We start from the raw sequence: 144179 nt of genomic DNA on the forward strand, positions 1-144179 counted from the left end.
TTTTTCATTTCATTTCCAAATTAATACAATTACACCACGGCGCATGGTAAAAGTTAATTTTTCCTTATTAAAAACATCGTTAATTACTTCTACCAGATCACTACCAATTAAGCCGAAAAAGTTCCGGTAGAATTCGGCAGTCAAGCCATCACAGCCCGGTGATTTATCATTAGCGAGTGCGAGTGCGAATAATTTTTACATGCTCATATACCACTAGTTTCGAACATGTCCGTATGATCGGTGGCCTGACTCGGGATGGAAGGGTGGGGGGTGTAGAGTTGAAAATGGGCAGAATTTTGAAAAAAAAGAAAAAAAGTTACAAGCCAAAAATAAAAAGAATTGACTGCTCGGTCGAATATTTCTACTGGGATGTATGCGGCCATTGGAACTGATTGAACGCTGGAACGCTTCTCGTTTCAACAGCCTGCACCACCAGGTTGGATTCTTTTTTAGCGAGATTCTTTGCCTCCACGTCATTTCTCCGTCTGACTGTCGACTAGGTTTTTTCGTGACTCGTATGACAGCCATTCTGCAGAACGCCACGGTTGTTCGCGTTTAGTCTCTACATGTCCGAGCCTGTCCTAGCAGCACTGGAAGATTGACCGCCCCATTCTAAGAAGAAATAGGAAGCGGGGTCGGCCCCTACTACTCTTTTTCTAGACTTTACCTTGCTTTATAGTGATACCATCTCGTATCCTCCGGAGTCGGGCCCGTCCGCACTACTATACCAACCCATGACGACTGGACTATACCCTAGTCTGATACTCTCTCTCTCTCTCGTTCAGACGGATCCGGCTTCTCGAGATCTGTATTTCAGCACAGTACTACGCCTTCAACGTCCATTGACTGTCAATCTAGTGATTTTCTTGACGGGATGCAACCTATCTCGTCCCTATAAGCTGTACACCCAAACGGCCTTAACGAGGCCGCTCACGTGGACATATCGATCGGACTTTAAACTTTTAGATCTGCGTTCAAAATTTTATGTCAAAATTACTTTCTTTTTTTTAATATTATTAAATAGTCAGATTCTCTCTTCTTTCTCTCATTTATTTTTGGACTGTCCTTCTAAAATGCTCCAAATTATATAAATAATCGGCCGAGCAGTCAATTCTTTTAATTTTTGGCTTGTAACTTTTTCTCTTTTTTTTAAATTTATTCTATTAACTTTTTTTTACTAATTGCTATTTTCAAAATTCTGCCCATTTTCAACTTTAACCCCCCCCCCCCCCCCCCCCCCCCCCCACACACACACACCCCTCAATCCCGAGTCAGGCCACCGATCTTATCGGAGGTCGGACTCGGGATGGGCGTGTTCGAAACTCTAGTGGTATATGGGCACGTTAAACTAGTTATCATCATCTTCAAAACACTATTGTTAAATGCCCACAGTCCCGGTCCTTTGTTATTTTTGTCAAAGGTAAAGTCTGCCCATAAAAGCTTGTGGTCGGTGTAAAAACACTGATACACACCAGCTTCTTTCATGCCAGAAATAAACTGCCCTGAGATTAAAATGCGATCAATGCGTGAATATGTTTTGTATGCTTTGCTATGGTATGTGTAGGAGGTCTTGTCTAGGTATAAATATATGTAAGCGTCCTGTAATGCGTGTTTGTCTATTATTGTGTTGACTTCGTTTACCCCTACAGCTTTTGCTTCTTAGAACCTGTCCGGTCGAGCGTACCGTTGTCCACGCAATTAAAGTCGCCGCACAGAATGCGGTTGGTCACGGTTCGTTGGTCATTCGTCGTCAAGAAGTAATCTACACAGAACAGAACAGAACTTTATTACTCTCAGGCCGTTACACAACGGCATATGAGGAACATGATATATAAACTGTAATGACAAGATAGGGTTTACAGGAGACAATAGTACAATAGTATTAATACAAATGCAATAAAGTAATAGAGACAATAGTATAATACAAATGCAATAGAATAATAAGGAATAATATAATACAATTAGAATAAAGTAATGTAATGTCACATTATTGTAATTCCTACCAAATGTGCTAATCAGACATGCGCACACATATATACATGTATACTTGGGTAGTAATAAGACATTGTACATAATTCATATACATATATTTTAGGGTTTACTGCATTTATTAATAATTTCTTTTATTAATTAACATAATTTCTTGAGAACACTTATTTTGCTATTCGTCATTAGTTGTTTAAATTTCAGCGTACATTGTACTTGGTTTATTATAATAATATGGCTTAAGCAAATTTTTACGGGTGTTAGTGAAATAAGTACATGTGAATAAATGGTGAAATTCGTCTCCAATATCATTATTGTTACGTAATGTGCACGTTCGATCTTCTACTGAGTTAGTAGTTTTTTGCTTGTATTAAATGTATTTAGTTTGGTAAAAGTAAGACCTAAGTATTTATATTCTTTTACGTTTTCAAGCACATCATGTCCAAGTGTAAAAACTTTCTTGTAATCATTACTGGTGCCATTGAAAATGATTATTTTAGTTTTACTTGCATTTACTTTGAGTTTCCATTTATTGCAATACTGTGAAAAGACATTTAGGGATTGTTGTAAGTCAGAGGCGTTTGATGCGAGAAGCGCAGTATCGTCAGCATATAATAAACATAAACAGTAAAGAGCTGTTTTATCGAACGTTTCATCTCTATCCAGGGAATGAATGAATGAATGAATGAATGTTTAACGACACCTCAGCACGAAAAATACATCGGCTATTGGGTGTCAAACTATGGTAATGCAAATAAATAAAGTGATGATCAACATCAACATAAAAATTCAAGGTTTAAACAAAAACAGTGTAAAGAACTGTGCAAAATACAAATACAAATATCACAGAATTTTATGGACACCGAATTTTACTCTAAACTTCAATTTGTGTTGTATTGGCCATTCTCAAAGAGAATGTTACACCCCTGCACCACGGTGAGGTTACAGCACGCGCAGGGGCTCTATCCAGGGATACCCCAGTACAATTTTGGCTTTTTAAGTAATTATCTAGATCATTTAAATAAAGGGAAAACAGGACAGGCTACAAATTTTCTCCTTGTCGGACACCGATGTTGCATGGAAATAGCTCAGAGGTTTTGGTTTTTGTACAAATACATGACTTTATTCCTTGATACATTTGATAAATTATTTTAAAGAATTTTCTATTAATATTATTTTCTAACAGTTTCTGCCATAGGCAAGTTCTAGAAATAAGATCAAAAGCTTTTTGGAAATCTACAAAAGCACAAAATAATTTCCTTTTTCTTGTCTTTAAAATTTCTATCAGAGAATGTACATTAAATAGATGGTCGGTAGTAGAGTAGCCTTTTCGGAAAGCAGTCTGAGATTCATTCAGTATATTATTTTCTTCAATAAAAGCATTTAATCGGTTATTTAAAATTGTGGTGAACAGTTTAGAGATGCAACAGAGCAATGTTATTGGTCTATAATTTTCTGGTAACGAACGATTTCCTTTATTTTTAAAAATGGGTTTAATTACTCCAGTCAACCATTCATTGGGGAAAACACTATTGTCGAAGATTATGTTAAACAGTTTAATATAGATTGGTAGTACTATGCCGGCAGTTGTTTTAATGTATTCATTAATGATATTGTCGATTCCAGGTGCCTTACCGTTTTTCAGTTGTTTTATAGCATTTAATATTTCATTTTTTTAAAATTCTACTGTTTAAAACATTTTCACTATCTGGGTCTATGTTATTAAAGTTTATTTTTGTTTCGTTATCGTCCGATTCGCCTTTGTTTAAAGTTTGGAAAAAATTATAGAAATCATCTAACGGTGGTAAGTTATTATCTTCGTTAGGTCGTTTAAGTAGTTTGTAAAAAGCTTTTGGGTCGTTTGTCCTCAATTGTCGCATTTGTTTTTCAATATTAAATCTTTGGACGGATGTTCTTTCAGCAAGGACTTTTTATACGTTTTACTTGCATTAATTAATCTTTGTTTATTTTCAAAAGTTATTCTTGAGTTATACGTTTTTTTGGCCTCATGATATTTTCCGCGTAGAATTCGACAACTGTGTGTCTTACCGAACAGCGATTGGTTACCTTTGAGTTTTACACGTCGCTTGATCGTGCAAGATCGTGCATGACCTAGAGTCGATTCAGCCGCATCTAAAAATAGATTTTTCATAGCCTGTGTTGCAGTATCGACACGTGTTTGAATGTCAACAGACTGATTATCAAGCATTGTGGATATGATTTCGAGTGAGTCCTGGTTAATTTTATTTTTAAATTCTGTTGATTTTTCAGGTTTTCATTTACTTGGCTTTTTGTTAGCTGAATATGCCATACAATTAGAAGTATCGTTATCGTTAGCATGTTTATCAACATTTAAGCTAAGTATTAAAGCACAATGTACATCTGAAAAAAGTGGGTCAAACTCACATACATCAAAATGTTTAGCTATTTTTAACAAATGATGGTTGCCAATGGCATAATCAACAACACTGCTATCTTTACAAGTCAATTTTCCTATGTTTTTATCATGTCCTAATCTGCCATTTATTATATATAAATTGTGTGACTTACATATATTTAATAGTTTAATACCATGACTGTTTACTTTTCCAATATCTTGACTTGCTCTTTCTATGGGAATATTATATGATTCTAATTTGTATATGTCATTAAAAAAATCTAACATGTCATTTTCCATGTTGTTTAGTATGTCAATGTCAGTATCAATTACAGTGTAATCTGGGAAACAATTTGTTCTAGCATTAAAATCACCTAGTAGTAAAAGTGGGCTATGTTCTTCTATGTGTTCAATAAGTTCACTTTCAATAATGTCAAAAATATTTTCTTTATAGTATGGGGATCCAATAGGAGGAATGTATACAACACCGATGGTTAGTTTTCCGTGAAGACCTGTAATTTCCGTGGGAATGCTAAACCAAGACACATATTCAGAATTATTTGTGATATTGAAATCTATAGTAGAAGACAATTCATTTTTTTATACCAATGGCTATTCCACCTGATGAATTTAATCTTTTTTCCCTGTTATTCAGAAGGAAGGTATAGCCAGGTAATAATGTTGACATGCAGTCTGTTTGATCTGTTTTTGTTTCAGTAAAACAAAGAATATCATACTTAGATATAAATTCTACAAATTCAGGGATTTTTAGTTTACTTCTCAGACCACACACATTAATACTAATAAAAGATAATTGAGTATTTTCACAACTGTCACAAGAAGTCAGTGGATTGGGCTTGTTTTGGTATATTTCCCCAGCTACATAAGGTTGATCAGTTTTGACAGTGCTCATACAGGGTGGGTTAACATTTGTGGTGCTAATAGGAACCGTATGTACATTTATGGTATTGGTATAACATGGGTCAATATTTGATATACTATCACAAAACATATCGGCATTTGGGGTAATAACAGAAGGTAAATATACATTTGTAGTACTGACACATGGTGGGTTGACATTTATAGGTATATTATTAAATGGATTTACATGTAAATATACATTTGAATAGTAGGGTGGGCTAACATCTGTGGTGCTAATAGGAACTATATGTACATCTGTAGTAGTATTAACATAATATGGATAACTATGTGATGTACTATCACCAGGTATACCAACATGTGTGGTTCTAACAGGAGATAAATATACATTTGTAGTACTACAACAAGATGAGCTAATATAATTTGTAAGCAAATTATTCATTGCAGTTAAGTATACATTTGAGATACTATCACAGAGTGGGTCAACATGTGTTAACATATCATTAACTGCAGGTGGATGTACATTTGAAATATTATCACAAGGTATGCTAACATCTGGGTAAGTATACATTTGTAGTACCACCACAAGGTGAGCTAATATTTGTAGACAGAGTATCAGCCGAGGGTAAATATACACTTGAAATACAGGGTTGTTCAACATATTCATTTGAATTATTATCACAGAGTGGGTTGTTGCTACTATTACAATTACTGGGTGGGTTAGTATTGTGAACTTTTTTGAAAGGTGTCTCAACTGTACTAATACTATCAGCAGTAACATGGCAACAAAAGAACAGTTTGCAATAAACTCAGTCCTGTGACATGGGTTCACCGGACAATACAGATTAACTATGTTAATTACCTGGCTCTTAAATTGGCAAAGTAAACTTATAACCCTCCCTTCTGTATCTTTAAGAGCGTTAATCACCTTAATTTCTAACCCTTCTCTGAATAAAATAGCACCTATATTACACGAATTTATAAAATATTTCCCTTTGAAATCTTTAAATAAATCTTTGTTATCTTTATTATTTAAGTGAGTTTTTTGTAAACAGATAATATCTTTCTTTTTTTTTACTTAATTGATCAAAAATAAGGGTGCGCTTTGTGGCAACTTTCATGGTGGGTTTGAGTACATACATACATACATACATACATACATACATACATACATACATACATACATATCTATATACATGCACAAGCATGTATATATTAGGCTATATGAAGGAAGAAAATGTTTTATTTAACGACGCACTCAACTATATCATATGAATGATATATTAAAAAAAAAAAATAATAATAATAATAATAAAAACCGAAAACCCAGTTCAAATGTTACTTACCGCTATCTTTGTCAAAATTAAACACCTTGCCTTTCCGTGACACTCTGTAATGCTAGACTATACAAACCTCCCACCCCCAAAATATTTGAAAACAAATTGTGTAACATTTGGAAATACACCCACCCCCAATTCCAAAACAAGTCATGCGATAGGTGTAATTATATAGGTTAATATAATTTTAACGTAGTTTTGAGATTAGGAACATCGCAGATTCGCATTTTAACTCGATTTATTATCGTTATTGTGTGTACACGTCTAGCTAAAACTAGTGTTCGGTATTCGGTCTGAAGATGGTATTTGAATATTCGAAGTAAATAATGGGATTTTAATAGTTTGAATTATATAATGAACTTTTAAATTATGAAAAACACTACACCCCCAAAATATGCGTTGAAAACTTATACAAGAACCCACAAAGATCAGTTCACATGCTATTTTGTTTGATCTCGTATATTCCCATACTTGAAAATACTATTCGAATACTTGAAAATACTATTCGAATATTTCGAATAGCAAATTAGCGAGCGAATATTCGAATATTCGGACCGAACACCAGCTAAAACTACCTACGTTAAAGGGAGGGACAATTAAGGCATTTGGCCTGGTATGCATATTCAACGATATATAATGCACATTATTGCTTAATATCAACAAGTATAATCGTATAGTTAATTAATAAAACACTTAAATGTGACGGCTATTATATATAACGGGCGCAGCCATTTTGTATCATCTCAGTGAGTACGCCCTCTGGCGAGCTGGTGGTTACGTAATACTTAACGCGTAACGTCAGGAATGAGCCTTAGAACTAGAGAAACACAATCTACCTGTTTTTTACGGGATGATAAATAGTCATACATTGCAATGTTCTGTAATAATACACATGCCAGTAAGCCAGCAATACGTATATTCAGCACTATATATATTATGTTTCAATACAAAATAAAATACCATTGTCAAAGTGGCTACACAAGTCGAAATAATTAACAATGTTTTGTCCATGCATTAACCTACGTACTGAAATGATACACGGAGTGTTTTCTTAGTTAGGTCTCACTACACAGATCACTTCCGGGTGACAGTTCATTGATCACGGTCCACTATAGTTCCTAATTGGGACACATGTTATGGGTCACATATTCACTTCTAGCAAATGGTGAAGAATTAAAACAATATGTATGTTTAATGGTAAGCCTTCTGGCTGTATTTTGCCCATGTTATTTTGTAATATTGTGCATCGACCTTTTGGGACATGGGTATACAGCGCAAGTGACAGCCGGAGTGAATCGGTTAATGAACCACCTATTCGGACCGGTACTACAGCCAGATGCGGTCATATAGCAAAAAACTGAGACGGAAATGTTCTCAATTTTGGAGTGAAAATAAATGCTTATATAATGTATGTTTGCAATGGTGTATGTTGTTAGTACCAACGAGAACCCGTTCTATGGGCAATCTTCGCTTGAAGTTGGGCAGTTTAACATGGGTTTCAATGGCAGATGACATCTGTGTAGTGAGACCATAATAGAGGTATTTCGCATTCATATTGCGCATGCGCGCGAAGAGTAACGTCCCTTGACAAAATAGACTGAAACTAGTCTATTTACAAATTGGGGGGCGTGACAGACAGGTTGTTATGGGTGACTTGAGTAGCTTCTATGCTGTTAGTTGCTTCTACCTGTGAGTCCTGATTGGCAGTTGTGTATTTGATTGGTAACCAGACGAGCCAATTAATTGACGCTGTGTAGACACAAAAATACATACCGGTATTGTGGAATATTACCTGTCGCCCTAAAATGGTAATGGACATGGTTTATTACTGTAAATAGTTCTGTAAAACTATTGATTAAGTAGTCTTTTCCATCTAAAACCACAGAACTGACCATTTACGTAGTCCCAAAGAAAAGAAAATTATCACTTGGGTATCGTGGGTTGTCATTTTTGCTCCAACGTAGCATATCAATAGGCCTAATAGTGTACATTTTTCCTTTGGATTATTTAACTGAGAAAAATACTATAACCCCATTGTGTTCCGTTAATGCAACTTGAAAAATATTTAGTTAAATAGTTTATTATATTATTACGTCATTTATGCTGTTTTACAAGTCAGGTTCATCAAAGAGAAGCGCCTTGTCGAAAATTACTACTTTGTTTTTTTTACACTGTACATACAGGAGATGGTCAGGAGCTGACGTCACTTCGCCCCAAGCTATCCCACCGGACGTCACAAAAACGAAACAAAATGGCTGCCCCCAGTTAGCAGGAATAATCATGTTTTTTTATTAACTCTAAAATTACGCGTTTTTCATTTTCTAAAGTGTCAGTATGTGTTGGTGGTCCGGGTATGCATCTTTCCAACACATAAGGCTCTTGTTGGAGTTGACCCTACATTGTCGCCGTGAGAGTGTTTATAACAAATAGTCCGTTATGTAACGCATATGTAGTCAATACACACACACACACAGGCGCGGATTTAGTGGGGGGCCCAAGGGGCCCGGCCCCCCCCCCCTATTTTTGGGGTCAAGTTTTTTTTAACTATAGCATACACTAGAGTGGAATTACACAAAAATGCACTTATTTCCCAATTTTGAAGATAACAAAAACAGTTTGACAATACCAAAAACATACGTTAATATAGCTATTTTGTTACTCAGATGCGAGGAAATCGCGTTTCAGGCCACTTAAATTTCAAAATTTCGCGGGGGAGCATGCCCCCGGACCGCCCTAGGAATCTCGGGTGCTTCACGCCCTCGTCCCCCCCCCCCCCCCCCCCCCTATTTAAAAATCCTGGATCCGCGCCTGCACACATACCCCTGTAACGCTACATAGCGTTTGGACCTAAAACCACCACCCCCACGAACGTTATGTCAATGAAATTAGGGGTGGCCCAACACTTCCAAGCTTCCCCTAATATTTGAATGACCCCAGTTGTCCAACTAACATTTTTCGGCCAAAATACACCACATTTATGTATACCGATATCTTTGGCGACAGATTGTTGTCGTCAGCTGTAAAAATTTCTTTTGTTGGGGGGATTGTGTTGACATTGGTAAATTCATGTTTTGTTTTTCCGTTTATGAAATGTATAAGTATGGAATAGTTACATCCTGAGAAAAGAACGCACGCATACATACATACATACATACATACATACATACATGCAGAGAGAAGTATTTATACGTTCTTAGCCACTTCGCACGTCAAGATTATACGAACATGCAAAATGTACTCTACGCATTCTTCTAGTTACTGGAGTAAAACGTTCACGTACCACACACACACGTATCGAAAACTGCCTCTTTGTGTTACCGGACTCGGGACCCAAACGCCCGTGCCCCAAAGTACCTTATTCAAGTAATTATAAAGTATTCCCTGCTTGGGGGAAATCTACACCTAATTATATTATAATTTTAAAAAAGGTGATGAGCCACTCAGAATGCCTCCCCTTCCTCCAACTCCCCACAACAGGAAGAGAAGAACGGTCATCAATGACCGGGAGTGAGTCGCCGAGAAAACGGCGACACTCCCAGCCCGCTTTGCGCTCAGAAGGGGAGGCTGTGTCTCGTCCTCGTGGTCTCGATCGTTCGTCAGTGTTACTTGACGTCTTGGCGATACATACTATAGAAATGATCCCTAAAAGTATGATCTTAAATAATAAAACTGTCAAAAATATTATATGTAACAATTCAATAGTACTTCGCAAGTGGTAGTTACCTTTTGCATATTTTTACCAATTGATTTTATTTTGTGTAGTACCTCTATTTTAATAACCATAAAACGTTCTAAGCTATGCAAGAACACCATTAAGTGATAGTTTTGCAATTTTATGTTGTCAGAACATATCATTGTCAATTCATTTAATTATTTAATACAACTAAATGTACAAAGAGAACGAAGAACCCAAGTGACCTGCGCAAATGGACTGCTTGACCCAAGTCGCCCCTGATTTAATGTAGGCCTTACTACCAACACATACTGATAGTATATATATATATGTGTGTGTGTGTGTGTGTGTGTGTGTGTGTATATATGTATATGTATATATATATATATATGTGTATGTGTATGTGTATGTGTATGTGTTTTAAGGCATTCGTAATTCACACGAAACATGTATACCCTCAGGATAATTCGGAATGTTTTCAAATTATTTTTAAATCACTGGCAGGATTCTGCAAGTAAGGTTTTGATTGGTGGACATGAGCTCCAACTGGCTGGTGTTAGATCCACATGTAATAGTGGAGCTAATTTTAATTAGATTGTATATATACTCTTCAAAAAAAGAAACGCAAAAGGGTACAAATGGGTTATAACTCCGATTTTATGTTTCCTACCGGTTCATGCTTTGTGAATATAAGGTCATTGCATGTCCCAAACACATTCCCACGGTTACATTCGATAAAACGCAACTACTGTACAATAAAGTTCCAAAATGTGAATATTCGCAAAAACGCAGCCACGTGCAAACCATGTCACCACTGCACGTGCGTTGTCTGCACGTGCAACATGAACACCGACAGTATAAAAGTGCAGGGTGTTCGCTTGCCTGGCCTCTATATCTGGCCGACTGTTGACAATCCAGGACATGCCACGTCTCAGTGAACCGCAGAGAAACAATGCCATCGGCCGACTAGACGCAGGCGAATCCAGAACGGCCGTTGCCAGGGCATTCCATGTGTCCCCAAGCACCATCTCCAGACTGTGGGACCGTTACCAGCAACATGGATCAACACGTGACCTCCCTAGATCCGGTCGACCACGGGTCACTACCCCCGGGCAGGACCGCTACATCCGGGTACGCCACCTTCGGGAACGATTGACTACTGCCACCTCCACAGCCGCAGCAATACCAGGTTTGCGCAGGATATCCGACCAGACCGTACGGAACCGCCTACGTGAGGTAGGAATTCGTGCCAGACGTCCAGTTCGAGGTGTCATCTTAACACCACAACACCGTCGACTCCGACTGCAGTGGTGCCAGATTCATCGACAATGGCCTCAACTGCGATGGAGACAGGTGTGGTTCAGTGACGAGTCCCGATTTCTGCTCCGACGTCATGATGGAAGATGTCGCGTGTATAGGTGTCGTGGTGAACGTTATGCGGCAAACTGCGTGCAGGAAGTGGACAGATTCGGCGGGGGTAGTGTCGTGGTGTGGGCAGCCATCTCACACACTGGCAGAACTGACCTGGTCCACGTGCAGGGCAACCTGAATGCACAGGGCTACATTGACCAGATCCTCCGGCCACACATCGTTCCAGTTATGGCCAACGCCAACGCAGTGTTCCAACATGACAACGCCAGGCCTCACACAGCACGTCTCACAACGGCTTTCCTACAGAACAACAACATTAATGTCCTTCCTTGGCCATCGATATCACCGGATTTGAACCCAATTGAGCATCTATGGGACGAGTTGGACCGACGCCTCCGACAGCGACAACCACAGCCCCAGACCCTGCCCGAGCTGGCAGCAGCCTTGCAGGCCGAGTGGGCCACCATCCCCCGGGACGTCATCCGTACTCTGGTTGCTTCAATGGGCAGGCGGTGCCAGGCAGTTGTCAACACACGCGGAGGCCACACACGGTATTGACTCCAGATGACCTTGACCTTGGTGGTGTGTCCTATCACTTACTCACAATGGACTAGAGTGAATTGTGAACAATTCTGCAACATTTGGTAATTATCGGACTCACCATTCAATAATTAAATCAATTCTCCAAATGTTACGACAATGTGGTTTTGCGTTTCTTCTTTTGAAGAGTATATATATATATATATGTATGTATATATATGTATATATATGTATGTATATATGTATATATGTATATATATATATATATATATATATATATATGTATGTATATATATATATATATATATATATATATATATATATATATGTATATGTATATGTATATGTATATGTATATGTATATGTATATATGTATGTATATATGTATATATATATATATATATATATATATATATATATATATTCCTGCAACTTGTGGCAGCCATTCTGTCTGTTTTACCTCGATGCGTTGGTACTTTGCCTTTCTCTTTCTTCGGAGCTCGCAATATCCTGTGTACGATGATACACAGTGAATATGGTGACACGAGTCGTGATCGATCCATTACATGCTAACATAAGTGTGTGCATTTTTCCTATACCATTACAATTTTTTTTTTTTTTAAATTAGGACTTCTTGTTACAGTGGTGTTTTGTGACATTAGTACTTTGTAGTACTAAATTAGAAATTGGTGCCATAAAGTACAAACTTTGTTTTATGGTCCTGAGTACAAACCTCGGGTAGGCTATCTTAACTGTTTGTCCAGGGTAGTGGGTTAGTGATTATACTTGCTAATGGTTAGTATAAGAGAATTCGGTGTACAGACCTTACATAGATCTGCATACTGGAAGCCGGCGCCGGGAGATGAACCAAGTACAGGGCCGTAGCTAGAACTTTTTCTTTGAGGGGGGGGGGGGGAGGGGGACTGAGTAGTTAATAGTCGTCTAAAACTCCTTTTCTTCAAGTGTCTATAATGCTTTCCGAATTTTTTCGGGCCCCCCTGCTAGCTACGGCTCTGAAGTACCTACCATATCTGTCACATTCACAGAAATTTTCGAAATAAGATTAAAACGAGCATAGAAAACAAGATTGAACTTAACCCACTCATAAGCACGACACATTTCTTAATATCTTTTTCTATGATTTTTCAAGACTATTATTTGAAAGAAAACTTAATTTTAAGACCGGCCTCGGTGGCGTCGTGGCAGGCCATCGGTCTACAGGCTGGTAGGTACTGGGTTCGGATCCCAGTCGAGGCATGGGATTTTTAATCCAGATACCGACTCCAAACCCTGAGTGAGTGCTCCGCAAGGCTCAATGGGTAGGTGTAAACCACTTGCACCGACCAGTGATCCATAACTGGTTCAACAAAGGCCATGGTTTGTGCTATCCTGCCTGTGGGAAGCGCAAATAAAAGATCCCTTGCTGCCAATCGGAAGAGTATCCCATGTAGTGGCGACAGCGGGTTTCCTCTCAAAATCTGTGTGGTCCTTAACCATGTCTGACGCCATATAACCGTAAATAAAATGTGTTGAGTGCGTCGTTAAATAAAACACTTCTTTCTTTCTTTCTAATTTTAAGAACTATTTTTTTTTTTTTTTTTTTTTGGTCACACGATTGTCACGGCGTCTGCTTGCAAAACTTTCTTTAGAGATACTTGTGACCGTCTGTGACCGAGCCGGACTAGACCATTACAGAGAAGGGGTGAAGTAATCATACAATATTTACCTGTGCTGTAGAGTACAATACTGCTGCACGTTGACACTCGGAGTTGAGTGTTTCTGTAACAGGGGCACTTTAATCTGTACATAATGTTTTATTTTGTTTATTTCAGTTTACAATTAGTTTGTTTCTTTCTTTCAGATTGACATGCAAGCTAAAAGAATTATAGTTCACCGGACTCTTGCACACACCTCACTATAGTTCGCGTCACGGCAATCGGCACCTACGTTTTCAGCAATAACTTTACTTCTAAAAAATCGTTTTTTCTCTCCTATTTTTTTAATTTTTGATGTTACCGGACAAAAGACAAACAAAAACACCTTCGTGTCATTTATAAGACAAAAAGTACAAATATTACACATTTAGCATAATCTACAATCAATCCCAAAGTCATAAGAGCCCATAAAATCGAGAAATTGATATATCTGTTTACAAGCTTTGACGTTTTCACGAAGTTCGCAAGAGCAGACATATGGAGTGCGCATGCGCTGAGAGTAAGACAGTTCGTAAACTTCAACTTTTTCAATTAAAAATATGACGGATTATAATCTGCACCAATCAAAAAAATATTTACACGGATAGCTCGGCAAGTATCTCAGGCATTAATTGGCTAGCGAACTGGGATGAAACCGCCTCTTGTCAAAATGCTTGACACGGAAATCCCTTCGAGTCTCCGATTTTAACAGGGAATCCTCAAGCTTAAAAACGAAAAATGACGGTGGAAAAATCAATCAGAAAAATATAACAAAACTATTTTCGGGTCGAAAAATGGTTAAAGTTCCATATTCTGAGCCAACTGGATCGCGATCGCCGTTTTATTAAAATAAAAATGGTGATGACAGCCAATGTTAAAACGTTACTTAGCCATTGAATTTAATTAGGTCAGAGCTCCCTGAGCAAACTTCTTGTAATGTTTTATCAAACAGTTTTAAAATTATACCTATTCATTTGCTCAACTTATAATACGATTGCAAGACATCAAAATTGTTATATTAGTTTTCTTAAAATGTTGTCTGTTAACAATGGTTCTCGAGGACTCGATTATTTTTCTTAAAATCATTTTTATAAATTATTATAAGTACATGTTTTGTTGAACAACATACATGTTTTGATAAAACGCAGAAAAGTTTTGTGTTAGAATGTTTTGGCTGTAAGCTATACCACTAAACGTTTCACTCTCCGAAACGCCCCCCGTCAAATTTGCGACAGTTATAATTTTATTATATATTAATTTTTATCCCCCTCCAAACCTCCCCAAAAGTTCCCATGGCACTCCGCCTCATGCCATTGTCCCCCACCCCCCACCCAAATGGATATTTTGGTTCCGCCGCTGACAAGTTATTTATTTCTGAGCCGATTGTTTTGTAAATTGCACACAAAAATAGTGGGGATTTTTGTTTTTTACAAAAAACTTTTAGTTTTCTTCTTATGTCAAATCAAGCTGAAATTATTTTAAAAACAATGTTCGTGGAGGCTGGGAAGGACTAAAGGTATACATATTCTAGGGTCGGGTTTTGTTAAGTAAAAATATACCCGAATCTGCAGCTTTAATCCATGTAAAATTCTATTGATGCGTACTGTAGAGCAGGAAACCAGTTTATTCCAAGATGGGAGCTAATCGACGCAGTCAATACCAAAGTAGTGAAACGCGTACGTCTGGACGGCATAATATTTCACGCAATAGATATACGAAACGTTATGAATCAAAGGACAAAGAAAAAGACAATGGAATTTTAGTAAACACACGGTATACGTGTGTTTTGCTAGTAATAGGTAAGCTTTTTTTTATTTCCATTCATAAACTTGCTTTAAAAGGGAGATAACCAAACCAACCAAACAAGTTTTTCAACACTTTTGTCGGTGAGCTGGTCGATCTAGCTATCGGCGATGAAGTACGGCTCTACATTATCGACGCATTTGCGAATTACTGTCACTACAATAAACCATGACATGTCGGTCAAACCTAATTTAAAAGTACCAGTGTATTATCATATTGTTGAGGGTAGGGCTGGGTGGTGCATGCAGCACAGGTAACCCCAAACAGAAACCCCTAATGATAGGCTATTGCAAATACTATAGTTATCTCATGTTATTGTTTGGGGATACCTGTGGGTGGGTGAATTTTTATATGCAAAAAAAAAAATGTTTTTGGTATGGCACTATGGAATTGAATGCAAGCATAATCAACAGGGTGTATGGGTGGGGGCCTCCCCCAGAAAGAATATGGATTAGGCCCGGTTAGAGTTAAGACAGTTATACAGTAATGATAAGAGTAATTAATTTTGTCAAAAGGTTCATTTTAAAAATATAATCTGCAAAAGTATTTGGGTATGGCACCATAGCAGTTTTACCCTCTGGGAGAAACCCTGATATGCACTTATATGGTTCTTACTCATCCAAAAAATATTGAGTCCATGAACTCATGACTAAACATGTTGGTAGTCCATTATATATTTAAAATGGTCCATTGTGGATTTAAAACAAATTTATTTGAAGATTAATTATCTACTCAGTACTATGTGTATATCATGTACCGTAGTACTTAATAATATAGTATTTATGTCGTGCTGGCAGCCAGAGAATTATTTGAGGGGACGTAATAAAAACAAAACAGACCATATCCTACTAGATGGTTATGAATTTGAAATTGGACACTGCATTTCATGTATTTGACAACTAATATTGACTAGTAAAAAGCAGTTCCAGTGCTGTATTTTTCTAAAATATATAAAAATAATTTCCATGATTTCACAGTTTGTTATTTTACCCTTTGTACACTCTGGTATAAACTCTCTCATGGCAATAATTCCAGTTAATACCAAATAAGTGCATATGTGTATGTACATGTAATATAATTTAAAAATAAATTATTACTAATTTTATTAACTCATACCCCCAATCCTCCCCCCCCCCCCCCCCAAAAAAAAAAAAACCCCACCAAAACAACCTGGGCTAGCTCTACCACTTGCCAAATTCACCAAATGCAAATTTTAGGAATAATTGGCAAATTTTATAGGTATCCGGTTTAGACTGGTTTCAATGAATATGTAAGACGCCAAAAACAAAAAGTCAGATATTCTACTTCCACTATATTTGCTAGTTTTCAAATTTTACTGGTACTTCAAATACACGTACCTTGTGGCCATCAGATTTTTTTTTAACACTCTTGGATTACAACCCTCTACATTGCAACCATTTCATAGAAACTAAAAAAAATGTATATACAAAGTTGACATGAATAGAAAGAAAGAAAGAAATGTTTTATTTAAGGACGCACTCAACACATTTTATTTACAGTTATATGGCGTCAGACATATGGTTAAGGACCACACAGATTTTGAGAGGAAACCCACTGTCGCCACTTCATGGGCTACTCTTTCCGATTAGCAGCAAGGGATCTTTTATTTGTGTTTCCCACAGGCAGGATAGCACAAACCATGGCCTTTGTTGAACCAGTTATGGATCACTGGTCGGTACAAGTGGTTTACACGTACCCATTAAGCCTTGCAGAGCACTCTCTCAGGGTTTGGAGTCGGTATCTGGATTAAAAATCCCATGCCTCGACTGGGATCCAAACCCAGTACCTACCAGCCTGTTGACTGATGGCCTAACCATGACGCCACCGAGGCTGGTTTGACATAAATAGATCAGCAAGGATCACAATAAGGGGAGATTAGGGTAAAATAGTCAGGGACCCGGAACCTCTGATCCCTGTGATCCCTGATATATTATCACCCACAAAACAGTAATACCATTTTATATGGAAATAAATATGTACAGCAGACCAACCAGACATAAAATATCATTATTGTGTCCTTTACCTATGCAAATGTACATACATGTATGTATGTTGTCATTTCTGGAACTGCCCTAAGCAAATGGCACAAATATCTTTAAATATAACTTCTTGTTTAAATTATATATTTATACTTATTTATTTATATACTTTTAAAAAAAGAAGTTTTTATTTATTACATTACAAATTTATGTTTACATTTTAATTTTTTAGTGTAGATATATATTAATCAGGGTGTTTTTTGCAGTTTAACATCTATTTCCTATGCTGTACAGTTTATTTGTATGCTTGGTAGGGGTGGAACATAGCCCAGTGGTAAAGCATTCATCTGATGTGTAGTCTGTTTGGGATCGATCCCCGTCGGTGGGCCTATTAGGCTATTTTTCATTCTAGCCAGTGCACCACAACTGGCCATGGTATGTGCTATCCTGTCTATGGGACAGATCCCTTACTGCTAATGAAAAAATGGAGCATGTTTCCTCTCTAAGACTATATGTCAAAATTACCACATATCAATGTTCTCTCGTGGTGCAATTAAACAAAATACATTTTTTATATGCATGGTCATCAGGCTTTGAAAGACATGTAAAATTAATGTATTAAGTGATTGTCAGATGCATATCTTTTGTCTTTTCAGCCGTAATAGTTGCAGTGGCCCATAGGTAAGTACCTGCACTAAAACATTTATGAATTAATGTACATGTTTGTAAATGCTAGGATGTATATTTCTGTCGCATGAATATGTTTAAATACAAGTATATACATATATATGACACACTCAGTGGTAACTAACACTTGCAGCCATTTTGAGTAAATTATGAAGGTCAGGGCCATTCAGTTTCACGAACATCTATACATGTACATTGTATAGTCATATGGCGTTAAGATTTGAAATGAACAATTTTGATAAACATACTCTTCACTAAATCAACATTTTTGATGTATGCTTTTCAAAATTTTGGGTTACCAAAAGATAGTATGTTTTGTATGCTTATTCAAATATTGATAATTGTAAACATGCCTGAGTACTCGTGGAAACCCTATTAGCAACTACTGTTTAATGGTTTAAAATTGTATAGCGATCTCGGAAATTTGTTCCCTTGCAAGTTCATGGGTAGAATTTAAAAGTTGCTTAGGCTTAAAATTCATTTTGTGGAGTCCGAGTGGGAAGCAATCTTTGCTTCTTAAATTTTAAGCTGGAAACCTGGAAGCAAATTCTAGGAAGTTCACCAGAAGCAGTTCTAGAAATTAGCCTCGAAAGTAGACTCCCAATTAGACGTAACAGAAATTTGGAAGACTTGAGGCCAATATGAATGACATGAAGTGTACCGGTATATCATACATGTAGATCCTGGAAATCAAGAATTCTCAGTCAAAAATAAGATGGAAAGCAAAAACTGCTTGTGAAGTTGATTATCAGAAAGCATATATGTGTATTTTGAGCAACATTTGCTGCCTGCATGCCTTCTGTTAATTTTGAGCATCAGTCAAGTAGAACATTTTGCTGATGACGAGTAGAATGTAAATGACACTAGTCCCTCAAGCCAGTTAAATATGATCTAACCTAATTATTAAGCAGTCATACTAAAGTTTGCTTTTTCTATATCAACCACAAATGTTGCACATCTGCAGTTACATGGTTCCAACCAATAATGGGTTACAGGGTGGGTATATTTTGTGGGGACTAGTAACTTTTCTAAACTCGTAATCCCCCAGGCCATTGGAAATATTTGTTTATGTTTTTACTCCTGAAGTTTATTAAAACCTTAGATGCTTTGTAGTTCATTATCATAATGTCAATGAATAGAAAGGTAAAATATTATCATTATGTTAATGAATTGACAGGTAAAATATCAACTCTAAATGATTTTTCAACTTCATGTTTTTGACATGTCACGCAGGATTTCTGCCAGAAAATTATTTGAGAGTATGTAGTAAAAACAAAATGGATAATAAGTGCCCCAACTAAGACTAAGTGATTGTGGGTTTTAAATGTTTTAAATTTGTTCACTGCATTTCATGTATTTCAATGGCAAATTTTAAACAGCAGATCTCGTGCTTTAATGTTTCTAAAAAAAAATTAAAATGTATTAATTAATATCCTAGATTTTAGGGTATGTAATTTTATACTTCATACTCTGGCAGAAACCCTGATGTGTTGTTCAGTCACACCTAAACTATATTGACAAATTGAACTGTAACAGCTTGACCGGATCAATATTAATACAGTATTTGAGAACAGGCTAACATTTTGTTTAAGTTATACGGTTTTCATCAGTAGTATTCAATACAAATAAGTACATCTATGCAGATATATGAATATGTTCATTTTTATGTATATGTGATGTGAAACACAAAATCATGTCACCTTGTTGAAGGTGCAGTATGTACAGTGATAAACCTCTCTCTGTGTGTGTGTGAGTGTGAGTGTGAGTGTGAGTGTGTGTGTGTGTGTGTGTGTGTGTGTATGTGTGTGAATAATAAATAATCCAAACTTAGGTGGTCCAGTTTTTGTTTAAATAAGACTTTGTGAAGATTGAATACTGTTCTTGACTTTCTCAACATGTGGTAACCTCCTGGTAACCTGAATGACCATTTTCAACTTATTTCGATCCCTGACAACTTGACACATGTTTACAAGCCAAGACACCATTCCATATCAGGCTTTTTGCCAGAAAATAATTTGAGGATACCTGTACATAATGAAAACAAAACAGATCATAAGTACCCATACTAGGTGGTTGTGGGTTTGGAATCTTTTGACTTTGGACATTGCATTGCATATACTTTGACAGATTATAAACAGCATTACTCTTACTACAATCAATTTGAGATTAACAGTATCCCGATTTCCCGGGGATACCGGTAATTTAATTTTGGATACCAGACTTCAATAACCCGGGATACCATATAATGTAGTATAAGAAATGTAGTATATATATATATAGTTGATAATTTCCACTAGCCCAAACCAAAAATTCACTAGTCAGGACCGAGGGGTAGTGTATTTGTCACACTCTGGTTAGGTTACAGATAAAACAACATTTCTTTCATATATATGTGACTCTTATTATTTACCAATACTAGTAACAGCAAAAAGGGATCCTCAAATACATTTATACACACATGGATGCAGGAAGTACTATTCCATTTGCCAAATGTGAGTAAAAACATTTTCCGTACAAATTAAGAAATAATAACTACCAGTCTTCAGGGCGACCTCTTTTTTTTACAGGTTAAATAATTCTCTCTTTTTTTTCTGTTGAATCTATGTTGCTAGCAATGAAAAAAGCTAAATCAACATGTTTTTGTTTTAATGGATAGTCATTTGAAATGAAGTTGTTAGTAACTTTCTTCTATAATATTAAGATACTGTATTGTGATATAGGATAACAGATTGGTAGGAGAAAATCTGGTGGACTAGTGAATGTAGCATTGTTGGTTGATACTGATCCGGCAGACTAGTGAGATATAAGGATTTCCTTTTTTCCCCACCGTTGCTCACATATACTTTTCCCCCTACAGAATAGCACATGAGATGGTCTTTAATAATATATTAATATACCAGTCATGGAGGACAGTAAAATACTCGCCATGGTGACTAAAAAAATTCACTGGCATCTAACAAATAAAATCACATTCGCCAGTTGGCGACTGTCCAATAATTTTACTTTAATCTGTCAACAAAACTGGACATCAGAAAATACAGTGGACCAGTAGCAATTGATCTTCTATAAAACTTGTTTTCTATCAGTAGTTTTTATTTAACTTTTAATGAGTACTGCAAGTTAAATGCATATCTTAGCAGTGCCATTAAAATAGTAATTCACTTAATTTCGTTTAATAAAATTATTGGGTACAGGATTTGCTAATGATAGTTAACAGTCGTTCACTGTTTTAGTGGAACCGGACAAAAACAGTAACTTGTAATTACTATTTAATAACTAGGAATTACCCCTTCACAAGTTCATTCGAATGCGATCCTAACAACAATTATGACATTAGTAATGTGCCGTAAAATGGCAGATGAATCAATTTAATTACAAGTATATATTAGCTGGCTACAAAATAAAAGTGGCTGGCGACTAAAATATTATACTTTACTGGCCAGGGAAGAGTAAATTTGAACTTGCTTTGTAGAGCACTGGAGGACCAAATGAACTCGGTGCACTAATGCTTAATTAGCCTTTTGGTTTGTCTATACATGTATATATCATTATATGTCCATGAATATTGCCCAGGTATGTGTAGATGACTATATCTGACATATTTCCTGATAGAAAAATGTTTAATCAGTGCAAAAAATGTATTTAAGTATACATAGCCTAAGGTCTTCCGTGAATGGAGTAACCACATGCTTATGTACATGTATGAACATATGTACATGTGTATTTGCATTTATGCATAAGAGTATTAAATTTATATTGAAACCCTGGTAGTGTCCTGTATTTATTGTGTGGATGAAAAATGGGTTTTGTGAAACTCGACTGATTCTAGTGACATGATTGTTCTTGCAATTTTCAGACACCAGATATGCAAAATATAAATATACAGTCATGTACGAGGACAGTTCAATGATACTGTGTTGGTCACATTTTAGCTATCTGGCCTATCCAGAACAGTGGGTTAATGGTTAGTGAGAGAGAAGTCCGTGCATACTAGACCCAAACCCTTCACACTGTGCTGTTAAAACTCATTGTGTTGTCCAGGAATGTGAGCCTTAAGTCTTGTGGCTTAGCCACAACACCACTGTCTGGTACAGTCATGTACAAGTATGTGGATAATTTTGACATGCTTCCATCACAGAACTGTTCAAGCATGCCTTCCTTGGTCACTCATGTATGTCATTCTAAACTATACATACATGTATGTGTAAAAATTCAACACTGAATGTAATTTGTTATCTGAATAAACTATATATATTTTTTTTTTAATGAATACTTTCGTAACATCATGATGAGGTCATGCTCTGTAATATGTTGTGTATTTGTGTATTTCTCCAGGAATCATATTGCCAACTTGTTTGAAAGTGATCGGCATTTCTCCCACTTGTCAACTCTGGAAAGAGAACTTGGTTTTCGTACAGAAATGGTAAGAGAATGTTTTTAGACAAGTGTTTTGATTGTGTGTGTGTGGGTTTTTTTTGGCATGCTTCCATCAGAGAACGGTTCACGCATGCATGTCGTGGACACAGCCTCTGACTTCGCCAGAGAGTTTTGTCCATGACTGGTTTTGATAGAGAAGCTAGATTCATTTAATATCAGTCTATCATAATGCACATGCTATTCCAGTGCTTCTAACAAATCATCAAGCCTCAAAATAACTCGCGAATGATAAGACAAAGTATCAGTATAAAGTGACTTCATCAGGTATGATGTTCCCTGACAATGTTATTTTTACATTCATCGAGAAACGAACAAACACAAGTAACGTAATGAATGTAATTGAAATTTAATTTTTTATCATTGAAAATATGGAGGAATGTGCAAAACTTGGTTACGTGCCATGGCTGGTTAAAAGCAAAAAAGTTGTTATTTAATTTGCTACATGTGTATCTTTGTGTACATTTACATGTAAAAGTAAAATCTTGTATTTACTTTTCAGGGCCTTTATTATTCGTATTTCAAAACGATGATTGAATCTGAGACATTCTTTACTGGCCTGACGTCCATCATGTATGACAACATCACAGAATACCCGCTGATCATCAATGCTTTCAAGAGATTCAACTTGTACCCTGAGGTTAGTCATACCAAGGACCATACCTACACTATAACCAGGAGAGTGCAGTACATAATAAAATAGGGGCAGAACTATGTGGGGTCTTTTTCCAGGTAAACTGTGAAGAGCACATAATATATCAAATACAGGCTTGTTTCTTGTTGGTGGTTCAGATAGGAGAAACTTTAACCTTGAACTGTGCTCAGATACAATGATTGGGGAGTCAGATGTAGCTCAGTGGTAAAGCGCTCGCTTGATTACGCAATGGTCTGGGATCAATCCCTGTTGGTGGGCTCATGGGGCTGTTTCTTGTTCCAGCCAGTGCACCATGACTGGTATAGCAAAGGCCGTGGTATGTGCTATTCTGTCTGTGGGATGTGCATATAAAAGATCCCTTGCTAGTAATGGAAAAATTTAGTGGGTTTCCTTTCTAAGACTTTGTGTAAAAATTACTAGTTGGTTGATATCCAAGAGTTGATGATTAATAAATCAAATCACAAATCAGTGTACTCTAATGGTGTCGTTAAACAAAACAAACTTTTACAATGAACTGCCAATTAGGCCAGAATTGATTTTATGTGACTCTTCAGACATAGATGTATGGGCTTCCATTCTTGGGGTGGGGGGGATGCTGATTTTTGCCGAAATTAAATGAAAATGCCTGAATGTGGATGACAACAGATACACACACACACACATATATATATGTAAAGTACTTTTAGAACGAACACGCTTATAACAAACTACCGGTTAGAACGAACTGATTGTAAAGTCCCGATTTCCCCCCCTATATAGTATTAATAAATTTTAATGTATAGAACGAACTATGTATAGCAAATTAATTGTTAAAAAAAACAATATTTTTGTCAAAATTATGAATTTCAGTGTACATTAGTGCATACACAGCGAACCGATCATAATTGTTTTGTATCTTATTTGTATGTTATCAGTCAGTAGCATTAACAGCAATGCATCAAAAACGACTATACTAATAAGATCAGTCAGATAATGTCCGCATGTATTTACATAGTCGGTTGGCATCAATTAACGATAGTAATATATTGAACAATTAATGGTATTTTCTCACTTCACTGCTATTGTTCGCTTGTTTAAGTTCCCATTGCTTCCTTGACATTTTGCCGGTATCCAACAAGAAGATTGTCACCTGCAACACACTTGCATCTTATCAATCAGTAGCATTAGCGACAGTGCATCCAAAATGATTGCACTGGTAAGTCCAATCAAATAACGTCCGCTTGTCGTTCCGTAGAAGATTGGTATCAATTAACCGTCTGCTCTCACTTCACTGCTATTGTGTGCTTGTTTAAGTGCCGGTAAGAGTCACTATACAGTCATTGTAATTAGCGTTAAATAATCAGATATTTTGTTTTGAAGGTAGGTAACACAAATATTATGAAATGTTGAACAGTATTCAGTAGATGCGCAATCATGACAGACACGATAACACTGTTTTTCCAAAGTAAAGTTGATGTAGCTATGCCTGTTTCTTTCGATTGCCGACATTGCTGCAGACTATGAGACCAACACTCACTAAGCAGACAAAAATAAGCTGACTGACTGAACACTCATTTGATTCAACATGTTGTATTTATTTGCATATTTTGCTTCTATTGGTGATAAAAAGAAGAACATTTAAAAGACGATATTTGCCAAATAGTTTAAAAAAAAATCAGTGACATTTGTATAGTTTTAACTTGAATCATGAACGCGAAACGATAAACATGAAAACATGAAACTTTTTTTTTTATCACATCAGTGAAAAAACCCCACAAATTGTATATATTTTACATAATGGAATAAATAATATAAAAAAGGAATAAAAGTTATAAATTTTAATTCCCATATATGTATAAAAAGTATGAATATTCAATACTGTGTCCTGAAAATTAATAAAAGATGGCACCGTTGAAGCGTTTGACAGCCTGAGCTAGCACATGTTTAGACAAAGAGAGTAATAACGTCATCACTGATTGGATGAAATTTGACCTCTACTGGCTCTAGAGATAACCAGTACATGTAGCTGTTCTGCTTACTCCCACTTGTTAACAAAAAAGGTGGAAACCTTTTGTTAATTTTAAAATCCTTTATAATTATTGGATACACTACATTGAACAGTCAACAATAAATACATTTATTGATTATTTCAGTATATTTTATGCTATTTTAAGCAGTTTGTATTGCACAAACACCTCTTCTGTAAAGGACACTCGACCCAACAGAGCTCTGTACATAGGTGTTGACAGGTGTTGATTGTAACCAGTTGCAAATTCTGGGTCCTTTGTTTTAATTGGAGTGTAATACCCTTGATGGCTCTCTAAACCAAGAATGGTGCTATCCTAAACGTCTCTGTTTAATCTCTTGACTGGCTCAGCGACTTTGACAAATGTATAGCCTAGTGGCAGTGGATTGACACTACTGTTGGTCAGACTTCAGTGACTGGCAATATACTTAGGCAGACTTTAAAATCACAGACGTCTGAAACACCAGCCATATTGACCAGTATTTATTAATTATTTTAAATCATGCACGAGATACCGATGTCTCAGAGATAGAGAATTGGTTCCAGACCGGGAGAAAAGGGCTTTTTCCCACCCCTGCTCTGGGCAGGCTACCCTTGACATTTGGAGATTCACTTACTAAGACAATACACCGCATGAAATAGAAATTAAATAATTAAATGGAAAGAAAAAACAAACTTGTTGAGAACGGTTAATTTAATACATTCCAGTTGCAATTTTTCCTGAATGAGTCGACATGTCAAAAGTTTATTTATAGTAAACTGTGAAGCACACATCCATTAACGACAAGAAACGACAACATATGTTTTAAAGACTATATGTCGCAACCTGTAATCAGCGGCCACTTTTATCTGTTGGGTTCTAAACAAATTACTATGCATTTTTACATGGATTACAACAGTTGTGAGTATAATGCGGAAATACATGATGAAAAGTTTTCAGACAACTCCCCAACTCTTAAGCTTATGTTTTCACACCAATAGTTTATAACTCAACTGTCATTATATCTCACTATAGCTGATGATACCCATTATCTGATGTGTGTGTTGGGATGTCATTAAACATTCATCGATGTACATGTAGCTGTCTTGATTATATCTTAAATAATTTATAGTCACAGTCATGCACAATCTGTGTTGTTTGTTTTCAGTTTGTTTTGGAACTTAACCTCTCTAAACCAGATACCTCTTAAAACTGGATATTTTACTTGGCCCCAAGGGTGTCCGGTTTAGTGGGGCTTCACAGTACATGTATTTAGTTGGGTTTTTTTATTGTAACTAATTAGCAATTAAAAAGTGAATATAGAATAGCAGAGTTAAGCATAGGAGTCATGTGAACAACTAACTTACATCAGCAGCAGTACAACGTCATCATAACTGTGCCTTGCTAATACAGTGAAACCCCTCTAAACCAGACACCCTCTGGATGAAGTAAAAAGTCAGGTATTTAGAGGTATCTGGTTTAGGGAGGTTAAGTTCTCGACTGATTTTTAAAATATGACTGTGAAAAACATCTGAGGGAATTCTGCTTTATAGAGGATCCGGTTTTCAGAAGTTTCACTATATATTTGTTCTCGGCTGCTTTAATGTGTGTAATTATTAATTAATATGGTTTAAAACACATTCAGTGAAAAAGATGTAAAAGTTGGTTGTTTTCACTTCCTATTTATTGCACTTGTTTATTTTGTGCAAGAATATATACCACGAGATGTGTAGGGGTCGAGTGGTATGTTCATGCGCAAAATAAATGAGTGCAATAAATAGGAACTGAAAACAACATGTGTGAAGTTCTGTATTTATTACATACCTTTTTCATTTAACGTCATAACTACATTTTCTTAAATCTGTAAATAAATCCTCCTTTTGGGGGATTTTCTTAACATTAAGAATCATACTCTATGGCAGTCTTGTGTAATGTTTTAAATACAATGTGACATAATTTGTAAATCAGACATGACGTCAGTAATAAAAAGGCTCTAACTCCAGTAAAAATGAAAAGGGAATTCCCCATTTATAAGTTCCTGTCCAGATTGCACATATGTGTGATACAAAATAAATTCATCACACGGTTTGAAAATGTCTTTATCACTACCTGTATATAGTAAAATTGAATAGGTACATGTGTATAATAAATTATTTTATTTTACCATTTCTTTTGTTAACAGGTGGCGTTAGGTGCTGGGTACAGAACATATGAAGCTGTGAATGCCTACTTCAACCGTCGGACAAAACAGTGCTGGCAGATCAATAGGGGGGAGGGCTTGTCGCCTGTTTTAAGCTGTGACGGTATGTCACTAAAACCTACATTTATAGTACTATTTAGTATATAGTACTATATAATACTTTTACCAAATTAGTTTCAACACTAATTAATTTATCTTGGGTTTTCATTGTATTTACAAATGGTAGGCTGCTTGAGAAAACATATAAACACTCATTTACAGTTGGGGGCGGAACGTAGCTCAGTGATACAGTGCTCGCCTGATGCGCGATCAATCTAGGATTCGATTCCTGTCGGTAGGCCCATTGGGCTATTTTTAGTTTCAGCCAGTGCTCCACAACTGGTGTAACACAAAGGCTGTGGTATGTACTATCCTGACTGGGATGGTGCATATAAAAGATTCCTTGCTGCTAATCGAAAAAGGATAGCCCATGAAGTGGTGACAGCGGGTCTTAACCATATGTCCGATGCCATATAACTGTAAACAAAATGTGTTGCGTGCATAGTTAACTAAAACATTTCCTCCCTTCCTTCATCTACAGTTTGCAGTGAGAATGTTTAATTGTAAGCATGATGAGTAATGCATCATGACAGCAATGGTAGGCTAGCCACCACAATATTGCCACTGGCTGCCTACTAATGAATCCTTCATCTACAGTTTGCAGTGAGAATGTTTAATTGTAAGCATGATGAGTAATGCATCATGACAGCAATGGTAGGCTAGCCACCACAATATTGCCACTGGCTGCCTACTAATGAATCCTTCATCTACAGTTTGCAGTGAGAATGTTTAATTGTAAGCATGATGAGTAATGCATCATGACAGCAATGGTAGGCTAGCCACCACAATATTGCCACTGGCTGCCTACTAATGAATCCTGCATTTATGTATTTTTAAAATGTATTTTTATGCTTATGTATCCAATACTCTACATTTATCTATTTTAAAATGTATGTTCATACTTATAATTTATGTCCAATTAAGATTGAGGCATGTTGTGATCACTCATCGAACTAAGTGTCTCATAACCCATGTACAGGTTAACATTGCTAGCCTGAGGCATAAGTCACAAAGCTGTCTTAAAAGGGCATTATCCTTATGTGATTTGACGGCCCTACAAAAATTGGATCGTATAAGACTAAAGTTGTTCCGATTTAGGATGTTCTCACAGTACGATTTGATCACATGCGACAAGTTGGTGCGACAAGTTGGTGCGACTAATCGCATTATGAGAACGCCCCTTAAGTAAAATCACATGTTCTATAGAAAACGTTTTGCACTGCACTGCAAGATCATAAATTAGACACCTGGTTATGTTATGTTTACAATTCCCATTATCATCCCTTCACAGTTAAACTGATATTTTATTATTCGTTCATATCACTGTTCTCGTTGTACTGATACTTGTGTGTGTAATTTATATTTAAAATCACACAGCTGACTAGTCACATGCAGTTGAATAGTACGGTTAGAATACTTAAATCAGAACAACATTAGTCTTTTATACACACAATTAAGAGTCGCTATGAGAAATCGAATGCGACAAGTCAGTGCGACTAATCGCATAGTGAGAACATAGTATAGTGGTCAATACTGAATGGTGAGTTGTTAGCAACCCTGGCAATTAATCATGGCAATCGGCATTGCCGTGGAAATAGCCACATTGTTTTCAGTTTTCTGCATCATTATTTTGCTGTTTCTATACTCTTTAGTTAATTATTTATTTTTGTAATACTGACAAATTATATTAACTGTTTGCATGTTAGTTATTTAGTACTTATACTTTATGAAAATAGTCACATATTATTTCTGTTGATAAGACATTTTTCACAGACTTTATTATGATTTGCATTAAGAAGTGAAAATTGGTGTGCTTCCTTTATTGTTTATATCATGTGTACACGCAAAACTTTATAAACACCATGTATTGATGTCTTAAGGAAAACTAATAACTCTGAGCACATTAGGAGCACATTTTCCTTCTTATTAAATATTCCAGTCCTCTTGTTTCAGTAGTTTGTTTTGACAGTGTTTTTTAATAACTCTTTTGTCGTCTTCTTGTTTTGTTTTCTTTACATAGGGCTTGGAGAACCATCTTACTTCTATGTTGAATCCATTTTCTGCCTGAATGGGATTATGATTGGCATATTCTTTCTTTTTGGTTCATATCTGAGGTAAGCAATTATTTTTATTTCCTAGGACACATAGCAAAACATGATTCATATACTGATGGAAAGAAATAAGAGAACACATGGAATTACAGACCAAATTTAATTCACTTCTATCATAGTAATGTCTGCATTTCATACAAAGTTGTTATGTGGAATAGAACGTCAGTAATGTTCATTGACTGCCAGTAGCATGGTCAACTTCTGGCATTACAGACTGAGATTTTTTGTTGGTACTATTTCAGGGCTCACCCTGTCAGGGCTGGGAATTCTCCTCGGATCAGCTGTTTTTCTCTCATGGAACATTGCGTTTCCTAGCATTTTAATCGTCCTTTCCTCCAAAATGTGTCAGATGGCACAGATTTTAACCTAGGATTTCACGAATTTCCTGGACCCTGCTAGATTTCCTCTTTTTTTACAGTTCACCAATTCCCACCCTTGCCTGTACATGGCCAAATGAGCCAGCTGCTAATTTTTATACACAATGGCTCCAAATTTAGACCTAGGCTAATAAAATATTTCTCAAATTAACTGTATTTTAATGATTTTCAGGAAATACTCAACATTTATGAAAATTAGCTAATCCAAAATGTGTTCAAGTGTGAGCCCTGTTTTTGTGTGACCCCTTACTTCTTTCCATCAGTATATTTATCGTACAGTTTTCCTCGTATGTCATAATTAAATCATATGTCCTGTTGACACTGGCATTTAACAATTGGCTATCACTAGACTACATCTCTTTCTGATTGTCTGATATGACATTCCACTGGGATTAGTTCCTTCATTCATTGTTACTACGAGTTTAAAATTAGTTTAATAAAGTATTTATAAGGTCCCACCCACTGAAATAATGCAGATATTAGGACATAAGAACATCCAAAACACAAGCAATTATTCCTAAATCAATAAATAAAAACAACCGGCCTTGATGGTGCAGTGGTTAAGCAATCTCACTACAGGCTGGTAGGTACAGGGTTCGCAGCCCGGTACCGGCCCCAACCCAGTGTGAATTCTTAAGGACTCAATGGGTAGGTGTACAGTCACTACACCCTATTCTCTCTCACTAACCAACTAACAACTAACCCACTGTCCTGGACAGACAGCCCAGATATCTGAGGTGTGTGCCCAGGACAGTTGAAATGAAATGAATGAAAACACAGAGCAATCGGTTATCTCATTTGTACAGAGCAGTCACATCGTCCCAGGAAATCGTGTTGATCATTGTGTGTTTGCTCTGCAGCCTGTCTCATAGTTGCACATGTAAACACATATGTGTCTATTCCCTTTTCTCAGGAGAAAGTTCAACATTTTACTATATAAACAATCAAAACCCACAGTTGCAAGCAATATTGTGTCTCTGTCACTCGAAGAATAACATTTACTCTTTTCTTGTTAATAATTAATACAATTTAATAAAAAAAATGCATACATACTATGCATTTGCAGTTTAGTATGTACACGTTTTTCCATTTACAGCAGTTGATACATGTGTACTTTTTACATTTGGGTGCATATACCGGTATATGATATTATTTTAGAATATTTTCATGATTTTGTGATCAAGTTTTTAAGACATCAGTGAACAAAAATTACTGTGCCAGCAAAGAGGCATTGTTATTTATAAACATTGCTGGTGTGTTTATTTAACAGGACAGTTGTATTGGGAATAAACAGAATATTACATTCATGTCCATGACAACCAATGTTTTTAACACTTATGCCTAAATTATCACATTTCTGTCACTCCTGCTCAGGAAATATAATGATTTAAGCACTATAGTGCTGTCGGCAATAGAATAAAACTGATTTTCGTCGATTATTTCTTACATATTAAACTGACAAGTAAATATTTAGTAAATATCTATTTAATGATAGTCTACCTAATTTAGCAGTTACTTGTTTGAGCGCTCATTGATGTTCACGGTGGTGTTTACTCTTGAAATTAAAAGAAAAATGTCAGTAAACAGGTGATTTGTGCACTTTATTGGAACAGACTATAAAATGTTTTGGTCAACTTCCATTATACTGGTATTAAAGGTGCTATCTCGATGTTGCCCAATGACAGCTATTGCAAATCATTTTTATTTTTTATTTTTTTAAATAAAATTTTGATTTAACATTTAAAGAAGACACCTTTAACAATATGCCCATAAATGATTATAGGAAATAATTTTATCTACTGGTAGAAAATACATTTTTATTGGAGAATCTTTATCACAGTTCGCATTATATAGCACCTTTAAATTGTTGCAAGATTGTGTAAATTTCAATATGCTTGTCATAATTAATAATTTATGCTGCAATTCAAAATAATCAGTTAACTTGCAGATTTAAATTAAAAGTTTGTTTAAGGGTAAATGAAATTGACACATATCAAAATGTGTTATAGTCTGTTCCAATAAAGGTCACAAATCACCTGTTTACTGACATCTTTAGTTTAATTTCAAGAGTAAACACTACCTTGTACATGTATCAATGAGAGCCCAAACAAGTAAATGCTAAATTAAGTAAAGTATCATTGAATGGGTATTTGCAAAATATTTACATGTCAGTTTAATATGAAAGAAATAATCAACGAAAATCATTTTTATTCTATTTCCGACAGTACTTTAGTGTCATAAACATTGTATGTCATGGACTTGTATAATATTCTCTATGTATATTGCTTCAGTCAGACACTGAAACTCCAGATATAATGGTTACATTGGTATTAATTTTTTATCTTAAAGTTTCTATACCAAGTGTTGCAATTACAATATTAAACACCATGCAATTGTGGATTAAACAATACACAATGTATGTTGAGGGACCATTCACAATTATTTTTAATGCATATGCCTTTTAGTTACCCCATTCTGTCCTTGAAGCACTCGGGTATGTAAAATATCTTGAGGGAATTTTATGGACATTTTGTATTGACTTTTATTGGCATTTTATTGACAATTTGTATTGACATTTATTGACATTTTATTGATATTTTAATGATATTTTATTGACTTTTATTGACATTTATTATGACATGATTTTATTGACATGATTTTATTGACATTTATAGACATTTTAATGATATTTTAATGATATTTTATTGACATTTATTATGACGTGATTTTATTGACATTTTCTTTTCAACATCACCTGTCCTCAAAACTAGTGTATATTCCCTACGGTTAGTAGACTGGTCCGAACATCCCAACAGCCAATAGGATGGCCTGAATTCTTCTACTGCACACCTCTTCCTGTTCCGGTTATGTGACTGTAACTTCCTTCTTTTTCTTTCGCATCTTATGGTTCGGACGTCCTGTGTTTTGCTCCGTCGTAATCTGAGCAATCTATCCTTTTTACTTGGTCTATTTGAGACTTTAATGTCTGTAACACATTTCCAAATGTTGTTATGTTACTGTTGTACAATTATTTTGGTTGTAGTCACTTTATTAAAGTGTTCTTTTTTCAAATGATTAATTCTCATGACGTTTATAACCAACAGTCATCGAGAAAACTTATGACAACATATCATTCCTGCTATAATGCTGCCACGGTTCCGGGACTTCTGGCCACTGTCACTTCGTGTGACCCTACTCTGTAGTCTACAGTGGATATGATGAACGACACCGGTGGTAGACTTGGGTAACAGGTCTACGACGACTCCACTCAACAAAAAGTCAACAGTTCTTAAACCATCATAGCGAGCACGCAGCTGTCACGGGTAACCCTCTTCTCGGTTTTCTACGGGTCAGTCGTCCATGATGTCACAGATTCATAAACAAGAAAATTCAACCTTCACAAGGTTGACGGGTTCAGCTGGGATCCCCGATCTACGTCATCTTGACCAGTGTTCTACATGGGATCGACATGTCTGCGCTAGATTGCTAAGCAGTCGTAAACATCTTGGATGGGCCCAATGTCTATGATTGCACTATCTAACGGCTGTTTTTTCTGCTCAGTGCCGATCACTCTTGAGATATCAGAACACTGTCAGTTTCCCACATCATTTGTTGATCGTCAGTTCGTCGCTGTTAAAGTGGAAGTATGATACCTTTACTTCACATCTTCAGATCGGGTTGCTACACCAGTTACCGTCTCGGTTACCATATATATCAACTCAATGAGTTGCGGTAATCCTCGTTACATGGTCTTCGACATGCCAGCATTTGAGGGAATTCAGCATGGGTTTTCATTTACTGGCATTGATTCGAAGATTACAAATGTTACGGTTTGGGGCTGATGATAGTACCGTACTCTGGGCTGATGATAGTACCGTACTCTGGGCTGATGATAGTACCGTACTCTGGGCTGATGATAGTACCGTACTCTGGGCTGGTCAACCATTCCTGTTGACCCATGAAGAATACTGTTCATCTGTTGATCAGTGACGTTAAAAGATATTGGGCGAGTCGATCACTACATCTGTTGGTGCAGGAAGTTTGCAACTCGATTGTCACTTCTGCGATCTCCGGAAGTTATCAGCGCTAGGTCCGTTGAGTAATCATTTGGACAGCTGCCTCCTGGAATTTCAACGAATCGGTACGTTGGCTGCCAGTAACTATCTTCTAGTTGACGTCACGCGGCTTCGGGTTTTTACTGCGTCCAATTTTATGGTCTGTTGCGGATTATCAACCCACCATCAGTATTCATGTACGATGCAGAGAAGATTGTCTTTTTGCTGCTTGCCTAGTATTAGCCTTTGAGACTGTCATGGATATCAACCGTACAGTATTTGCGTTGTTTCACTGCAGCATATATCGGGAATATAGCACAGCGGGCCACATCGCCGTAGGTGACTCTTGGCTGTTTCCCAAGATCACTGTTCTGGTGTCGCTGTTTTTGCATCGCTGAATGACTGTCTCATGAAGTGCCAGTGTAGGACAAAGATGGGACAAGATTCCATCTACGGTCTTCACCGTCCTGACAGTATTGATCTAGGACTCCTTCAGGTTCCTGCCGACATATGGACCAAGATACAATCTGCGGTTTCCACAGTCTTAGCCGAACCTGTGACATTCCATGCTTGGCAGAGTCTACTGGGTCTTTGACATCAGTGCAAGACTTGACTCTACAAAGCTGGTTACGTTACGTCGCCTCCAAGTCTTCATGAATCCATTTTCACGTTGGACAACCCCAATCTGATGATCAGCCTTCCCGACAACCTTCAGCTCAGTCTCCAGTGGTGGCAGATTCCATCAAGCATCTTAGACGGAATCTCCTATTGGCCATTCCAAGTGACAGATCATCTGTTCGTGGACGCCTCTCTTGAAGGTTGGGGAGTATATCTCAACAGTCAGATAACATCTGGGCTGTGGTCTTCCGTCGAAGCAAGTTTCCACATCAGCGTGTTAGAGCTTCTGGCAGTGTTCAGTGCGATACGTCATTGGCATCAGCATTTGATCCATGCATCTCTAATGGTAGCAACCGACAACGTGACAGCAGTGGCTTACTTCATTCGTCAGGGCGGAACTCATTCTGCTCGATCTCACTTATTACCTGTTTGAGCTGACAGTTGCGATCCCGCTGCAACTCAGAGCATGTCACATTCCAGGATGTTGAATGTTCTGGCCGACACGATGTCACGTCCGCCCACTCGACAAAGCATCATGTGGATGCTCAACCCAGAAGCGTTCCGGTGGGTGTGTCACAGGCTGTGGACACCAAACGTCGATCTTTTTGCGACACGCTTCAATCATCAGCTGAGATTGTACGTGTCACCGGTTCCGAATTCAGACGCACTAGATCTCGACGCATTGGCCATCAGCTGGGATGGTTTGGACGCTTACGCGTTTCCATCACCGATATTCCTTCCAAGAGTATCCAGCGATTTCAGGAGTTCCATTGCCGGTTACTCTTCATTGCTCCGATGTGGCCAGGCAGAATCTGGTATCCAGACCTCATCCATCTTGCGGCAGCAGATCCTTGACCGCTATCAGATTGGGATCACCTCCTGCTTCATCCCACATTGAGACAGCACCTTCCAAATCCAGGCTTGTTTCAACTACACACATGGTCATTATCTCTGAGGGTTTAAAGAAGAAGTATACACTAACAAAGTGTTTCCAGCTAATTCAACTAACTTTTCTCTGTTTTACTAGTAAGAAAAAATCCGGGTCTTGTTAGTTCAATGTTCTGATGGATGCACCCACCATATTGTTTAAGTATACGTACACAATAATGGCATGGGAGGTTACCTAACACCTGCATCCCTGGTGGCTACGCCTACCCAGGAAGTTAGTCACGTGACTGGAACAGGAAGGGGTGTGCAGTAGAAGAATTCAGGCCATCCCATTGGCTGTTGGGATGTTCGGACCAGTCTACTAACCATAGGGAATATGCACTAGTTTTGAGGACAGGTGATCTATAAAAGAGAAAACACTCCAAGTTTTCTCCAGATTTTATTGACATTTATAGACATGTTTATTGATGACAATATATATGTACAGTGTTCTCGAGGAAAATTAAAGGATGGCAGCCGCGCGGCACCACACCCTAAAAAAAAAAAAAAAAAAAAAAAGAAGGGAAAACTTGGTTACCATATATCGTTGTGTGTTGGTCGACTTTGTGGAAAGACATACTGCTTATTTTGCCTCTCAATATTTAGTACAAAAAAGTTGATACGAAATACAAGCCTACTCATCTTCTATGTACTGTAAGTTGAATCGGATATGTTGTCGGTCACGGGCAGTTCCGGTTTGTGATGTGAAAGGAGGGCGGCAAATTGCAATAACATTTTTTTGTTTTTAGTTTCAGCAATGACCAGAAGTTATTTTCATTAAATTTCAATAGAAGTGTTTAAAAAAATAATAGTTTTATGTTAATAATATATATATATATATATATATATATATATATATTTTTTTTTTTTTTTTTTTTTTTTTTTTTTAAAATGCAATTTTAGCAAAATCCTGGTCATTACTCTGATGTTTCATGTTTCAAATCTGCTTTATAAAATTTGTTTTTATAAAGATACTGACTTTTCATGGATTACAGCACATTAAATGGAATCTTGTCTGGCCCTACCTTCCTTGTCAGTTTGAAACTTTGCATGCAAGTACAACTAGCGATGAGTGCTTGCCTGAGGTGCTTGCGTCGCAGGATCGAAACACCTTGGTGAATCCTTTCATCTGATTGGGTTTTTTTTTTCATTCCAACCAGTGCACCGTAACTGGTCAAAGGCTTTGGTATGTGCTTTCCTGTCTGTGGGAAAATGAATATAAAAGATCCCCTGTAAAAATGTTGTGGGTTTCAGGGCTTCTAGCATGTTTACAAAATCCACTAGCCATGGGATCAGTGATTTTAAAAATTTACTAGCCATGATTAAAAATTCACTAGCCCTACTTTACTTAACCGCAAGGCTCAATAGGTAGGTGTAAACCACTTGCACCGACCAGTGATCCATAACTGGTTCAACAAAGGCCATGGTTTGTGCTATCCTGTCTGTGGGAAGCGCAAATAAAAGATCCTTTGCTGCCTGTCATAAAAGAGTAGCCTATGTGGCAACAGTGGGTTTCCTCTAAAAAAAAACCTGTCAGAATGACCATATGTTTGACGTCCAATAGCCGATGATAAGATAAAAAAATCAATGTGCTCTAGTGGCGTTGTTAAATAAAACAAACTTTACTTTTACTTTACTTAATACTATTTTACTAATAATAGTAATTGGATATGTTACCTAAAGATATTAAAAACACCAATATCTGGGGCAGGGGTGTAGGCAGCATATTCATATTTACAAAATAGACTTAAATTTGCATTTGACAACTTGTTTTCACTAGCCGTCGGGCATGGAAATAGTTATTTACTGGGCCAAAATTGAATATGACTAGCCATGTGAGTGGGGCTACCATAATCTAGAAGCCCTGGGGTTTTCTCTGATCTAGGTCATATCATATGCAAAAACATGAAAGACGATAAAGACATTAAACGACAGTATAGAGCCCTTTGTGTACGTGCAAACATGTTGTTGCGGCGATTTGCAAAATGTTCAGAATCTGTTAAAACACAATTATTTGTGATTTATTGTAGTAATTTGTACGCGGGTGCATTATGGGTGAAATTTAAGCAGGATACCATGAAAGATCTTAACATATGTTATAATAATGCATACCGATGGATGATCGGACAACGACGACCATACAGTGCCAGCAAGATGTTTGTCAGACATCGAGTAAAAAGCTTTGGCGCTTTACTTCGCTCAACAGCATATTCGCTGAAGAGCAGAATCGAAACAACTTCAAACGACCTACTTGCCCACCTGCGGTGTACAACTGTGTACGTCAAATCTGTATGTGTAAATCGCTGGCACAAGCTGCTGTATATTATGTAATCAGTTTTGTATGTGATGTTTATATATGTTCTATGGATCTCTGATCTGAAATAAAAATCTATTATTATTATTATATATTCTGATGACTACAAGTCAGAATTGCCAAATGTTTGACATCCAATAGCCGATGATTAATTAATCCATGTTGTCTAGTGGTGTGATAAAACAAACTTTAACTTACGATTACAGTCTGTTGCACACCATTACAAGGTTGATAATTGTTCTAGATAATACACTCATAACTAATGTTCATTGTTCCAGGTAACTAACGTGCTATAATACATAAATCACATAATTTGTCTACATTCTGAACAGCATAGTAAAATCTGGTTCAGCTTTTGAAGAAGCTAAGATCTTTTACTTTCCTATATGGCATCCCATTGCACTAATTTCCCTATCTCACTGCACAAATTTCCCCATCCCATTGCACAAACTTCCCTATTTCACTGCACAAATTTCCCCATCTCACTGCACAAATTTCCCTATCTCACTGCACAAATTTCTCCATCCCATTGCACAAACTTCCCTATCTCACTGCACAAATTTCCCCATCCCATTGCGCAAATTTCCCTATCTCACTGCACAAATTTCCCAATCCTATTGCACAAATTGTACATAATTATAATCCAGTCATACCTGTAACACATTCATTAATGTGTGCCCTTCTCTATCACACTCCAGGAGCAGGACATAGCCCAGTGGTAAAGTGCTCACCTGATGTGTGGTCGGTCTGGGATCGATCCTGTTGGTGGGCCCATTGGGCTATTTCTCGTTCCAGCCAGTGGTCCACATTTGGTGTAACAAAAGCTATGATATGTACTATCCTGTCTGTGGAATATTGTATATAAAAGATCCTTTGCTGCTAATCCAAAAGTGTAGCCCATGGAGTGGCAGCAATGTGTTTTCTCTCTAATTATATCTGTGGTCCTTAACAATATATCCGATGCCATTTAACCCTAATTAAAAATGTGTTCATCTTTCGTCATTAAATAATAATTTATTTATTTGTTTTGATCTAACTGCCAATTGGCGTATCATGTACCTCACTGATACTCTTGTGTTTTTGTGTTTTAACAACAATGTCAACTATTTTTACTGATTGTACTTGATCTGAACACTTATTGTGACAACTGGTGCTGATGTGATTTGGCAGATGCTGTTATTTACTTCAGCATTCCTGACAGCTTCCCTTATAAATGGCATTTACATGTTTGTCAATTTTAAAGGAACACACATTTTGCTTCAGAAAACTTTCAAATGTGATGTTTATTTACAAAACCAACAAAAGCACCAATGTCTCAACAATGTAAATATTATTAGTTTCATGGGGATTTCCAAGAATTTCAGACCCATTAATGCTGGTTTTAATATTACAAATGGTTTTGATTAACCAACTATATTTCTTATTATAAGCAGATTGAATTAAAACACAAAATTAATAGATAGATATAGATAGATAACTAGTTTAACGTGCTCATATACCACTAGGGTTTCGAACACGCCCAAAATTAATAGACTGACCATTATACATTTTTCTCTTCCTTAGTGGCAGCTTGTTTGGTGGACTGTTGACAGTGTCCTGTTTCTTCTACAACCATGGGGAGGTAAGCATGCAGTTGGTGTTTGAAGGCATGTTGTTTGATTTAAAGTTTGTGTAGCCTCAGGATTTTTACAATTTACTTTTCTGATCATGGCAACAATGTCAACTTTAAGGTCAATATTATTAGACACCTACTGGTCCAACTGGAGGGCACTAGGTTTCATCATTGTCTGTCTGTCTGTCTGTCTGTCTGTCTGTCCCAAATACATTTTTCCGAACCTCTTTTTTCACAATGCGTCAAAATATTGAAGTGGAATTTTGTGTATAGCTTTATTTGTTGTAGATCAAGTTTGACTTTCATGGCAAGTTACCCATTTTTGACAGAATTATGGCCCTTGAACTTAAGAGAAACAAATATTTGTGTATCAGATTTATTTATTTTTGCAGTGGCTCAAGATATAGAGCTGAAATTTTGTGTATAACTTTATTATTTACTGTTACAGATCAAGTTTTCATGATTATTTACCCAGTTTTGACAGTGTTATGGCCCTTGAACATAGAATATATGAAAATCTGTTGGGGTCCCGTATAGGACACATATTGCTTTAGCAGTACTCTCATAATGCTTGTTTGTCAAGTTTAATCTTTTAATACTGTTTCATAGAATATAAATCATTTTTTTTCATTTGGTAGTTGGTTATATATTTAGGGCCTACTATTTATGTCGCCAGGAACGGTGATGCCAAACACAGGGCATTATTCCGTGTCAGACCGATATCAAAAGAATATAACGGCGACATCTAATCCGTTGTTAATTGATGAACAAAAAAGGTATTATCTTGTATCAGCAGCTGTGACGTATTATCCAAACCACTACACGTAATAGGCCAAGCCGAGTCATTGCATATGCGGTTACCATTAAAGTAAATTGTTTCCCTGATTGCCGATAACCACATGTTAGCGAAGTGTTAAATTAGAAAACAATAGGTAAATAAAACAAACACTGAAATTCAAAGCATGGCTGGGGTTTACTTGATTGAGATTAACCTGTCGTCGCGATTGGTGATTTCCAAGTTCTTAGCCTAAAACATATGTGCGAGATTAACTACCACGTGACGTGTCTAACCAATCAAAACATGCATGTCATTAGAATTTATTTCCTGTGCCAGAAACTTGAAAGGGAAAGGTAAACAATGCATGCTGTAACTGTGACGATGTAGAGATAGCATGTTACTGCAGTTTGCAGACCTAGCTCAAGTGGATTATTATTATATACTGATTGCGTTGTTGATATTATTCGATGACAAACGTCACAATCAAATTTATTAAACGAAATTTCAGCTGAGAGAAAAAGAAAGAAAGAAAAAAAAACACGATCAAGCGATGACGAGAGGAGGGGGGAAACCACTAGCCCGCAGGGGCTAGTGGTTTTGCGTTTCTCACTAGCCCGAACTTAATAACCACTAGCCACGGGCGTCGGGCTAGCGGATTTGTCGAACTCTGATAAATGCTAGCTTTGTAAAACTTAATACACATTTATAATGAATAAAAGAACATCAGTCTTAGGTTTGGCGGGTGCTGGTGGGAGGGGAGGGCTTGGAATGTGGCTTGGTAGTAGAACACTTGGTTCAGGTGCAATGGGTCGCAAGATTGATTGATTTTGATGAGCAATTCCTCTTCACTAATACACTAATGTTTGTGGTATGTATTGTTCTGTTTATGGGAAAGTGCATATAAAAGATCCATAGCTGCTTTTTGCATAGTTTTAGCCTATATTAGCAGCAGCAGGACAGCCTACCATTATTTTCTAACAAAATAATCAATCATTACATAAAATTATTTGACCCAATTAAAAATAATATTTGCCTATTGTGTGTAAAATTCGCAAATGGTGACAGAGCTAGCCCTGAGTGGTTTCTCTGTGCCTCGACCAAGATTCGAAATAACTATATGTTAGACACCAAATGGCCAAAGGTTAAAATGTCCTGAGGTGATTTAGATAACTGTTTGATTCCTTTCCAAATGGCCACCAAGTGAAGTGCTGATAATCAAAACTTCTTTCCCAGTTAAAAACATGAATCAGAATTCAAAATATCTTGAAAAGAAATAATTAATACATGGTAATTTTATTGTTATATCCTATAAATTATATTATAATAAGCTGAACAATTTGTTTTTACTTTTTTGTTACCAGGCAACGAGAGTGCAGTGGACGCCTCCTCTGAGAGAGAGTTTCTCGTACCCATTCCATGTTATACAGATGTTTTTAGTAACCCATGTATTAAGGTTTGTACTAAGATACCATTCTTTATCTCATGGAATTTATTTATTTTCTGATTATAAATTTCTCGTTCCTGTCAGTGCATTATGACTGGTATATCAAAGGCTGTGGTATGTGCTATCCTGTCTGTGGGATGGTGCAAATAAAAGATCCCTTGCTATTAATGAAAAAATATTACAGGTTTCCTCTCTAAAACTATATGTCAAAATTACCAAATGTTTGACATCCATTAGCTGATGATTAATATATCAATGTGCTCTAGTGGTGTCGTTCACCAATTCATTTTGTTTGAGTATATTAGTATATTACAAATATGTCAACATCTACAGTATAATAAAGTCCTTTTACAATTTCATTTATAAATATAAATACACCTCTGCCCTATCCCTAACACATCTATAAATAAACTGTCACACTCCATCTTCATATTTTATTTTTATTTTATTTTTTCATTTTGAGATACTTATGTCAAATTTTTACACATTTATATCTCCTGCAAACATTGAATAAAACCCCGATTATTTTCTTAATATATTGATTTGCAGGATCAAAGATCCGGGTTTCCGACACAGCTTACTCATATCTTCAGTCACCGTTTGTTTCATGTTGCCTTGGCAGGTAGGTCTTTACATAAAATAGTTATTTAAACTTAATTTCAGTAAAATAAATAAATAAAAATAAATCATTTTGTGATTTAATTTTAAATCATATCCATCTTAGGCATATTAAATTCAGCTCATTGGCTAAAGTGTTCAAAAATTTGATGTATTAAAACAGCAGCTTTTATATACATATTTTTCATAGACAGCAGTATGTATATGTATCACTGTTTTAATACATCAAATTTATACTGCTGTCTATGAAAAATATGTATATAAAAGCTGCTAACTGAAAATAATCATCTCTGTTGTGGCAGCAGGTTTCTGTTTTTTAAAACTCACTCTGGATGGGAGATGGTACTGAGGTGTGAACCCACTACCTACCAACCTTAAGCTTACTGACTTAATCAAAGGGAGGGGGTGGAATGGAGCCCAGTGGTAAAGAGCTTGATTGATGTGCAGATGGTCAATCCCTATTGGGCTATTTCTCATTCCAACCAGTGCGCTACGACTGGTATTTCAAAGGCCGTGGTATGTACTCTCCTGTCTGTGGGATGGTGCATATAAAAAATACCTTGCTACTAATGGAAAAATGTAGCAGGTTTCCTCTCTAAGACTATATGTCAAAATTACCAAATGTTTGACATCCAACAGCCGATGATTAATAAATCAATGTGCTCTAGGTGGTGTTGTTAAACCAGACAAACTTTAACTTTCCATTAAGTCGTTAGAACTCTCTCTGGATGGGAGATGGAACCACTGGGCTACATAATGCTTATTGCTTAACAGGAATCTAGTTCATGTTGATACTGTTGTAAGCATTCATTCATTTATTTCAATTTATTTTCATGCTTATATCCAATTAAGGTTCAAGCACACTGTCCTGTTAGTGAGAGAGAATAGCGTGTAGTGGTCTTATTGAGTCATTAAAACTCACTCTGGGTTGGAGCCAGTACCAGGCTGCAAACACAGTACCTATCAGCCTTATGTCCAATGGCTTAACCATGACACCACCCAGGCCAGTTGTAAGCATTAGTAAGGATCCCATATTTATATATCATAAATGTAACAGACTCCCAAATTCTATTTTTGTCATTACAGTTTGCTCAGTTTGCTTTGCTCACCCAGGCAGTGGCTGTGTTCGGCACATATGTCTTGCAGTACATCGATGCCCAGAAGTTCAAGGTTATTCTTTTAGGGCAAACCGTAAGTATATTTATATGCTTAATGAAAGATTTAATTTAAAAAATATACAGATTGCAGGTATTTGCCGGTTCCTCTTTCATACTTTTGATATTTTATTGTTCATTGAATCATAAAGAGGATATATATATTGCTTTTTGTCTACTATGATTTAGATTTGAATGAATTGAGTCTGCATTGATATCACATTTACTACGTGACTAATGTGATCAGAAATAGCAGACTGTAGGATTGGATATAAATTGTATTTAACAAAAAACATAACATTTTATGGTTATTGTATCATACATGTCCTAGCAGGTCAAAATGACAATCTGCTTTGTTCTGTGTAGTTTACTTCTGGTATGTTGTTCTGTTGGGTCATCTTGGAAACACTGTTTACTTGATTCTTTCATTATTTTTGGTCATTTCCAAGGCAACTGCACTAGAAATCTGCATTGCCAGAGTCAATATAGACAGCCCTGGGCCAATACAACAGTCATTGACCTATAACAAGGCCACTATGAAAACACCTAACATAATTATATTAATCACATTTACTTATTGTGATATACTAATATTAATAGTAATATTGATATCAACATAATTTCATTCCATATTATAAGAAAAAGAATGTCTTGTAGATTTTTCAAAATAAACCAGCAACGTTGAGAATTCCACTGACTGTAATAAATGTAAGTTACTTCCAATGTGGAGGATTTTTTATAGATTACATTAAAGATTAATTACATTGTTTAAGAAGGTCATATTTTAAAACATAGTATCGCCCTGGACTTAAATAAATGGTGACGGTAATGTGAATCTCTCTTTCTTTTCAGATGGGACTGGTTATTAGCTATATACTGCTGTTTAGAAATGAAATGTTGTTAACTTCTTTCTTTGCATCTTGCATCATGACACTGTGGGTAAGTTGATATGGTCCCCACTCAGCATTAATTTATAAATCAATTCATTTATTTATGTTTTTAAATTAATTTTTGTGTTTATATCAAATGAAGTTTGAAGTTAGCTTAGCTGTCAGTCCAGAACAGTGGATTGTTAGTGCTTAGTCACAGAGACGTTTTTAATGCTGTTAAAATGTACTGCATATTTATTCGATACTGCCTTTTTTAGGTTAACTACCTAACTAATATTTTTGAAACCTAATTTTATGCTAATACACATGATAACTGAAAATACAAAAATGTATTTCGGCTGCAAAAATTAAATGAAATTTTTTTGGTATTATACTGTTGAAACACATTTGAGAATATGTAAGAAATGTCGTTACTTGATGCAAGCATGGAAATAACAAAAGTTCTTTACCATGTTAACCCTTTAAAATTTTATTATATCATACATCTGTTTTATTTCAGGCCATCGTTTCCTTAGAAAACTTCATTGAAAAGTTGAAATTTAGAATCGTCATTTGGGTATATTTTTGTTATTTATAATCTTAGAATGTAGTTTCTTAGAGGAAGGATGTCTGTTGTCTCACCTAAAGGGTTTTGGAGATCATACACCTTTTTGTTCAATTTGCTTTATTATATATTAACAGATTTCTAAAGTCAGCGAAACTTATTAGAAGGTATTTTACAATGATGTATATAATATTATTACAATATGGCACACTACAATCTTAAGTAACGTCAGCCAAATTAAGATTGATTATGGGTATTATATAGGGTATTAAACTTGCTACCATTTCGTATCATGTTTATGTCTCTTGTGAAATAATTTTCATTGTCACATGCTAAAGCTCGTTACAACTGAAAATTATTTCACTCAGGACATAAACATCATACGAAATAGAAGCAGGGGCGTGCGCAGGAAATTTTGCGGGGGGTGGGGGTCGTGGTGTTTGGTGAAGCCCGCAAGCACCGCAAGCGCGAAGCCTGTGGCGGGGGGTCTGGGGGCCCTCCCCCCGAAAATGTTGAAAAATTTACCCCTTCTAGGGCTGTTCTGAGATGTTTTCTGCTGGCTAGCCGAGCTGCTTTCTGACCACATTTTTTTGGAAAGAAATTACATTAAAAATTGGGAGATGAATTTTTTTTCACCTTGAGCAGGGGGGGGGGGGGGGGTTTGTACATATTGATAACCTGCCAAAATATGTTTGAAAGCGTGTTCCTGACTGGTTAATAGTACCAGATTGTTAATGACTAATGTTAGACTTCGGTATCAACCTGATTATGTCACATTACATTCGCAGCTGATAGCAGTAGTCTGCTATAGTTTGTGGGGGCGGAACGTAGCCCAGTAGTAAAGCGTTCGCTCGATGCGCAGTCAGTCTGGGATTGATCCCTGTCGGTGGGCCCATTGGGCTATTTTTCACTCCAGCCAGTGCACCATGACTGGTATATCAAAGGCCGTGATATGTGCTATCCTGTCTATGGGATGGTGCATATGAAAGATCCCATGCTGCTAATCGAAAAGTGTAGCCCATTAAGTGGTGACAGCAGGTTTCCTCTCTCAGTATCTGTGTGGTCCTTAACCATATGTCCGACGCCATATAACCGTAAATAAAATGTGTTGAGTGCATCATTAATAAAAAACATTTTCTTTATTTCTGCAATAATTTGATTTTTTATCAGTGTTTTCCAATAGCATGATCAGGTTGGCACCCCGCCATGCTGGTTTTACTTTAAACCATTCCTGCGACTTTCAAAATGACATCTGCTATGCCGAATGTCTCGGCATGTCAGCACAATCTTGTATTTCCGTTTAAATCTAAACTTTTCTCGCATATGTTACATCCAGTTTGTCAGGATGCCAGCAAATTGGATATACAAGTTATCATTTCAACAATATCAGTTATAGGTTTTTTTAAAATATTTAAACAAATAATAAAAGATTCAAGAGTCAAAAGGAAAGTAAATACATATTTTTCAAATTGTTTTGGAGAAAATAATTTAAAATTTTATATATTTTTAACTGTTTACTTTCCTCATTAAATAAGACTCATTTGTATATTAAATATTACTAAATATATCATTCAATAGAGATTTAACGTAAACTTTAATAACTTTAAATCTTATTCATAGTGCATTTAGATCGACAGAACCAGAAGGGAAGTAACTCTTCATGGTACATGTACTTTGTTTTACTTTCTCACAAAACCTGTTCTAGAATAAGTGACAAAAACAAAACAGTTGGCATTTTTATTAATTTTGTATGTGTTTATTATGCACTAATTCCTTTAATATTAATTTATTTCACTTGTACATAATTTTCTGTTTTCTTTAATCCAACTTTCATATTGAGAGTAATTTCAGTTTGTTTTGTTTAATAATACCACTAGAACACATTGATTTATTAATCATCAGGGTGTATACTACCAAATCAAATCCCATAGATGACAGTAGTAACATATGTGGCTAAAACTCCTACCTGCAGCGTATCAATTGACATAAATGCCATGGATATAAATACTACCACCCCTCACCCTTAAAGAATCAGAAAAAATTGGGGGTCAAGCTGCTAATTTCTGAGATAACAGGTAGCATCTATGACTACCCTAGTTCATACAAAATTTGAGTGTTTTTTTTACAGGTACCCCATACATGTTTCAAGCACAAGGCTACTTGATGCAGTGGTACCAGATGAAATAAAATTGCATATATTTTTTGCCCAGATGAAACTTTTTTTTTACAACCAACACACTGACATTTATCACCAATCACAGGACTTGTAGTGTTCACTTCTCTATCAAAAGTTTGGTGCACCTCTAACTTTGACCCAGCCAGAAGTTATTTGGTTTAGTACTACCATCAGCTATTGGATATCAACTAAATGGTAATTTTGACAAATAGTCTTAGAGAGGAAACCCACTACATTTTTCCATTAGTAGCAAGGGATCTTTTATATGCGCCATCCCACAGATAGGATAGCACATACCACACCCTTTAATATACCAATTCTGGTGCACTGGCTAGAACGAGTAATAGCCCAATGGACCCAACGACGGGGATCAATTTTAGGCTAATCTAGCGAGTGCTTTGTCCTGCCCTTTAAGTAAAGTACTGAGAGTAAGTCCAGATCATTGAATAACCCTTTATTTCTGTTATGCAGGACAGTCATGTGTTAATATTTTTTGTTTGCTTTGAACTTGAATGCTTAAAAAAATATTATTTTCAGAGTGTTCAAGGACTTTTGTTAGCTGTTGGAACAGTTGGTTTTAAAATCGTTATCTCAAGACTGTTTTCCACTGCTGATGATGTAAGTATGATATGGAGTCGGGGAGTGCAAAGTCACAAACTGAGCATTTTTCAAGACAAACTTGAAAGACTTGAGGGCTGAATTTATTAAAGTTGATCACTGCAAGTTTATTTTTCATGCATTTAACTGTGCACGACTAGCTCTGAATGAGCAAAACTTTTCACTCAGTTATCTATTAAATAAAAAAAAGGCAAAAAAACATGGTTATTTTTCAACAAAATATCAATCTTTACTGTTATATATACTCTTCAAAAGAAGAAACGCAAAACCACATTGTCGTAACATTTGGAGAATTGATTTAATTATTGAATGGTGAGTCCGATAATTACCAAATGTTGCAGGATTGTTCACAATTCACTCTAGTCCATTGTGAGTAAGTGATAGGACACACCACCAAGGTCAAGGTCATCTGGGGTCAATACCGGGTGTGGCCTCCGCGTGTGTTGACAACTGCCTGGCACCGCCTGCCCATTGAAGCAACCAGAGTACGGATGACGTCCCGGGGGATGGTGGCCCACTCGGCCTGCAAGGCTGCTGCCAGCTCGGGCAGGGTCTGGGGCTGTGGTTGTCGCTGTCGGAGGCGTCGGTCCAACTCGTCCCATAGATGCTCAATTGGGTTCAAATCCGGTGATATCGATGGCCAAGGAAGGACATTAATGTTGTTGTTCTGTAGGAAAGCCGTTGTGAGACGTGCTGTGTGAGGCCTGGCGTTGTCATGTTGGAACACTGCGTTGGCGTTGGCCATAACTGGAACGATGTGTGGCCGGAGGATCTGGTCAATGTAGCCCTGTGCATTCAGGTTGCCCTGCACGTGGACCAGGTCAGTTCTGCTAGTGTGTGAGATGGCTGCCCACACCATGACACTACCCCCGCCGAATCTGTCCACTTCCTGCACGCAGTTTTCCGCATAACGTTCACCACGACGCCTATACACGCGACATCTTCCATCATGACGTCGGAGCAGAAATCGGGACTCGTCACTGAACCACACCTGTCTCCATCGCAGTTGAGGCCATTGTCGATGAATCTGGCACCACTGCAGTCGGAGTCGACGGTGTTGTGGTGTTAAGATGACACCTCGAACTGGACGTCTGGCACGAATTCCTACCTCACGTAGGCGGTTCCGTACGGTCTGGTCGGATATCCTGCGTAAACCTGGTATTGCTGCTGCTGTGGAGGTGGCAGTAGTCAATCGTTCCCGAAGGTGGCGTACCCGGATGTAGCGGTCCTGCCCGGGGGTAGTGACCCGTGGTCGACCGGATCTAGGGAGGTCACGTGTTGATCGATGTTGCTGGTAACGGTCCCACAGTCTGGAGATGGTGCTTGGGGACACATGGAATGCCCTGGCAACGGCCGTTCTGGATTCGCCTGCGTCTAGTCGGCCGATGGCATTGTTTCTCTGCGGTTCACTGAGACGTGGCATGTCCTGGATTGTCAACTGTCGGCCAGATACAGAGGCCAGGCAAGCGAACACCCTGCACTTTTATACTGTCGGTGTTCATGTTGCACGTGCAGACAACGCACGTGCAGTGGTGACATGGTTTGCACGTGGCTGCGTTTTTGCGAATATTCACATTTTGGAACTTTATTGTACAGTAGCTGCGTTTTATCGAATGTAACCGTGGGAATGTGTTTGGGACATGCAATGACCTTATATTCACAAAGCATGAACCGGTAGGAAACATAAAATCGGAGTTATAACCCATTTGTACCCTTTTGCGTTTCTTTTTTGGAAGAGTATATATAAAGTTACCTTGCAAATTTACAATTTGCCAATTAATGTTTTTTTTTTTTTTTTATGCAGTTGGCAAATTTGTTAAAGTGCCAGACTTGGCCATTAATTTAAACATGTAACAAATTTTATAAGTTGGGACATAGCTAACACCTGCGTATATGTTTAATTATTAAATATATACAACTCATGAGAGAAGTTACACATCATTATGGGATAAATACCTTGTTTCTTAGCTAATTTGTATTAGCTACTACAGTCTTTTCAAAACTACACCAATTTGTTTGTTTTATAACTATTAATAATTTAATAAATAAAGATTTTTTCATTATTATTATTATTAAACTGTTGTCAGTAATGATATTTAAAATACATAATATATAGTTAATGTTTTTTATCTTTCTTTTTTCATGTTTCAGGCTCATATAGGTGAAATATTTAAAAGCAAATTTTCCGATTTCAAGAATTTTCACACAATGCTTTATACATGTGCTAAAGAATTTGACTTCATAGAGCAAGATGTAAGTTATGTAAAATGTTTCCAAGTTACAATTACAGACTTCCTGCTGTTACATTATTTATTAGATTATTAGTCCCCTACCAGTCTAACCTAAGAGTTGTCTGTCTGTCTGTCGGTCCATCCATCCGTCACACATGTAGTTTTCCAAACTTTTTTTCACAAAGTCTCAAGATATTAAGCTGAAATTTTTTACATAGCTTTATCATATACTGTTAAGATAAAGTTAGACTTTCATGGCAATTTATAAGTTTTTGACAGAGTTATGGCCCTTGAACTTACAAGGTATAAACATTTATTTTTCAGACTTTTTTTTTGCAATGTTTCAATATATTGAGCTGAAATATGTGTATAGCTTTATTGTGCACTGTTGCAGATCAAGTTTGACTTTCCTTACGATTTAGTCTTAGGAGTTAAAAAATGTGTTGGGTCTTGCAGGGGACATGTTTTGTTTTAGCAGTACTCTCAGAGTGCTTGTTTCTGGATGACATCTTTTATAAAAAATTAATGTTACTATAGCCAGGCCAAGTGCTTGGTTCATTTGATGTGATTTTTACATCGCTCTGGTGTTCAGTGGCATTTTCTTTAGTATTGTAATATTTAAATGCTACAAGAGCACAAGGTCACTCACACCTTGTCTGTTTTATGATCTCGCGTTCTCTCTCTTTCCCTTCACACTGCTCATTTCATTCTCTTGAACATCTAGCTAGTCCTAATTTGACTCTTATCTTGCAATAAGTATATATGTATGGTTTTATTAGGGTGGGTTTTTTTTGTGTTTTTTTAAATAATTATATGATTATTATTATTATTGTTATAATTAGTAAGAAGGCCTCAGGGGAGAATAGTCTATAGTCCATCTCACAGGGAACTCATTTTTTCATACTATGAAATTTCCTATAAGTTCTGAGCTGATTGATTTCTAAATTGTACACACATTTAAAAAAAATTTTTTTTAGTTATTTCTAAACACTGACTTTTCTTCTTATGTCAAACCAAACTGAAATTATTTACAAAAAGCATTTTTATAGAATGATGGGACAGACTATAGAACTAATTGAGCTACCGTCTATAAATAAAGATTTTATTATTAATAGTAGTAGTATTATTATCATTTTTATTATTATTATTTTCACTGGTAACTTTAACCAAACAATGAATTTAATGTGCCAGACAATGGGTCATCCATGCCTTTTGGCAAGGGATGAACAATATCTAATTAAAATTGATATTTATACTTTGGAGAAAAAAAAGAGCAACAAATTACATCAGTTTGCAAAAAGGGACATTATTACAAAACACAGATTATGGCAAGGATGAAAGAAAGGCCTGTGTATTTGGAATTATATATGTTCTGTTTACAGTATAAGAATTTATATTTGTAAATTTATTGATGTATAATTGTCACAACTTCAATACACAATAACTTCATTTTGCTATGCGATTTTATACAATTTAAGAGTGTTGTACAAAAATAAATTCACTAAAAAAGCTAGATACATTAGTGAACTGTTTGACACATATTTAAATCTTCATAGAAAAACGGTTGGATAGATAATCTTATTCAAAAACTTTTGACAGTAATCACAAAAAAATATCCAATTTTAGTTCCATGTTTTCTTGATGTAACACTTTGAAATGCTTTGGTTTGATCTGAATGTTCTTCATGCTGCTGAGATGATTTAAAATAAATAAAATGATCATTGTTGAAATTTACTTTCAGACATTTTGGAGATTGCTGTATACTCTACTGTTGCCGTCTGCAGTAGTTGCCATGCTTTCTGTACTTGTGTTTGTGAGTATGATTTAAATTAAATTTATTTCATAATAATTCCATTCTGTTAAATACTGTTCTCACATAAATGCTTAGATTTATAAAATTGATATTACATGACTAAAAATAGAATATAATTTTTCATGAAAAATTTGTTGCAATATTACGCCCCACCCCACCCCCCTTACAATCTAGAACTTGGAATTGCCATGTAAAGTCTATCCAACTTTTCAAATTTGATCCCAATGTTATACGCCTCAAGATGGTTAAGTTGTCAATAGTAAGTCTAGTTGGAATTTTATTATTACTTGTATGTATTTAATACTGAATGATCAATCATGATGATATCATATTGGATCAAATATTTCTATCCATTAATGATAGAAATAGTCATACACTTTAAAAAGGTGAAAAACATTTCTCCCTTGATAATGTGATTTCTCTTCAAATTTAGAAAATGATCTATTAGATAAATATTTCCACTTTTAGAGAATTATGTAAGACCAAATATTTAGGAATTAATATTACGTTTTATCATATAATACCTTACATTTTCAGTGATCACATACTTTAAGAATTTGATAACTTTGCAAATTAGATGTAAATTAGTCGAGGACTTGGCACTAGGTTTATTGACATTTAAGCAAACGTATTTAGGTGACACTCCATGATTGACGTATGCATTCATAATCATCAAATAAAAACATTTCAATGGCAATTTGACACTGAAAGCTGTCCAGCGTTTAGAAAACAAAAAACGTTAGGCATAAATTTATTTTGATGTAAGGACATCCAAAATGATGTCATTCAAGTTTGCTGTCATTTCCATTCAAAAATACACTGCGCCACTTATTCTTACGTCATTTGAATATCTAGTAAAGGCAGACTGGAATTAAAGTTGCCTGTACAGTTTACAAAAACAAGTATTAAGCTTGAGCTTATATGATAAAGAGATTATTACCCTCGTGTATTTTGGTATCGTCAGTATCAATTATTAGGAATAAAAATAATGTATTATTCTCGCCAAAGGCTCGCATAATACAATTTTTATTCCTAATATATGATATTGACGATACCGAAAAACACTGGTAATAACCTCTATATATTAGCTATCCATTTTCTATATACCTTTAATGTAGATGAATTGATCAAATGTATTTACTTTATTTTCAGCTCATAAACAAAGAATATTCCAATTGGAGATATCCTCCTACATCAAATGGTGCAAGTTCAGGTGATGAAATGTGAGTTAAAAGCACAAAACCCCACCAAATCACCCATAGAGCTAAATTTCTTAAAGGTGTTCATTATGTTTATCTTTTACATGCAGTTAAGACAGTACCACATGTGTGCATGGTTAAACACCAGGGGTCAGTTATTCAAACTTAAAATCTGAAACAAATTGTTAACAACTATGATAAATTACTCTTGTACCATTAATTACCGTTAGATTTCCCCAAAGTTTTGTCCACACACAAATCGTGAAAAAACCCCATTACAGTGACAAAGATTCCGCATACGAGACTAACGATATCATCGATATCGACTTTGTTGAGATCACATAGGGTAAAATACATGCAGTTTTCTGCCATCTGACATTTTGCTTGTTTATGGAATACTGTTCAAGAAGGGTGGATCGATATGATGTAATCTAACAATGTCATGACATGTGCTCAGGTATAAAGCACTTGACATGACATCAGATTAATTGTGTCACATTACACAAAAAAACAAAATGGCAAACAGTAAAAAACTGCATGTATTTTGCTCTATACGATCTCAGTGAAGTCGATATCGGTGACATTGTTACAGTCTGTTACGTGGATGTAGTAATTTGCCAAGTTCAGGTTCTGGGTTATATATATATTTTGAATAACCTATTATTATTTGTTTTTCTTTTCAGAAAACCAAAAGGGAAGCCACATGCTGAGGTAATTTGATTTCATTTCATGTTTAAGAATCATTGCTTGTTATGCAAATTTACCCTTCCTGTAAAGTTTACTGAAAGCAATGCATCTTTTCAGTTTGTTTTGCAATTTAAAAAAAAATAGTACTGTTATGCAAACCAAAATTGATTACGCTAACTGTTTCAGGTTATTACAATTCTAAGTTTGCAGAGACTGAATTTGTAGATGTAAATTTAAATAAAGAGGGATGAATGGAATGGACTACAGTTTGTGTATGAGTAAAAGGGTGAATGGATATTTTAGGATTGTGGTTTTTGAGTGGATGGATTGAGTAATTAATGTCTTGTCATTTAATTTAATAAACAATTTTTTTTTTTTTCAGCTTGTCTATCACTTGTTGCAACATATCGCATTTGCCATGATGGCATTCATGATAATGAGACTGAAGCTGTTCTGGACTCCACATCTGTGTTTGATGACGTCTGTGTTAGCATCAGGACAGGTAGCCTTGTTTTCTAGAAATTAAAATGACTCATTTTACTATTTCAACAAAATCCTACAAGAAAATCTCCAAATTCAAAGCCTGCTGATGTGTGATGGGTCATAGGACTGATCGCCCACAATGAATCTGTCGGGTTTTTTTTTGTTCCAACCAATGGTATCTGGTATAGCATAGGCTGTGGTATGTGGGAAAGTGCAAATAAAATATCCTTTGCTGCTATTCACTATGAGTAATATATTTCATGGCAATGGTTGTTAAATATGTTAATAGAGTTAATGTGATTTTTCAGGGGTTTTCTCTCGCCTTTATGAAGTAAAAGGCGAGATACAGGTAAACCTTTCTGACAACACATTAAAGTTTCATGTTTAGATCAATTTTTCAATAAAACTTGGTTATAGTTGCACCTAGGGATGTTCATCATAGTGCACCAATTTTTTGTTGTGCTAGGTTAGACATTTACTTCCTCAGAATTCTTGTTAACTTATTTTAGCTTCTTTAGTTTTTTGCATAAGATAATGTTCACAAAATCCAAAATGCTGAAAAATTACCTTTATTAAATTAAGGTATAAAGTCCTAAGCTTTTTAAAGATCATTTCAGCTTTTATTTGATCTCATTCCTGTCTTGTACACCAAAAAATATAAGCATTGTGTAAAATGTGCTGAGGTGTGGTTAAACAAATATTCCCTTCCTTTTCTTTCTGGGGGCGGGGCGTAGCTCAGTGGTACAGCACTCGCCTGATACACAATTGATCTAGGATTGATTCCCGTCGGTGGGCCCATTGGGCTATTTCTCGTTCCTGGTGAAACAAAGACTGTGGTATGTACTATCCTGTCTGTGGGATGGTGCATATAACAGATCCCTTGCTGCTAATCGAAAAGAGTAGCCCATGAATTGGCAACAGCAGGTTTCCTCTCTCAATATCTATGTGGTCCTTAACCATATGTCCGATGCCATATAATTGTAAAAAAAAATTGTTGAGTGTGCGTCGTTAAATAAAACATTTCCTTCCTTCCTTTTCTTTCCAGCTAGCTGCCGATTAAACAAAGTGCCGGGGTCTCTAAGTAATCTTTTCTTGACTTGCAGATTTTCAGTTTCATTAAAAGGAAGGACATCCATTTTGCCTTGCTGGCTCTCTTGTTGGCTGGTATGAGTGTTAAAGGATTTGGAAATCTTCAGCAGCAGTGGAGCATTAAGGGAGAGTTCAGCAATGTACCCATGGAGGAACTGATTGAATGGGTTAATACCAAGACTGATAGAAGTAAGCTGTCATTTATATACATATACAAGCACATAGAGGGGGTGGAACGTAGCCCAATGGTAAAGCTTTCGTTTGGTGCACGGTGGGTCTAGGATCAATCCCCATCAGTGGGCCCCTTGGGCTATTTCTCGCTCCATCCTGTGCATCATGACTGGTATGTGTTATCCTGTCTATGGGATGGTGCATATAAAAGATCCCTTGCTACTAATGGAAAAATGTAGTGGGTTTCCTCTTTGTTCACTGTCTTAACTTTGAGTTTAAATTGATCATTGATGTGCATATACTTATCACTGTTTTACACGCAATAGCTGATGTGTTTTACCTGCAGGAGTGTCGTTGAACATCCATTAATGCATTTACATCTCCTAACATAGTTGTCCTCCATCCAACCATCAGTCTTGTCAGAATAATAGTTTCTGGCATTTGTCCTTTCGTAGTTGGTTTTTCTGACACGAGTCTCAAGAAAATCAATCTTGGAGTGAGCTCCATGGATTGATTTTCTTGATACAAGTGTCAAAAACCATCTACAAAAAGACAAGTGCCAGAAATATTTTCTAGTTCAAAAGTCTCCTACTGATCCAACCAGGGGGTACTATAGATTTTATCTCTGTCCTTCTGTCTGTCCCACATATAATTTTCCAGACTTTTTTTTTTAACAATGCCTTAATATATTGAGCTAACATTTTGTGTATAGCTTTTTGTTATAGATCGAGTTTGACTTTTCATAGCAATTTCCCCAATTTTCACGGAGTTAATGACCCTTGAACTCAGGAGATATGAAAATTAGTTTTCCTGACTTTTTTTAGAATGCCTGAAAATATTGAGATGAATTTTTTTTTATAGTTTTATCACGTACTGTTACAGATCAAGTTTAACTTTCATGGCGATTTACCCATTTTCTCACAGAGTTATGGCCCTTGAATGTAGGAGATTTTTTAAATGTGTTCTGGCCGGTAAAGGACCTGCAATACTCTCAGAATGCTTGTTAAACTACTTTTAACTCTGGTATTGCATTACATCTGGGCAGGACCGGCCTTGGTGATGTATTGGTTAGGCTATCTGTTCTAAGAATGACAGGTGCTGGATTTGCATTCCAGTACTGGCTCCTATGAGGAGTAAAATTTGCTCATGGCAGGTAAATTTCTAAAACAAACCAATAGAGTTAGGGATTAATTGTCACTTTAATTGCTGAGGGCAGGATGTAGCCCAGTGGTAAAGTGCTCACTTAATGCGCGGTCGGTTTGAGATCGATCTCCGTTGGTGAGACCATTGGGCTATTTCTCGTTCCAGCCAGTGCACCACGACTGGTATAACAAAGGCTGTTGTATGTGCTATCCTGTCTATGGGATGGTGAATATACAAGATCCCTTGCTACTATGTTTGATTAATAAATCAATGTGCTCTAGCGGTTTCATTAAACTAAACAAACTTTTTTAATTGCTGAATAGATTTTTGCATGTTTTGTTTCTGTATTTCAGATGCAGTGTTTGGTGGACCAATGCCTATAATGGCTACTATAAAGCTTTGTACACAACGTCCAATTGTCAATCACCCACACTATGAAGATGCTGGTCTCAGGTACTGATAGTTCTAATACATCACACAGTTTTGTTGTATTGATATTGATTCTGCATTTTTACATTATTGTATAATTTTAACTTTTAATGTAAATAATCATATTCAATATACATGTACTTTTGTTTGTCACACAATAGCTGATGTGTATTTTTGTACTGAGGTGTCATTAAACAATTATTGATTGGGTGGTTAGTTTATTCGTTGGTTCATTCATTCATTCATTCATTCATTCTTATGTATCAACACCCCTCCTCACTTACGCATATCTTTTCAAAGAAAATGGGAAAACAAAATTCATTCATTCATTCATTCATTCTTATGCATTCTTATGCATAAACACCCCTCCTCACTCGTGCATATCTTTTCAAAGAAAATGGCAAGACAAAAATACTGTGTTCATCATTCTCTCCAAATATTTATAAGGAGCTTTGAACTGATAGGAAAACGATCTGTATGTCAGCCTGGTTAAGAATATTTACTCTTTAAGTCTAAAATTGACCCTAACTCTTAACACTAACGTTTGAATTTAACAAATAATGGGGACCCATTTTCTCGTATGCATTGATGTTACATAGCAGCTAGAATATTTTATATATGGACCATATGATGGCTCACATTTGTGTTTATTTAGAGCAAGAACAATGAAAGTCTACAGCGTATTCAGTCGAAAACCCATTGAAGAAGTGCAGCAGAATTTCAGAGATCTTAAGATGGATTATTTGATTCTTGAATACTCGTGGTGTCTCTCAGGTGGCAAGTAAGTTGTTGTTATTCATATATTTTGAAAAGTGCTGATAATTCTTGATAATAAATGTATATGTGTGGAAATTAGAGAACAAACTTTTAAAACTTTTTTTTACACCTAAATGTTTTTCACACACAGTATCTTTTAATTCTGAATTTACTAAAAAACACATATTTTCTAGAGCTATAGAATTGATGCAAAGCTATATAATCTGCAAATTCCTCATTTCGCCAGATTCTGAATTTTAAAAAAACGTTAAAACTTGTTTATCTGAAGATCATGACTTAGGACATAACCAGTTCGGATTGCCAGCCATCGACAGGTGGTGATCCAGGGGTTTATGAAGGGTGTGTGTGTGTACTGGACATGGTAAGGGTCCCCTCGACACCACCCCCTGGATTCTCATTCCAGGCATTGCACCACGACTGACCGGCCTCGGTGGCGTCGTGGCAGGCCATCGGTCTACAGGCTGGTAGGTAATGGGTTCAGATCCCAGTCGAGGCATGGGATTTTTTAACCAGATACCGACTCCAAACCCTGAGTGAGTGCTCCGCAAGGCTCAATGGGTAGGTGTAAACCACTTGCACCGACCAGTGATCCATAACTGGTTCAACAAAGGCCATGGTTTGTGCTATCCTGCCTGTGGGAAGCGCAAATAAAAGATCCCTTGCTGCTAATCGGAAGAGTAGCCCATGTAGTGGCGACAGCGGGTTTCATCTCAAAATCTGTGTGGTCCTTAACCATATGTTTGACGCCATATAACCGTAAACAAAATGTGTTGAGTGCGTCGTTAAATAAAACATTTCTTTCTTTCTTTCTTGCACCACGACTGGTATATCAAAGGCTGTGGTATGTGCTATCCTATCTGTGGGATGGTACATATAAAAGATCTCTGCCACTAATGGAAAAATGTAGAGGGTTTCTTCTCTTAAGACTATATGTCAAAATTACCAAATGTTTGACATCCATTAGCTGCTGATTAATAAATCAATGTGCTCTAGTGGTGTCATTAAAAAACAAAAACATTTAAGTTTATTTTAGTGCCCAGAATTGACACCTGGTTGATGTGTACATCTATGTACATCCAACTTATTCTTAGCTGTCCTAGTGTTCTATAGAAGTTCAAGACAGGGTCTTGATGTGACTGACTCTTGCAGGAATTTTGATGATCCAAGGTTTTTATAATTATCTTTAGAATTACATCGCAAATTGTCAGGATATGTCACAGATGAGAACACTCCAAATGAACACAAAAATAAATATTTACTCCCCTCAAGATAAAAATTAATATTTTTATTTTCTAGAATGCTGGTAGAAGATACTAGTATACACTCAGAAATAAATTTCACCTAACTAGATGAGAAACCCGCAATTATTTTAAGCAAGAAACTATAGTCCTTCCCACAGGGAACGCCTTTTTTCATACTATGGAATTTACTACAAGTTATTTATTTTTGAACCCATTGTTTTTTAAATTGCACACAAAAATAGTATTTAGAAATGTTTATTTCCAAAACATTTTTGGGTTTTTTCTTATGTCAAACCAAACTGATATTATATACAAAAAACATTTTTGTAAGAGGATGGGACAGACTTTAGATGAAAAACACCCCAGTTATTTCAAGCAAGAAATGTGGTGTTACTGTTAAGACAGAAATACAATACAGAGTTGTAATTAGATCAAATATTATAAATCAGGAAATGTTAGCGAGCTTAAAATATTAGTGAATTTATACAAAATGACCTATAAGAGACAAAGTTTTGTGCGATCGTTTTATTGGTGATTAAAGGTAGACTAAACTCCAACAAGAGCCTTATTTGTTGGAAAGATGCATACCCGGATCACCAACACATACTGACACTTTAACAAATGAAAAACGCGTAATTTTAGAATGAATAAAAAATCATGATTATTCCTGCTAACGCAGCCGTTTTGTTTCGTTTTTGTGACGTCCGGTGGTATAGCTTGGGGCGAAGTGACGTCAGCTCCGTCCAACTTCTCTAATATGCACAGTGTAAACAAATGCTCTAATTTACGACAAGGCGCTTCGCTTTCATCAAACTGACTTGTAAAACAACATAAATGACTTGATAGTATAATAAACTATTTAACTAAATATATTTCAATTTGCATCAATATAACAAAATGGAGTTATAGAATGTTTTCTTTTAAAAAAATCCAAAGAAAAAATGCATATTATTAGGCCTTTTGGTAGGATACGTTCAAGCAAAAACGACCACTCATGATACCCAAGTGATACTTTTCTTTTTTAGTGAGGTCGGCATTATTAGACTACGTAATTGGTCAGTTTTGTGATTTTAGATGGAAAAGTCTACTTAATCAAGGATTTTACAGAATTACTTGCAGTAATAAAGCAGGACGGCTGGTAAAGTTCATTACTATTTGAGGTTATCACACAATACCCTGTGATCTTAATAAAAGAGGCACATCTTTTTAGTGTGTCTAGACACAGTGTCTGGAGACCGTCTAAATATACACCTGCCAATCAAGAACCACAGGTACAGGCCACGGAAAGAAAAGTCCAATTAACCAAGAAAACACTCCGACTATTATTTCAATACGTGGGTTAATTTATATACAAAATTTAATGCAGTTATTTCAACACTTTGACAATGGTGGTTTATTTTGTATTGAAAAATAAACCACATATACACGTTGCTGTGTTACTGGGATGGATATTATTACAGAACATTGCGATGCATCCGCAAAAATCAGGTATGTTTTGTTTCTTCAGTTCAAAGACTAATTCCTGTCGTGACACATTAGGTATTACGTAACCACCAGCTCACCAGAGGGCATATTCAGTGGGATGGTACAAAATGGCTGCGCCCGTTATATATAATAGCCGTCACATTTAACCGTTTTATTAATTAACTATACGATTATACTGTTGTTGATATTAAGTAATTGTCTACAAAATTTAATTGTCTGTAAACTGTATAACATAAGCTTATTTTTTGTATGTCTTATAGGGTGTATAGTACCAAATCAAATCCCATAGACGACAATAGTAACATATATGAAAAAATTGGGGGTCAAGCTGCTTGTTTCTGAGATAACGGGTAGCGTTTATGACTACCCTAGTTCTGCACAAAATTCGAGTACTTTTTTTTTACAGGTACCCCATACATGTTTCAAGCACAAGGCTACTTGACACATTGGTACTAGATTAAATAAAATTGCAATTTTTTTTCACCCAGATGAAACTATTATTTTTTACAACCAACACACTCACATTTATAACCAATCACAGGACTTGTGGTGTTCACTTCTCTATCAAAATGTTGAGTGCACCTCGAACTTTGACCCAGCTGGAAGTTATTTAGTTTAGTACTACCTATACTGATAACATACATTTTTCAAAAAGTGTCCAGCTATGTGTCTTTATGACAACCAGGGTCTGGTGTATTCTGACATAAAGTGACAGCCTCACTGAAACTGTTGTTTCTACAGTGCAACCTAATATAATGTACACCTCAAAAGGCATATATATTACACACAGTTTTGCACCAATGCAATATGTCATATTAAACAACAAAAAAGAGACAACAAAGATAGTACCTCTACCCCTTTAAAGAATTCCATTAAAACACATGCACTTGATTGACCCCTAGATTATGAAGACCTTAACAGGCACATCAAAGAAATATCAGTATTAAAAAAAATGCACTGTCTGAGGAAGGAAACACCAACATGACTGTACCTGTATGAAATAACGACTTAATGTCCTGAACGTTAGTGTTGGGAGGAAATCCTGTATGCTGGGTGTGGGTTGTCTTCAAGTTACCAGGTGTGGGAATTTCAAATCCATCGGCCATGCTGATTTTCATAATTAATCATCAAAACCATTGCCAACCACCAATATTCCTGACTATATTTTATTTATAGCCTACTGTAGTTGGAGGTTTTAATAGTTGTGATATCTGGAATTATCATGCAGCTTTCACACATTTATTTTTGATTAATTACTTATAAAAGCTATTTTTAAATGACAAAATTATCCGAACATCTATTTTCTTGCATTATTTTCTAATCCAGATGAATACAATATGTATATTGGATGTATTCCTACAATCTGTAATCCAGCATTTTATTTAGCTAGTAACATTAGGTAATACAGCTTTAACAATAAAATAAATTATCAACTTAATCCAAGGCAGATAATCAAATCTGAAAAAAATTGGTTCTGAATCAATACAAATTTGAGTTTTCAGAATTTCATACATGAAAAATTAACTATGTTAATGGAAACTAAAGACATTAACCCACTATTGGCACATGCTATTTTTAATATAAAAATAAATTGCTATTAAAATCTTAGTTCAGGTTGCCTATATATAATACCATATTTAAGAGCAGTTGTATATGGCAAGTCAAATACCATGTAAAAAGAAATTATTGAAATCTTTACAGTATGAATTATAGGCCAAAACCAACTTTTCCTCAGTGCTAACTTTGATTCAAACTCCATTCAGAGCCATGTACAGAGATTATTGTCATGGTCAAGGTCATTGTGAACTTGCATGGTCGAGTGATGGTTAATTAATCAACCAGTATAATTTAATTAAATAAAATGACAAAATTATAATATTTTTTATTATGCACTGAATATGTGCTATAGGGTGTATACTACCAAATCAAATCCCATAGACGACAATAGTAACATATGTGGCTAAAACTCCTACCTGCAATGTATCAATCAACATAAATGTCACGGATGTAAATACTACCACCCCTCACACTTAAAGTGAATCAGAAAAAATTGGGGGTCAAGCTGCTTGTTTCTGAGATAACGGGTAGCGTCTATGACTACCCTAGTTCCGCACAAAATTCGAGTACTTTTTTTTACAGGTACCCCATACATGTTTCAAGCACAAGGCTACTTGACACATTGGTACTAGATTAAATAAAATTGCTCTTTTTTTTTACCCATATGAAACTATTATTTTTTACAACCAACACACTCACATTTATAACCAATCACAGGACTTGTGGTGTTCACTTCTCTATCAAAAGTTGGGTGCACCTCGAACTTTGACCCAGCCAGAAGTTATTTGGTTTAGTACTACCAATAATGCCGACCTCACTAAAATTTTATTTTGCTAATATGCTACTTATTTAGATTTCACTAAACTTTAAGGTTGCCACTGTTTTGTTTTTGTTATTTATGATTTACAGTACATTTAAAAACTACAAGCTTTCACTAAACAATGATTGTATTGTCTTTCAGAGAAGGCTGCTCTCTGCCTGAAGTGTGGGATATCGAAGACCCAGCGAACCGTGGAAAGACTGCCGTCTGCATCATGTTGCGGGATAATCCTGAGCCACATTTTGATCGGGTCTTTCACAACAGGGATTATGACGTGCTCAAAATCTTGAAGTCATAATGCAAGTTTTGTTGATTCTGAACAAATGTTTTATTGTTTCTGGACAAAGTTTCTTATATTTTCTGAACAGTTCAAGTTAAATTTGAAATTAAAAAAACTTTTAATGTTGTTATAGATCTGAATTTTAATTGCATTTCCATGACATATTTTACAGACCAAATATATTTAGAATATCACATATTTTATTATATTCATGTCTAGATTTTTAAATACATTTATCACCAAATGTATTTTTCATTTGTTTGTAACATATTTGTGTTTTCACAGTTTATTTTGTTAATATTTGTCAAGCTTTACTGCCAAAACAGTCAGAAAAATTGTGAAGAGAAGAGTGTCAAAATAATATTAAAAAAAAAATTGTCTTCAATAGTAAATTTAAACCTATTTTTATTTTTTGCACATAATTTGGCCAATTTGAACCTTACTGGCACAATTAAACACACATATGAAGTTTACTCAAACAGCTTAGGCATTTTCAGTTTTATTTGTTGTTTATAAGCAGATTTTGGGAAGGGGTTGGTTCCATTTTATTTAAAGAAGAAATCGTGGAATAAATAAATTACATTTTGTGTAATTGTTATATAAAGAAAATATAGCTTATGGAATTGTTTACTGTTGATATTTTTTTTATCAATGAAACGTTTTATCACAAGGGAACTAGGAATTTTTTTTTTTAAACTACATTTTAATTTTTCATTAATAATCTTCAAAAATGTTTATCAGTGGGTTTATTATTCAGCAAAGAAATTTAGGGTTAGGTTGTAATCTTGTCTCCTGCTGTTAATGTTTAACTACAGTATAATGATACTCATTGCATAATTGTCATATTGAATTTAGAATCCTGATTTTCACCTACCATAAGTCTCTTCATAATATGTATGCAGTCAGAACTACTTAAGTTTTGTGTTTGGTAAACCTTACACTTAATTTGATGAACAAAGCATTTGATGATGTTATTCTTTTTATTGTCATCATCATTATTTGGAAAATTGTTTTTCCATATGTGGGAATTTCCCAAGAGCCAAAAACAAGTCTATTTTTTAACTGTCTCAATTTTGTTTTAATTTCATGTTGAATAGTCAAGTACTATTAAAAATATTGAAAATCCCATTGTGTCATACCACCACAGTAAACTGCTGTATAAATAATACATACTGTTAGTATTTTTTATTAACCAAAACATAAGTATTGCTGTAATATATACAGTGAAACCTCTCAAAATCAGATTCTTTGTAAACATGAATTCCTTCAAAATTGGATATTTTCATGATCCCTTTTTCAGATATCAGTACAGAACATAACCCCTTTAAACCACCCCTTAAAATCTGACTTTTTACTTGGTCCCATGGGTGTCCAGTTTAGAGAGGTTTCATTGTATTAATTTTAATGAAGATTGTATTTGATAAGCATGGAAGTCTTTCAGATAAAGCATATGGATTTTGGGTGCTTTTAAGAAATATTCAACTTTCTTTTTGTTAAGACTATGCAATTGTATGAATGGTCCAGATATTTGTTTGAAATGTGAAGCTTATTCTACAGTATGAGAAGGTTGTGTAAGATTTTGGAGAAAAACCCACTTGATTGATGTTTAGTGAATCAATATACATGCACTTGGGACAGTAATATGAATAGCAGATTCACGGATTTATTTCTAAAGTTTGTTTCTCGGTTTGTTAATATCGGTAAGAGAGAGAAAAGTTTCGAAAGACTGACATTTGAATAATTGCTCTTTGACTGTACTTATGTTAGTTTTGAAAATATGTAAATAAAATTGAAATATTGTACAGTAGTGAACATAATAATGTATTATGTAAAACACCATTAGCCATTAAGCCATTATAATATAATTTAGTTATTGATACTCATTGAGTTATTGATTTTGTCATTAATAGTATCTCTACGATGACCAGTATTGCAAATTATCAGCACTAATGCAATGTTTGCAATTGTTTTAAAATTTATGGTTTTCATTAATTATCACTATAATATTACAGTTTTCATCAATTATTACTATATTATAGTTTCCATAATTACTACATTAACTATATTTATAGTTCTGTTAGTTTATTACTGCATTCTGTAATCCATCATGAAAAATATCTCAATATATAAATATGCCAACAGCAGATATAGACTTTATTTTGTTACTGTATATTTTGCAATCATGGTAGAGTGTTTAAAGCTGTAATCTTCTCAATCCATTTGATAAAATATTGTTTCTTGATGCAAATTAAAAATACAGTGATAGACAATATGACAAGCAGGTCTCTCATTAAAATGTTTTGATACATTATCACATTAAACACTGGAGAAGACATCTCACATTTTGTGCAATACATTTTTATATGACTTTGATTAATAATTGTGTCTAAAAGATATTAAAGAATGGCATATCATGGTGGGGGATATTGTGGATAATCCTTTTTGCATGGTTAAGTATTAATAAATACATGCAAGATTACAGCTTTTATAGACTGAGTAGTGTTATCTTGCAACAATCTCACTTGCTTCACGAATGCTTTCTGCCTCAGTATAACAGCTTTGTTGTCTCAAATTTTATCTTGTGTTGATTTGTATTTGCATATTTTGTTCATTACCCATTTGTTTGTACATTTGTGTTACAGATATCACATATTGAAGTTATACATTTTGCATAGACATTAATTTTTAACTTGTTTGCTTTAGCTTTATTTTGCTTTATACCATAATCATTATACTATTAATTGAGTTAAATATGAATACTGTTCTTCCTACAAGCATATTCATTTGTTCTATATTCTTGACAAAGACATCAGTGTATTTGAGGTTTTGTTTTAACCACAGTATAGGGCTGTTGGGTGTGCAATTGATGATGGATTGGTTTACTTTGAACATGTTTACAGTAACTTTTTCAGATACACATTTTAGCTTTCTAATCTAAAAATGTACTTTCCTTACTACCGGTGTTCATTATTAGTGACAGAATTATTCTTTACATGAGTTAATTTCTATTACTTTTGTGTTGGAAAACATGAACTTAGAAGAAAATGTGTTATTGCATTCAAAATCATTCCTCAGGGACCGAAATAGTGGCCTGTTAAAAGCAGTCCATTTTTTGTCTCATTTTTCCAATGACTGAGTGGAGAAGGCATCAACTTGTGCATTTAGCTCTATGTTAAAGTTTTGCTTTTAGCTCCATTTCTCACAAGCTATAAGTGCTATATCAGTGAAACTTTGTATATAGTTACATATATGAATGTTCATCTCAGTTACATGTTTTAAAAACAAAAATTAAATTTAAATTAAAATTTTATTTTTATTTTTTAAATTTCATTTTGTTTTTAAGTTTAATTTAAAAAACAATATATATATATATATATATATATATACTGTAGGTCCTGAAATTAATGCGATCATAATATTATGCATTTATTTCTGTTTTGTATACTTGTCCCACGTTATTAAAACATAACCCGTCAAAAATAAAAATTAAGATTCTAATATATTTATAAAACAGAACTGGACAACAATTCATTGTAGGTGAGACAGACTAATTGTTGAATAGTCCAGCAAGTTATGTGTCACACGCTATTAAAACAAACAAAGGTTAAATTTCTAATACATTTAAAAAACAACTGGAGCACAATTCATCGTAGACGAGACAGACTAAGTGTCCAATAGTCCAGCCATGTATGATGATTGCAGGGTCTTTGGCCACCCTGTCAAAATCCGACATGATCCATCACACGTGAATGGGTTTTAACATGCTAATATTGCAGTTGATCTTTTCTTTGTCTTTACTGTTCAAGTTCCCTGCAACTGTGTTGACATACAGTTGTAATGATACATGTATGCTAATGTTTAGCCAGATTTAGGTTACTATACACATTATGTAAATGATTGCCGCAAAAATATGCTTTGAGTTGATCTCACCAAAAACATTAGGGACTAAACAGGTTAACTGATGTGTACACAGACATGTTAGTGAGTTGATCTCATTGAAGATGCCTTTAACTTGGATTTAACAAAAAAGTACACAGACGTGTGGTGTTAGGGAAGTTAATATTTCAAAGGGAGGCCACTCGTATTAATTTCAATTCACATTTTAGTCTGTCCACCGTTGCTCGCATTAATTTAGACATGCATAGAGAAGAACATCCAATACATTTATAGTAGGAAAGCCATTTAATTCTGCGGAATCCTTGTTTTGACCTAGCTGGTGAGAGAAATTCACCTGCTAACCCAACTCCCCCAGCAAATCACAGACTATTAATCAAGAGACATATCTAAATGCTGAATTATTTCATCTGCTATTTAAATTGTGATTCTATTGTGATTTTAATTCCATAATGCTCTAAAATACATCTTGGAGGTTCTAATTTGTTTACACACAATCCCAACCACCCACCCACCCTCACCCAGTGCTATCCTATTTCCAGCTAGCCATATTGTTTCTTAGCAGGACATATATCTTTTGGTCTGCTATTTGAAAAATAAAAATAAGAGCAATCCATATTTTACTTCCTATTTCGAATCCTCTTTATTTGTAAAAGACTAGTATATTGAATACTTTGTTATTTGCATACACTACACTACAAATATGAGTATCCATTGGTAATTCACATTGTATAATTTGCTGTTTTTTCCTTCCAAGTAAAATAAAAATATATGTACAAGATCAAAATTGAACATCATATCAGCAGTAATGCATCTTCAAATGGCCAATGAATGTCTTCCAATGAAGTTTTTGAAGTCTTTTTATGAATTCTGTAATAATATTTGTACCCTGATAAAACAATATCTGTGTCAAAGACTTGGGGTTTTGAAATCAGGATAGAAGTATTTGATAGATGGATGTCAAGTAGAGAATCATAAAGAATGTGTTTTTTTATCATATGAGGGAAATTGACTGATGGAAAATTGAAATATCGATGTCTACCACTGTCAATATCTATGCAGTTTTTTTAATATATTATTTTGATTAAGTTGGATTCGTATATATAGAGAACACATGAAGGTAACTAATGAAAATGAATGATATATTTTGCTTGTGTAATGTACATTATTTTTAAATAAGTACTTGTTATTGATGGTGTTGGAATGAAATTAATTGCATTTGTGTTTTGAAGTTTTTGCCATTTGTTTGTTTTAGATAATAGTATTGTTGCATTGTTCTACAGTGTGTACTTTCACAAATGCTTGAAGTTTTAAGATGTGGTGTTATTTGTTTGTAAAGTTCTACAACCAGAATTAATTATACATATCAGAATCTTTAACAATGAACATTTGGAACATTTTAGTAATCCTTCCAAAATATCTTTATAAAACATAATTAATAATAATAACCACTAAGACTGTTTGTAGTTACACCTTGAATACATGTAAATAGATAAGATTTGACTTTTCTAGTTTATGAAAGTACACTAAATAACCTGAAGTCCCAGTGGGTTTTTTCTGTGGAGTTTTTCTGCTTGGTTGTGTTGCCAGCTATGATATTTCTTAATTATAATTCAGTAGTTTTAAAGAATATGATATATTGATTTATTGTTATTTGTCATAGATATTATATTGTGTTATGATAGTTGAATAATTTAGACAAAGAGATTATTATTGGGTGTGGAGTATTTGTTTCCTCATAATGCCAAAGAAATATAGTCTCTTGGCCTCTTTTGAGTATGCAATATTGGTATATAATGTTGCATTGTTATATTTTTCAGTTTTAGATAATTCTTGACATGAAAAATAATATATAATTATATAGCATAATATTTACCAAATCACTTATTTTTGTTGGATAGATTTAAAAATATTCACATATGCATTATTAATTAGTTGGTGGTTAAAAACAAATCATCTCACTTTTTGAAATTGCATAGCAGGAAAATATGCAATTAGTATGTAAAATGTTCATTTTGATTCATGGCTTAATTTTAAAATGGTGCATGGTACAGAAATTAATGTCGGAAAATGCTATACTATTGAGAAGAAACTAATAATGTACTACCAAAGATGATTGACTGGCCCACTATCATTTTCTATCACACCTAGAAGTATTCTATGATAAAATGCATTTCCTTCTTCGAGAGTAGGTTTTTATGTCCCCTGACTGCAACCTTATGGACTATTCATTCTGGGACTCTATGAAAAAGATGACAGTGGTGGACTGTTCTTTTGGGGACTCTCAGAAAAAGTTGACTGTGGTGGACTATTACAAAGCTGACAGTGGTGGACTATTACAAAGCTGACAGTGATGGACTATTACAAAGCTGACAGTGGTGGAGTGGACTATTAGAAAGCTGACACTGATGGACTATTACAAAGCTGACGGTGGTGGACTATTAGAAAGCTGACAGTGGTGGACTATTACAAAGCTGATAGTGGTGGACTGTTCTTTCGGGGACTGTCTCAGAAAAAGCTGACAGTGGTGAATTGTTACAAAGCTGACAGTGGTGGACAGTTCTTTTGGGCACAATCTAATTAAAATTAGCTCCACTATTACATGTGGATCTAACAGCAGCCTGTTGGAGCTCATGTCCAGTTGACCTTTCATTCCACCAATCAAAACCTTACTTGCAAAATCATGCCAGTGATTTGAAAACATTCAGGATTATGCCGAGGGTATACGAAATGATTCGGGTGAATTACAAAGTATGCTGGAAACTAATTTCAATATAAAATTTCATATAAAATTTGTTTCAAGACAAAAAAAAAACACAAAAAAAACGTGATGGTATAGACAAAAAATCTGTTTATACTAGTATACAATCCAGTTTATTACTGCACTTTTCCCCTGTTTTTTCAATGTTGAAATGGACCAGCAAGTTCGCCTATTGCATAAATAGTCTCGACCGATATTTTTAGAATTTGTATGCTCCTGAATAACGTTATAAAAGGCGAAGTGTAATTGGTCGATATTTAAATTGTTATTTATAGATGAAATGTCACCTGGACATGGGAGTCCATGCAATGCTGTTAGATCTACTGGTGAAACAGTAGAGCTAATTTTAATCAGATTGTTTTGGGCACTTTCTGAAAAAGCTGACTGGTGGACTACATGTATTACAAAGCTGACCGTGGTGGACTGTTCTTTCGGGGAATGTCTCTGAAAAAGTTGACTCTGGTGAACTATTACAAAGCTGATAGTGGTGGACTGTTCTTTCGGGGGCTGTCTCTGAAAAAGCTGACAGTGGTGGACTATTACAAAGCTGACAGTGGTGGACTATTACAAAGCTGACAGTGATGGACTATTACAAAGCTGACAGTGGTAGACTGTTCTTTCTGGGACTGTCTCTGAAAAAGGTGACAGTGGTAGACTGTTCTATCTGGGACTGTCTCTGAAAAAGGTGACAGTGGTGAACTGTTCTTTCTGAGACTCTGAAAAAGCTAACAGTGGGCATGCGGACAAGTTCATGATAAAAATGCTTAAAAGGAAATCTCAGAATGCTGGGGGCACAAATAACATTTGAAGAAATAAAGATAATGGGTTGTGAGAGGAGAGAAAAGGGGTCCATCAATCACCTTTTTCAATGCGTACAGTATGATGTTTAGTAGGTTCTCATTGGTATGGCATGTTTTGACATTACATTTTACATTAGTGTAGCCAGGATTTTGTATTGAAGCGGCCCACCCATGCTGTCTATGAGTCTGTAAGGTCCCAGTTGTATGAGGGTGTGCTTGAAATAACACCCCCCCCCCCCACACACACACACACACACCACCACCACCAATTAAAATTATTCAAACTTAAATACTTTATTTAAATTGCATAAAACGAACACCTGTCTTATAGGTGTTGTTATAACAGCAAAATGAGCAAAGTATAGAGGCCTGTTCAAGTGGGTGGTTTCTTTTTCTTTCTTTTTTTTTTTTGTTGGGGGGGGGGGGGGTTGGGGAGAGGGGCATAAAATATGAGCTTGAGGAGATGAACACCAAAGACACAAAGACCACAATGAAGTGTATGGGGCCCATCTAAGACAATTTAATATATTGACCCTTTACACATCCTGGCACATTTGCTGTGGATTTTTTAAATAACATTTATTATTTTGATCTAAACAACAAAACAAATATAATTATGTCTCAATATAATATAAAAATTAAAGTGAATTTTCTAAAGTGTGGGGCATCCCACCCCACCCCCCTTAACCCTGACCCACTCACCATCACCCCATCCCTCCACCACCCAAAGATTCATCTGGCTCTGGTGGCTTTAATTATAAATGGTTTAAAAAACAAGAAGAGATGTGCGCTAATAACTTTTTAAAAGTAAGCCATGAAAAAAAAAACTTTTTAAAAGTAAGCCATAAAATTTTTTTTATATTCATTTTAAAAAAGTGAGATAGTTTTTTGTTTTTTGTTACACCTGATATAGATTTATAGTCTCTAGCTAATTTTTAATACCAAAAAGAAAACCAAAACGCCACCCCAAACCAACCACCACCAAACAGATTATGCAATATTATAGGTTTTTCAAATTCAGTTATATTAATGTACAGTGGTGCATTATGAATTGTATATTTTTAAGTTGGCTATTATCACAAGTATATACTGTACATGCATATATGCAACACATAATTTTCAAAATTCAACTATATATTGTATGGATCATATAAGTTTCTGCATTAATGGTCTTCTTTATGATTACTATTTGAGCATAAATGTATTACCAGTGCATGTGGAATTTAAGCCTTGAAGTGGTACTATACTAAATACAGCGCATATTGTTAGATCAATGTTTAAAAGTGGCCCACATTTTAAATACTGCCCTGCCTGTCACTGATGTAATACATTATAGGATGTGTTGTCAAAAAGTATTGTTTCATCAGGCCTGTAAATGTTTGTAATTTGATTTTAACTAGTATCAAGTACTTGTGTGCTTGAAACATTCATGGGATGCAAGTAATTTTAAGGATGATGTGTTGTAGAATTTTTATCTATGATATATAGTTTCAGTGGATTTGAATTAATTGCCGAAGTGCACCCAGTCAAATCTTTACTCAAAGCTGAGTTTGGTTTCAGAATTAGCAGGGCATACAAATTCTCCAAACTGATGTAACCTGATTCCCAGCTGCGTGATTTTAATTGATTGTATGGTAACAGAAAATGATGACTGCTGAACAGAAGACAGTCTATGCCAATGTCAGCGCTACATATATCTACGTGATTGTGTACCCAGATTCATTTATGTGAATTTATTTTGGTTAGAACAACTTTCTGTTACCAGTGATGAAAAGAAGAACAGGTACACTACTGTTTATAGCTATTGTTTATAAGTTCTGAAGTATGTATTACTGATGGCCAGTTTTAGTTTAAGAAATAAATTATTTGCATGAATCATAAGTTGTAACCAATGTGAACAGATTGGCTATTATTCTAAAATGTTCTCTTGGATGGATATAAATCTTACTTTCCAGCCCAAGTCCCGACTTAATTAGACTTCTTTTTTTTTTTATTCTTTTTTTTTAACGTCACACCGACTCGATAATTGGATGCAGTATAGTGGATTATTTGTACTTGCAAATGTGTACCATGTGTATTTTTGCTCTATTGATCATCTGTTCACTGTATGATTATTTTTTCTATTATCTATGAAAACATGGATGGTATTAAATATTGCTCACTGTTACTGTTAGATAATGGTAATGTTATATCACCTTTTGTTAAATAAAAAAAAAACTTTTCACAGTCATTCCTGGTAATTTATTTGGTGTAGTGTTTTAGTTAGGGTTGTTGCTGTTTTTTCTTTTTTTTTCTTTGTCATTTGATATCACGTTACACAATATCCAGGAACATATTATAAACAACTTAATAAATGAGGCTAGAAATTAAAATTAAAATGTGTACAAAAGATCAAATCTAAGTTGTATTTTCAACAAACTTGTACACGAGGGCAAGATTTGTTTTCCTATGTCCATAAGCAAGAGATAATGATTTTATTACTGTTTTGGTTTTTATGAGGTTGCATGTAATCTTTTTACAGAAACCTATATACCTTTTTAAAAGTCCAGGCTTTAGTAACACATGTTGTTGCCATGATGTTAGTCTTCAGACGTATGAGTCTTCAACGGGGCCTGTAAAAGGGATCCAATGATTCCAATAATTTACTAGTATTTAAAATCATAGAAAATCAGTTTATAATGCCCCAGACTGCATCCCGTATTGTAGGTTTTGATACTATAGTATATCAGTAATATTTAAATATATGCCTCCCTCATCTCTATTTAAAAACGATTGAATTGTCATCATTATGAGTCTTACCAAAAAAAAATTGTTGATGAATTGAACAGAAACGAAAAACAAAACAAAAAACACACCAAAAAAAAAAAAAAACCCTGTCGTGAGGTCTTAGGATATTTTAATTTGCAATAAGAATGAAGCTTAGTTTATTTTTTCTGTGTATATATGTATATGTGGGCCAAAAAAAGAACATAAGCAGTGTACATTTCCTATCACGTGATACTCGTAACTTTGCCTGTCTTTTTGATAGTAGGTCAGCTATTGTGCTACCTTACCTTTAAAATATGCCCTATTCTTGTTATTAAGATTTCAATTAGGAAATTTGAAGATACAATGTAGTTTATTTGGAATTAAATTTTACAATGTTGAAAGGAAATGGCAGCAGTAGTTTTATTGTGCAACATTTCCCGTAACTACATAGCTCTTCCATAGAAAACGTACGCATCAATAACTTATTTTATTAATATAAGCACTAAGCTGACTGACATATTCACGTTAGTACTTCAACATATATATTCATGTAACCAAAAATAAAACCAAGCTTGTTCCGTCAGTCTCGTAGACGGAATGACACGTGCTATACACTCTTAATCCAGGGATATTTTTGTATAATTATCTTCGATCAACGAACGAAAATTACATGACATCAAATTGCTTTTATTAGTTGAACATTATTTTAACTACAGGTGATGCCAGTAATTATTTGATTCAGCCCTGCGTCTAGTTCTTTTTTTCTTTTTTTTTAAATTGTAGTTGCAAGTTGTTTTGTTACATTCCAGTTATTTAAACCACAATATAAAATAGTTTGTTTTGTGGCACGGTGTTTGGTAAATTTGTTCATTAATACGTCGGCTGATTATCATTAAAACTGTATTTTTAACTGTCTTTCTTTCACTTTTATTATTAGTATTATTTTGGTTAGTCTAGGCTTGCTTCCAGACCCTCGTCTCATACACGTAATATGTGGTGGGTAATACTGCATGTCTGTAGCCCACAGCATGCGAATACAGTGATTATCGTTTACACACAGTAATTAAAAATAATCCTTAAAATCATCTTCTTTTCGTTCGCTTGTTGTCGAGGCCAGCATTGACTATGAACGACACTGTTCTCTGTAGATCAAACTATTATTCTATTCTTAGCCCACTTGGTGATTCTCATTCGTGATGTTATATTTATTCTTGACTAGTGTTTATCCTTTATATGTAGATCTTAAAACTATTATTCTTAAGTTGTGTTAAATAAATATAATGCTCAATTTGTATTTTGTTTTGTTTTTATTTATTTATATTTAAAATTTTAATTTTATTATTATTATTTTATTTTTAATATGGATGGATTCTTTAGGACTTCAAATTGTCTAGGTAATTGTTTAAAAGGTGTGGATAGGAGATACACAATCAAACTTCGTCTTAAGCGGCAACAGGGAGTAATAAAAGTGAACGTTGATTACAGGCTGCCACTTTTAGTATTTAAATTTATTTTATTTTTTTGTTTAGTCTATACTGCTAATTAATGAGTGCGTGATCAATTATTTATTATAAATCAACTTTCGACACGTCGCCTTCACAAATAATGAAATGTAACTTAATGTATTGGTGTGACTATTTGGAATTCATTCTCTCACAAGTTTGTTTTCGTTTCATTTAATTTCTTCTTCATGCGATGTATTATCATAGTAAGAGTCTACACATTTCAAGCGTACCCAGAGGCAATTAGACCCATTCCACTGGCACAATTTCTTAACTGATACACAATGCAGATAAACTGAATGGGTACTAGTAGCCGTGAAGATGTGAAGATTGCTTATTTGCTGTATCTAGACGCTGTTTAAAATAACCCTTTTATAGAACAGTAAACATTTACTTTGTTCGCTTGTCGCGTTAAGCAGGTAATTCAGCCGAAGAGAGAACTCCTCGCCAATGATTGGCATGCTGCCTCGCCCACTCCATTCACATCTGTTGATAATGTTCTGGGAATGGGATGCATTGCAATGGTCTTCTGGAGTCATGCTATCAGAACGAAGTCAGTTTTGAACCGTCTAAGTGAAAATTTTATTATTACGTAGTCTTTGCTAAATAATTTTTGAGAATTCGTGCAATTGAAAATCTGTTTCTGCTAGTAATATACAACATCGGTTTTCACGAACGAGGTCACTCCATGAATTAGCCAGTATGCCAAAACCTTGCAAAGGCCCTGGGTAAGGATTTTCGAAGCTATCATAGCACATGCCATAGTGACGTAATAGCGTACGATCCAGTAGGACATTACATTGATTAACGTACTACTAGTTGGCAACAGCAGTCCAGTGGTTTCTGCCACCTCGGTGGGCCTTAAAAGACACCTAACCCCATTTCTGAAGATTCTAAACCACGTTGCCTTCAACTTTATTACATAAATCAACTGTCTTGTGTCACGGCATGTATTTCTAACGATGTTGTATTCAAGAGTGGATACACTAACACAACTCTTAGCACGGCCAAGATCATGTTTGGTATTTACTGGATGGTGAAGGTTTAATACCATATCAAATCATTTTAAGAACATTGTCAATTAATACTTTATTAGTTGTTGCTTAACTTTTTGTGAGGAATATATTATAGTCATCACATTATTTTTTACCGTTTTATTAAATTAATATGCCAATAAATACACTTGTATATGCAACATCGTTGAATATGCATAGCAGCCCAAAAGCTTGTTTTTGCCCGAATTGAACGAAAATGTCAGAATCCGCATAACACCATTTCTTTATATTAGCATTACTATCAAATAGCTACATAGGGTTGCAAACGAATCATTGATTTTGAGGATATAATAAAAAGATATCAGGTTAGCACATTTTGCTGGAATATCTCTCATCTTTTTTGACCGAATTTGAGGTTTTGTGTGGGGCAGTTGCCGCCCTGTCGCGTACGCTTATGAGTAGCTATGCATTTAAGGTCATCGTATGGGATGGGTCCCTGATGACCATCAACCGATGTCATCTTAATTAATCTTAGCTCTGCTTTGAGAGGTTTATTTCATGTTGGACCCAATTGTCCGATTTTTTAATTTGATTTTTTAAAATATATACTGAACAAAATAAGAAACTTCCGCTAACTTTACTTGAACATAACTTGATGAAAACAAACCGGGGGAATAATTGTTATACATGCGTTTAAAGAGTGTTCCATGATGTATCCTTTGGTGCAAAAATCATGGCCATAGGTTAACAGAAACTGGGAGAAATTTTGACCAAGTGTGGTAGGGGTTAAAAAAAAACCCCACTTAATAACGGGTTTGACCACCTCTTGAATTGACCACTGCAGTGCATCGCAGGCGCATAGAATAGACTAAAGTGTTTATATCTGCCTGTAGAATATTGTTCCATTCCTGAATGAGCGCTTGACGAAGTTCGTTGACGTTAGCGGGTGGGTTGGGACGACGCCTCAATCGTCTGTCCAGACTATTCCAGACATGCTCGATGGGGTTGAGATCAGGACTTTTAGCAGGCCAGTCATCAATGAAATCAATGTTATTTGTCCTAAGAAAATTTACAGTGTCTCTAGCTGTATCAGAGGTGGCATTATCATGCTGAAAAATCGATATATTGGCGTTGTTATGGAACAGAGGAATGACGTGATGAGCGAGAATGTCATCGCGGTAACGTTGAGCATTTAAATTGCCATCAATGACGACTAGTGGTGAACGATAACCATGGGCAATGGCTGCCCAGACCATGACACAACCCCCACCCCCGAAACGATCTCGTTCAAGAACACAACAGTCAGCATAGTGTTCATATCTCATACGGTAGACGCGCACCCTGCCATCACCACGTCGTAAAGAAAATCTGAATTCATCCGAAAAAAGAACGGTATTCCAGCGTCGCCGTATCCAACGAGTGTGTACACGTGCCCAATTAAGAAGATTTAGACGATGACGTTGCGTTAAAACGCATTCGACGTAAGGACGTCGTGCATGTAAACCGTTCTCCCGCAGACGATTACGAACAGTTTGCCCACTGATTCGGTTATTACGAAGCCCAGGTGTGTTAGCAGCAGTAGCAGTGGCAGTTTGGAATCGATTGCGCAAATGCGTGTTCATGATATAGCGGTCTTGACCACGTGTTGTAACACGCGGACGTCCACGATGTGGCAAGTCGTTGGTGCTTCCTGTCGTTGGAAATCTTACGCGAAGATTTCATATCGCTCGACTAGAACTCCCAACATGCCCTGCAACGTCTTCTGTCGACATGCCAGCATCAAGCATGCCAATCGCCCGTTCGCGTAAATTATTGGGTATTCTGGGCATACTAAAAATGCTACAATGTAAAAAAAGGTTAATCTTTTTACAAATTTTAAAGCGTTTTCGTTCACTTGACAACAATGTCAGTAAGACAAGTAAAACAAATTGACCGAATACGACACGGGACATGTCGAACCATGCATGCACGTGCAAATTGAATTTCACGTTGTCGACGATTAACAGTGCAAAAATAATCGACAAAATTCATGAATACTGATAATACAGCTCAAGGCTAATACTACCTATATAATTTCGTTACACAGTGAATTCTTTAACACAACAAATACTATATGTACAAATCGGAAGTTGTTTTTTTTTGTTCAGTATATATATATATATATATACTCTTCAAAAGAAGAAACGCAAAACCACATTGTCGTAACATTTGGAGAATTGATTTAATTATTGAATGGTGAGTCCGATAATTACCAAATGTTGCAGGATTGTTCACAATTCACTCTAGTCCATTGTGAGTAAGTGATAGGACACACCACCAAGGTCAAGGTCATCTGGAGTGCATACCGGGTGTGGCCTCCGCGTGTGTTGACAACTGCCTGGCACCGCCTGCCCATTGAAGCAACCAGAGTACGGATGACGTCCCAGGGGATGGTGGCCCACTCGGCCTGCAAGGCTGCTGCCAGCTCGGGCAGGGTCTGGGGCTGTGGTTGTCGCTGTCGGAGGCGTCGGTCCAACTCGTCCCATAGATTCTCAATTGGGTTCAAATCCGGTGATATCGATGGCCAAGGAAGGACGTTAATGTTGTTGTTCTGTAGGAAAGCCGTTGTGAGACGTGCTGTGTGAGGCCTGGCGTTGTCATGTTGGAACACTGCGTTGGCGTTGGCCATAACTGGAACGATGTGTGGCCGGAGGATCTGGTCAATGTAGCCCTGTGCATTCAGGTTGCCCTGCACGTGGACAGGTCAGTTCTGCCAGTGTGTGAGATGGCTGCCCACACCATGACACTACCCCCGCCGAATCTGTCCACTTCCTGCACGCAGTTTGCCGCATAACGTTCACCACGACGCCTATACACGCGACATCTTCCATCATGACGTCGGAGCAGAAATCGGGACTCGTCACTGAACCACACCTGTCTCCATCGCAGTTGAGGCCATTGTCGATGAATCTGGCACCACTGCAGTCGGAGTCGACGGTGTTGTGGTGTTAAGATGACACCTCGAACTGGACGTCTGGCACGAATTCCTACCTCACGTAGGCGGTTCCGTACGGTCTGGTCGGATATCCTGCGCAAACCTGGTATTGCTGCGGCTGTGGAGGTGGCAGTAGTCAATCGTTCCCGAAGGTGGCGTACCCGGATGTAGCGGTCCTGCCCGGGGGTAGTGACCCGTGGTCGACCGGATCTAGGGAGGTCACGTGTTGATCCATGTTGCTGGTAACGGTCCCACAGTCTGGAGATGGTGCTTGGGGACACATGGAATGCCCTGGCAACGGCCGTTCTGGATTCGCCTGCGTCTAGTCGGCCGATGGCATTGTTTCTCTGCGGTTCACTGAGACGTGGCATGTCCTGGATTGTCAACTGTCGGCCAGATACAGAGGCCAGGCAAGCGAACACCCTGCACTTTTATACTGTCGGTGTTCATGTTGCACGTGCAGACAACGCACGTGCAGTGGTGACATGGTTTGCACGTGGCTGCGTTTTGGCGAATATTCACATTTTGGAACTTTATTGTACAGTAGCTGCGTTTTATCGAATGTAACCGTGGGAATGTGTTTGGGACATGCAATGACCTTATATTCACAAAGCATGAACCGGTAGGAAACATAAAATCGGAGTTATAACCCATTTGTACCCTTTTGCGTTTCTTTTTTTGAAGAGTATATATATATAGAGAGAGAGAGAGAGAGAGAGAGAGATTTACAGAGTCCGAAATTGTAATTGGTGCGAGTAATTTGTTACCGATGTTTGGGTTTAGTGCTGGTGGATGTTTCTAGAGTTCACAAGACTACTCGATAGTGAACCATCCACATTTTTATTTACCGCCTCCTTTGTCAGTGTCAGTTGACACTTCTGGCGGCGATATACGTCCCTTGCCATCCTTATCCATTACATCGTGTTTCCTACGTCCTTGGTTTTCTTCATGCCGTAACATACGAAAATGAAAGTAGTGGCCTGATCCATGACATCAATGAAAGGTGCATCCATGTTGCGAACTTCAGATAACTCATCCAAGCTTCATATTCCTTTCCCACCCATAGTAGCAGCTACTGTGCCATACACTGACATAACATGGACATGGAGGTGTTCCTTCACAATGTTACTACATGCATGTTTTTGTCTGCTCTGCTAAATGTCTAGTTGTCCTCCACTGGGCGATTCTGGTGTCATTGGAGAAGACTACTGGCCTGTTAAAATAGCTAATGAGCACATAAGCAATAGGAATGATCTAGACAACCCCAAGTAAAAAGGGTTACACAATTATGCAACAAAAAGGTTTTGTTTTGTCCAACACCACAAGAGCACTGATTTATTGATCAAATATTGGATGTCAAACAGTTGGCAAGTGTCGTCTTAGGAGAAAAACCTGCTACATTTTTTTCCCTCATTAGCAGCAAAGAATTTTTAATATGCACTTCCTCAAACAGGACAGCATATACCACGTATTATGCCAATAGATTTTGAAGGGTACAAATTAAACATTAGATATGATCAGGGTATACTCCATTAAGAAGCTGACAATTATAGTGGTATTAGATGTTTGTGCTCCCTGTCCATTACTTTGAGAAGGAAAGCCAAGAGTTCCAAATGAACATGAAATCACCCAATTAAGGGGCGAGGCGTAGCCCAGTGGTAAAGCGTTCGCTTGATACACAGTTGGCTTGGGATCGATCCCCGTCAGTGGGCCCAATGGGCCATTTCTCGCTCCAGACAGTGCACCACGACTGGTACATCAAAGGCCGTGGTATGTGCTATCTTGTCTATGGGATGGTGCATATAAAAGATCTTTTGCTGCCAATCGAAAAGAGTAGCCCATGCAGTGGCGACAGCAGGTTTCCTCCTTCAATATCTGTGATCCGTAACCATATGTCTGATGCCATATAACCGTAAATAAAATGTGTTTGAGTGCATCGTTAAATAAAACATTTCCTTCCTTCACCCAATTAAGAGGACAATCATACACATTAAGCCAACAGTAGAAAAATAACAAAATGCAACAGACTGAAGGAACTCCTTTCGTAAATCAGGCCATCACTTTCCGATATGCCTTTTATGACCTAATTACTTACAAGGGCATCCGAACATTCAAGACTGAATGTTTATTCATGAGATTTCTACACTTTCTGGAAAAGAACACAATTTATAAAAAAAAAAAAAAAAAAAAAAAAAAAAAAAAAAAAACCCTGTTCCTCTCACACACAAACACAAAACAAACGTCATTTGCAGAGTTTGCAAAGAAAAATATTTCTTCTTTGCAATTGTTTATTCAATTAACAAATAATGAACATCTTAACAGTCAGAATATTGAAATATACAAATATATAAATTATAAGAGGTGAACCATAGTTTCCGTTCATTCTGGTTGTCACATACGCAAATGGCTATCAACTGGTTATAATGTGCAAAAGGAACTTATCACATATTAATATTTTAAATGAGCAGATTTATGCATTGCAAAAACTTTTCAACAATATTGCATATTAAAAGGAAACTTTTATCACAAGTATTATCCAAGATGTCTCATTTTGGAAACAAAGTTAACTCTGAGAATCTAAAAATAAAAAGGGCACTATTAAAAATATATACATATAGGACTGGCGTGTGAAAGACTTCAAAGAAATACTTCTGTCAGCAGTTTTGCTTAAGAATCAGCAGAGCTTACATTGTATCTAAAGAACACGTGAACTCCAGTTGCAAGGAATTTGCAAATTGTACTTCAATAGATCAATTTTTTAAAATATATTTTTACCTGAAACTATCAGGACAGCAATGGAGAACACACACACACACCTTTATCTATCTATCTATCCACACACACACACACACAAATTACCTGGAAAATGAGCCCCTTTATTTGACAGACTGACTGAAATAAGTCAGATGAAAGCAAATGAAGATAACATATTTTTAAATTATTTATTTAGACAGAATGAAAGGCAATAAAAACAAACGATCTTGTTAATATGGTTCACGGTAAATCCAAACATCCGCAGTCAGTAATCAGTTGAATGGCTCAACTGCGACGTTAAGGACATGTTAATTGCATGGTTAGGTGACAACGACTCAACAGATTGGCCAACTGGACTTCACTTTGTACAGTTTCAGAAAAACCAACAGTTACCATTCTGGTATAAAACAATCCCCATTCAAGGCCCCTTTCGGGTGTGATGCACAAATTGGACTATGTTCAACATCCCTTTCAAGTGAAATCCTAGAGTGACTTGTGTCTGAAGAGGACCTCAAAGATGTACGAACACCTTCTGATTCCACTGCAGTAAATTTTCCTGAAAGCTGTGAAGCCACAACCCAGATCGAAATGCTGCATGACAACATTCAGCTGATTCGCAAAAGAGCAGCTGATGGACAGTTGGCACAAGCAGAAAGAATGGTTAAACGAAGTCGACTTGAACATGTTGCTGGTAATCCCGGAGATAGCGTGACAATTCCAATCCCTCTAAATCTGATGTGGGTGATCCTGGACAGGCATGAACATGAGTTGCAGTTTGTGTCGGTGTTTCCAAAGGATGTTATAGTAGGACTCAGTTTGATTTGTATGCGCAGCGCCTGTACAGCATCAACAATATAACAAACAAGAAATAGGCCTACGGCATGCTGTCCAAGAAGAATCAATGTGTGGTGGGCAAGGTTTTGCCGAGTATAATTGTGTGCAAAGTGGCAAGCAGCGAAGTAAAAAAAAAGTGCACCTGTTTCAAAGCCAGACTACAGTGCAACAGTAGATGCCACTCAAGTCTTACTTGCCTCAATAGGAACATTGAATTGCATATTTTATTTTTTGTCCTTTTTTTTCTGATTAGTTACTTTGATAAAGGTATTTATTAAAATAAAATAAGATATTTATTTTTGTTATATTATTTATTCTAAATAATATTATAAAAAATATGTCTTTCTTGTCTTTCATTCTGTGTAAATATCATTGGTTTATCTCAAATGTTTTGGTTACTGTTGTTCTATTATATTTGGTGTTTACAACATCAAACGAATGCCAGTTACTTAAGAGTACAATACGTGATTATAGTGAACTCTCACATCAACTCGTCTTTCACACTAAAACTACCGTCATGCACTACTGTGATAGGATCAAAGATTCCACTCATGAACATCGAATATATGTAAATGTAAAATGTGACTGTTGAAGAACAAATTATAAATATTTAAATCTTAAATGGGCTAGATCAAAGTTCCATAATGACAGCTTCTCATCAAATGTAATTACTAATTTTGTTTTTTGAAATGTAAAGGTCCAAATAAATGTCCTAAACAAATGTACAACAAAATCATTTCCTATTAGAATTAGTGGGGTGGTTTTTTTTAAATATTAGAAAACCTTATATAAACAGATTGACACTAGATTAAACAAATAACGTCACAAGAAAGAACTCAAATCTGCAATACATTCAGAAGATGTGTATGATCAGAAATGTTGTCAAATTAGACATTGTCGACTACTTTCCTGTTTTTGATTATCATCCATCTCTAACGGCCTTATCTAACAGATATAATTGAATAGTTTGTTGTTCAGAGATACGATTTTGATAATGGAATACGGTTTTGTCATTCAGAATGCTTAACATACGTTAACGTTTATAAGACATAACAAAGCTAAATATATTAATCCTACTGAAGACAGCTCTGGGCTTCTCCCAACTAGTTTGGCAAAGGATTCTTTGATTAAAAATAAATAATAATAATAATAATAATAATAATAAAAAAAGAAAATAATAAAATAAATGTTTGCTTGAGTATTAAGTAACATACTATACAGTCATGTGAATCTTGTATATGATTAATTTGAATTTATATATATTGCAAATAAATGTAAAATAACACAGTATGACACTTGATAGTTTGAGGTAGCCTCTTCATAAATATTTAATGTTGGCATTTACTTCACTGGATGCATGTTACATATCTGATCCTCAAACAATGATACCTATTTACAGGCTATAAGCGAATGTTTGTGAGTTATGTTCTCATCAAATGCTGCACCACATTTTAATATTCTTTAGTTTAATAAAAGTAATATTTGCTAACAATGGCTGGATTTCAAAAGTATAGTTTTAAAAAGAAAAGCAATATCTACTATCAAATATGAACTGTTTACCAACCTGAACCATTTCAAGCATATCACTAACCTGTACAGCATTATTCAGATATACATTGTAAAAAGAATGTTTGGATGTACATGATCCACTGCAGTATGTCAAAAAGTCCATAAATACCATGTAGGCTGCCTTATCAATTCGTAGTAGATTGTGGGGTGTTTTTTTTAACAATACATAAACATACACAATCCCTCTAGATGCAACAATGACTAACCTGTTAAAATGAAATGACTATTAACACACAAAGGTTTTTAATTTTACCAATGCAAAAAATATATAAACTTTCAAAGTTTAATTACTTTGTTCAGTTTACCTACAATCAAACTACTAGTGCTACAATACAAATGTTCAAACAAAACTTGGATCAAAGCAATTACCAACTTAGATTATATGTGAGGCCACATTCAGTTTGTTCATACTTTCTACATACAAATTGTACTCAGGGAAACATTATATATTAAGTCAGTCTTAAATGATTCTAGTAACTAGCAAGTAGTAAAGAGAATAGCATTAAAACAGCAAAAAAGTGAAAAATCAATCAATCACAAACCTTACAAATACCGGGTACAACCTGGGATGCGTGGGCTTTGTTTTGCATTTGTTTATGAGAAATGAAGTCTCTTCTGGCATAATCAAAGGATCAGGTAAAACTAATCTTGGAAACTAATAGATACATTTTAATAATTTTTAGAATAGTAAGTGAATTTCTGTTTAAAATTTGTCAATGTTCATGAAATGAAGTGTCCAATTTCAAAAGATTTCAAACCCATAACCACCTAGTAGGGGCACTTACGATTCGTTTTGTTTTTATTATATACCCTCATATTATTTTTGGGCATAAAGCCGTCTTCCTGTTAAGTTTTTTTTTTTAAATGCAATCACATATTATACTCTTAAGTCCAAGACAGGACCAATTTTAATTTAAATATAAGTTTTGAAATTACAATAAAAGGTACAATCTGGGGGTATATATATATATATATATAGTGAAACCCCACTACTAAAACTGTTACATATAAAATTATATCGCAATAGTGCTAGTACGACTATATTTGGGTTTCAGCGCTTTGACAGAACTCACTTTGTTAATGTTGCCTCTCTAAATACTTGTTTTGTTCTTAGTGGATTAGTCAGTCACTTTGATGGCGCAATATTCCAATTAACAGTTAGCTCCGACCTGTCTCTTTAGGATGAGGGTAATGTGTATCTTCAACTAAACAATAGTATACATGTACTGAGGCAACTTCCGAGTAATCAACATTGTGGGCTGGGCATTAAAAGTAATTGCAGTTATGCTCTGCTTAATAGTAATGAGCGCATTACATTGCTCATTAATATTAACTAGGTGACAATGTTTTCCAGAAACTGAAAGTACCGGTGTCCTTTTTTTTATTTAGACATGCTCCACAGATTAAACTAACATGATTACCTTTTGACTGTACTACTTGTCATTTGTTAACAATCAGCAAGAACAAAGACACCATTAGATGCGTGTCTTTTCAACACTTGTGTAAATGCAAAATGCAGAAAATTTGCTGTCATAATATTTCTGCTTTGACAGGGTTGAAATGCACTAAAACAACCAATGGGATGGACTTTAATGGTTGTAATCCGCAATACCGGGGTGGTCTGAATACCAGGGTAGTTTTACTTATAAAAATAATACGGAAATATTCCGGTCTTTAAAAAAATGTTGTCTTAATAGCAGAGTGGTCTCAATAGCAGAATGATTTTAATACCAGGGTGGTCATTAGATGGGGTTTCACTGTATCTTGGTTCTCTTTTAAGTGATCCCTTAGAATCTACAAACAATAGTTCAAATCAACTTGGTCAGAAAAGGATTCAAATTACTAGTTGAATGAAGTGAAAAATGGATGAAGGTATCATTTGAGAATAATGAAATGGGAATGATGAACATATACTGTTCATGGTGTATGCGTGTCCTATAGACAAAGTACTCAATATTACTTCAAGGGAACTTTGTCAATACCTTGACAAAACGTCCTTTGCATTCTGCCATGTGGAGAAATACAATCTTGAATGTGTCCCTTAAATGCTTTTGTTCAATAAATTGTTAATTTTGTTTTTGGCTGTTAAAATTCAGTTTGACTTTATAAACATAACAATAAAACAAATAAAATTTTACCTTCTCATTATCAACTTGAACGAACATTATATTAACTGTTGTTCATTATGTCTATGTAAAAGATGTTAACATGTAAGAAACACTTTTGATGTCGAACACAAATCACTTTAAACACAAATTAAAAACAAATATACCAAACACTTATTCATTGAGCAGGTCATACAATTGATCTTCAGGAATACCACTCCCAAACAATTTGAGAATCTGTAACATTTTGTCATCTTCTACATATGACAAGTCAATTGTAGTCACTCCATGTTTAAGAAGGAGGTCTCCAAATTCTGCTGCAGGAACTGCCATGATGTCTTTAACCTTTACAACGGGTTCAATATCAACTAGAGTCTTAGCACTGGGTGAAAAGATAGCTGCAGCCCGAGACCTCTGGCGATCAATTATTTTCTCCTTGCCAGAATGTACAGATTTGAGATGCAAGCGAACTTTAGAACGTGTAAAAGCATCATATGAACAATAACCACATTTGTATGGTCTCTCTCCAGACACATGACAAGTAACATGCTTACTAAAGTCTTTTTCATCAGAAGCAACATAATTACAACATCCACATCGTAATGCGGATGATTGTGATATATCAGGACTGAGATAACGGAATGTGCCATGTGAAGCCAGATGTCTCCTATAGTGATATAAGGATCTTTCCTTGTGATGACAATGATTACAACAGTACTGTGTAGGACTTGATTGTGCAGATGCAGGTGCTGAAAAAAAGAAGAAGGAAAACTAAGTATACATGTATATGAAGTCTGTTGGCCCAGTCACAAAATAAAGAGAAATTGTCATCTGGAATCAGAACAACAAAACCTTAATACATGATAAAGGCCATATCTCTGCACATTGCAGAGTTGAATGAGCATTTGACAAAAAAGTGGTTAATTCCATGATTCTCTAGTGATTTCTCTATACGGACAGCCACTACAGATCCTTTACTGGAGAGATTTCATCCATCTTGCACTATGACAATTCCACTTCAGCCACAGACATGTACACACACATTTTATGGATGTATTAAATTGCAGCATATTCTAATGAGTGAGGACATACAAAGCTGTGCTGACTAATGCAGATCATGATGTGCAATTTTTGTCTTTACCAAACGATCCATATGTTGGTAAGGATGATCCAATAAAAACTTTCCCTCCACACTCTGCAAAAAACAGTTATTTTGCACAACAGTAAGGGAAGAAGAAAAAAAAGATAAACAATAGAAACATGCACATACGCTTAGTAGATGATTCAGCCACTTCATTCTTATTTGGTGACAATGTTTTAACCAGCTTTATCTTCTTTGCCATTGATTCATCTGATGTATCAGGTATCTTGGCAAATCGTTGCTTTGAAACGTGTGCATTGTTCAAATTAACAATGAATGTCATTTTCGTACTGTGGTCAAACTGCTGATGCTTGATGACAGAAGCTCTGAAAATAAGTACAAGATATTTTTCTTTTGAATACACGAGTTACATGTACATGTCCTTGTGGATTATTTGGGTAGTACAGTGAAAAGTTAAGCACAATTACCATGTGATATTTTTATGTTGTACAAGTAATTATGTTCATTATTTATACTTACATATACTGATGGAAAAAACCAAACGCAAGTTTAGTTTTGGTAATAAAACTTTTTTTTATCCTAATAATAAATGTAGTAACATTTGACAAATAGCTACCTCATTGTACTGGCAAAAGAATCTTTGGTTAAAACTGGGTCAATTGTGAGCATGTGCGAAGCTGCATGCTTTTTACCAATATGTGCATCTGGTGGTTGTTGTTGTTTTTTGTGTGTGGGGGGGGGGGGGGGGGGGGGGGGGGGGGGGGGGGGGGGGGGGGGGGGGGGGGGGTGTCCTCGTGGCGAGAAAACATCTCTCTGGTCATACAGGTCAATGACCATGTATCTTACAGCCATAAGATATTGGGATCAGAATATTGGGATCAGGTCATCAGGCCTCACGTCCTTCCACTTATCCACGTGCGTAACCTTACATTGTAGCAGGATATTTTGAGGGTCTGTCTTATTTCCTGAACCAAAACAATGTTCCAGTACTCGACTGGCCACTCTACAGTCCAGATTTGAACCCAATCGAGCATTTGTGAGAGCCATGAAAAACTTTGCACAGTTCATGCAGGCCCTTCTTTATTTCTTCATGAGTGGAATAACATCCCACAAAGGGCCATAAACAACTTGATAAGGAGAGTTAGAGCAGCGACTGCAGCCCGGGGTGGGCACACACACTATTTTGATCAGGAAATTACCCACATTTCAACATTATCCATGCAGAACAAAACTTGTCAAAACTGATTCAGTAATGAAGACATAACTAAAAATCCAAACAATGAAATAATCATCAATACAACATTTGAAATATTTACCACCGAAAAAACCTCCAGTATGTATGGCTCAATGACCTTGGTGTGAGAACAAATAATAGGTTATTGCTTGAGAGGTTTCTAGTTTTGGCTTTTAAAAATACAGGTATATAACCAGTGTACATTTTAAAGCAGCAAATGCTTTCTGGCAGATACTGATGTGGCTGTGGCAGCCACCTACCTTTATTGCTTATAAGCACAAGCATGCACATCATTGCATTTAGTACAGGAAATATGTATTATCAGGAAATGTGTATAATTCCTGAAAATTTCAGGAAATATGTGTAATTCCTGAAAATATATCTTCGCCTATAAGTCAAATTTTTTTCACCCAAAAATTATTTTATAACTTAGGGGGTCGACTTATAAGAGGGTAAAAAAAGTTCACCCAAAAATATTACCGTTTTAGGGATTATATTACAAGTTTTATTGTTGAAGTATGCCCTGTATTTATACTCAAAGATGTTAATTTGACACATTTATTTTTTTGGCATTAGGACGGTTTTGGTTATGCGAAAAGGCATGCGATCTCACTCACATGCCAAGACAACAGTCAACTTAGTTAAAATAACAATCATCACTAATAGCAAAAATGTAAACAATACTAACTACCTGTTGCCCGAGTTTATTTTGAAATCTGGTCACTGGCATTAATGGTTGTTCAAACAATGTTTTGTCGGTGATTAACTTCATGAATAGCTTAGACTGATCTCTGCAGTTCACTAGAACAATAGGGACATACATCATTTGGTACAAAAACCAGTGTTCATTCCTTACATGTATTAATATGGTGGCAAAACATGTGATTAACTGATGATACTTTTAGTTTTATCGTAGTGATCTATTGTCAGTATTTATAAATAAAGTTGTTGTCTGTGCACAAAACCATGCTGTACAGTGCCATACGGTAACAGTCAAACAGCTTTCACTATCTACTAAGGGAATATTTAGTTTTGATGCTATTTGATTGGAATATTGTGATGTACAAAACGTGAAAACAGAAGTTTGTAAACTAATTTTCTTTTGTTCAAACATTGTACATTATTGTTCTCATGTGCCGAAAATTAGAAATACTTCAATATTTATATGTTGTTTTTCATGGGTCAACTTATAAATGGGTCAATAAAAAAAAGAAATTCAGGGCTTGAAATTAGGGACTTAACTTATAGCCAAGATCGACTTACAGGCGAAGATATATGGTACACATATTTCCTGAAATCCAATGGTGAAAATTATACATATTTCCCGAAATCGTTCTGACAAGAAAACCAATAGTATTTAAAGAGTAGTTTGCATCATGTCTGGCATGAAATGACAACAGCAATATGTTTCTAAATTAAAACACATATCGGATTTCTAGTGTCTTGTTTAGTGTTCATTTTCAGGAAGGAGTGAATTGTACACGGCAGTGTTGAGTGACACCTAGAGTTGCATTGCATCTTGGCCTTGAAACATCGGCAACGATTAGTTTGACAACACTTGGAACCTGCACAGTTGCACTTGGTAAAACCTTGCCGACCACAGTTAATCCAGTTGAACAGCTTGGCAGAGACAAAATGGTTTTCTCTGTGTTGAAGTCATCTGCAGAATACAACTTGGTAGCACACACATCAATGAATATTTACCACTGAGAGTGTCACCTTTCACAGCAATACTGTTGATGTCATTGTCACTACATTCAGTCACAACGCCGATGATATTCCGTGGGTCAGTTCTACCTCTGTCAACATGGGGGATAGTTATAGTCACATTGTCGCTGACTTGTACGGGTGCAAAGATATGTTTACTTCTTTCACCATGCATTCAGCTTGCATAGTTTGGGCTTCACTAGCTCTCTTTCGCTGAATCGTTTCTTGGCAAGAGGAGACAAGTTCTACTTGAGCATTCACAGTAACTTCATCGGATGTAGTTGGAGAGTTGCGAGGACTTGCCAGGTCAGGTATAGAGGAGCCAGTTGCAGTGGTCACACGATCAGCATCATCAGGAACTGGCAATGTAATGGCTGCAAGTAGATCATCCTCTGACTGCAATCAATGGAGAATTTCAGGAGGGAGGCTAGATGACATGCCAGTGCAAGCCCCAGGACCCAACAATGCCGCAAATGGGGAACACTTAATTCCACTGTGAAGACTGGAGTTCTGAAACTAACAAATTTGAGTCCATCAGTCCATTGAGTTATATTGTTATCTCCTAACCAACAAACAAGCATGTCCTTAATGCCAGTTTGCTCTTTTTATGGACCCTTGGCTCTGTGGATGCCTAGGTTTGCCATGGACCATCACCAACTTTGGCCACATTACTTTCAGTTCAGTGATTACATGTGCTGTAAATTCTGAACCATTGTCACTTTGCAGCACGAAAGGAAACCAAGTAGGAGAAAGATGTCTAGCAGTTGAAATGCAACATCAGCGGCACATTTCGATGTCAAGGGTCGCAAAAGAATAGAACTTCGTGAGGTAATCTTGATAGACCATGATCCATTTAAACTGTCCTTGGCTCATTGACTGCATGTCGATTAGATCGACCTGGGCTCTGGGGTTGAAGTCTTTGGAGATTATCGGCTTGATGACTTCCTTTTGTAGTTGGTCTCTTTCTCTTTCTCTGGCACTCCTGACACAGACTTGAAGAGGTTCAGTGCTTCTATTGTGACGTTAGCGTATTTCTTGGTCAACTCGTACACCATTTTGTCTCGACCACCATGGCTGGTTGCAATGTGGGCACATTTAACCATATAATACGTTTCTTCTCCAGTTGACAAGATGTACAGAGGAGCTTCATCTGCGTGCCCACATCGTCTTATCAGACTTTCACCATCACCGCACTGAAGAACTTCATACTTCTTAAGAAGATAGTATTGGTGCGAAGTCTTCTTGGAAACGCTGGCAGCTTCCAGCAGTTCACTGATCATTTAGCATTACTCTTCTTTAGGGATCAACTCTTTTGTTGTCTTCATAAGTCTTGAAAAGGCTCTCTCGAAACGTATCCTGGTGCTCCATAATTGCAAGTATATAATTAAAACCAAGGGACATTTATACCAGTCAAACTCAAGTGTTTTGATTACTAACCTCTTTTGCACAACATTAAAGAGGAAGCCATCTCAGGATTTGCCACAGCTAATCTTTAGGTATGTTTGAAGTAATTAACAAGCCTTCTCCCACAAGTTGAAGTATTCTCTCTTTGTTTTTTTAACAAATTGCTACTTTACATCAAATATGGTTCTTTGATTACTATTGGTTTACTCTTCATGGCCCAAGAGAATGCTTTCAGGAAATATGTATAATAGTGAATCAGACATTACACATATTTTCAGAAATTTATAGGAATTATACATATTTCCAGGTAATACATATTTCCTGTAACATATATAGTCACCTACTTTAAAGACTTCACAAACAATATATCCATAAGCTGGATAAAATCTCATTTTATAGACCACTGTCTTGGAAGTCTCCATTAGTACCTGAACATTGCCATTCCAAAAGTATTAATTGATTTGTTTTGATTAGTTGAATGGACAGTTACTTTGTCACGAGGTAACACAACCCGTCCAGATATAATAACAAAAACTTCCAAGATAGAATGGACTATATTTGATGACAATATGCCCGGATGTTTCGCAATGGAGGAACAACAAATTGCATAATCACCTTTTACTTGATCTCATACTGCAATAGCCACACAGGAAAGACTGTCTGTAAGTGATCTTGTTGGTCATATCTTCAAATACAGCTCCTGACATACTGCATATCTGACCAGTTTTGTTGTCAATCCAAAATCGACCTTTCTTTGGAATATCACCATGCTTCTTTCCAAAGTGAATTCTCAAACCTTCTAAACTTGAAGCAGACTTACTACAATAAAAACACTTAAAGGATATTCTAGAAGTATTAGCTAGGTTTGAATTTTCCTTGGACATGCGAGTACACAGATTACCAAGATGCTCTTTTTCCTTTTTCAGACCTTTTTCATTCTTCAAACCATCTTGATCAATTTTGGTTACAATCTTTGTCATTTTCTGATCATTCTTTGCAAGTCGTTCAAAGACTTTAAGCATTTTGTTGACAGAAGCTTCTATTTCTTTGTTTTTCTTAAGGTGACAAAATGTAACTATGTTTTCATGGACCACTTTGGCATGGATAGCACGCTTCTCTGAACTTACAAAACCCTGAAGGCAAAAACTACATTTGTATGGCTTATAATGCCAATGAACGAATAAATGCTGTCTCATCTTTGATGTGTCATTGTCTTTATAATTGCAAAATTTACATCTATACTTGAAGTTCTCATCATTTACTTTGTGTGTCTTGTCCTCTAGCACATCTTCAGTCTTATTCTTTGAAGAAAACCCTCCACTTGAAGCAGCTGCTGACTTGCATTTGTTGGACTTTTCTTTTAATACCCGACCTTTCTGACCTGATGTCTGTTTACTTGGGGAATTTTTCTTTTTGAAAGACAAAAGAACTTTTGTAGATTTGTCCACTTCTGATTCTGATAAATGATCAACAGGACTTGACATTGGAAATGTTTTGCTATCTTTCCTCTTCACAGATAAAATAACTTTTGAGGATTTTTCATCTGGCTGGACAGATATGAGAGCTTCCGAGTCTTTATCCAAAGCTGTTGATATCTTTATCTCTTTTTGTTTGACAGGACTATTCTGAGGAGAACTCAAACTTTTATTTTTGTCAATGGAATTCTGTTCCTTAACATCTACCCTATATGTAGGTGAAGAGTCTTTATCAACTTTTGGCAAAGATATCCTTTTATGTTTCTTTAATGAAGAGCTAGTAGTAGTATTGTCAATTAGTTCCACTTTTTTAGATTTGGTCTTGCAAGTTTGTGAAGATACTTTTTCATTTTTATTTCCTGATATTCCATCTACATGTTTCAAATCACCAACCAACTCTTCTTTGTTCATTTCATGTTTCACCTCTTTAAAAAGCAAACTTAGTGATAGTAATTTATATTTCTTGCATCTATCTTTATGAAAAAAGTTCATGTGTCTTTTAACAGTATTGGTATCTGTGTATCGTGCCGAACAGTAATTACACTGGACATACTTCAAAATGTTATGTGTTTCCTTTAAGTGGCGTACAAAAGACTGTTGCTCATTTTTTGTTGTAAAGGAGCACTGAGAACACTGAAAAAGAGCATCCAATTTTTCCTTCTTTGTACCAACATCCAAAACTGCTTTATGTGGCTGGACATTTTCTGTGATGTTCGAGTCTAAACTAATTTGTACTTGAGCTTTCTGCTTTGTGCCGGTAAAGCTACCGCAGTTAGGACTGCCGATCATGACTTTCTGCTTCATATTTTTACGTTTAACAAGAGTGGTTTCTTTTTTGTCATCACCATGTATAACAGAAGGATTTTTTTTCTGTTTGTGTCTTTTATTAAAACTAGTTTTATTACTGGCACAATCATCAACTAAATCAATTTTCCTCTTTTTGCTGCATGCTGTAGTCGAATCTGTAATTTCATCATCACTGATATCACTGTACATACCTTGATAATCAATTTGGGTGTTTTCGCAAATGCTACCACAAACAGCATCAACTAAAGATTTGCTCTCGTTATATGCCTGAATCGAATTTGTCGTTTCATCATCACTGATATCACTAAACTGGTTACCAATGTTGTGTTCTTTATCAGAACTAGTTTCCTTACTGTCAATTGAATCATTTTCTTTTGTCTTGGTGTATCCTGTAGATGAATTAGTGAGTTTGTTTGCACCGATATCACTATACAAATTCAGATCATCAGCTTTTTTTCCTTTGCAACCAACGACACCATCAGCTGAAGTACTTTTTTCTCTCTTTGTATCGGTCACAACAGAAGCCATTGAATCTTTATCAGTGATATCACTGTACACACAATGATTTACATTTCTGTGTGTTTTATCATTACTGACACTATGATCACCTACATCAATCGTATCTTTTCTTCTGTTATGTGTCTTAACTGAATCTGTGGATTCTCTTTCATGGATATCAATATGCATACTTTGATCATCGATTCTGGGTTGTTTGTCTAATCTTTCTTTTGTTTTCTTATCATCACTGTCACCTGAACAGATTCTACTTTTCATGATAGATCTCTTATCTAAATCTGTCAATTCATCATCACCATGTACACATTGATCAGTCTTCTTGTGTTCATTCTCTGATCCATTTTTGTTCATGGAGACAATTTTCAACTGCAAGGTTCAATGCTACTTCATTATCCATAGAACACAGCTCCAAATTTTTATACTCATCATTATCTGAAATTTTGTCAACGTCTTTATCAAGTCTGGGATGAGTGTCTGTTAGAACACCATGGTGATGCCCACTACTTTTGCATGTACTGTGATCTGCCTCATTTGCGTTTACCTGGTCAGTTATATGCTCAAACCCCAGGTATGATTGTTTCAAACAATTTTCAGCATGCATACTTATAGACTCTTGTATATTGTCGGTGCTACCATCATTTAAAGTACTCTTTGTTGACGACACAGGTTCTGTAAATGGTTTATTAACCAGCAACATTTCTTCAGAATCTTTCTCACTAGTCTCTGCTTCTATACAAGAATGTGTGCTATGTACACTGTCACTGGCTTCTAATTCAACAAATGGATTACCAGAATGTGTGCTATGCACACGGTCATTGGTTTGTGACACAATAGATGGATGACAATCTTCAAATCCATCTTCTAAAGTCCAAGGATGCTTCTGAAACATGTGGGTCGTAATCTCAACTAAAGATTCCACTTGAAATGGACATTTGGAACATTTGAACAAATTACCTTCTGTTTTAGGATGACTTCTAAAAATATGAGCACGCACACTTCTCACCGACAAGGCTAAATATTCACAGAAACGGCATTTGTATTTTGTAAGTCCACCAACAATTTTCTTTGTCACATCCTTTTTATTTCCCATATGTGCATCAGAAGAACTTGGTCCTTTCCATGGCTTTCTAACTTTTGATGTAGAACTGGTTGCCTTAGACCTCTCCACAGTTTGTCTCTTATGCATTACCCCTTTGGATTTCTTTTCTTTGCTGGGAGTCTTGCAGGAATTTTCAAAGAAATTCTTGACAGCCTCAGCTATGTCAACATCCAAATAGTCAATTTTCAGTTGAATTCCAGCATGATTGGATTTCATATGTTCTGTGACATCTCTGTCTGACAGAGACTGAAAGCTGCAGCAAGAACAGCCAACAAGATCAACACCAAGATGTGCAAGGATATGACGATGAGATGCATATTTTGTACTAAGTTCTTCCTTACATATCAAACAAACAAGTTTTAATCGTCGATTCACCTCGTAAAGACAATTTAAGAAGGAATCCATGTCATCATTGCCAAGAATTAACTTCTTTTTCTTGATATTCTGATGAAGCAGCAGAGATTTGGTAGATGTTGGACAGCTGTCAATAAAGCCTTTAACAGTAGCACTTATGTCAGTACTTAAATGCAGTACAGTAGCAGGTTTGCTTGGATGCTTAGCATGCAGATGTTCCAAGACCTCATGCTCTTCAAAACCTTCAAACCAACATAAGTTACAACCAAACATGGCATGCTTCAAATGAATCTGTAGCACATGTTTATGCATTAGAATAACAGAGCTGCATTTCATCTTACACACAACACATTCCAAACACCAATCTTCCTTTTTGTAGAAACATTTTAATGCTTCATTCATCTCTGCACTACATAATGGTCCATCAGATACTGTGGTTTCAAATGAAGGTTTTCGTGGCCCTTTCTTACATTTGTGTTCAGAAAGTCTACTGAGAAAATCCTCAACAGGTGCAACACAACCATCAGATGACGAATGAAATTTTTTTGCATGTTTAATAATGACAAATCTTCTATTGTCTTTGAAGTCACAGGATGTGCATTTCCAGAGATTCAGTTTGAGATGATCTAAAATGTGATGATGAAGAATTTTTTTTTTGGAACACTGTTTTTCACATATTTTGCAGATCAGTACACTTCCTGATTTCTTATAAAATGTTGCCAATGTTGTATCGAGCTCAGAACTCCCAAGTTTCATTCCCTCCAATTTATCAGAATTTGAATCTTCCAAACCACACATTTCATTGGAACTTGATAGAGCAGTTTTAGGGGATTTAGCTTGAACGGGAGAAACAGTTTGACTTGATTCCTTCACCTTAACCATGGGGTGCTTTTCCTTAATATGTTTCAACATATTAGTTTTAAAAAAAGCACTAAAGCTGCATTGTGGACAAGCAACAGCAGTTTGAAAAACACTGTCATATGGAAGAGTAAAGATGACCGAATCTTTCGCTTCAGATATTTTTGAGGCATCAGAACTGAACCTTCGTTTGGTTGAATTTTTAACAAGCTTGCTTTCATCTTTGCTACAGTGTCTAACCCTATCTTTCGTAGTAGTTGCATTCTGCCGGTGTGAATGTGTTCTGTGAACAGATTCAGAGGTTGCATCAACATCAGTTGTGGAATGTGCAGCAACTCTAACAGCTGGATCCTTAGCAGTTATGATACTATGTCCTTTCATGTGATCATTTAAATGGGCAACACTTGTTGTTCTGAATTTGCAGCATGTACATGTAATCACCTTACTGATAATGTACTTTTCGTTACCCAGCAGCATATTACCACTTTCACAAGAATGACCTTCTTTTTTAATATGTTGAAGCATCAGTGTTACTTGGTTTGTTTGGTAGTCTCCTAGTGGACAGTCATAAAGCCAAAATGAAACATTTTTAGCATGGCATGCTGCATGGTCTTCAAAGTCTTTTAGCGTTTTAACCTGCATGGGACAAGCTGGACAAATGAAAGACAATCCACCATCTTCTGCTGGGGTCTGTTCATGACATGTAAGGTGTTGTTTTAGCTCACTGACAGCACTTGCAACAAAGTTACAAATATGACAACACATTGAGTCTTTTGAAGAGCTACGGTTTGGTTTTTTACTCTCCTCCATTTGTTGTTCTGAGGATGCTTGGAATGAATCCTGCATATTGCTACCATCACTTTGAGACATGGCTACATCCATAATGTTGAGGCTACTTTGATATGTATAATATCCATACATTTTTCTATCTTTACATAAAAGTTCTTTCACAGTGTTTAGCATCTTGCCTTTTCCAGGATGTTCAAATAGGATGTGCTCCATGACAATGTTCTTATCTATATCCTTTGCCATACAATGTTTACAACTAACAACACTCAACAAATTAACTTTTAAATGCTGTGCTAGATCTTCAGCAGTTTGGAAACTTTCTTCACAGCTGACGCAAGTATGTGAAGACTCATTTGGATGAACTTGACAACAGTGACAATAGAAAGCATTAAGAATATTGGTGCTGAATTTACAATTTGTAATACTGCACACAAATACAGCATTTGTTGGTTTTGACCCAATGTTCTTGTGAGAAACGGCATGTTTATGCATGTGTCTCAACAGTGCTTCAACACTCTCTCCAACAAATCTACAGTGAAAGCATGCAAACAAGTCTCTGTTAATACATTTACAGGTTGTCAAATGTTGTTTGAAATCTCCTGGTAAGAGACAAGTGAAAGAACATGTGCCACCACATACATAAAAATGATATGCTGGAGGTTGAACATGACTAAAAATCTCAGAGTTGTTTTTTAGAGAGGATAAATCCATAGCAATGCCACTTTCATTAGGCAAGTATTCAGCATCCACATTAAGCTCTTCTTCAAATGGGACGAAATGATCCATAGTCACACTTTCATCACAGGATAACATCTTTTCTGAAGGTAGGTGTTTTTGAGCTTCTGAAATTAAATCATCAATGCTACTGGAATTTTTAAGGCACATTTCCAAATTATCCTGACCTGGGTTGTAGGAATCAGATGGAATTTTCTTTTCTTGTTCCCCTTGGTCAGAATTAGAATTTTTAAGGCACATTTCCAAATTATCCTGACCTGGGTTGTCAGAATCAGATGGATTTTCCTTTTCCTTTTCCTTTTCTTGTTCCCCATGGCCAGAATTAGATTTGATTGTTTCCACTGAATTTTGTTCACCACTGGAGATTTCATCAAATTCTTCAATGTTGAGTGACTTGCATTCTAAAATTTTCAAACCCATGTCATTCGAATCATTATCTGAAAAGACATTAAAAATTAAAAAAACAAGCAGAAACATGAGCTTGATAAATCAATTAAGAAATAAGTAGTAAATGTGCAAGGATGAAAATTAATATGAAAACCATGGTCGCCAGAAGGGCCAGTTAAAGACAAATCTTACTGGCCCTTCAAATTCAACTAGCCCTCCAATTATCACATTGTAATTTAAAGGGACATTCCTGAGTTTCTTAAAATATATTTTTTCGTACGTACGAAATTATTTGAAGACAAAATCCAGTTTGGGCTTCTTACAAATATTAAGACGACCAGAAGCAAATTAAATATACAGACACTGATATTCTAAACAAGAAAATATATTTAATATGTAAGTTTAATCGTAGAAATATTTGATTAGTCGAAAACATCTTACAATGTAGTAAACTCAGGAATGTCCCTTTGAATGCACAGCCAGGATCAAAACTAGAATATTCTTTGTTGAATAATAATCATGTGCTCATCATATATAGTCTGTTTCCTTCAAAAGGAAACCAATGAATTGGCATGTAACTTCATAATGAATAAGTTAAAATTCATATACAAACATGTTACCAAATTTTAAACACCAACTCAAATAAAAAAAATCGAAAAAAAGAGAAAGAAATCCAGTATAAATAAAAAGAATTCTTTACAAATTACCATTAAATTATGATTAAATCTCATTTTTAATACAGGGGTGAAAACAAAATGCTACAACAGTTGAAGCATACAGCTTGACTGGCATTGTAGATGGACAATGATGATGATAAAAACAAATAATGCAACACAAAGAGAATAAAGGTAGAACTGTGTGTGCTTTAGTATATAAACCTAGTCTTGGGGTGGCAGTCCTCTTTGTGACAATGCAAGAAGGGGTACAATCTCCAGTATCGAATTTCCCCGGGAATGGACAAAGCATGCACATATGTGCATTTAATTTGGATATTGTAAATGCTACATTAGTAGGCTACTAATAAAATATATATCAAAAGAAAAATAAATCTGTAAAAAAAAAAAACCCAACATTTTACCAAAATATACGATGTACTTAGTTATTATATTACATAGCATAACAGTGTAGTTGTTTATTACAGTAATATTTGGACAGTTAATGAATGAATGAATGTTTAATGATACCCCAGCACGAAAAATACATCGGCTATTGGGTGTCAAACTGTGGTAAATGGGAAAAAACAATTGATGATCAACATCAATATAAAAATCCAACAGTTAAATAAAAACACAGTGTAAAGAACCGTGCAAAAACAAATATAGATAGATACTCACTTTTATTCAAAATTTTGATTTGTGCTGTATTGGCCATTCTCAAAGAGAATGTTACACCCCTGCACCATGGTGAGGTTACAGCACGCGCAGGGGATTTTTGGACAGTTCTGTCATTATGTAAGTCTTTGTGTCAAGACTTTAGATCTGATATATTCTTATTTAATGCAAATTGCTTAAATTTAAAACAATAACAATCAGTTAACTGGCCTTTGGAATAAACCCTGGGCTGTAGTAATGGCAAAGGTCATTGTTATTTGTATATATTTGCATGTGCTCACGTTAGTGTGAGTTAAAACTACAAGATAGATTTTGATTTTGTCCCAGAATAATGTACATGTAAGCTAATTAAATATGATTCCTTTTTACCATAACATTGAATAATAATTGTCAAATAGTAGATCTACTAGACAATTATGGCGTATCCTGTCCATTCTAATAAGCCGACGACTTCTAGATTTAAAAAATACATGCAATGTCTTCAATATGTTTTGAGCTTTATTCTTAGAAGACCCGGCCCAAAGCCACAGAAACTAAATCTGGCACTGTTAAAATATAGAGCATGTTCTAATTTGCCTTCGGCTTTAGTTCGTGCCAACACTGATGCGATGTGTTTTCTCATATTTGATTCAGTTTCAGTGTCTTGTTTTTTAACTGGTACCATACTCGCCTGATCCTAATATCGATGGTCGCCTAACAGGGTTGGGTACCGCAAAAAAAAAACGTACCACGGTATACTGCATTTTTTTGTAATGTACCACGGTATACCACATTAATAATGACACCATACTAATCACTGCGATTCAGTGATACAATGATTGCTCAACATACAATGTCTTTTATGTGCCTTTGAACTTGGGGGCCAAACATATATGACATACTACAATGAAATACCAGTAGAGATTTTGACCGATTCAGTTTACACTCCATTTCCCTCTAAAGTTGAGTAAGAATTAGGCAGGACTAAAAATCTCATATGGCAGAACATAGTTGTAGTTATAATTTCATTTGAACTGGAAAAATAATGAAAATGACAAAGTTTAAACTAATGTATTCTCTTATCACCATTTTAATTATACCAGTAACTTTTATATAGCTACTTTTATTTCAGCTGATGACACAGGCATTATGTTTTCAGTTTGATACAATGTATCATTAGTTCAAGTTAAATAGACTTAACATCAATTTAGTTTCAAGAATACACAAACTCCATAAACCTATGAATGTCTGAATAAAATCATGTAGTGTGTCAATTCCAGTCAATATTGTGTGGATTACAGAATTTATTTTGTCCTTGTTTAGAAACGTTAGTGCATTAGTGATTAATATGTGAAATATTTGTTATTGCGCACTCAAATATTATCAGTGTAATGGTATTTAAAGTCAAACATAGGATCATTGTGGTATTAGAGCGGAAATCTTTGCCTACCCGGTTGTTGGCAGAAATTCTGTGTATTCGTTATCTCTAACAGAGAGTGGCTGTAACTGTCCAAATGTCCGTCTAGCTCTAGAACAGCAGCGTAGGCCTTCTTGGGCTAACCACTTATGATGAAATGAGTTACATGAGAACAGGTCCAACCAAACCATCACTCCCTACAGAGTGACAATTGGACATTTGGGACATATGTTTTAAGCTAGGTTTACTAGCACATGTATTTCAAATCGATTTATAATCATTGTTTTGTGTTTTCAACTAGCTATTACTATCTACGTTAATACGCTGAAGTTTAAACAGTATTGCCGTGACATAGCGTTTTTGAACCAATTTAAAAAAAAAAAAATAATAATAAAAAAATAAATAATAAATATTTTATAATACAACATAGTGTTTTACGTAACACTATTCAGTACACTCACCCACCACCTGTAACACTACAAAATGTCTGGACATACACCAACCCACTCCCCAGCATTAAGTAATATTTGAATGGCCCCTGATGTCTAGGACAGGCCGTAGTTCAGTGGTAAAACACTTGGTCAGACACGTGGTAGGTCTAGGATCGATCCCAGTCGGTGCCCCATTGGGCTATTTCTCATTTACATATATGTGCACCACGACTAGTATAGCAAAGGTTGTGGTATGTACTACTAATGAGAAAATGCAGTGGGTTTCCTCTCTAAGACTATATATCAAAATTACCAAAAGCTTGACATTAAGTAGCCGATGTTTTTGTTCCGGTATACCAGTATATCGGTAATACTGCACACCTCTATCACCTAACGGACTACCTTTGTAAAATTCTTAGTTGCCCATAGCCAATAAAGGTCACCATGGGCAACCGGGTGATTGCTAATTTTCAACTCTGAAAAAGGTATGAAAATATGGCTTCCTTTTCTAAATACATAGAGAAATAATAAAGGATACTGATTATAAAATGCAAGTTTTATTTTATTCATCACTAAGAAAGGCCTTCCATCTAGATGTTATGGTTAGTGATATTCCAATGATCAATTATAATAAAAAATTGACTGGTTTAGCTCTACCGATGTGATGACTGATTACAAAAATCCATAATGAACTGTGGAAAAGTGTTAGCTCTTAACTGTTTCTGCAGTTTACATGATGGATTTGATGTAAATATATCAGGGCTGGTGTTTGTTTTCACATGTATATAAAAAAAGATATTAAATAGTTATTACAGATAAAGTTAGCCATTTGTAGTGTCTAGATCCCAGGAAATACAACTGTAGTATATGTTCACATAGACATATATGTGGATACAGCAAAAATTGCTAACTACAGGTATTATTTTCAGTTGAAGTGTTCACATGTTTGGTTGTGGATACAGCATCCAAATACTGACAATTATTTCAATCATTATTTTAATCACTTCATGAAGTGATTAAAATTGTATCTGCATGAAAAAAAGTTGATAAAAATAGCTTTCAATGCTACTTTCACTTGAAAAAGACCTGTTGCTGTATGCATATTGCATTTATAATCATTCATCTTTGAACAATGTCCAAATGTTGGATCTCACTTCCATATAAATATGCCGCATGACTGGATCTGTATCCATGTATATGCCTTATGTTTGTATGATAACAGATTGTGTAATCAAAAGACTAGCAAGTTGGTGCCAATCGATTATAACCGATGGTTAAATTCCAACCAATCCTCAACACTACATATAGCTGCTACTGACTTTTTGGACTGGGGCTGTCTTTATTTATGAGATTACAATTAAAGTTTTTTCACAGAAATGGTCAATTATACCTGATCGTAGAACTTTCCAGATCCATACATGAACATGTAGTCATTATGGATCCCATTTTGCCTGATGTACAATACTGCCAAAACTGTTATTTAACACAATTAAATATTGAACATGACAATCATTTGAGTTTGTGTTAATCTAGTCTTACCTTTTAAATTAGCAATTTTATTCATTATACTTCAGACTGGACTATGTATATGTAAGAACATTTTATTAGACATTTATGATAGAAAAAAAATATTGAGTGCTTAATTATAGTGCATATTAGAAATCGGCTGCTGAGTAAACTATATACAATTCTATATGAGAAAGCATCAGTACATTTATGTATAAAATCTGTTATTATCACACTATGTATGTTTTTAAAAACTAAAAAATTAGGGCTAGCTCTGTCACTCGCCAAATTCGCTAATTGCGAATTTTGAAAGCAGTTGGCGAATTTTAGTTTAGTTTGGCGAAATAATTTCATGTAATAATTTTAAAAAATTAGAATATAACTGACAATTTCTGCAATTTTTAAAGTTTAATAGACAATTTGGCGAATTGTTTTGCTCACCGAGAGCTATCCCTGAAAATTATTATTTTCTAATTTTGTATCAGGGATTCGAACTTGATTTTAAATTGACCGTTGTGATATACAAAATATAACTGTTTTTCAATCAGTCTTGTTTTAAATTTATTTGGCTAGTACTATGTTTTGTTTATCAGTCGGATACGATGTATTTGTTTTTAAAAAAAACTGTTAGGAAAAGGGATAAAAACAAACCAACCGCTGAAAAATGGACTGGTTTAGAGGCTTAGATGCAGGCTAGTCTTGTGGAGACAGATATCCTTGAGATTTTTTCTGCAGTGTGCAGATTTAAAAACGCCTCCTTCATAAGTTTACCAATATCAATGCTACATGTATGTTGACTAAATTATTGAACAAATTAATTTATCTCTTTCTACGGCTTTACCAGATTCAACGTTGATTCCAAATGGATGTTTTGTCTGCAATGTACAAATCAAGAAGGCCTCTCGTTCAAGTCTCAAGAAGTCTGTTTCGTCTTTTGAACTAAGTATCAGGCGTTGTTCAATTGGAATTATTTCAAAATTTTCATCTAACGAATGGTCAGGTAGATTGAAGTGATTGGCGATAGGGGTGTCAACTTCATGCCGAATATCATACTTGTGACAAACTACTCTAATTTTCAGTTGGTTTTGCATTTGTCCTATGTACTGGGGTTTTTTTTTACAAAAATTATAGGTGATTAGATATACTACATTTTTCGAATCACAGTTCATGTCTGTCCAAATTTGATATTCAATTTTGGTCTGTTGACTTTTGAAAGTTGACTGCGTTTTAAGTAAGTTGTGAAGTCTACACCTGGTTTTGTCACAAGTAGTTGAGGAGCCAGTGCTTATTTGAGGTGATTGGTTATGCTGAAGTTTGTATGGTTTATAGTCTTCAGTTGCCCTAAGGGGATTTTCTAATTCTCAAACAGTTTCAGATTTAATATTTCTTAAAAACCATTTTGAATATCCCCTAGGTTTTAAAGCACTAAATAAAAGTGAACAAGCCTCATTGAAATTCTGTTTGTTACTTGAATTTCTCTGAAATCTAATAATCTGAGATTTAACAATGCCTTTAAAGGTGTGGCGTGGCTGAAAAGACTTGCAGCGGAGAAGTTGGTGTGTTTGTGGGTTTAAAAAACACTTTGTATTCTAGGTAACCGATGTTTCAAACTGTGTACATTTATAAATTGTTACATCCAAAAAGTCAACTGATTTATCTGATATGGTGGCCTTAAGTTTGATATTGTCATCCTGTTGACTTAATAGCTCAAAAAAGTTCCAAAATTCTTGTTAAGAATGTGGTCAAATGATAAGTATATTGTTAAGATATCTGAGGTACAAAAGAGGTGTTTTACTCAATTTCCTTAAAGCAGCAATTTCCCATTCAGCGACATAGATGCAAAATTTTGACTAAAACGTTTGCCCATAGCACAACCACACACTTGCTGATACATTTCTCCATCAAACTCAAAATCGTTTTCTTTTAGGCTTAATTCTAACAGCTCAATAATGTTTTATCTGGTCTGTTTGGATCTTGGTACTGAATCAATGCCCGCATCAATACCTATGTTTGGTGTACATGGAATCAATATCAAGAGTAACTAAAAATTTATCTTTTGGGATTTTAGTTTTTGATAATTTTTGGAAAATATGTTGGCTTTGAGGGTGTAATTTTAATATGTTGAGATTATATGGTGCCACAAATTGGGAGATACATGTATATCTTGCTGCCAAGAAAAATTAAAATCATTCCCATAACTGACGACTTTTATAACACAAGGAATATGCACACTTCAACAGCAATTCGTGGCATTTTAAAACAAAAAAGTAAGAAAAACTAAGTATTCTGAAGAAAAAGTAGGAAAAATAGAACAAAGACCAAAAAGTAGGAAAAAGTAGAATCGTTGGGCAGCCTGTAAAATATTTGCCAATTAAGCCAGTACAAGTGTTTAAATAAATTATAAACTCATGTGTTGCGGCAACAACTGTTGGGAATCAAACTTGAAGCTTCTGGCCCCCACAACCCAATCTCACCCCCCCCCCCCCCCCATTAGTTATCCTACTGTCACACAAAATGTACTCACAATGCTTTTTCTGTTCTAGAGGCATAGGCAGATAAAAAATAGTAATAAATATTATAAGACAACCCATGCCTACAGAACAATAATAATAATAATAAAAAATAAAAATTTAATTAAAAAAATGTATATATTAAAAAAAAAGAGAGAGGCTAAGTTTTATATATATATATATATATATATATATATACATACACACACAGGGATGTGCCCACGCCGGGCGTGACTACCCACCACTCAAAATAACCACCTGGCACTTTTAAGAAATTTGGGCTTTTTGCCCGGCACTAATATATTGTCCGAAAAATAACCCCAAACGAAGTTATTTAAATAATATGCAAAAATTTCTATGAATATTTTACTAAACATTTGTTGCAGACAGAAAACCAGTCTAGCAAGCTTAGTACAATCGAAAAACAAAAAAAGCTCGCTAGACTGTTTTTTGCGCTACACGTTAAACCAAACGGCCACTTCAGGAACCAGTCTAATAGTTTGCCAACGTTAGCACACATATCTCGGCACCGAAGACATTCGTAACCATTCGGCAATTCTCGTCAGCGGTGGAAAAACACTCCAACGGAGAATAGCGACTGATATTCCGAATGCTTCATCTGTCTTATTTATTCATTGGCTACTATAGAATATATCATCCAATCAAAACGCTAAATACATTTTCTCTTTGCGACATGACTAGTACTACTAGCAGACGACACATTGAAAAATATCAACAATGTCTTTACTAAAATACTTCCAGAAAAGTGGCAAACAAAATTATAATAGTGAATGTGAAAAGATAGCTGAGCCTACAAGGTCTATTGTCGGCAATAAAACTACGTCGTCCATTTTGAGGGAAAGTGTCCAATCTACCTGTATCGATACGTCACTGGTTAGTGTTACGGGAACTGTCAAAGATGTTGACAAACGAAAAAATACATTCGAACAAATTACACCGTGTTGTAAAAAAAATGAAACGGGCAAAGTCTTTTAATATAAAATGGAAATTAAACAGGCCCTGAACTTTGCAAAAAGTATGACAAACGTCCTTTTGATCGCGATATTTGGAACAAACAACCATGTAGACTAATCGGACTCAAGAGTGTTGTCGATCATGAAACATCCCGTGGTCACATTGATGCAGTACAATTAGAACTTGCCCAATCAAACACCAGTAACATCGCTGCTAGTATCATACCAGAAATACTACTGGCCTTCATGTGCAAACTTTTTGCATGCCTTTACTTTTTGTGTAAACATAGAATAGCACATACAACGAACTTTGAACCATAACTCGATTTACAGGATTTTTAAAATTGAAGCAGGAAATCGATCCAGGACATGCTGGAATGCATGTCTAGTGTTATTGAAAACAATATACTGAATAAACTGAGAGAAAGTAACAAATGGTTTTAAGAACTCAATTTATTCATAATGGATCTACTGAGGTTAGGTTTTTGAAAATATTAGACTGCCTGAAAGTTCAGTCAAGTGTTTCAACTGAAAAAAATGACATTGGTGACAAACAGATGTTAATAACATTAAATGCTGATAATATATCTAAACATGTTTCTGAATTTGTTGAACAAAATCATTTGAAATATACATGCCCGAGGGGCATTGGAACTGATGGTGCTGCTGTAATGACGTGTTCACAATGGGGCTGTTAAATTAATACAGAAATAAACAGATTATTTCTCAAAATGCTGTGGGTGAATTACATAAATGTGAGGCAGTAGGCTTACACTGTGCTGCACATAAACTTAATTTAGCTGCATCTCAGGCTGGAGATAGCATACCATATGTCAACAAATTCAAAGCTATTCTTAGACAGTTGTATGACTTTTATCATAATTTAGTGCTTTTAGGTCTGCAGGACTTAAAGCTGTCCAGCAACTGCTTTAAGAGCCTGAGCTTAAGATATCTGAGCCTTCATCAATAAGGTGGCTGAGTGTTGGAACATCAGTTGAATGTTTGAAGAATATTCTTAGCAGTGTGATTATCAGTCTTGGGTATGAATCTGAAGAAAGGGGGAATGCCACTGCCAGTAGCTTATATACTTTCCTAAGCCAGTATGAGTTTGTGGCGACTCTTCTACTGTTTTGTGATGTACTTCCAACTATTAGTGGCCTATCCAAGATATTTCAAATCAGTAACCTTGATTATTCATTGGTTGCAAATGTAGTAGCTTCTACAATTAATAAGATTGAAAAACTGAAGGTAAAGGATGGTGATAATCTAAAAAAAACCATTACTGATTTTATCACAAAACTAGAAAGGTTAGGAGTTGATATAAAGTACAAAAGAAATCTATGTCAACCAGATAATGATCTTGCCATAGTAGCTAAGTGTGATTTTGACAAACATGTGAAGACTGTCTTTCTTGACAAAATCATTACAAACATTAAAAATCGATTTACCGACAATAATATCATGGATGCTTTCAGAGATTTGCTATGAAGAGGCAAATGCAGTTCAGGAGTGGGGTGATTTTAAACAATACACGAGTGACCACATGCATTCAAAAACTGCTTCAGATGTTGTTCATGATCTAGTTGCCAACAAAGGCTTAAAACTTGTTTATCCAATTATGTTATTTCTTGCAGAGATTTACATGTTTCTACCACCACATACAGCAGACTGTGAAAGAGACTTCTCCCAAATGAAACTGATAAAAACAATTCTTCGCAACAGAAAAACGACTTTAGACTCAATTATGAGAATTGTAACTGAGGCTCCTAAATTGGAAGATTTTCCATTTGAAACAGCTGTTAAAATATGGTCACAAAAGAAAAACAGACGCCTTAAAGTTTAATACACTTTATTCAACTGTTAACTGATTGGCACCAGTTAGTAAGTTATTGCCTTTCTTCCTTTGTAAATACCAACACAGTACTTTCTGCTTTTTCTGGGATGTTATATCTTTTCATTTAGCAGCTCATATATTTGCTAAATAATATAAACCTGAGATATAAATATAAATTAGAAAAGCTAATTAAAAATATCCCAAAAGACCGATAAGAGCATCTGCAATGTAAAAAAATGCATTCAAAATGCATTCAAACCTCCTAAATTTATTGAACGGACCTTCGATTTTTGCCCGGCACCTACATTTTCCTAGGCACATCCCTGTGTGTATGTATGTATGTATGTATGTATGTATATGTATATGTATATGTATATGTATATGTATATGTGTGTATATATATGTATGTATATGTATATGTATATGTATATGTGTGTATATATATATATATATATATATATATATATATATATATATATATAATCAGTGTTGGAGATTAAAATTTTGGGGCAGTATCCTAGTTGGATACTAACATTTCAAAATCTGGTATCCCACCTGATAATTTATTATTATATGGTATCCCGGTGGGATACTGGGTTCTTGAAGTCTGGTATCCAAAATTAAATTCTGGTATCCCCGGTATATCAGGATACCGTTAATCTCGAACACTGATAATATATATATATATATATATATATATACTCTTCAAAAAAAGAAACGCAAAAGGGTACAAATGGGTTATAACTCCGATTTTATGTTTCCTACCGGTTCATGCTTTGTGAATATAAGGTCATTGCATGTCCCAAACACATTCCCACGGTTACATTCGATAAAACGCAGCTACTGTACAATAAAGTTCCAAAATGTGAATATTCGCAAACACGCAGCCACGTGCAAACCATGTCACCACTGCACGTGCGTTGTCTGCACGTGCAACATGAACACCGACAGTATAAAAGTGCAGGGTGTTCGCTTGCCTGGCCTCTGTATCTGGCCGACAGTTGACAATCCAGGACATGCCACGTCTCAGTGAACCGCAGAGAAACAATGCCATCGGCCGACTAGACGCAGGCGAATCCAGAACGGCCGTTGCCAGGGCATTCCATGTGTCCCCAAGCACCATCTCCAGACTGTGGGACCGTTACCAGCAACATGGATCAACACGTGACCTCCCTAGATCCGGTCGACCACGGGTCACTACCCCCGGGCAGGACCGCTATATCCGGGTACGCCACCTTCGGGAACGATTGACTACTGCCACCTCCACAGCCGCAGCAATACCAGGTTTGCGCAGGATATTCGACCAGACCGTACGGAACCGCCTACGTGAGGTAGGAATTCGTGCCAGACGTCCAGTTCGAGGTGTCATCTTAACACCACAACACCGTCGACTCCGACTGCAGTGGTGCCAGATTCATCGACAATGGCCTCAACTGCGATGGAGACAGGTGTGGTTCAGTGACGAGTCCCGATTTCTGCTCCGACGTCATGATGGAAGATGTCGCGTGTATAGGCGTCGTGGTGAACGTTATGCGGCAAACTGCGTGCAGGAAGTGGACAGATTCGGCGGGGGTAGTGTCATGGTGTGGGCAGCCATCTCACACACTGGCAGAACTGACCTGGTCCACGTGCAGGGCAACCTGAATGCACAGGGCTACATTGACCAGATCCTCCGGCCACACATCGTTCCAGTTATGGCCAACGCCAACGCAGTGTTCCAACATGACAACGCCAGGCCTCACACAGCACGTCTCACAACGGCTTTCCTACAGAACAACAACATTAATGTCCTTCCTTGGCCATCGACATCACCGGATTTGAACCCAATTGAGCATCTATGGGACGAGTTGGACCGACGCCTCCGACAGCGACAACCACAGCCCCAGACCCTGCCCGAGCTGACAGCAGCCTTGCAGGCCGAGTGGGCCACCATCCCCCGGGACGTCATCCGTACTCTGGTTGCTTCAATGGGCAGGCGGTGCCAGGCAGTTGTCAACACACGCGGAGGCCACACCCGGTATTGACTCCAGATGACCTTGACCTTGGTGGTGTGTCCTATCACTTACTCACAATGGACTAGAGTGAATTGTGAACAATCCTGCAACATTTGGTAATTATCGGACTCACCATTCAATAATTAAATCAATTCTCCAAATGTTACGACAATGTGGTTTTGCGTTTCTTCTTTTGAAGAGTATATATATATATATAACATGAAACTAAACCACAGACTGCAGTTCGCACAATTTGTTTAATATTTATTATGAGAATACTTCCTAACATTTTCTTTTTTCTCAAAGAGAGGGTCTTTACATATTAATCCCCATGCAGTCTAGTACAGGTAAATATATTTATTCAAAAATGTATCTTTCTGTGGCATCCATCTCCAAATCCTCGAAACTTGTACAGTCAACTGAGCAATTAAGGATTACCATTTGATGGGTGGTGTCAAACTAAATCCCAAGTCTTGGAAGTCTGAATTACTCCTTAGCAGCAATATGTCCAACACAAAAAACAATAAAATATTGTATTAAATGAAATTGTTGAAAGTGTTTTTATTTTCAGTAGCAATTTCACCCCCTGCCCCAGTTTTTCTTTCACATATCAGTTGAAACTGTTCTATTATTTCTATCATTCTGTTCTCAATATCGAGATGCAATGTAATTTGTTTAATAGTTTGTCTTCAGAATTTCATTTTCGACATCTAATCGATGACTCCACATCCATTGGTCCAGTTGCTGAAATATATAAAAACAAACATGTTAAGTATTTCACATCCATGTGAAGAAGTACGTTAGTCTGTAACTTAATTACATATTGTATTAATTTAAAGTTTAATTTAATTTTAGGAAAACATTTTTTTAACAGGAAACAAAATCAGTGTGACTAAACAAAGAATAAATTAAAAATGTATAGCAGTAAATTAAGAAAAGTAGTAAACAATGTATTTAACTTTGATGATGTTATTTGATTTGTATTAGAAATTTGCACAAAGCTACATATATGATGACATGTGGAAGAAGAAAAATGCCTATGCTTTGCTAAAATTTGGGGTATAAAATAATGATGAAAAACAAAACTACTGTCTCCAAAAGAAAATCATATTTAGGGTATAGGTAATAAAAACAAAACAGACATACGTGCCGCCTCATCTAGGTGGTTATGGGTTTGAAATGTTTTGAAATTAGATTTGGGACATTGCATTTCAAGTACATGACCATTTATAAACAGCAGTTCTTTTACTATCATTTATCTAAACAATAATAAATATATCTATTAATTTTCAAGATTTTAGGGTACATAAGTTTAACCTCAGTACCCTCTGGCAAAAACCATTAAGTTGAAAATTCTAAGAATAACAATAAAGGAATAATAAAATGTCTTACCAGTATTTATTATAAATTACCCAAGATTGGTAATTGATATGCTGTTAGGTGAGGAATTGTTTTAATATATATTATGGCAAAATTGGGTTGTTTTAATTGAGGGGTGGGGTGGAGGGGGGTTCTAATGGATAAGTTAAAGTTTGTTTTGTTTAAAGACACCACTAGAGCACATTGAATTATTAATCATCAGCTATTGGATGTCAAACATTTTGTACTTTTGACATGTATAGTCTAGAGTGCAAACCTGCTACATTAGTAGCCAGGTATCTTTTATTTATATATATATATATATATATATATATATATATATATATATATATATACACACCACCCAACAGACAGAATAACACATACCACAGCCTTTGATATACTAGTCGTGATGCACTGGCTTAAATCGAATCAAACAGAGAAACCGTAACCAGCAGGACCCATATTCACAAAATATCGTAAGCCTAGTTTTACACGTAAACGTAAATCTACGACTGAAGAGCTATTCACGAAACAAAGAAAACGTAAGTTACGTGTAAAGTTGGACGTAAATATAAGAGTGCCTCCGGTTACAACTAACGCTGTACGTAAGTGTGTACATATAATAAATCAAGCACGATCGCCGTTATTTACTATTATTTACGGAAACTGGCAGCATTTCCAATAATTGAAGCAGTTTGGATTTAACATTTTTGTTGGTGATCGAACGGATGTTTTCGACTCGGCCAATTTCTCCTGAGTTATCTTTTCCTTTTTAAGAATGTCCTAAAGTTTGTACCAAAACGCGGATCCACACCAATACCAAAATGCCATGGTTCACCGTGTTTTTGTCAGCAGATGACAAACAAAATTGCGTTTCAAGCATTTGCGCATTTGTTATTTACCCGGAAGCCATCGTTTCTAATGTTGTTGTTTTTTATTTCTCCGGTGAGAGTTGCAATCGTAGATTTACGTCCAACTAAGTTACGTTTACATTTACGACCGTCTTTGAGAATAAGGTGCTTGTTGCACGTAAACGTAAATCTACGGCAGACGTAAGTGCCAGTCGTAGACGTAAATTTACACCTTTTTGTGAATATGGGTCCTGATCTGTTCCGATTGCAAAAAAAATCACAATTACTTTTTTTGCTTCAAAACATTTAAGGGTCCCTACATAAAATTTACCTAATTTATAACTTTCCAGACAATACTTCCTTATCCCCCTAAAGCTCACAACCATATAGGTTACTCCCTTGCCCACCCCCCCCCCCCCCCCACCCACACACAAAAGCACCTACACACATGCAAACAAAAAAAAAAGGAAAAAAAGCTAAGACTTCCAAACGTTCCAGCATGCTTGTTAATACTATCACTAATCCTACACCTAACTTAAGCCTGAATTAACTGAATGCTTGAATGATTGGAAGTCTTGCCAAAACCTTTATTTTGGCCATTCGTCTGACTGTGTGCAGTTTAACGACGGATTCTTAACAACAATATATACATCGAAGACTGATTAAATGAGTCAATAAATTCCATTACATTGGAGGAAAAGTGATTCTTAAACTCTTACCTTCGTAGAATTTATATATCAGTTGAATTCTGATGGATTTCGGCAAAAAATCACTTTCAGTACCATGACAGTAACCATGTGACGGTTTCGCAGGAAAACACTGATTTTACGTCAATCCTAGGCTCCGCATAGTTGTCATCGCTGTTAACACATGTCAGCAGAAGTATATATTTACTATGATTATAATTCAGTTGGAGGAGACAATTATTTTAACTAATTTTAATGCTAACTATACAAAAACGTTACACATCTAACCTAATGGCGTCCAAGCAAAGTTGGGCCTGCAGTTTTTGAATCGCGAAACATGATTGGTCCAGCGCGGTTGTCAATCACGCCGTAAGGAGGGGTCAATTGGCGTGTAGCTCAAAAACAAGTGAAAGCAATGATCAAAATAAAATGTTTGCTTCTAGTGTAATAGTGAAAGAGCTAGTAATTAATGGTGTGATTATTTTTTATGCTATGACGTTTATACAGTGAATTAGTTAAAAATCATTGTTGTTCGTTACCATTGCCGTCCAATATGAGCACGACCGTTGTACCTCATAGTCGTGTCTTTGTTTACTTCTATACAGCTTTTATTTCCACAATTTACATTCAAACATATTTTTAATAAAATGGCAAAAACTAATAAGAATGACAAGCTATATTTCCAGCAGATAAGTTTAGTGTCCATGTGAAACGAAAATTTTCCTGCTCACGCCACATGGTGGACAATATCTGCCAACTTGTCAATGTGGTATACAGACTGGAAATTTCCACAGGAAATGACGAAACAACCTTTCACGGTTTCCAACAATGCATAGAGGCTAAAATTGTGACCTGGAAGTCATTTATTGTCCAACATCCGCTTGCAACGAACAAAACAGTTTGACTTTCACTGCGAGTTAAAATGTATAAGTGATGCTGATGTTCGTTTCACAAACAATATTTTTGGCGCCTTTTTGTGGTCTTTTGCAACGAACGAAACAGTTTTCCTTTGTCTGTCAAAATTTACAGCGAGTTAAAATGTATAAGTTGCGCTATGTTTTGCAGGCTCTTTTTTAGCAACGGATTCATAAAAGATCATAAAATAATGACAAAAGTAAAAAATGTAATACCGGCATATTTCGGCCACCATTTTTGCGTCAACTGAAATGAACGCCATCGCACTAGTAATTTTAACGGTCTACTCTCTTAATGTTTTTATTGTTAAATTGATAAAATTAAGTAACAATCTAGGTTATTTCTGATGTATATAGTTGATACTTTGAAGTTGATACTTTCAAGAAACCCTTAACAGTCTTGAAGCTGAATTAATTTGTGTTTGATGATGTTAGTTACATAAGACTATGAAAGCAAAGTTGATTTTAGATGTTTTGTTGTCCAGTGTAACTTACAACACTAATGTTGAGAAATGGACACTAAATTTATTGGTCTGCTATTAATTATTTTATGAACACAATAATATTCCTTTTTTTTTTTTTAATTTGGCATTTTTTATATTGTTATGTAAATTTTATGGAAATGCAAACTGAATATTTAGTTATTGATGATGTTAGTTACAGAAGACACATTGCTGCAGAGTTGGTTCAAGTCCTATGTAACATCATTAACATGTAGTTTTAAGTAATTGCAGTTTTTATTCCTGTAAATATTACTCTTGTATTTTAATTTTAGATGTTTGTACTTGCATTAATGTGATGTCTATTGTTTGTTTTTCTCACACGTAATTATTTAGGAATTGTATAGTGTTGTTAGTTACACTGGATGCTTTTTTCGAATACTTGTTGTGGTCTTAAGAATTCTACTGGTAAGACATTCTGATATTAGATTAAAAATTTTTTTCAAAAGACTAAGAAAATTAGGCTTGTCTAACCCGACCGAACCATGAAAATCGATCTGTGTCAAAATACTTTTGGCCTCTTTTGGGGAAGAATTATTGTATATTTTAAAAATATTTTTTTAACCGGTTTCAATTTATGACCAGAAACATTAAATATATAGACATTGATATTCTAAATAAGAAAATATATTTATTTTGTAAGTTTAATTCGTAGAAATATTTTATTAGTCGGAAACATCTTACAATGTAGCAAACTCGGAAATATCCCTTTAACGTTAATTTCTATTTGCTGGAAATGAGAAATTCTGTAAAATGCTATTCATAGCAACGAGAACACAATTTTAATTTTCCAGCGACAGTGGCACAAGATCTCGTGTACTGCGGTGCATGTTCGTAATATACTCTTCAAAAGAAGAAACGCAAAACCACATTGTCGTAACATTTGGAGAATTGATTTAGTTATTGAATGGTGAGTCCGATAATTACCAAATGTTGCAGGATTGTTCACAATTCACTCTAGTCCATTGTGAGTAAGTGATAGGACACACCACCAAGGTCAAGGTCATCTGGAGTCAATACCGGGTGTGGCCTCCGCGTGTGTTGACAACTGCCTGGCACCGCCTGCCCATTGAAGCAACCAGAGTACGGATGACGTCCCGGGGGATGGTGGCCCACTCGGCCTGCAAGGCTGCTGCCAGCTCGGGCAGGGTCTGGGGCTGTGGTTGTCGCTGGCTGTGGTTGTCGCTGTCGGAGGCGTCGGTCCAACTCGTCCCATAGATGCTCAATTGGGTTCAAATCCGGTGATATCGATGGCCAAGGAAGGACATTAATGTTGTTGTTCTGTAGGAAAGCCGTTGTGAGACGTGCTGTGTGAGGCCTGGCGTTGTCATGTTGGAACACTGCGTTGGCGTTGGCCATAACTGGAACGATGTGTGGCCGGAGGATCTGGTCAATGTAGCCCTGTGCATTCAGGTTGCCCTGCACGTGGACCAGGTCAGTTCTGCCAGTGTGTGAGATGGCTGCCCACACCATGACACTACCCCCGCCGAATCTGTCCACTTCCTGCACGCAGTTTGCCGCATAACGTTCACCACGACGCCTATACACGCGACATCTTCCATCATGACGTTGGAGCAGAAATCGGGACTCGTCACTGAACCACACCTGTCTCCATCGCAGTTACCATTGTCGATGAATCTGGCACCACTGCAGTCGGAGTCGACGGTGTTGTGGTGTTAAGATGACACCTCGAACTGGACGTCTGGCACGAATTCCTACCTCACGTAGGCGGTTCCGTACGGTCTGGTCGGATATCCTGCGCAAACCTGGTATTGCTGCGGCTGTGGAGGTGGCAGTAGTCAATCGTTCCCGAAGGTGGCGTACCCGGATGTAGCGGTCCTGCCCGGGGGTAGTGACCCGTGGTCGACCGGATCTAGGGAGGTCACGTGTTGATCCATGTTGCTGGTAACGGTCCCACAGTCGCTAATGTCGATCTTAAACTAGAGGGCATTGGTTGCTTTACAGCATCTACAAGATCTGACATATAAGGATAGATATGACCTTTCCAGGTCAACTCTGTGTCCAAGAGGGGAGAATGGCGAGTACAAGATGGCATGCCTTGAAAGGAAATGTACAGCTTGTGGGACATCTGCCATTGAAATAAAACTACGTCCTCTACTAGAGACCCACATTGAACACCAAGTGGTTTTCTTTAAGTGGGAGAACACTACCTATATCCACAAAGGTGTCACCAAGAAGAAGCTGACTAGGCAGAGGATAACCCTACTGGCTCGTGATTTCGTCGCAGAACTGATGGAAGAGGCAGCCAGCATATTGAAACACCTCTTCAATGCCAGATGGCAAGGAAAGCAGTATGATGCGGTCTCCAGTGATGTACCAGCATGTGCCAGGATGAGGCTCAGGGAGTACATTGGGGACACGATTCGGTGACACTTCATGCCAATGTTGTCGTATACAGGTGCCCTGAAGATGACTGTGACCTGATGACGAATCATTCATTAATTTTTGTGAGTAATGACCTGAAGCATTGCCATGATGCTGTCCATGCGTTCAATTTGTCAACAATGGACATTCTAGTTAACCTTGGTGTCTCCATGAAAAAAGTTGTATATTTGTCTGATGGAGCACCTACACAGTACAAAAACAAGTCTGCCTTCTGCAACTTAGGGTATGCTTTTGAAGACTTTGGGGTTCATTGTGAACAACATTTCTTCAGAACATGGCATGGCAAAGGACCATGTGACTGGGCGTTTGGCACCCTAAAGAAAGTTATTAATCAGTGCTTCAAGGAAAGGAGAGCCGAAAGTGGCACCGCTGAGCAATTCTTCTTGTACTGTCGTGATCATCTGAGCAAAGAAGATGGTCACGTCCACTACAAGAGATCCTTCTGCATCATTGAAAGTGCGGATATTAAGAGAAACTGAGAGCGGGCTAGCAACCTGAAACCTCTACCATAGACAAGACAGCAGCACTGTCTTATGAGGGTGAAACCATACATCATCAGTAACCGTGAAAGGAGCTGCTTCTGTCATGTGCCAACATGCAGACATTACCAGAATATCGCCAGTTTGCTCAAACGTAGCAAGGTATGTATAATTTTATGCTGTGTGCAATTTACTTATATTTTTTATTCCAATTAGTAAGGACAATAAATATTTGTAGGGTTTGATATTGCTTGATTCAGGGATGTAACCTTTCTCCCCTGTTTTTGGATGTACATTCACTATTTTTATTTAAACTGAGTATTACAATTGAGTACATTTTGAGACATTTTTTTAATATCAACTGATTGTGTTTCTGTTTCCTCAGGTAACCAGGTGCGATTCACAGGTGTTTAAAATGTAGTTACTAAATAGCTCCAATTTTTGTTTTCCAGCAGGATGCTGATGCAGATATGAGCCTGTCTACATGCCCTGTTGCTGAGCCAATTCCTGTCACATCTGCAGACGACAATATTACTCCAGCAGTCGAACTCTTTGAAAAGGATGACACTCCTGCTGACAACTCATCAAGAGAATGGCAACCCACCTGATGACGACCACCCTGAACAGACTGGCAACCTTTCTGCTGACAATCCTGAAGACGGCCCACGACTTGTAATGGATATTGGTGCTGCAGCCATTAAACCAACAGGGTAAAATATTCAAATCCTTGTAATACACAGTTCGAAATGAGCACTTGTCCGTTTGTCCTGACAAGTGAAAATTTGGTCAGACTAGCAATATGTACCTTAATGGTTGTCCAGTGGACAAGTAAAAATGTTCAGTGCAGTTTAATTTTTAACAATCAATATATATATATATATATATATATGATAATTATCTAAATTTTTCTTGCTTTGAATTTTAATATTTTGACATAGCTTATTCTTTGTTTTGTTGTTTTAATTACGGTTTCCTTGGTTGATTTTCCTATGCTTCATTCTTTTGTCTGTTGTTGAAATAACAAGGAAATGCTTTTGGTTTCGTTTTTCTTTGCATCTCTTTCTGATTCAGAAACAAACACTGACGTGGGAAAAGAAGAAGCCATTTGTTAATATTGCTTTCTCAAAAAAAAGTTGAACTCTGTACATGTCGTAAGTTACGGTGTCCACAACTTTATCGCCATACTACCATATCATGTGATTTTTTTTTTAATCTCTCAATTACATTGAAATGAAATACCACAACACACCAATTACATCAATATACATCTTATTAAATCAATTTATTCATTGTATTATTGGATTAAAATGTCATCTTGTAACTTACATCGCCAACAGCATTTGCCTGATTTGACACCCTCACTACAGTCAAGTGTACCAGAAAACAACAACTTTTGCTTCAGTATTAGTTGAAAACAAGTCTTATCTAATATCTCAACTAGTTTTTAATAATTTTAAGCACTTTTTATTTTTAATGACTTTGTCCTCATTCTTTGGTTCAGTATCGTGCATATGGATGAATATAATAGTTTGTTTTGTTTAAGGACACCATTGGAGCATATTGATTAATTTATCATCAGCTATTGGATGTCAAACATTTGGTAGTTCTGACAAGTAGTTATCACAGGGCTCGAACGGCAATTTTTTAGAAGAATTGCAGTGTGTGAAACAGTCAACTGACGACAATTTTGAGCCTGCCTATGGCAATTTAAAATTTAAAAAACCTGACTGAAAGGCTATCTTGTTATTTGTAGACATCTTTTAATGTGCAAAGATTAAATATTGACAGATAATGTACACCAGGGTGTATACATTTTGCCATTGTTGAGGAGCTTTATCGACGGCACAAAAATTCCATCGGTGATGATCTCTACCTACGGCAAAAGCAATGCCAACTGACAAGGGGAAATTCGTGCAAGTGTTTGGAGCCGTGGTGAACCGTGCAACTCCACGCACTCGTCTTCTTCACCAAAGATTGGGCATTAGAGCAAAGTCTAGAAAGAGGATAAATTTTCTTGCTACTTCAGTGTCCTCACTCAGGGAAGGCATCCTTGCTCTCAGAAAGAAATGGAATAAGAAGGACGTCAATTCGAAGAAAACGGTGGCACTCATGCTGAGTCTGAAGAAAAAGTACTCTTACTCAGAAACCAACTTTTAGGACTTGATTATAGACAGGGTGCAATTTGTTTTTAAAATTTTGATTAGCAGTTTTTCCTACTGGATGGAGAATTGATTAGCAACTATTGGAATTTGATTAGCACTTTAATAAAATGAGTAAACATGAATAAAACACATTCTTTTCAATAAAATTGCATATTTCTTATACATGTATCTGTATTGTGGCCTGCTTACCCCAAAATAAAACAAGTACAGAACAGTACATGTGAAGGGTCATCACTGTCACTTGTTTACAAGGCCGTATCCTCCGGAGGTCAAGGGGGGCAGTTGCCTCCCCCCTCCCTCTCCACACACACACCCAGAGAATCTCACTTTTTTTTTTTTTTGGCTATATAAAAAATAGCATAGGAATGTCAGGATTTAATTTTTATAGTACAACATATTGCTGAATAATATTTGTCAATGGTGATGCTAAGCAGCTTGGTCATCTAACTTGTTCAAAGTGATTTTTTAGTCTTTCCTGAGTTGATTTGTATGTCTGATCCAAAGTGTGATTGAAGCCCGAGAAAAATTCCTCATTTGGCTGATCATTCCAACGTATTCAGTGTTCATTTTTATTACGAAAATTGACAATTCTTAAACGATATATATACGTATTTTACCGGAACATTATTTGCCGAGGCAATTCGAAATTAAAAACGCCAAGCTGTTAATCAGTCGATAATATCGTATGTATACGCAAAAAATTTTGCGGCTAAAATAATTCGCGATCAAGCTTTCATTTTACATTTTCACGATAGTTTTTGCCAATAATAAAATAAAAACGACCAATATCAACTGAACTCCTTTCAATGACAGTTTCACGTATGATATAATAATACTTGAGACATTCTCGCCATGTGGTCCGCGTGCCGTTAGTCTTGTCCACATGCATGTCTGATAATACATGATGCAGAAAACTTGAAAAATCACAAACTAGACCAAATACTATTTATTAGTAGTATTCATAGGTTGCATTCAGGTTTACAAATAACGAAAGCCACAAGTATGTATCGAATATAAGAATAATCAGTGTAAAAACAACAAACTGAAATCTCGTAGTCACGAGATACCAGACGCGAGTTCAGCCAGCCGTTTGTCGCTAATGTTTGCCAGACTGTTTTTTACGCAACAAGTTAAACCGAACGACCACTTCGACAACCGGTCAAAATAATTATCAGACATTTTGACTACTGGCTATCGCTGAACGCCAATCATGCATAGCACCGAATGTCACTTGTAGTATAAAACCATGTGGCTATGTATTTTGTATCTATAGGCATTATTCAAAGCTAAATCGGAAATAAGTTAACACATAATTAAATTCGCGGAGCTATCAGCATGTTCGCGGTATATTTAATTCGTGAACATAATATATTTGCGTGCACGGTAGGCTACAAGTTCAGAGCTGCTTGCAAATTAGGTTACCACGATGACGTAGCAACTAGTACGTTACGTCACTGTTCTTGTTAAAACGTCAAACATCCTCCGTGTATTCCGACAGTATTTTCTATTTGAAATACTAACACACGCGAGAAGGTTGTACACGGAGATAAATTTTAAAAATGTTTATCATTGGCGAATCAGTTACCTTGGCTGCGATCACGGAAAATCGACACCCCTAAGTGCGTTCTTCTCCCGCGATCTCAATTCAAAGATCAATTTGGTTACAAAAAACATGCATCGCAAACTGCTAGTCATTGTTACAATATTGCATTGCGATCGCAAGATTTTGCATCGCTTTTTGCGATGCGAACCCAGTCATTTTGCAGCCTGATAGACTACTTAAGAGTGCACAAAAAGCTAAGAATTTGGATGACTCAAACGTCTGGAAAAGAAAAGATGCACTAGCTGTCATCACAGACGGCCCAAAAGGTGAAACAGTTTTACAGGAGGAGTGACATTTCATAGACCAGAAAGAGTTGTCTTCATTTGTTGGTAAATGTGACATCACTGTGCGTGCTCGCGAGCTTTACAAAAATGGTGACATGCATGATTTTTATGTGCGCGACTATAGATTACTCCATGATATATGTATAAACCCATGTATGCATGTATATACCATACCAGCAAGGTGTGGGAACATTTATATATGTTACGATGATGTACCATTAAAAAATAAAATAAAGTGCAAATAAACCACGGTACACAAATTGGAAAATAGTACATTGAACACTGGGTCTAAAAGTGCAATTTTCATGAACTGTGATTAATCGTCCCATCCCGTCACTTGACATTTGGTGAAATTTTTGTGTTTATATTAGTGAACATAATACAGTTAAAATAATACAAATCCTTCTAAATCCATATACATGTATATTATGATTGCATAAATCAAAAACTGATCAATCAGTGCAAATAAAAAATTAGTTATAAATATTTGATGATGAAATTTCAGCCAATTCTTAGCAGTATGATGCACTTTGTTAATTTTGAAGCAGTTTCTTATCAAGACTTCATAAAGTATTTAAGTAGCAAACTGCATTTTACTTTTAACTCATTAAAAAAAATTAAAAGTTCCAAGTTGGCAGCATAATAACTTTTTGTATTAATTTGCCTGGTACATGTATTTCTAGTGTTTCTGCCAGCAATAAATCTTTGGGTATGCATGGTGCTATGAAATTGAATGCAACCACAGTCAACAGGGGGTATAGGGGGCCTCCCCCAGAAAGAAAATGGGTTAAGTTTAGGGTTAGGAAAATCATACAGTAATGATAAGAGTAATTCATTTGGTCAAATAGTTAACTTAAAAAACATAAAAGCTGCCAAAAAATCTGGGTATGCCACCATACCTGTTTTACCCTCTGGCAAAAACCCTGATTTTCAATTGTACAATTAAAATTGAAAATTACCTTCTGCATGTTGTTCATTGTTATCAGTTTCTTGTGCTCGACTATCATGCTCACTTTCATCAGTCGGAAAGCTGGTTTTGTTTTCCTCGGCAGAACACCTAGCTTTGTCTTCATCAGCTGGAAGGGTGGCTTTGTTTTCATTAACAGGAACATTTGGCGTACAATCAACTCTCACTATACTATACATTTTGCTGTTTTTTTCTTTCTTCTCCTGTAATTTACTGATGAAGGAATCAGTCCAGGCACAGCTCAACTCACCAGCTGGACCATTGATACGAATGCATTTATTACAAAGAATTCCTCCAATGTGCTGGTGATTCCACAAATGAAACCAAAATAACTCTTTCTTTTTCCACCGTATACGGCATTTACCACAAAAGTATTCATCACCAACAATAGCTGTTAATATATCAGCTTTCTTCTCATTGTCACCTTTCTCATTGCCAACTTCTTCGAACACAATATCAAATGCCTTTTCAATTTTTTCAGAAACATACTCCTTTTCTGGTTCTACCCTTTCATTTGAGGTACACAATTCACCTTTGTTTCTTGGACTTGTATTTGTGTCTTCACCAGAAATAGCTACAGGAACAGGAACTACATTCTGATTCTGTATTATTATTCTTTGTGCATAACTGTGCGAACCTTGTAAGTTAGGCACTATTTGTGTTTCTTTGTACATCGAATCAGCTACAGTAGCAACAGTTCTTTGGGATGCTACAGGAAACACACCTTGTTGGACATTAGCGACTGGTGCAAATGTCATGTGAGGCACTGATAGAGGAACAACAATATACGAGGTCATAGTTTCTGGTGTATTAATGACCCCAAATGGAGTCACTGGTGTAAATGTTGTATTATTAACTGCACTAACAGAAGCACGACCTGCGCAAACAACTGGAGGAATAACTACCTTATTTTGAACATTCTGAACATGAACATACTGAGAAACAACACCTGGTCCAATCAACTTAAATATCTGCGTAGATGGTTGAACCACTGAGGCAATGGACTGCTGTTGAATGTTGCTTACAGCCTGTGAATCAAATTTTGATTGTGAAATTTCACTTCTGTGCAGAAGTGTACCCTTTGTACTACTGTTTCCATGGCTTTTGTTTTTTGCTTCCATTTCAAAAGTACTACTGACTGTAGATTTAGGTTTTGTTGTAAGAATACTACTGTTGCAAGTATTAGTGCTTACTGTCTGGGATTTGGAATTATTTTCTGTCAACTTAGTTCCTACAGCAGAAGCACTATGTGTATGTTCAGATGTATTTACCAAATAACTTTTGTCAGACGTTGCATGTTCAACTGAATTGTATTTGCAATCATCAGCATATCTTAAACTATTTTTAACTGGTGAATTGTCAACTTTGTCATTATCTGTAACCACCACTTGCTGTGCTGGTACTTTCACTTTTGGTACAACATCCTGATATGTTTCATCAGTTTGTTCACAATCTATTTGCTTTTCACTATTTACATAATGCTCTTGTGTTTGCTTGACATCTGATGACAGTACACCACCATTCATAAGTGCTGTACCTTTTATGATGCCATTTTCTGAAGCTGTAACATTTCCAGAATTTGTTTCACCAGAATTGTTATCCTCATTACTATTCTCTTTCTGGTTGTCATATGAATGAGCATTTTGAAAACTGCTGACAAAGGAACACTTGTCAACATGATTTTCATTTGTTAGTAAACCCGATTCACCAACATTAGTTTTATCAGCAGATTTTGGTTTTGATGGTACAATATTATCTTCAGGGTTTACCAGTGTAATGTTTTTAGACTCTGCACGGTTTAACTGTACATTGCTTTCTGTTTGCAATACAGGCATGTTTTCAGATCCCTCTGTTCCATCCACGACTTCAGAAAGATGAGATTTTGTAGCACACACCACATTTTTACCAACTGCAACACGGAAACTTTCAGATTTTGAGTTTGAAAATGTTGGAACAACATTAGGTCTATCTATTTTCTTCTCACAATGGGATTTTGCTTTCAACGCATCATGACTTTCATTTTGTTTTCCCTCTTCCGATTCAGTATTAGACACTTGAGCATTTTTTTCTGGTTCCAATGCATTGAAGTTACTATTATTAATGTTGGTATTTGAGGATGATACTGAAGCATGCAACGTACCATCATTACTTTTTTTTTTAGCTTTTGGTGATATGTGAACAAAACTAGACTTAAAAGAGCACGATCCTTTTTTCTCTGCCTCGCCTAATATTGTATTAGCACGCTTGTTTGCTCTCAGTGCACTTTTTTTCTCTTTTCCAGGATGCTTTTTCTGCATGTGAGCCCCAATCTCCTTGCGCAAGGAAAAACTTTCATCACAATGCAGGCACTTATAGGGCAGAAGTAATAAGTGTTTCATCAAATGCTCACTAAATCTTGTTCCACGGCCAGATACATTGCATGCTTTACATGTGAATATTTCTTTGCAACATGTTATTTCAATTAATTTAGCTTGTTCACCGGTAGTTGCAGTCATGGTTTCAGATGATTCAAGGGTGTTTCGGTCTTTTGTAATAAGAGGCAAGGTCTCCATCACAAACGTCTTCTCCTTTATCTCGTTTATCAGCAATGCTAAACATTATCTGCAATAAATAAATACATGTAGTTTAAAATTTCTAGAGATAAATGAACTATTGATATTAGTATATTATCAAGATGCAAATTTAGTGCGATTCTGTACTTCTGTGAATCCAAAAGTCAGTTTTTATGTTCCATTGAATCCTAATGTTTTTAGAACTCGATACGGCATACCATATTGTTACTATTACTGGTAATTCACAACAACAAAAAAGCTGGTCTTTCAAACCCTATTCTAATACTACACTTATTAGGAATATCTGATAAGATATTTTATTTAGTTTTTATTTTAAAAATCTCACAAATCTTAAAAACCTCATTATACATTCTCCTTACTTACAATATTCAATGAAAATGCTTGTAACAGTATGACTGGGTTTTTTTTCTTCTTTTGATATGTTGTCACTGACTTAGGAGACAAGCAAATGGCAAATTTATCAGAACTGTAGTCTGTGTTTTGAACAGAATATTATAATATAGGATATACTTTAAAAAATGTACTTTAGTTTGCTGTTAATTTCTGTTGCAAAATGTATGGATATGACTGGAGTTTACATTTGTAAAGCGGTGTTTCAACTTCCTGTTTAATTTTTCAAGGAATTCGCCTGGATTAATTTTGGACAAAAACCACGTTAAAGGGGTAGGTCTAAAAGTTGATAACTTTTACGAACATATATTTATTAAATTTACTTTATAAAGACACAATAACATTACTCACACTTGACGAAAATGTAAGGTTTTTTCCTACTTTATATATAAATAAAGATAAAAATGTGGCTTGTGCCCCCCACCCCCTCATACACAGGCGCTTCTGCCCCCCCTCCAGATATTGTTCCAGAAATGTCACCATTTTTAATTGTTCATAATATATATCAAAATCTAATTATCATCAATATATACCATTTAAAAATTAATCTACTTAACAGTTTAATTTTATTCATCTACATTAAAGCTGAACAGACAAAAACGATTTCAAAGAAATAGAAGCCATATTGTTTACACTGGTATTGAATGATTTGCTATTTTAAGTAACACACAGTAGGCATAATAATACAAAGGGTCACCAGCCAACTACATCAAATAAATTTCCATTGCTGAAAATGTTAAAGAAGGGACAATTAAGGCCTGGTATGCATATTCAACGATATATAATGCATATTATTGCTTAATATCAACAAGTATAATCGTATAGTCAGGGTATGACGACAGGGCTAGTGGGTTTGTAAATTCCACTAGCCTACCAAAATAAAGCACTAGCCCATATTTCTGATCAACTACAAAACACTTTATATATAGGGCTGAAAAAACAATGTTTCAAGGAACCCATCCCCTATAGTACCTAAAAAAAAAAACCAGGCTGACTTGTTTTTTTCTCCTTGAGTATAAAAATTATTTTTTAATATTTGTTTTAATATTATTATTTACTGAAAATTTATCTTGACCTGTACAGGTGAATGAAGTTTCAAAAATAAATTAATATATATTTGTTTTTAAACTGCAGGACCTACCCTATTTTGACAAGTTTGATCCTAAACCATTGTCCCATTTTCGCTTTTCGCTGACGTCAGTTGCTCAAATAGCCTACAGGGCAATATATCCCATGTCAGACAGATATCAACAAATGTATTGGCAAGATTTAACTTGTTAATTGATAGGACAAAAAAAAAAGTATCATCTTGTACAGATGTAAAACGTTATCCAAACTGCTATGCACATTAAACATCCCTGGTTGCCAACATCCCTATCGCAAGTAAGCGAGGCATTAAATTAGAAGACAATAGATAAATAACACGGTAATTCTAAAAATGACTGGGGTTGTACTTCAGTTATACTAGCTTGGTAATTAATTGGGACTGGCCATTCACACCTTTGTTACCTTGTTGACATATCTGAGATTTTTACTACCACGTGACTTGTACAACCAATCAAAACACGCGTTTTATTAACGGTTGTTTCCTGTCCACGAAACGAAACGAAACCAAAGTCTGTATTGTGTGTATTGTTCTAATTAAAGATGTAGCAACTTCTTGTTACTATACTGCATTTTATAGAAATCATACGTCAGTGGAGGAAAAACATCGTGAGCTAGTGGGGGTTTTTTTTGGTTTTTTTTAAGCCACTATAGCCCATCTGGCTACTGGTTTTGCATTTGTCACTCGCCCCATGTTAAAAAGCACTAGCCCTGGGTGTCGGGCTAGCAGATTTGTATAGTTAATTAATAAAACAGTTAAATGTGACAGCTATTATAGATAACAGGCACAGCCATTTTGTACCATCCCAGTGTGCAGATGGTTACGTAATACCTAACGTGTCACGTCAGGAATTAGTCTTCGAACTGAAGAAACAAAACATACCTGATTTTTGTGGATGCATCGCAATGTTCTGTAATAATAGCCATCCCAGTAAGTCAGCAACAATTATATATTATTTTTCAAGAAAAACTAAAGCAACATTGTCAGTGTGTTGAAATAACTGTATTATGTTTTGTACATAAATTAACCCACGTCCTGGAACAGTAATCAGGGTGTTTTCTTGGTTAATTGGTCTTTTCTTTCCGTGGCCTGCACCTGTAGTTCCTGATTGGCAGGTGCATATTTAGACGGTCCCCAGACACTGTCTAGATACACTAAAAAGACATGCCTCTTTTATTAAAGTGCAGTGTCTGGAATATTTTTATTATTTAAGCATTTAGAATAGATGATCCAGTTCTGTTTGGTACATAAGGGTGTATACTACCAAATCAAATCCCATAGACGACAATAGTAACATATGCGGCTAAATCTCCTACCTGCAACGTATCAACCGACATAAACGCCACGGATATAAATACTACCACCCCTTACACTTAAAAGTGAATCAGAAAAAAATGGGGGTCAAGCTGCTCGTTTCTGAGATAACGGGTAGCGTCTATGACTACCCTAGTTTCGCACAAAATTTGAGTACTTTTTTTTATATGTTTCAAGCACAAGGCTACTTGACACATTGGTACTAGATGAAATAAAATTGCACATTTATTTTACCCAGATGAAACTATTATTTTTTACAACCAACACACTCACATTTATAACCAATCACAGGACTTGTGGTGTTCACTTCTCTATCAAAAGTTCGGTGCACCTCGAACTTTGACCCAGCCGGAAGTTATTTGGTATAGTACTACCATAAAAGGCCCACCACATTGCTATAGTTTTGCAATGCTCGCTTATATCTACATTATCTAGGTCAACTGCAAACCCAATGGCCAGCTTGTTTTTCTTCAATTAGCGGGACGCCAGTAGAACTGGGAATTTACACGATTTGCACAGGTGCTGAGCTTCTCACGTGATTTTGAACAAATTTAACTGTCTTGATTGAGGGGTCGTCTCATACCTCCAAAATATACTTATATCCATAGAGGTATGGTACAATACCTTTCCAGGGGTCGGTGGGGGATTTGCCTTGAAATTTTGACAGTGACCATGCAGCGGCTGGCATACGCGTTACATGTAAGGGGGTGTTAATAATTACGTAACGCTCTAGGGGTAGAGGAAGAGGGCGGTATGTTCGATATACGTAACATTTATGAAGACTATATGTTATTTCTATTCATTACTTAGACCTAAAAATGTGGTGGTTTTTTTAAATGCACTGTCGGTCTAGGATCGATCCCCATCGGCGGGATTGTTCCAGCCAGTGCACCATGACAGGTATATAAAAGGCCATGCTATGTGATATCCTGTCTGTGGGATGCTACATATAAATTATCCCTTGCTAAAAAAAAAAAAAAAAAAAAAGGTTTCCAAGGCACGTGTGCAGGGATTTCAGCGGGGTTGGGGGTTATAGACTGTGTTGAGCGAAGTTTATATGGGGCCATGTTTCCCCAGAAAATATATTTCAATTTTTATTTTTTATCTTGGTCAGGGAAAGGGTTTCGACCCCCAATACCCTCACCCCTGCACATGAGCCCCTTTCCTCTCTTAGATTATGGCAAAATTACCAAACATTTGACATCCAAAAGCAGATGATTATTAAATCAATATGCTCTAACACTGATGTCGTTAACAAAACAAACTAACTTTACCCTTTCCAAACGAAATAATATTTATTTGAATTTGTCGATTTTACCACACATAAAATTAAAAAGTGAAAACGGTCATTTTCTACTTTAGTATATTTTATTAATATATACATGATCAATGTGTTATAGAAACTAAACTTTGAAAGTTCTACTAACACTTTATAAAATATTAATTCTTAAATAGGAAGGTATGATTGTCGATAGTACATTGTCAAGATCAAAACTGGTTTTAACGAAAGAATAGTATGTATCCTCAACCCGAACGTTCTTTGTACAGTGCAAGAATTCTCATTTCATTTTTTGAGACGAACCCTACAATTTCAAATCCGCAAACGCACCTGTTAACAAAAATTGACAACAGGCTGTCGTTTGTGGTTTGCCGAGCAATGGCTGCACAGGCAACAAATCGAGCATATACTTTTGACGTTCTCCGTTCATAGCGAACACACACAATTTTTTAAAAAGTGCAGTTGAACTTGTATTTCATATTTGTGCATAATATTATATGGTAACCCGACACTGTAACTTTAAAATCACAGGGTATTGTGTGATATCTGCACGGACACCCTTGAATCATAATAGACATCATCAGCCGTCCTGCTTTATTACTGTAAGTAATTCTGTAAAACCCTTGATTAAGTAGACTTTCCCCATCTAAAATCACAAAACTGACCAATTACGTAGTCCCAAAGAAAAGAAAATTATCACTTGGGTATCGCGAGTGTCGTTTTTGTTCGAACGTACCCTACCCAATAGGCCTAATAATATGCATTTTTTCTTTGGATTTAAAAAAAAAGAAAAATACTAAACTCCATTTTATTCTATTGATGCAAACTGAAATATATTTAGTTAAATAGTTTTATTATACTATCAAGTCATTTATGTTGTTTTACAAGTCAGGTTCATGAAAGTGAAGCACCTTGTCGTAAGTTAGAGCATTTGTTTACACCGTGCACATAGGAGATGGACGGAGCTGACGTCACTTCACCCCAAGCTATACCACCGGACGTCACAAAAACAAAACAAAATGGCTGCCCCCAGTTAGACAGGAACAATCATGTTTTTTTAGTAACTCTAAAATTACGTGATTTTCATTTGTTAACCTTCTGAGTACTGCAGGCGAGATATCTCGCCCGACTTCACGTCAGTCGATATACTGTACACTGTATACAGTGCATTCCCCAATTCATATTTCCCGCCATTTTGCACACGACACTCACCGGAAACGGAAATATAATTAAAGAAAAAAGATTTTTTTTTTTAAATGGTGGCTTTTGTTTTGATTTTTTCAATTAAAAATACCTTGAAATTTGGAGTTCAAAAAGTGGTTTTCGGCAAGTATTTTCGCTTGACAACAATGGTGGCACGTCGCGGTCATTTTCAGGGATCGATATCTGATTGTGACAGCTAATTTGATAATAAATTTGATCGATTTACCAACAACGAAAATGACCAAATATTGCAATATGAATCGTAGTTCGGGTTTAAAAAAAAATTCTGGTCAGAAAACCACTGTTATCGGGAATAATGGACATAAATACTGGACATCTGGCCACAAATGCCCGTAAGTAAACGCAACTTTTTCGATTTTTTGCCTAATTTTAATCACCATTAGCCGATCTAAAAATAATAAAAATTACAAAAAAGACACGAAAATAATACTTACCGATTCATATATGAACTTTATTTCATGTATTTATAAAACATTTAAGTGAATATATGTGAGTAAAAATTATAAACTTGTACCCACTCAACGTGGTTTTTGTTAAAAATTAATCCAGTAGTCTAGTTAAAGTGTCGGGATGTGTTGGTGGTCCGGGTATGCATCTTTCCAACACATAAGGCTCTTGTTTGAGTTTACCCTCCCTTTAAGATTTAGTACTGAAACTGAGCTAGACAATGTATGAATCTTCTCGGGCAGTATATATAAAAAGTGTGGTGTCTTATATTTTACTTACCTGCCAAAACAGGATGGCACTTGGCATTTGAGAGAATTAAATAATGTGTTTATTAGCAACACCCAGTTTTGCAGACACTAACAGTGCATTTTTCAATGGTACACTAAATACAATATATTAATTTATGTGGAATAGTTAATGGTATTTGCACCTGTAAATAAACATAGTACAAATTGCATGATACATTAATTATTATTAATAGTGATTATAAAGTTCTTTGGACATATTTGTTTTGTTTTGTTTTTGTTTTGTATTTTCTAGTATTTTTAGTACACATGTGTACATGGTACATACAAAAGTAGATCTAGTAGATTTTTAACCATGGCTTGTGGATTTTGAAAATTTATGATCCCATGGCTAGTGAATTAAAACAAATATTCTACAAGCCCTGACAAAATTAATATCTACCAGTATTATTAACATCACAGGGTATTGTGATACATTGTTACCAATCTGTCATAACATGTTTAAAGGATCATGCATGACCCATGTCACCATAATGATCATGGAAATTAAAATATCCTCAAACTAATAACCCTTAAAATGGTAATGGTAATTACTGACAGGGTTTATTACTGTAAATAAATCTGTAATACTACTGGTTAAGTAGACTGTCCCATCTAAAATCACAGAAATGACATATCACATTATCTCGCCTTCATGTAAAATTCTTTAATCTCAATGGTTGTTTGCCATTGGACAAATCCCTTATACCCCTGTGGGCGGAGCCAAATTCTCTTATACCCCGTCTGTAATTTCCAACAGTTTCCAGCCACCCCAGTTAATACTAAAGCAATAATTAGATTATAAATAAATAACGTTTTTAATTAATTTTTTTATTAATATGTTTCAGACAATTTCGTATTACAAACATTTGAAGTTAAAAACTCGTTTATCGATAGAATTATTTTTCGTCACTGGCAAGTGGTTTCGTTCGCGTCCGCGTGGTACGGCTCCATTAATAAATTGATAACAATTATTGTCTGGCGTTATTTTTTAATTATTTGGCTATATGGTTTAATATGTCGGCAAGATAAATTCGTTGTAGATGCATCTCTCGGGGTATATGGCTTTTTATGTACCCTGTGTGTGCTCTTTTACCCCCTCGCCTTTGGCTTGGGGTAAAATAACACATAGAGGGTACATAAAAAGCCATATACCCCTCGTGATGCTTCTACAACTTATATTGACACTGTCCTTGCCATGTTCTCTGGTGTTTTACTGTTGACTGAGGCATGATCTAAGCAATGGCACCCTTTTTTACATCCGTATGTGCACGAGTATCATGTTTATCGTGCAGTATAAATCTGATGAATAAACTCATTTTGCACGTGCGGCATCGCCCAAAAGCAGCAATGTGCGACTATTCGTCATTGATTGCATTATAACGAACAATACTGGCACCTATCTAACTTTCCATGAACGTGTATTGGGTAATTCCATGTCAAATCACCCAATGGGTTAAACCCTACCCTCTCCAATTTCAATGAATTTGGTATATAAGGTAATTGTGGCAAAAAACCCTGAAATTCCAAGTTTCAGCACAATCGGACCAACAGTTTCCGAATTATGGCCTTTTCTCTGAAACCTCATCCACCAAACCAATCCAAGGAAGACCATCATAGAGGCTGCAGACAAAGTTCTGCGCCTTTATTTCTAGTGGAATTTGTGAATCGTCATTACTATCATCGAAATTGCTAGTATCTTGAATTTGTACCAATTCGGGTGGATTGGATTGTAAACTCAGTTTGAAAACCTGCATTGTAGACTGATAATGGGACAAAACGATGGTACTGCAGGGTTTTGTTTAACGACACCACTAGTGCTCATTGATTTATTAATCATTGGCTATTGGACGTCAAACATTTTGTAATTTTGACATATAGTCTTAGAGAGGAAACCCGTTACGTTTTTCAATTAGTAGCAATTGATCTTTTATATGCACCATCCCAGAGACAGGATAGCACATACCATGGCCTTTGATATACCAGTTGTAGTGCACTGGATGGAGCAAAACATAGCCCACTGACAGGGATCATGCCCAGACTGTCAGCGCACCAAGCGAGTGCTTTACCACAGGGCTACATACCGCCCCTGCCAACTATTTAACTATGTACAATGAAATAGCATTTGTTTGGCATTTTAAAAAAGTTCCATATATATGACTATTTTCTGCCATTTATTGCTGAATTGTGACAATTCCATTTTTTTTAAATATTCTTTATCCATTAAAAAAAATTGTTTTACCCTTCATTATTTATACATGGACTAAATTGTAGGCCTATCACTAAGTGCTATAAGTAACTTTTTTCAGTTGGATTCTCTGCTGCTTACGGTACAGGCCTATGCTTGAAACCTTAGAAAATAAAGTGTCAAATTGTGAATAAATAAATAAATTATTTAGCAATCTTACCATAATGACTTGCTCAATGACATGATGTAGACTCAAAATTTTAAAGTATAAACATTCTTCACTTCATCAATAAGGATGTAAATGTACACACACAAGTGTGCCAGTAGGCCTACAGACCACAGATAGTAATGAATCTTTAAAATAATTATCAATACTAATTACATATACAAGTAATAAGGATAAATTAGTTCTTTTGTTTGTCAATTACCTACTGGAGATTTTCTGATACTTACATCTTAATAGATCTTGGAAATGATCCGAGATCTAATGGATAAACATAAATTTCTTCGATTTTAGATACTCATGCAGCATGCTCTGAATTGGGGTTGGGGGGCTGCAGTTTCCTCCACATGGGGTCCAAAGTCCATTCAAGGGACCATAACTTCCTTTCAATGTAGTCCCCATGGTAATATAGTTTAGCCTGTTCTAAACAATACGAGTTGTTGGCACAAGATATTTTTGATAATTAGGCAATATTTCAAAAAATTAATCTTAAATCTGTTGGATGCTGGACTATATTGTTAGAACATTCATGACATTTACAGTGTTGATGCATGTACATTTAATAGTGCTTAAATACATGTGCAGTCTATACACAGAGCATAGAACAGCAGCAGGTAAACATATTTCAATTTGAAATTGCTGACTAATGAAACATTTTCCACCTCCAATTTTTTTTATATGTTGTAGATAACATGTTGGGCTATAATTTTAATCAAAGGTGATCTCAAGGTCACGTGTCCCACAAGGTCAATTTCAAGGTCAAACGGTCATCAGCCCAAAAGTAACCCAAATATCAGGAATAATGCCAGATTTGGATTCCTTGTAATTCCCCCTTTCCAATGATACCTCATTTGTCAAAACTGGACCATTGGTTGCCGAGTTATGGCAATTTAAAAAAGGGCAGCCACACCCTTTTTTGACAAAATTAAATTTGCCACAATAACTCTATATACCAAATTTCATTGAAATTGGGGAGGGTAGGGTTTAAATTTCCTTTTTTGGGGGTGATTTGACACGGAATGACCCTATTGTGTTTATTTATAATAAAAATAACTGGTATACTTTCTTTTTATCGTTAAAATGTTTCCATAGACCCCAAATATATGTTTCTATGTTAAAAGGAGTGCAGATATATAGAGAAAATGATGGCCATTTTGAATTTCAAGATGGGCGACAGTGGCCAGAATTTTTTTTGCTACCAATGGATTTCTGGTTCAGGCAGGACATGGGAACATGACCAAATTTGATTTTAAAAAATGCAACCTTCAAAAATTTTACATAACTTCCTGGACTATAGGGTCAGTTCAACACTGCTAATACATATTTTATTTAATTGAAAACTGTAAGAGTGACCATAAAATTGGAGATAACGCTTAAAAGATTCTTCCGCAGGTCTGTACAAACATTCCCTGTAATGTAATTGAAATCTGGAGCCCTGTGAGTATATGATGCACGTTGAAAAAACACACACATTCTTATTAGCATAAATTGAACAACCTCAATATTCAAGCAATATACCTCCAGTCTCAATTTTGGAAGGTGCAAATAATTTATTGTTGTTGAAATTCCATTATCACATATCTTTTAGAAAGATTATAATTTATCTTGTTCTTAACTACAAGACTCATGTTTCCAACACAACTACCACTCAATCCCCACCTTCACTATTATCGGTGAAAACTGAGTTTGACATAAGGTATTGGTTATTCAGACTCATGCGCCATAATGAAATGCTGAATAGTCTTCGGATTAAGTGGAACAATTATTGTTGCTGTGATGTAAGTGGGATTCATGGTATTCCTAGATATAACCCCATAAAAAAAACTCACCATTTAATCTAGTCTGTGTCATAGAGGTTTACCTAACGAGTGAATGCAGTTATGATGAGAATCATTAATTTTGTCAAAAGGTTAACTTAAAAAAACACCAAAATATGAGGGCATGGTGCCATACTCTCGAGTACCTAATAAACATAGGGCCTGAATAAGCACAGGGTTCTGGAAAAATTTCTAAAATCAATTAAAAGTTGGGTGCGGAATTAGCATAGGGTCTGGAAATTTAGCTAAATTGTAAAAATTAACTAGTAATGAAAACAGAATACAACAGTAGTAAGATCTTGAAAGTATGCATATGCAGTTTTCGAGATTAATGGTATCCCGATATCCCGGGGATACCAGAATCTAATGCTACGCCGTAACAATATCTCCCCCAACTCATACCCAGTCTAATGCTACACTGGAGCAATAGCTGCATAGCAATAGACTGGGAACCGCTAAGACGCTATTGTTTTTGTTGGATGTGTCTTCCCTTCAAATTTTATTTGAGATATTGATTCCACATCTGCAGAAAATTGATACAGGTAGGTTTATCATCAATGATGTCAGAATCACTTATAAATTACTGCTAAATATTAATTTATGTTAGTATTATTCAAAAATAGATTCTGTTTGATTGCAAATTTCACAAATTCCGTGATTGTGGCGTTGCAATAGACTGGGAACGAGAACAGTGTTGTCCAAGTTTGTTACGATGTTCTTTATGAATTTCATTTAAATTAAGTGGGATACTAAATTCTCAGGTGGGATACCAGATTTTGAAAATTTAGTATCCAACTGGGATACACCCCAAACGTTTAACCTTGAACACTGAAGTAGCTGTAATATTTTAGACCCAAGCCAAGTTCAAACACCAAATCACACAGCAGACATCAGGACACCGATTTGTTTAGTCACAGATCACTTGATCAGCACTTTGTTGGTCCCCAGTTTTACTTTGGCACATCACTGTACAGGTACAATGTATGTGGCATCACTTCTCAGCTGAATTCATTGCAGTACTGCCAGAAATACATGTACTAATTAAGACTTTCATTTTAGCAGAACAATTAATGACAGTAATTTTGAATGGAAATATTCAATAGCTTTGCTTAAATTGTGTATAACTTATCTGAATTAAAGCAAAGCTTGACAAAATATGAAATGTTCACACGTCAATTGTTTTCAACATAAAAAACACTTCGAATGTACGGAAATGGATAATCTAAACAATAAAATCTAAGTAAAGTATGATTTCAGTTATCAAAAAAGGGCTTAGTGTTCAAAAACTAGGGTTTTATGTCCCTTTAAGGTGACAGGACTACATTACTTTACGTTACACTGAGTTACACCATGTAACATCACTACTCATCACTTTGTATCAAAGAAAGAAAGAAATGTTTTATTTCATGACGCACTCAACACATTTTATTTACGGTTATATGACGTCAGACATACGTTAAGGACCACACAGATTTTGAGAGGAAACCCGCTGTCGCCACTACATGGGCTACTCTTTCCGATTAGCAGCAAGGTATCTTTTATTTGCGCTTCCCACAGGCAGGATAGCACAAACCATGGCCTTTGTTGAACCAATTATGGATCACTGGTCAGTGCAAGTGGTTTACATCTACCCATTGAGCCTTGCGGAGCACTCACTCAGGGTTTGGAGTCTGTATCTGGATTAAAAATCCCATGCCTCGACTGGAATCTGAACCCAGTACCTGTAGACCGATGGCCTAACCACAACCCCACGAGGCTGGTCACACTTTGTATCACATCACATCACATCACATAGTAGAAACTGCATAGCTAAATGTATCCATAAATATAAACAAATATATACACAATGGTAATGTGAACCTACACATTTAAATAATGTAATAATTTATGTATGTGTTATGACAAAAGTTGCACCTACTTGCTAATATAAACAAATATATACACAATGGTAATTCAAACATACATATTTAAATAATTTAATAAATGTATGTGTTATGACACCTATTTGCTAATATAAACAAATACATGTATATACATGTACACAATGGTAATGTGAACATACATGTACACATTTAAATAATTTAATAAATGTATGTGTTAATAACAAAAGTTGCACCTACTTGCTAATATAAAAGCAGGACTCTTGAAAATATTTTGAGCGAATATTTTCTTTCCATAGTACATGAACTCATTATTAGGATTTCTTTGGGACTCCACCTGCACACTAAATGCTGTGCTGGCTATAACTTCCATTGTAAAGTCACCAAATAATCTGAAATGAGAAATATTGAAAAGTAGCAAAAATCAACAATCTCCAGTCACAAACTGAGTGGAATCAAGTCCTGTCTAATTTATGCAACCCTAATCAGACTGAAATCAATCTTAGTCAAACTGAAATCAATACCAGTTTGACTGAAACCAATCCCAATCAGACAGAAATCAATCACAGTTTGAAAAATCACCACAATCAGACTGAAATCTACCTCCGTCTGACTGAAATCAATCCTATAGTCAGACTGAAATCAATCCTATAGTCAGACTGAAATCAATCTCAGTCAGTCTGAAACCTAACCCAGTCAGACTGAAACCTAACCCAGTCAGACTGAAACCTATCCCAGTCAGACTGAAACCTGACCCAGTCAGACTGAAACCTAACCCAGTCAAACTGAAATCAATTTCAGTCACACTGAAACCTAACCCAGTCAGACTGAAACCTAACCCAGTCAGACTGAACTCTAACCCAGTCAGACTGAAACTTAACCCAGTCAGACTGAACTCTAACCCAGTCAGACTGAACTCTAACCCAATCAGGATGAAATCCAAATCAATCAGACTGAAATGTACTCCCAATCAATGTGTAGTAGTACAGAATATTTCTCATCACAACCTTTTTCAAACCCTGTACCTGCCTGTCTGAGTTTCCGTGGCAGCAGTTGGTTGGATTCTGTAACATATTGTTAAAGCTGCAGTCCCCAGACCATGTTTCTGTAACATTGTTAAAGCTGCAGTCCCCAGACCATGTTTCTGTAACATATTGTCAAAGCTGCAGTCCCCAGACCATGTTTCTCTAACATATTGTCAAAGCTGCAGTCCCCAGACCATGTTTCTCTAACATATTGTCAAAGCTGCAGTCCCCAGACCATGTTTCTGTAACATATTGTCAAAGCTGCAGTCCCCAGACCATGTTTCTCTAACATATTGTCAAAGCTGTTTCTGTAACATATTGTTAAAGCTGCAGTCCCCAGACCATGTTTCAGTAACATTGTCAAAGCTGCAGTCCCCAGACCATGTTTATCATTTAACCTCTTAAAATGGGCTAGAGCTGGGCGGTATTGAAATTTGAGGTTCGGTATCGATATCGGTATTTTGGGGGTGATTTACCTCGGGGCTGGTAGGTACTGGGTTCAGATCCCAGTCAAGGCATGGGATTTTTAATCCAGATACCGACTCCAAACTCTGAGTGAGTGCTCCGCAAGGCTCAAAGGTTAGGTGTAAACCACTTCCACCAACCAGTGATCCTAACTGGTTCAACAAAGGCCACAGTTTGTGCTATCCTGCCTGTGGGAAGCGCAAATAAAACATCCATTGCTTCCTGTCGTAAAAGAGTAGCCTATGTGGCGACAGCAGGTTTTCTCTAAAAAACAAGTGTCAGAATGACCATGTGTTTGATGTCCAATAGCCGATGATAAGATAAAAAATCAATGTGCTCTAGTGGCATCGTTAAATAAAACAAAGTTTTATTTACCTCAGTATTGGTACGATATTCAGTACTGACACGATACCGATATCAAGCGCTATTTTCGGTATACTCGGCTTTAAATGCATGCCTGTGTTATGGCTCGCCCGCTAATTTCATCTAAATACAATTAAATTCCATACACAAGGCTCTCGTCTGATTTATACCAACCTATTTTGCGTTCGTCAGATATATATTATTACTGCTTTCCGGGAAATATTTTTCAATACCGAAATTTCAGTATTTTGAAATTTGCTTAGTACGGTAAATCGGTATTGACATAATACTGGTAGTTGACTAATGAAGTGGTTAACCAAATGTGTATCAATATGCATCAACAGAACAAACTCGGGATTTAGCAGTTTTCCGTCTGTAAAAATCCAAAGAGAAAAATGTATCCATGTATTAGTACATTCGAGTAAAAAAACAACCAACCATGATAACCAAGTGATAATTAAATTTTCTTTGGAATTACTTGATTGGTCAGTTCTGTGATTTTAGTTGGAACAACTAATAGTATTACACAATTATTTAATAAACCATTTCGGTTGATAATTTGTCCATTACCATTTTAGGGGTTACCAAGGCTCACTCTGGAAGGATTTTTTGTTTAGCCAATTTTCTGACATGGCATAGTATTTCCTTGAACATTATTAAAATGTGGTTCATTTTATTAGCAAACTTTGTAGCGACTTTGTTCAAAATTAGCAACTGGCTAATTTGGTAGTGTACATAGTTTTAATTTCCCTGATCAATATGGTGGCACAGGTCATAATCAATTATATGCCAATAACAAGAGCATATATTTTCTCCATACCATTATTTAAACAAAAACTAATAATAGGGCATGTCATGACTCATGAATTGGTTTTAAAAATTGCATCACAATTTGTAAAACATTCTTTTTATGTCCAATATCTGTTAATGTAAACTAAGAAATACATACATGTATGCCAATCAGAAATCACAGGTTAAGACAACTGAAGTAAGCCTTTAATTTATCATTTCAGAATGTAGGTTTCTGAATTATACTGCTGCTTCGTGAATAAAACATAAAACATTATGAATCATTGGACTTATTCCATTTTGTAGCCAGTTCCGTAACTGGTGGTTTATTTTGTACATAGGAAAATGTTTATACTTACAGGGAACATTTTTGTTCAGTATCGCGCAGCAATTTGGTAAAGAAGTTTCATATATTGCTACACAATTCTAATAACATTAAACAGTAGTTAGTTGCTAATCAATTTTCAATTTCATAGAAATATGCTAATCAAGATTTTAAAAACAAAATGTTCCCCGTTAGTGTTACATAACTATCTGCTCACCAGAGGACGGATTCAATGGGATGAAGCAAAATGGCTGTGACTGTTATATATATATATATATATATATATAATAGCCATCACATTTTTACCGTTTTGTTTATTAATATACCAATAAACTTCTGCATTTAATATTCTTGAATACACCAGTTCAAAAGCCTAGTCTGATCCATTCCTTTAAGGGGAACCATCACTGACACTCCCAAGACTAGTTAAAAGTTAAACTGTAATCATGTGAATTTATATAACATGGTAGGAATTTGGTACGGCGCACTCCATATTCTAAGTTTACAAAGGGGTATTAAGGTCGACGGCAGTCACTTTTCGCACCCTTGTTCTGGCTTCGTAAACAATAAATATAGCATATCTTACAGTACTTTCACTTGAAATTCATATTTCGTAAAAAGTACAATTTTTTAATCACAAGATTTTCTTCAAACACATTAAGATGCATTAGTGATGTTCAAACAAAAACATGTCAATAGCATTTTTGCAATGGAACTTTTTTAGCATTCTTAAAACAGAAACGTTATGTACCCAGTTTATGGTTATTATGAGCTGCAAAGTGACATCGTTGGAATTCTGAGGTCATTCAAATTCAAAATTAGCTATATTATTGCAATGCTTCACCACATTAAAATAAAAACTGGGGTAGGACTTTCCTTTGGCACTGTCACGTATAAAGAACATAAATAAATAACTTACGTTTAATATGTTTAGACTTTCATGTTTGTATATTATGTTTTAACATTGTTTCACCAACGATTCAAGCAGAAGACTGATATAAGCACGAAAATAAAGTTGAACTGAACTGAACTAGAACATGTCTTAATGATGCTACTTTCAATTTACCTACAGGCCTTGGTGGCACAGTGGTTAAGCTCCAGACTGGTAGGTACTGGGTTCGGATCCCAGTTGAGGCATGGGATTTTTAATCCAGATACCGACTCCAAACCCTGAGTGAGTGCTCCGCAGAGAAAACATTCTTCGTGATCGTACCTAATTTCTGTACACATGTAACCCCTACTGACGTCAAACATCAGTGGTTCCAATTCTAGCCACATGTAAAGCGCCCCTATCATGGGAAGGGTCTATATGGAAATATAAGTAGAACAAACGCAAAACAATTTATTAAATTGTATTTACACAAACAAGAAAATCAGTTTAATAATTATATGTTCAGACCTTGCTTTTTAAGGTGCGCGGGTGCGATCGCACTCGTACAGCGCACGTAATTTCAATCTGACGAGTGTGAAAAACAGTGCATGTTACACTCAACAAACGGCGCACGTAAAATACATGGGTATATTTATTTCCACTGTTTACAAAAATCAAGTTTTCATAGCTCATTTAGCTGATCATAGGAAGGTCCTTTTATTAAAGCAATACAAATTTTAAACAACACAGTGGCTTCCATGCAGTCGTTAAACTGGTATTTCTCTTTGTTGAACAAATCGGGAAATACTAGTTTAATAGACTATTTTGTAGACGTACCAGTCAAAATCCAATTGGAGCTACGCTGCCTATTTTATTTATTTTGGTGAGTGATTTTTCACTCACCGTAGCATATTGAGGTGTGCTATTTTCCACTTGCCTACAATTTTCAAAAACCAAGGACTGTATGTTCATTTTTGGATTGTGAAAGCTAAATACAGTTTTGGTTGGTTGACTCTTATTTATTTTTTAACACTGATATTATGTTCAATTAAAAAAAAATAATAACAAAAAGCGAGAAAGAAAAAAAGAGAACGAGAAAAAGAAATTACAATACTTACGATAAAATTTAATAACAAAACACAATTAATCTGATTTAATAAAACAACAATAACCGGGGCCGAAACGACTAGGGTTTTGGGGACGAAACGGACAGTGGCCGATGTGTAGTGGTGCCGACACGTCTCGAAAGCCTTAACGACCGTATCCAACAACGACAAAAAAGTATTTAACAACTAGTTATCTATAATGTTTGATTGTAAGAAAATTGTTATTTACGCCATATATAACCCGGTTATAAATTTATTTTTTAAATGTTACTTTTCAAACACGATGAATGTTAAATTACGGCGTTACTGATTGGGGTAGAAGTTAGAACATCCAGCACCCACCAACAGTTAGCCTGTATGTTGTCACGGTTGATACCGTTGTCACATAAAGATTAAAAAAATAATAATAATAATAATTAACAAACAGTAATTACGATAAGGTAATTGAAAACACATTACCTTAATTTAAATTCGACACAAGTTGTATCATGAAACCGACGTATAACTTCCAAACATCTGGCGACCGCCATTCCTAATATTTTGTTCTGGCGCTTTGTCTCGCCCTATTTATAACTTCATATAATCACGTGATTAAAACGTCACAAATCATATGCGCGCTACCTGTTTTAGGGAGTGTTCGATTGTGCAATCCGTCTTCAGAGAGAACATTCTTAAAATTCCACCAATGGAATAAATATTGAGCATAAACACTTTGTTAGTTGATTAAAATATACTGTCTGCCGTTGTTTTGGGAGTACCGCATTAGTTACCTATAACAGTGAAAATTAACGAATTTACTGAGAACAGCAATGGGAATGACTTGATCAAAGATTACCATCAAAGAAGGCGAGACGCAGTCCAGTGGAAAAGCGCTCGCCTGATGCTCGGTCGGTCTTTGATCGATCGCCGTCGGTGGGCTCAGTGACCTATTTCTCGTCCCAGCCAATGCACCACGACTGGTATATCAAAGGCCGTGGTATGTGCTATCCTGTCAGTGAGATGGTGCATATCAAATATTTTGTCTAACACTGTCAGAATTATGTTGAACATCTATTACTCGATGATTAATAAATTAATATGCTCTAGTGGTGTCGTTTATCAAAATACCACACGCATGCAGCAAAATAGGATACACATGCAAAACAAATCATAAGTTACCCATACCCTTCTACTCAAATGTAAGCAAATTTGTTACACACCTCCTCCAGCCGAACGTGTGTGATCCACACCACACCTGTGCATGTATGCATGTATGTATGTATGTATGTACAGAGGCGGATGTAGAGGGTAGGGTGGGGGGGGGGAGGCAGGGGCCCGGGCCCCCTAAATTTTGCGACTGTTATAATTTTATTATATATATTTTTTATTTTTTTTATTTTTTTACAATCCCCCCTCCAAACCTCCCCCCGAAGTTCCTTTAGCATTCCGCCTCAAGTCATTGGGCCCCCCTAAATGGATTTTCTGGATCCGTCATTGATGTATGTATGTATGTATGTATGTATGTATGTATGTATGTATACAATCATGTACTCTGTGGGGGGGGGGGGGGGGGGGGGG

The 144179-nt window shown here is 36.0% G+C and overlaps 2 protein-coding genes and 1 non-coding gene across 3 annotated transcripts; 1 reads left to right on the plus strand and 2 right to left on the minus strand.

Moving 5' to 3' along the window:
* Window positions 1-10014: 10014 nt before the first annotated feature.
* LOC121382402 lies at window positions 10015-10237 on the minus strand. The gene has a single exon (XR_005959169.1). It is a non-coding gene; the product is annotated as a small nucleolar RNA U3 (small nucleolar RNA).
* A 5253-nt stretch (window positions 10238-15490) lies between these two features.
* LOC121381684 (probable C-mannosyltransferase DPY19L1) lies at window positions 15491-68894 on the plus strand. The gene is made up of 22 exons (XM_041511027.1): window positions 15491-15656; window positions 18317-18341; window positions 22683-22770; window positions 23284-23421; window positions 27604-27724; window positions 29741-29834; window positions 39686-39743; window positions 41874-41965; window positions 42506-42578; window positions 43661-43765; window positions 44581-44667; window positions 45118-45174; window positions 47876-47956; window positions 50108-50209; window positions 51929-52000; window positions 53153-53223; window positions 53883-53910; window positions 54269-54388; window positions 55473-55647; window positions 57126-57225; window positions 57857-57982; window positions 63223-68894. Exons 1-22 carry the CDS (start codon window positions 15491-15493, stop codon window positions 63377-63379), a joined length of 2136 nt encoding a protein of 711 aa, XP_041366961.1. The 3' UTR covers window positions 63380-68894.
* Window positions 68895-94720: 25826 nt separating this feature from the next.
* LOC121382012 lies at window positions 94721-143171 on the minus strand. Its single transcript, XM_041511476.1, has 3 exons — window positions 143082-143171; window positions 122947-125555; window positions 94721-98814 (listed from the first exon to the last, which is right to left on the minus strand). The coding sequence occupies exons 2-3, from the start codon at window positions 125504-125506 to the stop codon at window positions 94868-94870; spliced, it is 6507 nt and encodes a 2168-aa protein (XP_041367410.1). The 5' UTR covers window positions 125507-125555; window positions 143082-143171; the 3' UTR covers window positions 94721-94867.
* Between the last annotated feature and the right edge of the window lie 1008 nt (window positions 143172-144179).

The sequence above is a fragment of the Gigantopelta aegis genome, chromosome 9 (genome assembly GCF_016097555.1).
Source record: "Gigantopelta aegis isolate Gae_Host chromosome 9, Gae_host_genome, whole genome shotgun sequence".
Lineage (NCBI taxonomy): Eukaryota > Metazoa > Mollusca > Gastropoda > Neomphalida > Peltospiridae > Gigantopelta > Gigantopelta aegis.

Coding starts and splice junctions, on each gene's coding strand:
- LOC121381684 (XM_041511027.1), top strand. CDS start 15,491: ATGGGAGCTAATCGACGCAGTCAATACCAAAGTAGTGAAACGCGTACG. Junction 44,668..45,117: donor CTTGCATCATGACACTGTGG/GTAAGTTGATAT, acceptor GTTTTATTTCAG/GCCATCGTTTCCTTAGAAAA. Junction 57,226..57,856: donor TATGAAGATGCTGGTCTCAG/GTACTGATAGTT, acceptor GTGTTTATTTAG/AGCAAGAACAATGAAAGTCT.
- LOC121382012 (XM_041511476.1), bottom strand. CDS start 125,506: ATGGAGACCTTGCCTCTTATTACAAAAGACCGAAACACCCTTGAATCA. Junction 98,815..122,946: donor CAATGAACAACATGCAGAAG/GTAATTTTCAAT, acceptor ATGTCTTTTCAG/ATAATGATTCGAATGACATG.